The 132,825-nt window shown below is 43.3% G+C and overlaps 1 protein-coding gene across 2 annotated transcripts; it reads left to right on the top strand.

The window, feature by feature from the left end:
* Positions 1 to 58,330: 58,330 nt before the first annotated feature.
* Positions 58,331 to 118,849, top strand: JADE3 (jade family PHD finger 3). Of its 2 annotated transcripts, none has more exons than XM_063459392.1 (11): positions 58,331 to 58,399; positions 88,608 to 88,667; positions 93,425 to 93,507; positions 98,307 to 98,464; positions 98,735 to 98,925; positions 99,460 to 99,671; positions 100,386 to 100,553; positions 108,260 to 108,376; positions 108,701 to 109,174; positions 114,341 to 114,458; positions 117,958 to 118,849. In XM_063459392.1, the coding sequence occupies exons 2-11, from the start codon at positions 88,619 to 88,621 to the stop codon at positions 118,821 to 118,823; spliced, it is 2,436 nt and encodes an 811-aa protein (XP_063315462.1). In that variant the 5' UTR covers positions 58,331 to 58,399; positions 88,608 to 88,618; the 3' UTR covers positions 118,824 to 118,849. The 2 variants fall into 2 exon arrangements, with proteins under 2 accessions (XP_063315462.1, XP_063315452.1); XM_063459382.1 differs by lacking the exon at positions 58,331 to 58,399 and adding an exon at positions 76,711 to 76,777.
* The last annotated feature ends 13,976 nt before the right edge of the window (positions 118,850 to 132,825 follow it).

Consider the following 132,825-nt stretch of genomic DNA (forward strand, 5'->3'; position numbering starts at 1 on the left):
ACTTTATGTTCCAAGTGCTAGAGCAGCTGGGGATGGGCCCATTTATGATGTCCTGGATCAGAGCCATCTACTCCACACCAACGGCGCGCGTGTGCGTAAACGGAGCCTTCACCGACCCCTTCCCGATAACGAACGGGACCAGACAGGGCTGCCCCCTCTCACCCCTCCTGTTCATACTAGCCCTGGAACCATTCTTGACCTCAATCCGTAATAACCCTCTTATACCAGGACTAGTAATAGGGAGGAAGCGGCATTCAGTAGCAGCGTATGCTGATGACTTACTATTCTTTGTCACCAAACCAGAAACCACAATGCCAGCAATACTACAGGAATTCGACGTGTACGGGGTACTGTCGAATTTCAAGATAAATTTCTCTAAATCCACAATACTCAATATTTCAATCCCATCACGTACAGCCACAACCCTGAAGCGGGAACTCCCGTTCCAGTGGTCAGACACCTCCCTGCGATACTTAGGGACGAACATCACGAGAGACCTCACCCAGCTCTACACAGCCAATTTTCAACCGCTACTTGACATCTTCCGAAAAGACTTTCGGGACTGGGAGCAGGTGCGGCTCTCATGGTTCGGGAGAATAGGGGTACTCAAGATGAACATCCTGCCACGGGTGTTGTACCTGTTCCAGGCGGTCCCATGCGCCATCCCGGAGGCCTTCTTTACTTCCCTCAGGTCCATGGCCCTTAGATTCGCTTGGCACAAACTAAAGGCACGGATAAAGCATGATACACTCACGCTACCGAAAGAGAAGGGTGGGCTAGCCTTCCCTGACTTTAAAAGATACTATTATGCCTCGCATATTCAACGAGTAGTAGAATGGACCAAAACAGGAGTGCCCAAACCCTGGAAAGACATAGAGATGGTGCAGATAGGCAAACCCATCTCGATCCTCCCCTGGCTAGACCACCCACAGGGCAGACGACTGGCGGCTCCACACCCCCTAATCAAAGCCACAATGCAGGTATGGCACAGGCTAGCCATACCACTGACACTCACTACCACACCATCCCCACTACTTCCACTGACCCACAATGAGAACTTCCCTCCGGGGAAGGAACCGAAGACGTTAACTAGACTCCTGAGACAAGAGACCCCGAGACTCCACCACGCGACCACCAGTGGACAACTTAAAACCCTCGAGGCAATGACAGGGAACATACACAACTCATTTATGCTACAGTTTAGGTACCGCCAACTACACATGTTCACGCAAACACTATTCCACACACACAACGCCACCAGACCATTGACGGAATTCGAAGGTATCTGCATGGACCCCGATCCCCTGGCGAAGGGCATCTCCATTCTCTATGGTATGCTTATGCAACTGAGGAGAAGACCACCCCCAAGTTTCATGGGAAAATGGGAAGCAGCACTTAACACCACCTTCACAACAGCCCAATGGGACAAGATGTGCACACTCACACTTCACTGCGCTCCGTCAAGTGGGACACAGGAGACGGCTTATAAAACATTGAGCCTATGGTACCGCACCCCACTCCAAACACACACATACGACCCCACAACAGACGACACATGCTGGAGGTGCACAAGTCACACAGGGACCTACCTCCACATCTGGTGGGACTGCCCAATTATCCAACCCTATTGGGAACACATACACAAAATCATTCAGAGATTTACAGACACCCCACCACCGAAGGACCCTGCAGCACTCCTCCTCCACCACACCAAAACCAAAGCATCTGTATATAAGAAATCCCTCACGGTTAGAATCCTCAATGTGGCTAAAAGTCTTATTCCAGTATTCTGGAAAAAACAACACGCTCCCCCGATGGTAACCTGGTTCCAACGCATGGAGGAACTCAGAACGCTCGAGGAGCTCACCCTACAGGCAGAGGGGAAATCACAGACATACCAGACGATCTGGACCCATTGGATTCTGACGACTGGAAAACCAGACTTCCAAGACTTGATACGCTAAACGTCACAAACACGGACGAGACTATTGACACACAACCAGAGACACGACCCCCCCCCCCTCCTCCAACATACTTGACTCCCTGCTCCCCGCCCCCCCCTCCCCCCTCCGGGAACCGGGGGACGAGGGCGCGTACGCAGACCATGTAAGAGGAATATATTAGATTGCATAGATAGACAGGAGTAAGCACGACAAACTAGGCATTTTAGACAGAGGATGATTACTGGGTGGGGAGAGGTGCTTCGTATCAAATCAGTACAGGGGGAGGCAGATACACTGATGAGCTACACTGAACCCACATCGCAGAGAGATAACGGAGAATGGGGACTGACTGAAGACGTGAGATAGGAACGACATCCCGAGATTACCTTAGTCATCAGCTGATCCCGACAAACAGAATCTCCCCCCCTCCTCCCCCCCCCCTTTTTACCCCCTCTCCTCCACACCACGAAGAGAGGGGCACCCACCCGTGGACCGGGAGACCCCGGCTGTACATCCCTGAAAACCCCGAGTCAGCTAATAACATAATCACTGCAAACGCAAGGGGAAGCCGGAGAGATGCCTCACCCTATGCCTGAACAAACTAAAGGGACCTGCGAGTCCACTAATGTTGAAATAAGTACAGTTGATAGGGGTAGTGTGTAACCTCAGTTTATATGTTGCATATTCTTTATTAACTGGACCTGCGAGCCCAACGATGCTGATTCCTGACATGTCGGAAGGGGTCCACTATAACCCCGGAATATATGCTATTGATACTCTGATATCGGGACCTGCGTGTCCACAAAGTTATTTATGCTTCATGAAACTATATGCAATTCCAAATTCTAAATAAAAAGATATTTACAAAAAAAAAAAAAAAAATGGTAATAAGGAGGGGGGGGGGGGCTACTGTCCTCCCCCCCCCCGGCCCCCACCCCTGGGCGGCGGGTGGGGGCCATAATGGGAATGGGGGAGAACTGTGTCATTTTACAAGTGTGGGAAAATTCCAAAGAATTTTCCCACGCTTGTAAAATGACACAGAGCACTGTGATTGGATGGCTTGAAATCCATCCAATCACAGTGCTCTGTGTCATTTTACAAGTGTGGGAAAATTCCAAAGAACTTTCCCACGCTTGTAAAATGACACAGAGCACTGTGATTGGATGGCTTGAAATCCATCCAATCACAGTGCTCTGTGTCATTTTACAAGCGTGGGAAAATTCCAAAGAACTTTCCCACGCTTGTAAAATGACACAGAGCACTGTGATTGGATGGCTTGAAATCCATCCAATCACAGTGCTCTGTGTCATTTTACAAGCGTGGGAAAGTTCTTTGGAATTTTCCCATGCTGTGTAAAATTACACAGAGCACTGTGATTGGATGGATTTCAAGCCATCCAATCACAGTGCTCTGTGTCATTTTACAAGCGTGGGATGGCTTGAAATCCATCCAATCACAGTGCTCTGTGTCATTTTACAAGCGTGGGAAAATTCCAAAGAACTTTCCCACGCTTGTAAAATGACACAGAGCACTGTGATTGGATGGCTTGAAATCCATCCAATCACAGTGCTCTGTGTCATTTTACAAGCGTGGGAAAATTCCAAAAAACTTTCCCACGCTTGTAAAATGACACAGAGCACTGTGATTGGATGGCTTGAAATCCATCCAATCACAGTTCTCTATGTCATTTTACAAGCGTGGGAAAGTTCTTTGGAATTTTCCCATGCTGTGTAAAATGACACAGAGCACTGTGATTGGATGGATTTCAAGCCATCCAATCACAGTGCTCTGTGTCATTTTACAAGCGTGGGAAAATTCCAAAGAACTTTCCCACGCTTGTAAAATGACACAGAGCACCGTGATTGGATGGATTTCAAGCCATCCAATCACAGTGCTCTGTGTCATTTTACAAGCGTGGGAAAATTCCAAAGAACTTTCCCACGCTTGTAAAATGACACAGAGCACTGTGATTGGATGGATTTCAAGCCATCCAATCACAGTGCTCTGTGTCATTTTACACCGCGTGGGAAAATTCCAAAGAACTTTCCCACGCTTGTAAAATGACACAGAGAACTGTGATTGGATGGCTTGAAATCCATCCAATCACAGTGCTCTGTGTCATTTTACAAGCGTGGGAAAATTCCAAAGAACTTTCCCACGCTTGTAAAATGACACAGAGCACTGTGATTGGATGGATTTCAAGCCATCCAATCACAGTGCTGTGTCATTTTACAAGCGTGGGAAAGTTTTTTGGAATTTTCCCACGCTTGTAAAATGCCACAGCTAAGCCATAGTTCTGATAGTTTTCACAATATGACCATTTGTTTGCAACTCACGCAGTCCATTGACATTCATTGAAACTCCACTCTGCAAAGCTCACATTTGAAGGGCAATTTCTAAACTGCGACTGTGCCTTCATTGTTAATATCTCAGAGACATACTATACATCAAAACTTAGGTCTGGGTCTTGTGATTCTCACAATATAAAGCTCTTCGCTGTCGGATTTATAGTTTTTAAAATACGACCGTTTGAAGATGGCAACCGCAAAAATACTCTGACCTGTGCAAGGCTGCAGCAGCAAGTGATGTCATAGACCGGGCATTTTGCACCTGCTAATGGTTTGTATAACTGTATGTTTTAATGTAACTGTGAAGCATTTTGGGCAACAACGCTGCAATTAAATGTGCTATATAAATAAATAATAACAGTTACTCCGCCCACTCCAGTTGTAGACTACTGGTGGAGGCAAGAACACTTCACACAATTTCCCCAGAAATTGTAGCTTTTCTAGTTATTAAGTGTTCTTGCATAGCAAGACCACTTAATGTTATCTCACATATATATTATTATTATTATTCTTATTATAGCCAAATTTGCCACCCTAACTCCTCCCACAGTTTTTACACTACATAGAAAAAAATATACCAAAACGTGCAGATTGTTCCCGATCGGATTGCTATTACTTTGTGGAACGTTTCGCCGAATGGTTCACGGAATATCGTCGTTCTTCTGGCGAAATTTGTCCCATAGGAATGAATGGCAAAGCTAGAGTGGGAGCTGTCAAAAGCTGAAAAATCAGGACATGATTTCTAAACTGCCACGACTCCCTCATTTTCAGGCCCACCTACACAAATCTTATATCAAAACGTTCAGCTATCCCTGCTGCCACTAGAAATGTCCACGGCTAAGCCATAGTCCTGATAGTTTTCACAATATGACAATTTGTTTGCAACTCACGCCTTCCATTGACATTCATTGAAACTCCACTCTGCAAAGCTCACATTTGAAGGGCAATTTCTAAACTGCGACTGTGCCTTCATTGTTAATATCTCAGAGACATACTATGCATCAAAATGTAGGTCTGGGTCTTGTCATTCTCACAATATAAAGCTCTTCACTGTAGGATTTATAGTTTTTAAAATACGACCGTTTGAAGATGGCAACCGCCAAAATACTCTGACCTGTGCAAGGCTGCAGCAGCAAGTGATGTCATAGACAAAGCCTTTTGTACACCTGCTAGAGTTTTTATAAATGTATGGTTTAATGTAACTGTGCAACAAAGAGGCAATTAAATGTGCTATATAAATGATAACAGTTACTGCGCCCACTCCAGTTGTAGACTACTGGTGGAGGCAAGAACACTTCACACAATTTCCCCAGAAATTGTAGCTTTTCTAGTTATTATTATTCTTATTATAGCCAAATTTGCCACCCTAACTCCTCCCACAGTTTTTACACTACATAGACAAAAATATACCAAAACGTGCAGATTGTTCCCGATCGGATTCCTATTACTTTGTGGAACGTTTCGCCGAATGGTTCACGGAATATCGTCGTTCTTGTGGCGAAATTTGTCCCATAGGAATGAATGGCAAAGCTAGAGTGGGAGCTGGCAAAAGCTGAAAAATCAGGACATGATTTCTAAACTGCCACCACTCCCTCATTTTCAGGCCCACCTGCACAAATCTTATATCAAAACGTTCAGCTATCCCTGCTGCCACTAGAAATGTCCACGGCTAAGCCATAGTCCTGATAGTTTTCACAATATGACCATTTGTTTGCAACTCACGCAGTCCATTGACATTCATTGAAACTCCACTCTGCAAAGCTCACATTTGAAGGGCAATTTCTAAACTGCGACTGTGCCTTCATTGTTAATATTCCAGAGACATACTATACATCAAAATGTAGGTCTGGGTCTTGTGATTCTCACAATATAAAGCTCTTCACTGTAGGATTTATAGTTGTTAAAATACGACCGTTTGAAGATGGCAACCGCAAAAATACTCTGACCTGTGCAAGGCTGCAGCAGCAAGTGATGTCATAGACAAAGCCTTTTACACCTGCTAATGTTTTTATAACTGTATGTTTTAATGTAACTGTGAAGCACTTTGGGCAACAACGTTGCAATTAAATGTGCTATATAAATAAATAATAACAGTTACTCCGCCCACTCCAGTTGTAGACTACTGGTGGAGGCAAGAACACTTCACAATTTCCCCAGAAATTGTAGCTTTTCTAGTTATTATTATTATTCTTATTCTTATTATAGCCAAATTTGCCACCCTAACTCCTCCCACAGTTTTTACACTACATAGACGAAAATTTACCAAAACGTGCAGATTGTTCCCGATCGGATTGCTATTTCTTTGTGGAACGTTTCGCCGAATGGTTCACGGAATATCGTCGTTCTTGTGGCGAAATTTGTCCCATAGGAATGAATGGCAAAGCTAGAGTGGGAGCTGGCAAAATCTGAAAAATCAGGACATGATTTCTAAACTGCCACCACTCCCTCATTTTCAGGCCCACCTACACAAATCTTATATCAAAACGTTCAGCTATCCCTGCTGCCACTAAAAATGTCCACAGCTAAGCCATAGTCCTGATAGTTTTTGCAATATGAAAATTTGTTTGTAACTCACGCAGTCCATTGACATTCATTGAAACTCCACTCTGCAAAGCTCACTTTTGAAGGGCAATTTCTAAACTGCGACTGTGCCTTCATTGTTAATATCTCAGAGACATACAATGCATCAAAATGTAGGTCTGGTTCTTGTGATTCTCACAATATAAAGCTCTTCGCTGTAGGATTTATAGTTTTTAAAATACGACCGTTTGAAGATGGCAACCGCAAAAATACTCTGACCTGTGCAAGGCTGCAGCAGCAAGTGATGTCATAGACAGGGCCATTTGCACCTGCTAATGTTTTTATAACTGTATGTTTTAATGTAACTGTGAAGCACTTTGGGCAACAACGTTGCAATTAAATGTGCTATATAAATAAATAATAACAGTTACTCCGCCCACTCCAGTTGTAGACTACTGGTGGAGGCAAGAACACTTCACAATTTCCCCAGAAATTGTAGCTTTTCTAGTTATTATTATTATTCTTATTCTTATTATAGCCAAATTTGCCACCCTAACTCCTCCCACAGTTTTTACACTACATAGACGAAAATTTACCAAAACGTGCAGATTGTTCCCGATCGGATTGCTATTTCTTTGTGGAACGTTTCGCCGAATGGTTCACGGAATATCGTCGTTCTTGTGGCGAAATTTGTCCCATAGGAATGAATGGCAAAGCTAGAGTGGGAGCTGGCAAAATCTGAAAAATCAGGACATGATTTCTAAACTGCCACCACTCCCTCATTTTCAGGCCCACCTACACAAATCTTATATCAAAACGTTCAGCTATCCCTGCTGCCACTAAAAATGTCCACAGCTAAGCCATAGTCCTGATAGGTTTCACAATATGACCATTTGTTTGCAACTCACGCAGTCCATTGACATTCATTGAAACTCCACTCTGCAAAGCTCACATTTGAAGGGCAATTTCTAAGCTGCGACTGTGCCTTCATTGTTAATATCTCAGAGACATACTATACATCAAAATGTAGGTCTGGGTCTTGTGATTCTCACAATATAAAGCTCTTCACTGTAGGATTTATAGTTTTTAAAATACGACCGTTTGAAGATGGCAACCGCAAAAATACTCTGACCTGTGCAAGGCTGCAGCAGCAAGTGATGTCATAGACAGGGCCATTTGCACCTGCTAATGTTTTTATAACTGTATGTTTTAATGTAACTGTGAAGCACTTTGGGCAACAACGTTGCAATTAAATGTGCTATATAAATAAATAATAACAGTTACTCCGCCCACTCCAGTTGTAGACTACTGGTGGAGGCAAGAACACTTCACAATTTCCCCAGAAATTGTAGCTTTTCTAGTTATTATTATTATTATTATTCTTATTATAGCCAAATTTGCCACCCTAACTCCTCCCACAGTTTTTACACTACATAGACGAAAATTTACCAAAACGTGCAGATTGTTCCCGATCGGATTGCTATTTCTTTGTGGAACGTTTCGCCGAATGGTTCACGGAATATCGTCGTTCTTGTGGCGAAATTTGTCCCATAGGAATGAATGGCAAAGCTAGAGTGGGAGCTGGCAAAATCTGAAAAATCAGGACATGATTTCTAAACTGCCACCACTCCCTCATTTTCAGGCCCACCTACACAAATCTTATATCAAAACGTTCAGCTATCCCTGCTGCCACTAAAAATGTCCACAGCTAAGCCATAGTCCTGATAGTTTTCACAATATGACCATTTGTTTGCAACTCACGCAGTCCATTGACATTCATTGAAACTCCACTCTGCAAAGCTCACATTTGAAGGGCAATTTCTAAGCTGCGACTGTGCCTTCATTGTTAATATCTCAGAGACATACTATACATCAAAATGTAGGTCTGGGTCTTGTGATTCTCACAATATAAAGCTCTTCACTGTAGGATTTATAGTTTTTAAAATACGACCGTTTGAAGATGGCAACCGCAAAAATACTCTGACCTGTGCAAGGCTGCAGCAGCAAGTGATGTCATAGACAAAGCCTTTTACACCTGCTAATGTTTTTATAACTGTATGTTTTAATGTAACTGTGAAGCACTTTGGGCAACAACATTGCAATTAAATGTGCTATATAAATAAATAATAACAGTTACTCCGCCCACTCCAGTTGTAGACTACTGGTGGAGGCAAGAACACTTCACAATTTCCCCAGAAATTGTAGCTTTTCTAGTTATTATTATTATTCTTATTCTTATTATAGCCAAATTTGCCACCCTAACTCCTCCCACAGTTTTTACACTACATAGACGAAAATTTACCAAAACGTGCAGATTGTTCCCGATCGGATTGCTATTTCTTTGTGGAACGTTTCGCCGAATGGTTCACGGAATATCGTCGTTCTTGTGGCGAAATTTGTCCCATAGGAATGAATGGCAAAGCTAGAGTGGGAGCTGGCAAAATCTGAAAAATCAGGACATGATTTCTAAACTGCCACCACTCCCTCATTTTCAGGCCCACCTACACAAATCTTATATCAAAACGTTCAGCTATCCCTGCTGCCACTAAAAATGTCCACAGCTAAGCCATAGTCCTGATAGTTTTTGCAATATGAAAATTTGTTTGTAACTCACGCAGTCCATTGACATTCATTGAAACTCCACTCTGCAAAGCTCACTTTTGAAGGGCAATTTCTAAACTGCGACTGTGCCTTCATTGTTAATATCTCAGAGACATACAATGCATCAAAATGTAGGTCTGGTTCTTGTGATTCTCACAATATAAAGCTCTTCGCTGTAGGATTTATAGTTTTTAAAATACGACCGTTTGAAGATGGCAACCGCAAAAATACTCTGACCTGTGCAAGGCTGCAGCAGCAAGTGATGTCATAGACAGGGCCATTTGCACCTGCTAATGTTTTTATAACTGTATGTTTTAATGTAACTGTGAAGCACTTTGGGCAACAACGTTGCAATTAAATGTGCTATATAAATAAATAATAACAGTTACTCCGCCCACTCCAGTTGTAGACTACTGGTGGAGGCAAGAACACTTCACAATTTCCCCAGAAATTGTAGCTTTTCTAGTTATTATTATTATTCTTATTCTTATTATAGCCAAATTTGCCACCCTAACTCCTCCCACAGTTTTTACACTACATAGACGAAAATTTACCAAAACGTGCAGATTGTTCCCGATCGGATTGCTATTTCTTTGTGGAACGTTTCGCCGAATGGTTCACGGAATATCGTCGTTCTTGTGGCGAAATTTGTCCCATAGGAATGAATGGCAAAGCTAGAGTGGGAGCTGGCAAAATCTGAAAAATCAGGACATGATTTCTAAACTGCCACCACTCCCTCATTTTCAGGCCCACCTACACAAATCTTATATCAAAACGTTCAGCTATCCCTGCTGCCACTAAAAATGTCCACAGCTAAGCCATAGTCCTGATAGTTTTCACAATATGACCATTTGTTTGCAACTCACGCAGTCCATTGACATTCATTGAAACTCCACTCTGCAAAGCTCACATTTGAAGGGCAATTTCTAAGCTGCGACTGTGCCTTCATTGTTAATATCTCAGAGACATACTATACATCAAAATGTAGGTCTGGGTCTTGTGATTCTCACAATATAAAGCTCTTCACTGTAGGATTTATAGTTTTTAAAATACGACCGTTTGAAGATGGCAACCGCAAAAATACTCTGACCTGTGCAAGGCTGCAGCAGCAAGTGATGTCATAGACAAAGCCTTTTACACCTGCTAATGTTTTTATAACTGTATGTTTTAATGTAACTGTGAAGCACTTTGGGCAACAACATTGCAATTAAATGTGCTATATAAATAAATAATAACAGTTACTCCGCCCACTCCAGTTGTAGACTACTGGTGGAGGCAAGAACACTTCACAATTTCCCCAGAAATTGTAGCTTTTCTAGTTATTATTATTATTATTATTCTTATTATAGCCAAATTTGCCACCCTAACTCCTCCCACAGTTTTTACACTACATAGACGAAAATTTACCAAAACGTGCAGATTGTTCCCGATCGGATTGCTATTTCTTTGTGGAACGTTTCGCCAAATGGTTCACGGAATATCGTCGTTCTTGTGGCGAAATTTGTCCCATAGGAATGAATGGCAAAGCTAGAGTGGGAGCTGGCAAAATCTGAAAAATCAGGACATGATTTCTAAACTGCCACCACTCCCTCATTTTCAGGCCCACCTACACAAATCTTATATCAAAACGTTCAGCTATCCCTGCTGCCACTAAAAATGTCCACAGCTAAGCCATAGTCCTGATAGTTTTCACAATATGACCATTTGTTTGCAACTCACGCAGTCCATTGACATTCATTGAAACTCCACTCTGCAAAGCTCACATTTGAAGGGCAATTTCTAAGCTGCGACTGTGCCTTCATTGTTAATATCTCAGAGACATACTATACATCAAAATGTAGGTCTGGGTCTTGTGATTCTCACAATATAAAGCTCTTCACTGTAGGATTTATAGTTTTTAAAATACGACCGTTTGAAGATGGCAACCGCAAAAATACTCTGACCTGTGCAAGGCTGCAGCAGCAAGTGATGTCATAGACAAAGCCTTTTACACCTGCTAATGTTTTTATAACTGTATGTTTTAATGTAACTGTGAAGCACTTTGGGCAACAACATTGCAATTAAATGTGCTATATAAATAAATAATAACAGTTACTCCGCCCACTCCAGTTGTAGACTACTGGTGGAGGCAAGAACACTTCACAATTTCCCCAGAAATTGTAGCTTTTCTAGTTATTAAGTGTTCTTGCATAGCAAGACCACTTAATGTTATGTCACATATATATTATTATTATTATTATAGCCAAATTTGCCACCCTAACTCCTCCCACAGTTTTTATACTACATAGACAAAAATCTACCAAAACGTGCAGATTGTTCCCGATCGGATTGCTATTACTTTGTGGAACGTTTCGCCGAATGGTTCACGGAATATCGTCGTTCTTGTGGCGAAATTTGTCCCATAGGAATGAATGGCAAAGCTAGAGTGGGAGCTGGCAAAAGTTGAAAAATCAGGACATGATTTCTAAACTGCCACCACTCCCTCATTTTCAGGCCCACCTACTCAAATCTTATATCAAAACGTTCAGCTATCCCTGCTGCCACTAAAAATGTCCACAGCTAAGCCATTATAGTTTTCACAATATGACCATTTGTTTGCAACTCACACAGTCCATTGACATTCATTGAAACTCCACTCTGCAAAGCTCACATTTGAAGGGCAATATCTAAACTGCGACTGTGCCTTCATTGTTAATTTCTCAGAGACATACAATACATCAAATTGTAGGTCTGGGTCTTGTGATTCTCACAATATAAAGCTCTTCACTGTAGGATTTATAGTTTTTAAAATACGACCGTTTGAAGATGGCAACCGCAAAAATACTCTGACCTGTGCCAGGCTGCAGCAGCAAGTGATGTCATAGACAGGGCCTTTTGCACCTGCTAATGTTTTTATAACTGTATGTTTTAATGTAACTGTGAAGCACTTTGGGCAGCAATGTTGCAATTAAATGTGCTATATAAGTAAATAATAACAGTTACTCCGCCCACCCCAGTTGTAGACTACTGGTGGAGGCAAGAACACTTCACACAATTTCCCCAGAAATTGTAGCTTTTCTAGTTACTATTATGGCTCCCACCCGCCGCCCAGGGGTGGGGGCCGGGGGGGGGGAGGACAGTAGGTCCCCCCCTATTACTATTATGGCCCCACCCGCCGCCCAGGGGTGGGGGCCGGGGGGAGGACAGTAGGTCCCCCCCTTATTACTATTATGGCCCCCACCCGCCGCCCAGGGGTGGGGGCCGGGGGGGAGGACAGTAGGACCCCCCCTTATTACCATTATGGCCCCCACCCGCCGCCCAGGGGTGGGGGCCGGGGGGGGAGGACAGTAGGTCCCCCCCATTGTAATTTATGGCCCCCACCCACGGCGCAGGGATGGGGGCCGGGGGGGAGGACAGTAGGTCCCCACCCCCTCATTATCTTTATGGCCCCCACCCACCGCTCAGGAGTTGGGGCCGTGGGGGGACAATAGGTCTCCCTCCCTGCTTAATACACATGCCCCTACTCGCGATATAGCGAGTAGGGGCATATTATTTACTAATACTAAGTCATTTTTACTTAGTGTTAGTAAATTTGGCTGAAAGACCAATTTAGGTCTTTCAGCCTTTTAGTAGATAGCTCCCTAATACTGTGGGAATTAGGCAGTTATCTACTAAGCGGCTGCAAGATGCAGCCACAGCAATGAATAGGATCGGAGTTTCATTCATTAGAATGAAATTCCGATCCGAACAAAGTGCCGAATTGCGTTCTAAAACAAACGAACATACTGTTCTCATTCAGTTAGAACGCAATTCGGCAGTTTCTGCTAAAATGACAGGAAGCATCGCGGGGACACAGAGGAAAGGTAAGGATTATGGGAAAATTGCTCTGACCAGCGGAAATAAAGCACACTTTGCTCCTCCGCTGGTCTGAGCTGGTCAAGCGGAGAAATCCTCCATAAGACAAAGAGTCCCTACTTTGTCTTATGATTTTAAAGAAAACTAAAGAAGACAGGAAGAAAAGAATAAAAGATCCCGAGAGAGGGGGAGAAGAGGAAGAGATCGAGGAAAGGTAAGTTCGGCATGACAGTGCCGCTTTAAAGACAAACACTAAACAAAATTAGAAGACTGGATTCATTATAAAGTTACTTTTTAATTACGTATCTTACAAAAATACAAAGATAAACAAAATACATTTTAAACACCTTAAAAAGGTGAAATAATATGTCATTGATGAATTGCCATATATAACTGACACTAAATATATATTATCCAAATGCTTCTGTAAACATGCAGTCACAGATTTAGTGCCATGTCCCAATAGTAGGGAAAAAGCAAATCATGATTTCTAATAATAATAATAATAATAAGTCCATTCTGACCACACAGCTCATCACATTTTAAACCACAGTTTTGCACTATATATTTTTTTATGATCAAACATGGCAGCATTTACTCATGGGTTAGCTTGTCCCCTCACAGCAGAAAGGATGGGAAATAGAACTCTGAAATTGGTATAAATAGATTGATCCCCTCCCTAACAGGCAGTCTTTTTTCCCTGTCCTTCACAGCAGTTTGAAAGGAGGCCTAGATTTTTCTTCTACGCTCACCAGGCCAGTATTTTTGTGTCCCTGCTAGGGTTCAGCCTCTAAGCCCTGAAGACCCAGCAACAGCACATCTTTATGAGTCTCCAGCCTGGGTAACCCTTTACTGACCAGGGGTCAGACTCAATCGCTCCCTCAGGGGATGAAAACAGCCCATTGCATACATGCCGGGGTTCAGCCTCTTATCCCTGAAGACCCAGCAACAGCATATGTCTATGAGTTGCTAGCCTGGGTAACCCCTTTAGTGACCCAGGGTCTCACCCAATTCCCTCCTTCAGAGGAGGAAAGCGGTCCACGGCGTACCTGAGGCCCAGCCAGGGTTCATCCTCTTATCCCTGAAGACCAATCTCTCTGAGCCGCCAGCCTGGGTACCCCCTTTAGTGAACGGTGGCTCTGACCTAACTCTCTCCCTCACGGGATGACAGTGGTCCACTGCATACATAAGGGCAAACAAGGGTTCAGCCTCTTATCCCTGACGACCCAATAAACAGCACTTCCATAAGGTGACTACCTGGGTATGCCGTAGGTTTGTTTAAAACCTTCCCCCACTGGCGGTGACGAATGGCACGTTCTTTCTAAAGTAGGTGATATTTAGGAGGATTCTGTGGTGAGCATTTTGGAAAGTTTATAAATGCAACAATGCAATTTACAAAAGAGCGCTGATAATGCAACAATGCATTTACAAAAAGAGTGCTGATAATGCAATCATGCATTTTACAAAAGAGTGCTAATAATGCAATTTACAAAAGAGTGCTGATAATTGATATCCTGGTTGTACAAAGTCTGCCTGAATACCACAGTCCTGGAGACAGAGGAGAGGCCAATACCCTCAGTAATAGCAAGTTTCCCTGGGTGACTGAGCCAATTGTACCTATACACCCAGTGCATATAAAGGGTGAGTAATTGCGTAGTGATAATATATACTTACCAGCAAGAGCTCCACTCATTTACTGATGTTGGAGTCGTCATAAGGTCACACAGTATAAGATCTTTTTTGAATAGTTCTGGTGTGGTGTAAGGAACGAACCGATCCAAGTGTTGTAGCAGCTTCTATGTATCTTTCTATTATTCATTATTTGTTTGTAAGAGCCTCTTTTATCACAGATAGGTTCTATAACATGGTCTCCATACTGTAATGAATAACCCTGTGAATATTCAAATTCACTCAAAACAGCCAAGTTGTGACTAGTTACCCTGCCACATTTTGCCATCAGACTTTAATTTGCTACAAATCAAAATTTAATTATTAAAACTGTTCATGAAGATTTTTTTCATTTTATATAAAAAGGTTTTTTTTTTCTTCACTATAAATAAATTAATTAATTAAATTAAAAGAAAATAGTTTTTTGTCTATCATGTTCTTTCAATGCAAAACAACTCTATGGCCCATTTACTACATAATTCAAACACCAGAGCCACTTCAGCATGGTTATTGTACCCAGGGCCCGGATTAACATAGGGCTGATGGAGCTGCAGCTCCAGGCCCATGCCTATGGAATTTTTGTTTTGTCTACTCTTCACATGCTCTTGCTTAAGTATGGAAACCACCTCCACCAGATACGCTTGGGAGGTATAACTGTTTTATTGTGTTCTGTCGATAAGATTCTGTAATTAGGCCCATCATAACTGTCAGCACCAGGCCCAATGGGCTTTTAATCTGGCCCTGGTCTTTCCCCCCATGCCCCTCTGTGTGTCTTCCTCACAAGTAACTCTTTGTGTCTCTGTCACCCCTTCCTCAGCCTCTCTGTGTGTCTTACACTGCTCCGTCCCTTAATGATCTCTACAATTTCTTCCGTCCCTTAGTGGTCTCTCTTCCTGTCCCTTAGAGGTGTCTCCTCCTGTCCATTAGTGTTCTCCCCTCCCCTCCTGCCCCTTAGTGCTCTCCCATCCCTTCCTGTCCCGTAGTACTCTCCTATCTCTTAGTGATCTCCCCTCCCCACTTTTCCCTTAGTGATCTCCCCTGCACCTTAGTGCTCTCACCTGCCCCCCTGTCCCTTAGTGCTCTTCACTTCCCTCCTGTCCCTTAGTGATCTCCTCTTCCCTCCTGTCCCCTATTGCTCTCCTCTGCCCCTATCCTTTAATGCTCCCCCTGACCTTTAGTGCTCTCCCCTGCACCCTGCCCCTTTCCCATAGTGCTGTCCCTCCCCTATCCCTTAGTGTCTCCCCCATCTTTTCCTTATTGGTCTCCCCCCTATCTTTCCCTTAGTTGTTCCCCCCATATTTCCCTTTGTGGTCTCTCCCCCCCATCTTTCCCTTTGTGGTCTCCCGCCCCCCCCCACCCCCATCTTTACCATAGTTGTCTTTCCCTTCCTCCCCAACCATCTTTCCCTTAGTGATCTCTCCTCACACCCCAATCTTTACCTTATTGGTCTTTCCTCCCCCCCATCTTTCCCTTAGTTGTCTCTTCCCCCACCATCTTTCCCTTAGTGATCTCTCCTCACCCCCCCTCCTTCTTTCCCTTAGTGGTCTCTCCCCCCCATCTTTCCCGTAGTTGTCTCTTCCCCCACCATCTTTCCCTTAGTGGTCTCTCCTCACCCCCCCCCCCTCCATCTTTTCCTAAGTGGTCTCTCCTCACACCCCCTCCCCTTATCTTTTCCTTAGTTTTCCCCCCACAGAGTCCCTTAGTGCTGTCTCCCCGAGCCCCCTCCAGTGTCCCTTAGTGCTGTATCCATGGGTCCTCCCCCCCAGTGTCCCTTAGTGCTGTGTCCCTCCCAGTGTCCCTTAGTGCTGTCTACCCCAATCCCCCTTTCCCTTAGTGCCATCTCCCCCCCCTTCCCTTTTGTGCCTCCTACCCAGCGTGGCTGGGGTACGGTGTGCGCAGTACAGGAGCTTCAGTTTCCTGTACCCGGCCGGGCTGACAGGAAGTGCTCACTGAGTGACAAGTAGCAGGGAGCGCTGTGCGCTTCCCTTTTCTGCCGGGTCACACAAATCTTGCACCCCCTAAGCCGGTGCACCAGAGGCGACTGCCTAAGTCCCCTATAGGACGCGCCGGCCCTGCATATATTGCACCCATTAACAGCTGCCATTGTAATAATATAACCAATGTAATTCACATCACATGTTAGTGGATTTAATGTTGTGGCTGATCAGTGTACATCCCTGGCAGTATATATTTCCTCCTTGCAGCTCAGTACGTTAATATTAACTATTTTCCTTTATTTGCCTTCTTAACCCCTTAACTGCTTAAGGATACAACTCCTCCCGCCCAGACTCCGCCCTCACTCCTTGGGGCAGTAAGGCAATGGACTGGGGGGGGGGGGCATAGTCATTACCACATAAAGCTAGGGTGACCAGATTTTGGAAATAAAAAACAAGGACACCCATTAGGCAAGGGGATGAGGAGATTGGCTGGAAATAAGGTAAATAGTGTTAAGGGGGAGGCAGGATACGTAAATAGTGCTTTCACACTATTTGACTGACACTATCCAGATCTCCAGGTCACTGAATGGTATTTGGCTTCTGAAACGGAATGTCAGGAAGTGCAGATTGATGTCAGGCATGGGTGTCGCTAATTGGCTAGAGTGGTCAGCTGACGCTAGTTCCCAGTTCATAACAATGTTTTACTTTTTTTTTATGAATAGAGAGCTACTGATTGGCTTAAAGTGCCAGCTGACTGCTCTAGCCAATCAGCGGCACCAGTGATGTATCCTGGTTTTGTTCTGCCCTAGGCATGACAAAACTCAGGCGTCCCTGGCTCCCGGCTCCCGGCATCACTCTGCGGTGCGCGAGGGAGCTGAGCAGAGAGCTCAGGGGAAAGTGCTTACCATTTCTGCTCCTTGCTGGCAATATCTGTTCCTTCTCCTACTTTACCTTTGTGCTCCTTCTGATTCTTTCTTCTCCTTTACCTTTGTGCTCCTTCTGTCCCTTTCTGCTCCTTGCTGACCATTTCTGCTCCTTGCTGCCCCCTTTCTGTTCCTTGCTGCCCCCTTTCTGTTCCTTCTCCTACTTTACCTTTGTGCTTCTTCTGATTCTTTCTTCTGCCTTTACCTTCGTCCTCCTTCTGTCCCTTATGCACCTTTCTGCACCTTGCTAACCCTTTCTGTTCCTTCTCCTACTTTACCTTTGTGCTCCTTCTGTCCCTTCCTGCACCTCCCTGCTCCTTGCTGACCCTTCTTGCTCCTTCTCATACTTTACCTTTGTGCTCCTTCAGATTATTTCTGCTCCTTTAACTTTGTGCTCCTTCTGTCCCTTCCTACTCCTTACTGCCCCTTTCTGCTCCTTGCGGACCCTTCCTGCTCCTTGCTGACCATTTCTGTTCCTTGCAGACCCTTTGACCTCCTTGCTGACCCTTTCTGCTCCTTTCCCAACTTAACTTTTCTGCTCCCTGCAGACCATTTCTGCTCCTTTTCCTAATTTACCTTTGTGCTCCTTCTGATTCTTTCGGCTCCTTTACCTATGTGTTCCTTCTGTCCCTTTCTACTCGCTTCCTGTAGGCTGTCTCCTCCCATCCCTCACTTACCTGATCTGTAGGCTGTCTCTGCAGGCTAGGAGTTGCTGGCTGCACTCTGTGCTGCTCCCCCGCGGATTCAGTCAGGAGAGAGAAGCAGGGATAAGATGTAGCTTCCTATCCCTGCCTCTATCCACACACAGGCTAGCGCCTGTATTGCAGTATATTCTCAATCATAATGGCACAAGTTAGAAAATCCACATCTTGCCCCTCTTGTGGACGCCCATGACTAGACACTATTTTGTGAAGTTACAGTGCTGTGAAAGAGATGTGACAAGTTCAGGTTTTTAAGTGTGAATTTTCATAGAGGGTTTTGATGGATCCGTGTCCCACTTTGGAGCACTTTAGCAGGCTACCTATTCCAACTACACCATAGAGGCCTACCATTTCTTAAAGAAGACATCCCAGGGTATTTCAAAAGGCATATTTTGAACCTTAGCATGGGATAATTTTTCCGCTAGCTTGTACTAAGTGTAGTGGTAATAAGTATATTTCCTGCCTTTTTGACACACAAAGTTAGTTTGCACAGTATATTTTGCAAACCTTATGTGTGCTACGGCTGTATAATACTTCATATGTTGCTCAGCTATGTCGTCTGAGTACAGCAATACCCCTGTATGTACCTTTGCCAGGTATATGTGGACGTTGAAGGGGCACATTTGATCACAAATCGCAAATCACAAATCACAATCTCATATTTTATAGCACAGCCAAACAATCACATTGTTTTATGGCATATAAACTCATGGCACTTCTCCGTTCAAGCCAAGTTAAGTTTAATTTTTATTGAACTGTAAATCTTTTATTTAAAGTGTTCTAAATCATTTCTGGACCCAAAAAGTTTTGCAGTAACAGAATTGATAACCTATATATAGCTAGAAAACATAAAAAGTAAAAATATTAGTGGCAATATCAACAGCTCAAACTATAATCATGTAACTAGAATGTTAGGACATAAAAATACCTTATTAGCACACTCATAAACTGGATCCTATATTACCCCCTATTAACATCGATCATTCTAAGAACAAATATCCATAAGTGCTGGTTATGTTTTGGTTTAAGAATTCCTTCATCTTAACTAACAAATAAAAAATAAAAATTACAAAGTAAATGTATATAGAGGGTTGGATATATAGAATTTCCCTACCCAGACACCTATATAACCTGTCTGGCGTTACTGTTCTTCTTTAAACTTTTAAAATCTTAAAATGTGGTTAATACTATTTGAGTAACCTCAAGTTAATTTTCTGTTGCCTTAGCCTAATAGGGCCATATATCCACTAGCCATGGTAGCCACATCTCCATTTCATATAATTGTTTCCACTCTTGCCTGCCACTGCTGGATGATGTGTATCACCTACTGCTTCCAATATATTGAAATGAGGGCTTTAGCTGCAGTTAATGTCTGGAAATACTCTTTTTTGATGGATTGTGTGGTGAAACAGCATTTATTCTGACTTAAAGGGTGGTACGTCCCCCATTACCTTGGTCATCTCTCCCTTAACTGATCTCCAGAAGGGTGCTATCTGTTGGCAATTCCACCAACATTGTTCCCTCCCCTTCCCAGGACTGCCAGCAAGCACTCAAGCCCAACAGATCAAACTTATTCTGGAGAATCGGGTTCCTTTCCATCTGGTCAGCAATTTGTAGTTCATTTTTGGGATCTTAGAGACTAGGTATGATTTATGTGATAACCTAAACATGTTCTTCCACTGGTTATCAGAAAATGATCTCTGGAGGTCTTCTTTCTAGATGGCGATGAACTGAACTGTGGGTTTCACTACACTCAAAAGCTTGTAGCGGGACCAAATGCCTTTTTCTATGTAGTCTCTTGCCTGGCACACCTGCTTGAAGTCTGTATGCTACCTGTGTAAGTTGTGTGTCGGAGTCAGGGTCTTATAGCAGTGTTGTTACTGAAGGTATCTGAAGTGGTCTAGCATTGTGGGTATTCTTCAGTAGGGACGCTATCAAGTGAAGGCCATCTACTTCATAAATATCTCTCAAGTGCAATGGTTCTTATCTTCACCCGAGGGGAGGGGGGGGGGGGGCAAACTGTAAATTGTCACTTATTAGGGAAAGTTGATACAAATTTGAGCTGTTGGGATCAGTTTTCTTAGTGGATGTCTAAACCCCCTCCTGTCAAGCATGGCCATCAGAAATTCCCAGTTGAACACCTCTTTGGCATTGGTAGAAAGGAGAAGGAGACCCCACCCATCCCTCTGGCCGCATGCATCACATCAAATACTGTGGTCGTGTTGTCCTTCGCCTACCCGGGAGAAAGCCGACTGATCTAAACCGTCCAGGTGTGAGACCACCTGACACACTCTCAATACTAGGACCATAGCAACTAATTTTAAATCTGCGTTTAGCAGAGAATTAGGCCTATAGCCCTGGCATTGACTGGGATACTTACCCTTCTTTGGTATGATCGTGATGGAATCCATTCCTCTCTGATAGGAAAGAGGATGTCACCGAAAACCTTATATATGGTAATGGAAGAGTAATCGATCCAGTCCAGGGGCTTTATTGGCTTGGGATAACTTAACTACTACTTTTAGTTCTTCATCAGTGATCCCCCACTCCAGGTCCAAGTCTAATTCTGTGCTTAAGGATCCTGGGACATATTTGTCCAGGTATTGTTTAATCCGGTGTATCCGAAACCAGTCCTCATGGCCCACCAACAGTACAGGATTTATGTATATCCCTGTTTTATTCCAATAGAGATGCTGACAAAACTTGGACTGTTGGTGGGTCTTGAGTTGGACTGGTTTGGTCTAATCCTTTCTATCCTACCATCTATTTGTGTTGTTGAGTGGGTATTTAGCAAATTCTAAAGGGCGGTGTAGTAGGCATGGAATACGGAAGAGGTGCCCTCTGGGTGATTATTGTCTCCCCCTGAGTTTTTAATGATATGATATAAATGCACACAGGTCTCTTCTTTTGCATCATTTGTACTAATCGGCATCCACATTTGTTTGAATGCTTGTAAAAGAAGCAAGAAGACTTACACAGCATTAAGGCTTGTTTTTGAGTCAGGTGTACGTTTTGCATTGAGTAGTTCTTTGTATACTTCCTCAGATAAGATTGCCTTGTGTGTTGTTCAAAATGTTGCTATTTGTGTCAGTAACTCTAGAACTGGATGGTTTCTCTGTTTCTTTCAGGAAAGTGCAAAGTGTCCCTTTACTTTGCATTTATGTGCCTCTCACTTGACGAAAGGAGACACGTCTGGAGTGTAGTTCTCTGAAGAGAATTTATCTCTTGTTGAAGTAGTTACTTCTATATCTTGGATAACTTTCTCGTTCAAATACCAGTGTCTTTATATTAGTTTAGTGAGTGTGAAAAGTGCACTTTATTGAATATATATGCTGTTTTGAGTAAAAAAAAATATGTCCCGGCACACATAAAGAATCAAAAGCAGTCTTTTATTTAGACATGTCCCCTACCCATTAATGGCTGGTGGAGGGCTCTAAGAATAATTAAGCAAGGTTGGTGGGCATGTCATAACCTCCTCTCCCTAATAATAATGCAGGGGCACTGATACCTGTAAAATTAAATAAAATTACACTTACCATCAGAAGTCTTTGTTGAAAATCTTCTCTAGAATGTCCCAAACACCATAAAACCCTAGAAACAGTGATAAAGGTCTGCTCCATTGGTCCCACATTTGAAAGAGCTAGCGGAGTCTCTTAATTTTAAAGATAATTGTTTTTGAGGGTGTAACGGATCGCCTGGCACCCCGACCGGGTACCTCCGTTAATGGATGCTCCTAGCGCTTCCTGAGGCCTCCAAGCACTCTAGCCGACACCACAATCACCGAATCAGAGAAGCATATGAATAGGTTTGCACTCCTAGCAGTCAAACTGGAACAGCATGCAATAACTCCTTCCCCCAATAATGAGACGACACTTCACTTTGAGGGTAAAACAGGAACTCTGGACTGGCTCATCCAGCCTGGCTTTTATTACACTTGTACACTTACAGGCCACACCCAGGCATAAAATAACCAATCACATACATGGTTCAGCCCACACATCCCCTCCCCTCAGATAACAGTAAACCCAATTATACAGTACACATTTTTAACCAAGTTCTGGATGTACCCCAAAAACAGGGGGTACACCTTTATTCAGGGGGACAACATATCCAAAAATCAGTTCATTCGGATAAACGGTTCGGGAGATATGGGGTTCCAAAGATTTGACCGACCGCATGGGTAAAGTATCCGAAAACAGTTCCATGCATTTTGGCCCTGCGGTCGGTCACAAACAAGGGAATGAAAACAAACGAATTGCCTGTGTTATAGAGCCTGGAGAGGGTTTGAATGAATTCCCTTGTTTGTGGGGTTCTTTCTACCGAACGGCGGGTCATTCGGTAGTTTCTATACGAATTTCTGGAAGTATGGAGGTCTCAGCGGTGTTTGCCTAGTCGAGTGTCCGATTTTAGTTCCAGACACTCGACGGCAAAACACCGCTGTTCGGTAGTTTAAGATGGCCGCCGCCACGTGTTCGTTTCCCGAATGGCGGCCACCCAGAGGACAAAGAATACATTACACTGATTGCCAATTACCCGTTTGCAACATTGTTGCAAACGGTAATTGGAGGCATACTTATTCCTGGGTGGTCTGGTTGTTCGGTAGTTTCACTCAGTATAATGAATGGAGTGATTCTACCGAACAATCAGATGAATGCTGCATACATATAACCCAGGTTAACTGAACACATTATAACATATGTAATATTAAAGGCAGTATACTGTAATATGCTCCACAGTCTTAAAGGGACAGTAGTCCCAAAAGTCCCAATATGTCCACTGATGCTTTTAAAAGGGCCAGCAGCAGCAATATAAAGTACAATATGCCCCAAATAACCCAGGGGCCATAGTCAGCAGGTAGGAGGCTAGCAACCAGGCTTCTCCAGTTCACAGTGGCGAGGTTGGTTTCGCCACAGAGGGGCATAGTAAGCATAATGTGCGATCTTCACATGCATTTCCTGATAGGAAGCTGATGGGAGAAGTTAGACAGTTGTCGCTATGAGTACCTCATGAGTTAATGTTGGGAAATGTGTTACCCACTGTGTCAAGCCCATCTTTATGATTGAGTAATCCAAGCTGGATCAGGATATACACATTGAGAAAGTCTGTAATGTAGAGCCGAAATGTTGCTGCTCCATGCCCATAAGACACTGCTTTGTATTATTAACATGTGTCTCGATACCTATTTGTTTTACTTTATGGTTGGGAGCTTTGGTCACTACAGTCTGTGGCATTATAAGAAGGGCCAGATTAACATAGGGGCTGATGGAGCTGCAGCTCAAGTCCTATGCCCATGGAATAGGCCCATTGGTTTAAAAAATATATATATATTATAAATAAATATATTTTTTACTACTCTTTACATGCTCTTGCTTAAGTTTGGAAACTTAAGATGGATGTAGGGGAAGAAAACTTGTGTGGACTGGCTGACAATGAAGTTAGTATAGGTAAAGTATGCACTATGCAAATACTTCTGCTGCTTCAGTCTCTCTAACACTGTGGCATGTTCCCTTTCTTCTACACTCACTACATACACGTTTTCTCTGTCCCAGACTGTATAAAGGAACTTCTGCCTGCTAGTAAGAAGGTTAGGAGAGGAGTGGACTAGCGAGTGCTAGGGGACAGTCCTTAGAAAGCGAGTGCATCATTAGACGCATTTATGCATTCACCCCAGGCTGGCCTTCTAATTCTTCCTGAAGACACGCCCCCTTTTTGGGCATGTTTGTCCCTTTGGGCGGTTCTGGTCATGTGATTTGCGTCACAATGGCCCACCCTTTTATCCCACCCACTGACGTCCTGCATCACCGGACACTTCTGGTAGGGGGGGTATGGATTTACTTGAAAGATGAAAGTGAGATATTAGCATAGGGTATGTGTTTTCTTATAGCTATATCCTGTGAGTTTCCCTCCAGCACCACCTCCACCAGATACGTGACGCCTGAGAGGTATAAGTGTTACACAGTGGCGTACGTACCGCGGTCACAGGGGTCGCAGCTGCGACCGGGCCCGGCACTCCAGGGGGCACGGCCGCCCTGCGGCCCCCTGCGACCGGGTAGCAGCTGCCACGCTTTGCGGCCCCCGGCCCGTGCGGCAAACCGCCGGGGCCGCATGTTAAGGGGTCCATCGGGTGGCCCATGCTGTCAGGGCCACCCGATGGACATGGATTGTCAGGGGGCCCGGTCTGCGCTGGGCGCTTTAAGAGCGCGAATGGGCCCCCTGTGATTACATCATCACTGCTGGGAGGAAGTGACCGCATGTCACTCCTCCCAGCATACTGAGAGCCCGCGCGGGAGGAAACAGAAAGGAGGAGGGAGTCAGAGTGGAAACTCTGACTCCCATCAGGCTGAGCCACCACTGGACCCCAGGGAAAGTCACACATGGTAGGAAACATTCTGTGTATTTGTGTCTCTGTATGTGTGTATGTATGTCTGTGTGTATGTATGTCTGTCTGTGTCTCTGTATGTGTGTATGTCTGTGTCTCTGTATGTGTGTGTGTCTGTGTCTCTGTATGTGTGTGTGTATGTATGTCTGTGTCTCTGTATGTCTGTGTCTGTGTCTCTGTATGTGTGTGTGTCTGTGTCTCTGTATGTGTGTATGTCTGTGTCTGTGTCTCTGTATGTGTGTATGTGTGTATGTGTGTGTCTGTGTCTGTGTGTATGTGTGTCTGTATCTCTGTATGTGTATGTATGTGTGTGTCTGTGTCTCTGTATGTATGTTTGTGTCTGTGTCTCTGTATGTGTGTGTCTCTGTATGTGTGTATGTATGTGTGTCTGTCTCTTTGTGTGTGTGTCCCCGTATGTATGTCTGTGTCTCTCTGTGTGTGTGTGTATGTATATCTGTGTATGTGTGTATGTATGTCTGTGTCTGTGTGTGTGTATGTGTCTCTGTATGTGTGTGTGTATGTATGTCTGTGTCTGTGTGTATGTATGTATGTGTCTGTGTCTCTGTATGTCTGTGTCTGTGTCTCTGTATGTGTGTGTGTCTGTCTCTGTATGTGTGTATGTCTGTGTCTGTGTCTGTCTGTGTGTATGTGTGTGTCTGTGTGTATGTGTGTGTCTGTGTCTCTGTATGTGTATGTATGTGTGTGTCTGTGTCTCTGTGTGTGTCTCTGTATGTATGTTTGTGTCTGTCTCTCTGTATGTGTGTGTCTGTGTCTCTGTATGTGTGTGTCTGTGTCTCTGTATGTGTATATGTATGTGTGTCTGTCTGTGTGTGTGTGTTTGTGTCTGTGTGTCTGTGTCTCTGTATGTGTCTGTGTGTGTCTCTGTATGTATGTGTCTGCGTGTGTGTATGTATGTATGTGTCTGTCGGGTGTGTGTGTGTTTGTATGTATGTGTCGGGGGGGGGAGGGCCCACAGTCAGGGGGGAGAGGGTCAGGGTAGGGGGGGCCCACGGATCAGTTTCCCCCCCGGGGCCCCATGGAGTGTGTGTACGCCACTGGTGTTACATTTAGATATTTAGTCTTAGTCATATTTAAGACATAGTGATAATAAAGGTACATGATGAGTGAAAATCTTTATGCATTTCACTGCTTTATTATATATATATATATGATACCGGAGAAACTGACGGAAGCGAAGCACAGAGAGATGGACACAGGTTTCTTCAGGAAGGAAGAGATTCTTTATTGGATCACCGATCGGGACTCAGAGGGACTAGCGTCACCAAAATACCACAAGTTCTGAGCCCCGGACAATAGTGCAGGCTCCTTATATAGGCACATAACTCCTCCCATATTAAGCTCCACCCGCACATTCTCTTAACCAATCAATACAAATAAGAATTAACTTCCTGCTTGACCGCATGGCTTGTCCAGCACAATGGAGGAGGGGAATACTACATCCTGTATCCTTGCACATGCTCCGTACACTACTGATCGTATCTTGCCTCGTGCAACCAACTGATCGATACGTCAGCATATGCACGTACACATGCCACGTGGTAATCTCGGCCTACTAAATTTATTTTTACCGAGATTCCACCACATTCCCCCCTTTGATGCCTCTTGATATTTCACAATTACTTGAGGCATCACTTAACCTTGGTTTGCATACACCGCAAGTTACCTTGAACCAGACCAGACTTATCTTATGATGTGAATCTTCAACACTCATCTTCCTGCATTGGTTCTCCCTGATCTAGAGCCTTATACTTATAAATCGCCATTATCTGTGCAGCAGCCTTCCTCTCTGCTATATTTTCTATTAGGCTTTGCACAGACCTAACTACTAAGGGTATAAGACACGGCAGGAGTAGACACAACATTAAAATCAGTAGGACTCCACCTACCACTGCCTTAAGCCCTCCAAACCACTCATACCAGCTACCAAACCAACTACTTGGATTATACCCTTTCCATACCTGAGTAGGCACATGCGCTAGTTTAACCATATGGCTAGTAAGCTCAGCTATTGCTTGCCCTTCGTCATCTATTTGAAGACAGCAATTGCTCAGGTTAAACTTCCCACATACACCTCCCTCTACTGCCAAAAGGTAATCCAAGGCTAATCTATTTTGATAGACTGCTGTCCTCATCCTAGTGTTATGCTTCGCTAGAAGATTGAGCGCTTGTGATGTCTCGTTGGTGATAATCTCAACCACCGCCTGTAATCTTATAATTCGGTTGAGCATATAAATAGGGGTTCTATAACCAAAGGTACCATCTTCTGCCCATGTGGCTGGCCCATAATAATCTATGATACGCTGGGGAGGCCATTCATCATCTTCCCAGGCGCCTATCTCTATGGGTCCCCTTTTCTTCCTATGATTCACATCATACACTTTAACACCTAAAGTCTCACCTGTTTCAATCGGTAACAAGAAGAAGGATGGTTTGAGCATACCCAACACACATGCCCCTTCCCAGTCCTGTGGCAACTCCGAATAGGCTTTCTTACCACAGATCCAGTACAAATTTGCTGGGGCTCTCCAGGTAGATGTGATGGATAAATCAAACCACACATCCTTTAAATTGGCGTATCTAGCAAACGGGTTAGATGGTTCTGAGACATTTGAAGCCGACCACCAAGTTGTATTCTTTGTATCATCATCATAAGCTTTTTGCCCTAGACAAGTTAATTCTCCTACAGAAGTGTTATACATTATTCCTTTCCTTGCTATGCAAACATAACCTATGATGGAGGTCTTTAATCTCCACTCAGATTTACCTCTAACACTCATATGATAATCGGCTTGTGTAGATATTAGTTGGTCAACTGCCTCAGAACCGGACATTACCTCCTTTGCTTCCCAAGGCCATTGGTCTCCCATGTTAGTACCTCCACACACATAGCAGTTGGTAACATTAAGACTACTGGCAATACTTTCGGCTAAATCAATAAACAGGTTTTTAGCATTATGGGGAATCTTATTATCTATACTCATCTCTTCATAAAAGGAATGGTATACTTGATGAGTTTGGGAGGATACCGTATCAGTCTCTATCCCTATAAACAATACTGTCCCAGGATCTAAACCCGTCCCGTATATCTGAAACCCAAATAAATTGCCATATTTGTCTAAGAACTTATCGGGGTTATTTATAAGTATATGGATGGGATTACATTCCATAGACTTACAATATGGGCTGGTAGGCAACTTAGTCACTATCATGTCTTTGTCTACTGTCTGTCCCCAAGTTGCCCACCCCACACAAGACCAATATGGGCAAAAGTTATAGTCTTTATTTGGGCATCTAGGACTCACATATTTATTTTTACTACTGGGACAAATATATTTAACATTAGACCCATACGTCCTCTCCCATCTAAGATCCCCACATACATTCCACGGCTTTCTACCACTTGATATCGCCTTACATGCATCAAATAGCAGAACACCCGAAGAATGTACGGATTCTAACACCGTCTTATTAATTAGGGTCCCCTGAGGATCTCCATTCCTGAGAGTCAACCAAATTGTACGAGGTTGATACTCCGGACTGAAGCACTTAGGTTCTCCTACTCCTAAATGGCACACACTATAGTCTATATTTAGGTATCTACATCTCGATACATCTCCTTTACACTCGTATTGTGAGTGCCAAATTAGGGTTTGGGAAATATGGTTACCTGTTCTCGTAGTCTTAATGCATACCTCACAGCTAGGAGTGTCGGTACCTCTACCTTCCTGAATATAAAAACACACATAAATAAACACTATCAAAAACACATCTTTCGCCGTCATCCTCAGTCTTCGTCCGTGCGAAGGCACCTCAGCTTCCAGGATGTAAGGGCTGCAGGGAATGGAGTTCTGCTCGTCTTCACAGGAGTCCCTTCGAGACTTTCCCTGGCTTATACACTATGTGCTGGTGAGCGGACAGGCTTTATTATGGCCGTCTAAAAACACTCACTTCACCAAATCCCTGTAACAATAAAATTTGTAATCCACAATAGTTCCTCGTTACTCCGACTGAGTAGTGCGTTTTAACCGGATCTTGCAGGGATTCTCTGGATCTGCTGTAACTTGCCAAGAATCGACTGCTGCTGGTTTAACCCTGGAGTGATGTATCCACGGAGTCACTTCGGCTACTTTTATTGCTGTAGGGGTAGACAAAAGAACAACATAAGGACCTCTCCACTTGGGCCCTAACGGTACATTATTCCACTCTTTAATCCACACTTGATCTCCTGGATGATAACTATGAACAGGGGGATAAATATTCACAGGTAATCTATCTTGTACCCATTTCTGTACCTCCTCCATAGTCTTACCCAACTCTACAACCTGCTGCCGGGTAATTCCTTCTCCCAACTGACTCAAATCCCCCCTTAAGTTACCAAGTACGGGAGGTGGTCGCCCATACATGATTTCAAAAGGAGAGAGGCCCATCCTTCTGGTAGGGGTACTGCGGATTCGCAATAGAGCTATGGGTAAGAGAACGTTCCACTTAAGTTGGGTTTCCTGACACATTTTAGCCAACTGGTTCTTAATAGTTCTATTCATTCTCTCTACCTTACCAGAACTCTGGGGTCTATATGCTGTATGAAGCCTCCACTTTATACCAAGCATATGAGTCAGTTGTTGTAGGCACTGATGAACAAAAGCTGGACCATTGTCCGATCCTATAGAACAGGGTAGTCCATATCGGGGTATTATTTCTCGTAGCAGGAATCTCACAACTTCTCCTGCTTTCTCTGTACGAGTAGGACATGCTTCTACCCAGCCTGAATAGGTGCACACAATTACCAGCAGGTAACGATGTCCACCCGATTTAGGCATCACTGTAAAGTCAATTTGTAAATCGGACATGGGGAGTCCCCCCATAAACTGGACTCCTGGTGGCTTTACTGATCCTTGTCTTGCATTATTTTTAGCACACGTTACACATCTTCGTACAATGGCCTGAGTCAAGTTGGACAATCTTGGTATGTAGAAATGTTTTCTGAGAGATTCTTCTGTGCTGTCTCTCCCAGAATGTGTCCCGTTATGATAATTTTGGACAATTTCTACCGCTAGTGATGCTGGTATGACTATTCTTCCATCTTCTAGCTGATACCACTTGTTCTCCAAATACTTTCCCGGTTCAGTCTTTAACCACTCCTCTTCTTGAGCTGTATAAACTGGAGTCCATTGGGACAGTGGAGTTGGTATAAGAGCAGCTATTTGCCCCACATACTCCTGTCTTCCTGATTCAGCAGCACGCTTAGCTGCACTATCTGCCATCCGATTTCCCTTAGTTACATCACCATCTCCTCTCAGATGCGCTCGACAATGTATGATACCGACTTCTTTCGGCTCCCACACTGCTTCCAATAGTTGTAGGATTTCAGCTGCGTATTTGATTTCTTTTCCTTCTGAATTCAGTAGTCCTCTTTCTTTATACAAAGCTCCGTGGGCATGAGTGGTTAAAAACGCATATTTGGAGTCCGTGTAGATGTTCACTCTTAAACCTTCAGCCAATTGTAACGCTCGTGTCAGTGCTATCAATTCTGCCTTTTGTGCTGATGTTCCTTTCGCCAGTGGCCGAGCTTCTATCACCTTGTCTATTGTTGTCACTGCATATCCTGCATAGCGGATCCCTTCTTTCACATAACTACTGCCGTCAGTATAATATTGAACATCGGGGTTCTGGATGGGAAAATCACGAAGATCTGGTCTACTTGAGAATACTTCATCCATTACTTCCAAACAATCATGTTGACTTTCAGTAGGTTGTGGCAAAAGGGTAGCTGGATTTAAGGTGTTTACAGTCTCTAAATGCACTCTGGGGTTTTCACACAACATTGCTTGATACTTGGTCATACGGCTGTTACTAAACCAATGATTTCCTTTGTAATCCAACAACGTCTGTACTGCATGTGGGACTCGTACATAAAGTTCTTGACCCAGAGTGAGTTTATCGGCTTCAGCTACTAGCAGGGCGGCTGCAGCTACGGCTCTTAGACAAGGTGGAAGTCCGCTGGCCACTGCATCCAATTGCTTAGACATGTAGGCAACAGGTCTTTGCCATGATCCCAAGTACTGTGTCAATACTCCCACAGCCATTCTTCTTTGCTCATGTACATACAGGTAGAATGGTCGTGTGTGATCAGGTAGACCTAATGCTGGGGCACTCATCAAAGCCTTCTTCACATCTTCAAATGCCGTTTGCTGTTCTTGGGTCCATAAGAAGGGGTCGTGCTCTGTACCTTTGATAGCTGCGTACAGAGGTTTTGCCAGTATCGCGTAGCTGGGAATCCATATCCTACAGAAGCCTGCTTCCCCCAAGAATTCTCGCACTTGTCTTCTATTCTTGGGTATTGGTATTTGGCAGACAGCTTCTTTTCTCTCTGGCCCCATAATTCTTTGACCTTCAGAGATATGGAATCCCAGATATTTGACAGTTGGCAAACACAACTGAGCCTTCTTTCTAGACACCTTGTATCCTGCCTTCCATAGAATGTGTAGTAGATCGTGCGTTGCTTGCTGACAGATTTCTTTTGTAACTGCTGCTATCAACAAGTCATCTACATATTGTAACAATACACACTCTCCTGGGATGGACTCGAAATCCAGTAGATCTTGACTTAGGGCTGAACCAAATAGGGTAGGTGAATTTTTAAACCCTTGGGGCAGTCTTGTCCAAGTCATTTGGCGTTTTGAGCCCGTTACAGCGTTCTCCCATTGGAAAGCGAAAATACATTGACTTTCTGCGGCAATTCGGAGGCAAAAGAAGGCATCTTTGAGGTCTAAGACTGTAAAGTAAGTAGCCCCGCCCGGAATTAAAGCAAGCAGGTTATATGGATTGGGTACAACTGGATGTATACTAACAACCGCATCATTGACTGCTCTCAAGTCCTGCACAGGTCGATACTCATCTGTACCGGGCTTTTGAACAGGCAGCAATGGGGTGTTCCAGGGGGAAGTACAGAATTTTAGGATACCATACCGTATGAACTTATCCAGGTAGGATTGGATGTTCTTCTTAGCCTTCTGCGGGATGTGGTATTGTCTTAGGCTCACTGGATAAACCCCAAGTTTTAGTTCAATTTTTATAGGTGGAATATTGCGGGCCAGTCCTGGTGGGTTGTTCTCTGCCCAAACTCCTGGTATGTTAAATAATGTCTCATCACTCCTAGGGTTTTGGCTAGTCAACGCTGTATAAAGTCGCCACTCTTCTTCCTTTGGTACGGATAATGTCATGATACCTGAAGGTCCATTAAACTTTAAAGATGTTGTTCCATTTGGTAGGAACGTAATCTGCGCTTGTAACTTAGATAGCATATCACGTCCCAGCAATTGGACTGGACATTCAGGCATATAAAGGAATTGATGTTTTACTACGTGGCCTCCCAATGTACAGAGTCGACTTTTAAGAACCGGTTTTTCAGCACTTCTTCCAGTTGCTCCTATCACAGTAATAGTCCTTCCAGATGGAGGAGCAACTAGATTAGTCACCACTGAATGTTCAGCACCAGTGTCGATCATGAACGCACTCCTTTTTCCCCCTATTGATACATCGACCATAGGCTCCGCTCGACCAAGGGGGATGGAGCCCGGTCGGTATCAATAGTCCTCCATGACCGTGTCAGCCAATCCTACAAAGTCCCTACCTTCTCTATCGCGGGACCTTTGCGCTGCTGGAATATACCTGTCTTCCCTAACACTTCCTCTGTTCCCATTACTCCCTCTATTACCATTACTCCCTCCGGGGCCTCCTCTACCTCTCGCTCTGCCTCTAAAGTTTCCATAACCTGCCCTGGGTTGGTCTCTCTCGTACTGCTCTCTTTGTGGACATTCGTTCCTCCAATGCCCTTCTTCCTTGCAATACGCACATTGATTCCTACTCAAAGGCTCCCTATTCCATCTACTATCGCCTCTATCTGGGCCCCGTCTATCTACGCCTGCGATCGCTACCGCTAGCATATCAGCCTTTTTACGCATCTTGCGTTCTTCCTCTTTCTTACTTTCTGTTTCCCTATTCATATAAACCTTATTCGCTACCTCCATTAGTTGGGTGATTGACATACCTGCAAACCCTTCTAACTTTTGTAGCTTGCGCTTAATATCTCCGTAAGCTTGGCTGACAAAGGCGGAGTTCACCATTCGGGAATTGTCTGCGTCTTCCGGATTAAAGGGGGTACACAAGCGGTATGCCTCCAATAATCGGTCATAAAAGACACTGGGCGCTTCATCACTTTTCTGAATCACCTCAACTGTCTTCGACATGTTAATGGCTTTCTTTCCTCCGGCTTTCATGCCAGCAATTATAGCGTCTCTATAGGCTCTGAGTTGAACCATATCAGCACCGTTTACATTCCAGTCGGGATCGGTATTGGGATAATGTGTTGCGGCCCATGCTGCTGGATTAGCTTGGTTCAAAGTACGGGCTTTATCCTCTAGCGCTTTAATAGCCGCTTGATTTATTCTTGTCCTTTCCTCATTGTTGAATAAAGTCATTAATAACTGCTGGCAATCAGCCCATGTCGGGTTATGTGTCTGTACTATTGAGGTGAACAGATCAGTCATAGCTTGTGGTTTCTCAGTATACGAGGAATTGTGGGTCTTCCAATTTAAGAGATCGGTTGTCGTGAATGGGACATATACAAAGACTGGGTCAGCATGTGCCATTTGGCCTGCGGCATCGATATAGGCTGGCCCAGGATTCAGACGAAGAGGCATCTGATAGTGTTTTAATTGTTGGGCACCGGTCAGCTGTCGGGTCTGTATGGGGCTACGTGGAGGGGCGTCAGTCATAGGTTCCAGTCGGGGAGAAATAGGGTATGGGGATGTGGGAGCTTGGTTTTGGGAAAAGGTTGTAAATAAAACACTTCGAGCCGAGCTAGATGAAGCTTGACCGGAAGTCTGAAGTGGCGCCAAATCAGGATATTCGTTTTTAATGGGGGTTGGTTCTGATTCCGGAAGGGGAGATTTAGTACGAGGGGGGGTGGATCCTGTACTGGAAGAGGAAGCGGAAGTGGATGAGGGTAATGAGGGGAGGGTTGCAGGACTTCCTGCATTTGCGTCACTTCCTCTTAACGGAAAGTAAGGGGGCGGCAAAGGGATCTCGGACTCAGGGGGCGTGTCCAAAATGGGCCTAACACCAGTCCTAGTGGACAAACAAGTCCTAGCTACCATGAGGCGACATTGCTCCTCGTGGCATGTCTGGAGCCATTTTGGCGAGTCATTTACGGCCTGTCTCCAACAATCAATATAAGGAAACTGGCCGTAAAGTTCAGGCCTACCTGATACAGCCACGTGTAAGCGCTGTACCAGAGTTGGATCCAAACTGCCACGTGGCGGCCATGCCGCAACCAAAGTAGGCCACTCCCTAGTACACAAAGTGACCAAACGTACAGGAGACATTTTAACCCCAAAATCACAAGTTTTAAATCCCTTTTTAAAATTCTTCACCATACAACCTAAGGGATCCGGAATCGTTGACTGCGACGCACCCATACTTAACAATGGAACGTCGTCGACAACGAATACTATACACGCGTACTATTCAACAGTCACACCCGTTTCCTCTGGCAACAGCACCACGTGGTACGGTTACCAAGTGAAACGTACACAATAACACAATAAACACTCAGGGAATTCCCGTACACACACAGCTGTTACACCAGTCACTAAATAATCAATATTATGCCCTTTGGCGTAACTATACAGTCACCCACGCTATAATTCTCTATATATGAATTACCCGTCTATAACACACCCCAGTAACATCGTCTTTTACAAATAGCGGTTACAGTACGGTTAGCATAGGTCAAAGCACAAGTTAAGGTCACAATACAATTATTAGTGGTTATGGTGTTAAACATGCAATGAACGACAATGATTAGTACTTATATACAGTGTCAGTAAATATACAGGGTTATGGTACCGTGCACTATAATACAGCAACACACTATTAACACTCTCGCTAGACGGCTGAGCTCGCGCTATCTAACAAGATATACACTTTACTAAACAATCTTTATCACATTTACAATTCCCAGCTAAACTATTGGCCAGTACCTTGATGGACTACCTAAAACTATATACACCCGTTTTGGTTAGCCACACTGCCCAATCACCACATATAGCGAGCTAGAGAACCGAATTTACACAGGCGCCTCTTAGTCGCACTATCAAAAGTCTAGTGGGTTCCAAATTTACACGCCTTCCCACTTAGCCCAGATAGGTTGAGAGCTAGCGAACCGAATTTACACAGGCGCCGCTTAGTCTCCCGGTCCCTCCGACCTAGCGAACGTAATATACACCCTAGAACGCTAGTCTAGACAAGACACCGGTGTCCGGCTAGGGCTATTTACACCAGGACCCCGCCTGACTAACAAAATCAAACGGTCTGACTAAAGAGCGTTCGATCGAGCGGTGCGCCTTCGCTCCTTCCCTCCGACAGAGGGGGCAGATACACAGATTCAAACCCCTTTGGGCCTACCGCACAATCGGTATACCCCTAGTGGGTTCTGCCGTCTAAAACAGCAGTTGTCTTACCTCCTCGTTCCTGAACCTGAGTTCACACTCATCGACGGGGACACCCCAGCACTTCTCACGTAGAGGCCGATGATCTCCTGGACAACAGACCAGTGGCGCCGAGACGAAGGGAGGTCCACGCAGAAGTTCAGGGGTGCAGCCGTAGAGAACGTGGGCAAAGATAGACCGTCTCACGCCTCTGCCTCTCAGCTACCGTTGAACGATGAGCTTCCCGGCCAATGCACCAAATGATACCGGAGAAACTGACGGAAGCGAAGCACAGAGAGATGGACACAGGTTTCTTCAGGAAGGAAGAGATTCTTTATTGGATCACCGATCGGGACTCAGAGGGACTAGCGTCACCAAAATACCACAAGTTCTGAGCCCCGGACAATAGTGCAGGCTCCTTAAATAGGCACATAACTCCTCCCATATTAAGCTCCACCCGCACATTCTCTTAACCAATCAATACAAATAAGAATTAACTTCCTGCTTGACCGCATGGCTTGTCCAGCACAATGGAGGAGGGGAATACTACATCCTGTATCCTTGCACATGCTCCGTACACTACTGATCGTATCTTGCCTCGTGCAACCAACTGATCGATACGTCAGCATATGCACGTACACATGCCACGTGGTAATCTCGGCCTACTAAATTTATTTTTACCGAGATTCCACCACATATATATATATATATATGTGTGTGTGTTTAATTACTTGCTTCGTTATTTTATTATCCTGTTAACTCAAAAGATTTTGTAGTATAGTGTAGTCTAATTTAGAGCAAAAACGATGTAAAGGTAAGCATGAAAACCATTTTTAGGCCTTTTGTCGATGTCAGACTTCATTAAGCAAAAATGTTGTTGTTTATTATTTATGTAGTCATTTTGTGGTTTAACAAGTATTGCAACGACCCTACTACCTCATTTTCTATATCTGTTGCAATGCCTGTCCATCTCTCTTTTATTACATCAAACTTACACATGAGCTGCAATAGATACATTTATGTGGTGTGCTTATAAACACAGACTTGGGTATAAATCAACTGTATGTGCGCAGCAGACTAGGTCATAACTTTCTATACCATTACTATGCAGGACAACTGCAGTAATGCTCTATGTGAAGTGTTTGTGTACATTAACATATTTAAAATAAAGAAAAAGAAAAAAAAAAAAGGAAAAGTTAATTGCATCACTTTGAATCTGTAGAAACCAGTCACCCGTTTTAAAGGAACACTATAGGCACCCATATTACTTAATCTGAATGAAGTGGCCTGGGTGCCATGTGTCCCCCTTTTAACCCTTCAGTTAAAAACATTGCTGTTGTGCTGGAACATACTGACAGTCACTAGAAGCACATCCGTAAAATAGCTGAGTAACAATGCCATTATTATAGATCTAATGTGATCTTTGGTATATTCAAGGGAGCCCAAATTATTACTTCAAGTGCACTTGGAGAAGCGTGAGTTAGTCACCAGACACCTGTTGGTAATCAAAATAAGCCTCTGACCTTTATTTTGTCAGTTGTGTTTTATACATTAAAAAGTAAGTGCTTACGTGCAAATACTCATAGGACAGTAGTAGGAAGGGAGTGAAAGGAGTACAGATAAGATATAGGGATGAACGTCATGTACATATAACAAATAAGTTCCGAGAAAGAACAGACTGATTTAGCAGAGACAGCTCAGGTGAGGGCCATCTGCTCCCGGAACCAGACATATATGGTCTTAAGTGTCGTTTTAAGCATTATGCATTTCCTGAGTCCAAGTTAGCCAATTTTAATATAGGATATCTAATATGACACCTATAAGCTTGAACCTTGGAATCAAAGTAAATTCTTTCACACCACCTTAGTCAGATGGTCTCATCTGTTTGGGACAGTGCCTCATTTTTCTGCACACTTGCACTAGCTTCCAATGCTTTCCTGTTGAAAAGAATTGGATTGGCTGAAATCATCAGCCAAAGACGTGGAGCTTGAGCAGGGAGAATGCATGGTGAGGAAAAAAAGATGAGTTAACTACCATTTCCTGTCCTATGGTGGCAGTACACTAGGTAGGTTCTTTTTTTTTTTTTTTGGTCAATCTCTTTTTATTGAAAGATGAACAGAGGTTGCTTCAGTACAATGTCAAAATATAACTTCGGAAAATAGCATTCGTGTTACATGTAAATATTGTAGCATTCGATACATGTGTATATATTAGTTTTAACTTAATTTAACAACAAGAGGTAATGCAATTCGTGGCTCTGTCGCCAAACATACAGGATACATTGTGTGTAATTCGATCCATGGGTCTTTTTCGTTCCCTTTGTTTATCCATCTGTGGGGCTAGTTCCCTAGATTCTCATCAGAGTGGACCAAAGGTATTAGATGGCTTCTTATTGTCTGTGTTTCGAATCAGTGCTGTTCTCACCTTTGTCAGTCCTTAGTCAGATACTTTGCTCCGTCTCATGTGTCCTTTGTGTTAGGTCCTGTTATACATTTGGGTCCTAGCGGGTGATAAGTTGTCAGCAGTCTCTGGGGTCATTGGTCTTATTATGTCTCCTAGCAGTGGTCTGCTTGCGCAGCTACTTTAATGTACCATTTTTGTGTGAACCTAATATAACTTCAAGTAATAACATTCACGTTGCATATCAATATTGTAGCATTCGAGACATGGGTATATGTTAGTTTTAACTTAATTTAAACACAGAAGGTATTGCAATTCAAGGCTCTGTCGTCAAACATACAGGATACATTGTGTGTAATTAGATCCCTCGTTCATTTTTGATCCCTCTTCTCTACTCATCTGTGAAGCTAGTTCCCTAGTTTCTCTACAGGGTGGGTCTAAGGTATTAGATGGTTTCTTATTGACCGTGTTTCAAGTCAGTGTCACTCTCGTCTTTGTCTGTCCTTAATCAGACAGATTGCTCCGTTTTGTATGTCCTCTGTTTCAGGTCCTGTTATACGTTCAGGCCATGATGGGTGATTGGTTGTCAGCAGTCCCTGGGGTCATCGGTCTTATTATGCCTCCTTGCAGTAGCCTGCTTGCGCAGTTACTTTAGTCTACCATTTCTGTGTAAATGAAGGGCTTGTAAGTCTGAATTGTGCGCTATTTTGACTGTTCAGGTTTATTTTTTTTATTTTTTTTTGAGGGGATTTGTTGTTACACCAAGATATATGGGTGCAGTCCGCCCAGGGCTTGTATTGGCAAAGCGGTCGGGGACTGGAGATGTAGAGGGAAGGGAAGAGGGGTAGGGGAGGTGGGGGTTGAGGAGGTCAGTCTGTCGTTTGTGTTGCTGGGGGTACGGCGTCCCTTTCCGCCCCCTATCCGCGTCCGGTCGGGCATGTGTATGTACCCGAGAGGCGTCTCCAAGCTCCATGTGTCCCTTGCCTCCACGTGTCCCACTATTCTGTGTGTTTCAGGTGGCGCTGTTTATGGCGGTCTTCCGGAGATGAACGTCAGCCAGGGTGTCCAGGTTTGTACGTATCGCTCTGTGGTACCGCGCAAGGAGGCCGTCAGTTGCTCCATGCCATGGATTTCTTCAACCTGTTTCATCCATTCCTGAAGGCTGGGCGTCTGCGTGGTTTTCCACTTCCTCGGGATTAGCAACTTGGCTGCGTTCAATAAATGCTTAGTTAGCGACTTTTTGTATTTCGATAGGGATAGCGAGGTGTGATGGAGAAGTATCTGTAGTGGGCGAAGCGGGGTATCCGTGCCTGTGATGTGCTGGATCTGTGAACATATCTGTTGCCAGTATGGGGCTACTCCTCTGCAGGACCACCAAATGTGCAGGTCCGTGCCAACTTCTTCGTTGCAGCGCCAGCAGATCGCCGAGGCGTCTGGTATCATCCTGTGTATTCTCTCAGGTGTCCTGTACCAATTGGTCAATATCTTAAAGTTGAGTTCCTGTTGTTTGGTGCACATTGTACTTTGGTGTGCCAAGATATGGATTTTTTGCCATTGGGTGTCCGTTAGTGTTACTCCCGTGGCTTCTTCCCATCGCGCAATGTGTTTAAGGGGAGTAGGCTGCAGTGAAGATAGAAGCAGGTTATAGAGGTGCGAGATACCTCTGCTCAGATGTTTGCGTGTTGTGCAAAGTTGTTCAAATTTGGTCAGGGGTCTGTGGAAAAGATGCTTCCCGTAGTGGGATTGATAGTAGGTTTTAGTTTGGAAGTATCGAAATCTGTCTAGTGCCGAAGGTGTCTGTTCTGGTATCAGGTCCTGTAGTTGCTTCAGCGAGTCTCCTGAGCACCATTGATGTATGTATGTCCAGTCCGAGTCTCCGAAGGCCTTGATATCTCTCGGTGTAAGGCCTCCTGCCAGGTCTGGATTATGCGTGATCGGCGTCAATGGTCCCGGGGTGGTGGCCAGCATTAGGGTGGTCCTCACTGTATGCCAGGTTCTGAGGGTCGCTCCGATGAGCGTGTGGTTGCGAGAGCGCGCTCTCGTCAATGGGCCTCCGAGCCATACCACGGCCGGAATCGACCCATCCATTTGACTCCGTTCCATGTGAATCCACTGTTTGTTAGTTTTGGAAACATGCCAGTCTACAATTCTATGGAGGTGTGTCGCCCTGTAGTAATCCACTACCGAAGGAAGACCCACTCCCCCCTGTGCCTTGGGTAGGCGGAGGTGTAGCTTTTTCAACCTGGGTTCTATAGATTGCCATATAAATTTGGTGATGGCCATGTCCATCTTTTGGAAGAAGGCTCTCGGGATATGGATAGGTATGGTTTGGAACAGGTACAGGAGTCGGGGTAGGAGGTTCATTTTAATAGCATTCATTCTTCCGAACCACGAGATGCATAATCCTGCCCATCGCGTCAGGTCTGATCCCAGCTTGTGTAGCATCGGTGCGAAATTGTGTGTGTAAAGCTGTGTCAGATCAGCCGTTAACCATATTCTCAGGTATTTGAGTCTGACAGGGCACCACGTGAAGGCGAATTGGGTCATAAGGTGGGTGGTCATCTCTTCTCCCGTCGAGACGGGTAGTGCCTCCGATTTATCCTTGTTTAGTTTCAGGTTGGATACTTTTCCGTATTCAGCGGAGGCCTTCAGAAGGTTCGGGAGGGAGACTATCGGCTCGCTAACAAAGAACAGCATGTCGTCCGCATACGCTGCTACCTTATGTGTTTGTCCCCGTAGGGTATATCCCCCTATACCCCCGTCCCGTCTGACCGCCCCCAGGAAAGGCTCCAGAGAGAGGGCAAACAGAAGGGGGGACAGCGGGCATCCCTGTCTCGTCCCGTTGCGGATATGTACCGGCTTAGTGAGGGCTCCGTTGATCCGTATCCTCGCCGACGGGATCGTGTATAAGGAGGAGATCCATGCCATTAGATGTGGTCCAAAGCCCATGGCTCTGAGTGTTGCCATCATGAATCGCCAGTCAACCCGATCAAAGGCTTTTTCCGCATCGGTAGAGAGGAGAAGGACCTTCTGCGTAGAGCGTTTGGCCGCATGGATGACGTTTAGGGCCCGTATGGTATTGTCTCTCGCTTCTCGACCAGGGATAAACCCAACCTGGTCGGGATGGACTAAGTCCGGCAGCACTCTTCCCAATCGTGTTGCCAGGACTTTCGTGAAGAGTTTTAGGTCCGCGTTCAGGAGAGAAATCGGTCGGTAGTTCGCACAGTTGGTGGGATCCTTGCCTTCTTTAGGGATGACTGCTATCGTTGCGGATAAGGTATCTCTTGGAAGCGTCCCCCCGTCTAGTAAGGAGTTGAGTCCTGTGAGTAATTTAGGTAGTAGTACATCGCCAAATTCTTTGATGTATCGGGCCGGTAACCCATCAAGCCCGGGGCTTTATTTAGCTTGGATTTCTTCAGTGCTGCCTTTAGTTCTTCCAGAGTTATCAGGGCTTCCAGTTCTTCCGCTACTTCTCTGCTCAGGGTCCTCGTGATGTGTTGTTGCAGGTAGTTCCCAATTCGAGTGTCCCTGTTGGGGCCGTCTTCCGTGGTGCCGTCTGGGGGAAGATTGTATAGACCACTATAGTATTCGTGAAACGCGTCGGCTATCTTATCAGGGAGTTGCGTGGCTATTTGTGCTTTGTCCCTAATTTTAGTGATGTGGCACAGGCGGCGTTGTCTTTGGAGCGCTCGGGCCAGGAGGCGACCACATTTCCCCGAGTATTCATAGAAAAACCGGTGTGATTTACGTATGGTGTACTGCAGTTTGCGGTGTAAGATATCTCTCAGAGCCCGTCTGGCTTCTAGTAGGGCTTTGTAGTCATCGTCTGATTGGGTGGACTTGTGGGCGCTTTCAAGCGTCGAGATCTGCGCGGTCAGTTCGGTTACTCGTTGTCGTTGTACCTTCTGACGATGGGTACAAATCCTAATCAGGTGTCCTCGTATGACGCATTTATGTGTCTCCCATATCGTCAGGGCCGGCGTCTCCGGGGATTCGTTCTCTTCGAAGAAAGTGGTTAGCGTCGATCGAAGTTCCGTTACTATTGGTATGTCGTTGAGTATCGATTCATTCATCCGCCATTGCCGGTCTTTTGGGCGATACAGGGGGGACCTGAGTGTTATTGATACTGGGGAGTGATCTGACCATCCCATTGGACGTATCTCCGCTGAGAGTAGCATAGGTAGAAATTCTTGGGCGACGAATATGTAGTCTAGTCTACTATAGGACTTGTGTAGCGTGGAGTAGTGAGTGTAGTCCTTCACTTCGGGGTGGAGCACCCTCCAACCATCCATGAGACCGGAGCCCCGAAGCGCCTCTCGCACAACACGCAGGCCCCGAGAAGGGAAGGAGCTGGTCCCCCTTGAGGTGTCGATTCTCGGTTCCAGGGCAACATTCAGGTCTCCCGAGGCAACGAGGAATCCCTCCCGGAACACCTCTAGTTTATGCAGCGTCTTACTGATGAACCTGGATTGCCGGGTGTTAGGTGCGTAGATGCTGGCGAAAGTGTAAGAGCATCCGGCTATGGTGCCTTTTACAAATAGGTAGCGACCCATAGTGTCCGCCATAGTAGCCGCGCATTCAAACGCATTCATATATACGACAGATGAAACCCTGAAACTTTCTACTAGGAACATGGGCCTATCATCTGTAGCCAGAAGGACTCTATGGTTAAAATCGTGGTCATCAAACACTGCCTCCAAGACTGCCTTATGTGAACTTCCATTTGGAAGAAATACGTTTTTCAGTGCTCCTGTGGAAGAATTAATTTTTTTTAAATTCTTTAGTTTGTTTTCAGTGCATAATGATTAGTCATAACATTTTCATAATGCCATATAACATGGTAGCATATAGGCTGATAGTCAATAGGTGTGGGACATGTCTGGCCTAGGGATGGTTTGCACTTTTTGAAGTGGTCAAGTTGGTCATAGGGATCTGTTCGGCTCTATGTGTTTGGAATGGTCAAGTGGGCTCATCATAGGTGGGCAGAGAGTGGGGCTTCTAGTGGTATAGATATGTTGCGGGTATGGTACCGCCTGAAGGGGTTACCCTGGGTAGTATAGGCCAATGTTACGAGCGGGTTGGTTGCCCTCTTGTCTTGTGGGGACTATGTTTAGCCATGCTGTGTATCGATGAGATAGGTTTTTGATCTCTTCTAGGCGAGTGTGTCACTATTGTGGTGATGGTCTATTCAGTGCCTGCTAGGGTTGTGGGAACGCAAGAGTATTGGTCCTCTTCGGGTAGTTCTATTGGGTGCTCGTCGGTTGGGGGTACTTCCCCCCCCCCCCCCCACTCCCGACCCCCAGCTCCCAGGCATGCAGTTGCGGCCTTCACCCCAACCTACTGATGGAACTAATGTAGAGAGAGCTGTGGTGTAAGAATTTTGGGTCTCCCCTATAGCGCAAGAGTGGAGATAAGATAGATACCCATCTGTCGTACAACTTCCGCGATGCTATGCCAGCTGGGGATCTATCATTTGGCCATTCTTGTAGGGTTGTATTTGTGAGCAGTGTTTGTGAATTTGAATGTAAGCATGTTTTTGTATAGAGTATATGTGTGCATGTAGGGGTGTATTTGCATGTAATGTTACCATGGAATGCAGCAGTGTACTTGTGTGCAGTGTTTGCATTTGAATGCAGGTGTGGGTTTGTATGTAGTGTTGGATTTTAACCCCTTAAGACTGCAGGGCATTCTATGCCGTCCTTATTTAGATGGCTCTAAAAGCCACAGGGCGGCATAGAACACCCTGCGATCTTATGCACTTACCCGGTCGCCGGCGATCCCACGCCGGCAATCGCAGTATGGAGACTCATCTGGGAGACCATTAAAACAGTGTAAAAATAAATAATATATACTTAGATCATACAGGGAGTGCAGAATTATTAGGCAAATGAGTATTTTGACCATATCATCCTCTTTATGCATGTTGTCTTACTCCAAGCTGTATAGGCTCGAACGCCTACTACCAATTAAGCATATTAGGTGATGTGCATCTCTGTAATGAGAAGGGGTGTGGTCTAATGACATCAACACCCTATATCAGGTGTGCATCATTATTAGGCAACTTCCTTTCCTTTGGCAAAATGGGTCAAAAGAAGGACTTGACAGGCTCAGAAAAGTCAAAAATAGTGAGATATCTTGCAGAGGGATGCAGCACTCTTAAAATTGCAAAGCTTCTGAAGCGTGATCATCGAACAATCAAGCGTTTCATTCGAAATAGTGAACAGGGTCGCAAGAAGCGTGTGGAAAAACCAAGGCGCAAAATAACTGCCCATGAACTGAGAAAAGTCAAGCGTGCAGCTGCCAAGATGCCACTTGCCACCAGTTTGACCATATTTCAGAGCTGCAACATCACTGGAGTGCCCAAAAGCACAAGGTGTGCAATACTCAGAGAATGGCTGAAAGACGACCACCACTGAACAAGACACACAAGCTGAAACGTCAAGACTGGGCCAAGAAATATCTCAAGACTGATTTTTCTAAGGTTTTATGGACTGACGAAATGAGAGTGAGTCTTGATGGGCCAGATGGATGGGCCCGTGGCTGGATTGGTAAAGGGCAGAGAGCTCCAGTCCGACTCAGACGCCAGCAAGGTGGAGGTGGAGTACTGGTTTGGGCTGGTATCATCAAAGATGAGCTTGTGGGGCCTTTTTGGGTTGAGGATGGAGTCAAGCTCAACTCCCAGTCCTACTGCCAGTTTCTGGAAGACACCTTCTTCAAGCAGTGGTACAGGAAGAAGTCTGCATCCTTCAAGAAAAACATGATTTTACCACATGACAGGAGGCTTCATATTTGCATATCTTTCTTTACTGTAAACTCCAGCAGCATAGAAACAGTAACAACCAATTAGAAAAAAGATATGGTGCCCATATAAGGCCCTGTCTATGACATCACTTCCTCTTTCTTTGCTGCTCCAGCCTACAGGTCAGAGTACCCTTTTACCTCTCTGTGTCATTTTATATTTTATTCTATATATTTTTCATGTTATACTTTTCTTCATAACCTTTCCACTCCTGGCTCTCTTTTCCTGTCCCCTGATCCCCTCCTTATGTTATAATTTCAAGCTACTCCTGTATTAATAAGTTTTTTCATTGATAACTTTTTCTCCTCATATTGTCTGACGGTCCGCGGGCGGCACGGCTGCCCGTGCTGCGCTCGCCACGCGGACCGATTCTACATATGCTCGGGGGATTGTGTAGGGACGGGTAGGGGAGACCGGGTAGTTTTAATTGTGTTTTTATTCTGTTTTTAATCGCCGCGTCTTCCTCCCGCTACCGCAAGCAATTTCAGCGCGGTCGACGGCACACGCGGACGGCGGCCATCTTGGATCTCGCAAATCGCGAGATCCTCGGCGGCCGCCTCTCTATTCAGTGCAGCGGATCGGGAATCACCCGATCTCCGCTCTTTCCCTCATCAATCCTTATAAGGACCCTCGTAAGGACCTCTCTGCACAATAATAATAAAGTTTTGGATTTTAACTTGTTTTGAACGGATGTCAGGACTTCAACCTACTGTTATACTTCACAGGATATATATATTGCATGCTAATAACCATACTATCATAAGAGGCATAATACTTTCATACCCTGCACAGGGTCATATTGTACCACTACTCCCTCCAAGGGCATATTACATTATAGCACCCATCAAGGGTCACATTATATCATTGTACTTGACTGTACAAATTTATGTGGGTGTCCTCTGGGCTTTTTTCCATGGCACGCCACCTGGGGTGACCCCCCAGATATGCATGCAAGGTCACTGACCATCAGGGCTGCCATCAGAAATTTTAGGGCCCCTGACACAGCTCAAGATCTGGGCCCCCGGGGCCAGCCCCGAGTCCGCCCACAAGGATGAAGTGTGTGTGTGTATATAGTGGATGCGGTATGTGTGTCATGGATGCAGTGTGTATAGTGGATACGGTATGTGTGTCATGGATGCAGTGTGTATAGTGGATGCAGTATGTGTGTCATGGATGCAGTGTATATAGTGGATGCAGATTGTACATTTTGTGTAATGTATGTAATGTTTGTATGCATGCATTAGATGCAGAGTGTGTGTGTAGTGAATGCAGGTGTGTATAGTGAATGCAGAGTGTGTGTTTTTGTAGTGGATGTAGTGTGTTTGTAGTGAATGTAGTGTGTGTGTGTGTGTGTAGTGCAAAGTGTGTTTAGTGAATGTAGTGTGTGTGTAGTGCAGAGTGTGTTTAGTGAATGTAGTGTTTGTAGTGAGTGCAGAGTGTATAGTGAATGTAGGGCCGAGTGTATAGTGAATGTAGGGCAGAGTGTATAGTGAATGTAGTGCAGAGTGTTTAGTGAATGTAGTGTGTGTGTGTAGTGCAAAATGTGTATAGTGAATGTAGTGTGTGTGTAGAGCAAAATGTGTATAGTGAATGTAGTGTGTGTCTGTAGCGCAAAGTGTGTTTAGTGAATGTAGTGTATGTGTGTGTAGTGCAGAGTGTGTTTAGTAAATGTAGTGTTTGTAGTGAGTGCAGAGTGTTTTAGTGAATGTAGTGTATGTGTAGTGCAGAGTGTTTTTAGTGAATGTAGTGCAGAGTGTGTTAGTGAATGTAGTGTGTGTGTAGTGCAGAGTGTGTTAGTGAATGTAGTGTGTGTGTAGTGCAGAGTGTGTTTAGTGAATGTAGTGTGTGTGTAGTGCAGAGTGTGTTGAGTGAATGTAGTGTGTGTGTGTGTGTGTGTGTGTAGTGCAGAGTGTGCTTGTAAGGATTCAGTGTGTGTGTAAAATAGGGGGGGAGGGGAGTATTATTTTATTTATTTATTTGTGTTTATTTCAATTTTATTCCCCCCTCCCTGGTTCTTACCGTGCCAGGGAGGGGGGAGATCGCATTTCCTGTTGATCCAGTGGCATGGTGGAGGGAGCCAGCCGCGGTACATTGAAGAGGGGGCCCAACAGCACACATTGTCTTCCTTTCCAGCTCCTCTCTGACTAAATCTCACGAGACAGGCCTGAGTGCTGTGCGGAGCGTTGCCATAGTAACCCGTGGCAACGCTCTGGCAGCCGCAGGGTGCAGGAAAGTTAGACAGAGAGCAGCTGGAAAGGAGGACAGAGTTTGCTGCTGGGCCCCCTCTTCGACGTACAGGTAGCAGGGGGCCCTCTGTGCACATATATTTATGTGCTTCTCTATGACAAGCGTTCAGCGTCGACATGCAGAGCATGGAGATGTTGAATGTCAGTGCTGCACATTTTGCAACACTGACACAGGAAGCGCCTAGGTGTTCCTAGGCAGCAATGTAAACACTGCCTTTTCTTTGAAAAGGCAATCTTTGCAGCAAAAACCCTGCAGTGGTAGACTATACTCACCAGAACAACTACATTAAGCTGTATAATATAAATTAAGCTGTAGTTGTTCTGGTAAATATAGTGTCCCTTTATGTTTGTGCGTGCAAAGGGGTAGGGACTGCAGAGGGTGCCGAAAGGAAGGGGCTGTAAAGGGTGTGAGTGGAAGGGGCTGCAGAGGGTACAGGGGGGAATAGAGGCTGTAGTGGGTGCAAAGGGTAATAGGAGCTGCAGTGGGAGCAGTTGGGTAGCCCACTAGCCACTACCAAAAGCGAAACCCTACCATTGCGCACAGTGCAGGGGGCAGGAGCTGCAGTGGGAGCAGGGGGCAGGAGCTGCAGTGGGAGCAGGGGGCAGGAGCTGCAGTGGGAGCAGGGGGCAGGAGCTGCAGTGGGAGCAGGGTGCAGGGTATGCAGTGGGAGCAGGGGGTAGGGGATGCAGTGGGAGCAGGGGGTAGGGGATGCAGTGGGAGCAGGGGGTGGGGGTGCAGTGGGAGCAGGGGGAAGGGGATGCAGTGGGAGCAGGGGGAAGGGGATGCAGTGGGAGCATGGGGTAGGGGTGATAGGGGATGCAGTGGGAGCAGGGGGTAGGGGGTGCAGTGGGAACAGGGGGGTAGGGGATGCAGTAGGAGCAAGGGGGGGTAGGGGATGCAGTGGGAGCAAGGGGGGGTAGGGGATGCAGTGGGAGCAGGGTGGTAGGGGATGCAGTGAGAGCAGGGGGGTAGGGGATGCAGTGGGAGCAAGGGGGGGTAGGGGATGCAGTGGGAGCAGGGGATAGGGGATGCAGTGGGAGCAGGGGGTAGGGGATGCAGTGGGAGCAAGGGGGGGTAGGGGATGCAGTGGGAGCAAGGGGGGGTAGGGGATGCAGTGGGAGCAAGGGGGGGTAGGGGATGCAGTGGGAGCAGGGGTAGGGGGTGCAGTGGGAGCAGGGGGCATAGGGGATGCAGTGGGAGCAGGGGGGTAGGGGATGCAGTGGGAGCAGGGGGTATGGGATGCAGTGGGAGCAGGGGGATAGGGGGTGCAGTGGGAGCAGGGGGGGTAGGGGGTGCAGTGGGAGCAGGGGGGTAGGGGGTGCAGTGGGAGCAAGGGGGGTAGGGGATGCAGTGGGAGCAAGGGGGTAGGGGATGCAGTGAGAGCAAGGGGGTAGGGGATGCAGTGGGAGCAAGGGGGTAGGAGATGCAGTGGGAGCAGGGGGGATAGGGGATGCAGTGGGGGTAGGGGGGATAGGGGATGCAGTGGGAGCAGGGGGGTAGGGGGGATAGGGGATGCAGTGGGAGCAGGGGGTAGGGGATGCAGTGGGAGCAGGGGGGGGTAGGGGATGCAGTGGGAGCAAGGGGGGGTAGTGGATGCAGTGGGAGCAAGGGGGTTAGGGGATGCAGTGGGAGCAAGGGGGGGTAGGGGCTCCCAAACCTTACCTCTCTGGTGGTCCTCTTCTGAAGGAACCTCACAATGCTGACACGCTGCCTGTAAGTCTGCTCAGGGCAGCTCCGCACAGCTCACTGTGACTGGTGATGTCACTTCCTGCAGAACCAGCCGCACAGAGCTGCCCTGAGCAATGTTACAGGCAGCTCAGTGAGGCTGTGTTCTGAGACAGGCACACTGAGGGGCAGCCTAGTGGGGTCTTTGGGAGGGCCCTATAGCTGTCCCTCAGTGTTCCCTGCACGGAGGACATGATTAGTAGCAGCAGGGGCCCGCGGACGGCTGTGCGGGCCCCTTGCTGAGTGCAGGCTGGCTGGGGAGATTGTTTAACTCCCCAGCTCAGCCATTACTTACTGAAGCAGTATGTGGGGCTCGGGGCCCCCCAGGACCGCCGGGCCCATGACAACTGTTATGGTTGTCATGCCCTGATGGCGGCCCTGCTGACCATTATCTAATGTGGGTGTCCTCTGGTTACCACGGCACACCACCCGGGGTGAACCCCGAGTATATGCACGAGGAATTACCCTCAACTGGCTTCTAACCTATTGCTAACATAACGTGCATACAGCTCTGGTGTACAACTGTGGCGAACCCAACTATACACCACCACTGAGCTTATTACAAGGCGGCCTCTATATCAGGCGACAGCCCGTATACAATACGCCTCTCTAAAACACAGTTTTTTTCTGACTGGGTGTACCCTAGTTGTACCAAGAGTCTGTCAATACCTATGCTGACTCTCCTCCATTGCCCCACTGATTTTTTCATTATCGCCCTACAGGACGAGACACACAGTACTGATTATGGAAGACACCCAAAACAGCCAAGACTTTCAGGCTATGATTAATGCCGCAGTAGCGGCATCGGTAGAGAAAGCCCTCTTGAAGGCTCTACCCCTAACTCAGGGCGACATGAGTCCCCCAGAAAGGATGGAGGCTTCCGGCTCCGAGATGTCCAAGACGAAAAGACATCGTAAGGTTTCGAGCCCCCCTTCCACCAAGTCTAAGGGCAAAACACCCGCCAAACGGAGCAAGAACACGGGCCGACAACAACCCGCGCTCCAGCCACTTCAATCCTCAGACGAAGAGGACTCCTATATACCACGAACCTTGGACGTGGTCGACGAGTGGCAAGGGGAGGAATCAATTTCCGAAGAAGAAGAATGGCAGGACCTACCTCCCACCTCCTCGAAATATGTTAAAGAGACCTTTCTCGACGCCACAGACCGAGACAAAGGTAGCAGTACCCTCACCGATATGGCCGGGGATGGAGTGTTTATGGACGACCAGGGGAATCCGCTCTTCGATCCTCGTACCATCCGACACCCACGGTCTTCCGAATGGAGCCTGCCAGATCACCTGACGAGGTTCATTCATTTCTGGCTATGCAAACCACTGGAGAGAGAGGTACGAGCACGCCTTCGAGCCGAGTGCCCCAGGCCACTGCTACCTGATAAAGTGGCACTTACGCCCGAATTTGACAATACAGTCGTGGTCTTTATGTCACGCTCGGGCCGAGACCTCCGAAAGGGTGTGAGAAGGGCATGAAGGCGGCACAGGACAAGGTGCTGGACCTACTCGGCCCCATTGCAAAAATACTCTATTTCGCAGATCTAGCCCTCAGCCAAGGCTCCCAACTAGATCCCCATATCATACGGGAATGGGCTCAAAGATCAGTCTGCCTTCTGGGCAACGCAAACGCCGCATTATGTACAGAAAGACGCAGATCGGCACTAATCCGCATTGACAGCAAGCTCCTGGATCTCGGGACAAAAGAATTCGGACCGAAAGCCCAAGGACAACTATTTGGCGAGGCCTTCATTGCGGAACTCAAAAAACACGTACACCTATTTACCACACTGATTAAGGCCCAAACCTCACTCAAACAAGTTTTTCATACTCCTACTACAAGAGGTGTTTTTGGCAGGGCTGGTCGGCAGCGGAACCGACCCACCAGCCGCTTTTGGTCCTCAGGTTCCAGATCATTCCCGCAAACCCAGAGTTTCTTCCCATCCACGACACAAAGATCCCAATCGGTTCAATTCCTCGGCTTCGATATCGACTCGAAGGACTGCTTACTACGCCTCCCTTCGACAAAGATAGCCTCGATAAGGAAAGAAATCAGACGAGTTCTGAGGATGGACACAATACCACTCAGGATGCTCGCTCGGATCGTGGGGCTCCTTTCCTCTTCCATACAGGCGATTTTCCCAGGCCCGCTACACTACAGGGCCATGCAACGGCTGAAAGCGGCATACCTCCGCACCGGTCACTCGTACGACCACTGGATCCCACTGTCACCGGAAGTAAGGACGGAACTCCGATGGTGGTTACTACACATACAAGCCTGGAATGGCAAGGCTATTTTCGGCTCCTCCCCGGACTTCATCGTGGAATCGGACGCCAGCTTGTGGGGATGGGGAGCTCACCGCGCGGATGCCTCCACGGGAGGCCCGTGGCAAGAGGAGGAGACCAACTTACACATCAACTGTCTGGAGTTGATTGCGGGATCCTTCGCCATCCGCAGCCTGGCCAAGAACAAATCGAATTGCTGTATCCTGCTCCGCATGGACAACATCTCGGCGGTACAGTACATCAACCGCCTAGGCGGAGCAAGATCTTGTGCATTGACGGAAGCCACGAAGGACATCTACAGCTTTTGCCTAAGACGGAACATCACGCTACAGGCGGAATACCTACCAGGAATCTCCAACCTGACGGCGGATTGGTTCTAACGCCACTGGCGGGACAACAGCGATTGGAAACTCAACAGGGAGATATTCCAACAACTACGACGGGAGACATATCCACTAACAATAGACTTGTTCGCCTCCAGGACCAACCACCAACTACCGAGATACTACAGTTGGCTTCCAGACCCGAAAGGCGAAGCTGCGGACGCATTCTTACAGGAATGGCCCACCCTAGGGGCCTACGACTTCCCACCATTCTCCATGATTCCACGGGTACTGCGATACACACGCACCCACAGGATATCACTCCTACTGATAACCCCCCTATGGCAGAGCCAACCGTGGTTCCCAGACCTCCTGGAGATGTCCCACGGACACCCCCTACTGCTCCCTGTCTTCCCTCTACTTCTAACAGGACCTCGGGGAGAACCGCACCCCCTCATCCGGGAAGGACAACTAGAACTAGTAGCTTGGACGATTTCAGGGGCTCCACGGCTTATCACAATCGACTAAAGACCTCCTTTGGGACTCTTGGGCTCCAGGCACCAGGAGATGCTAATTTCCGCCTGGGCAGCCTGGAGTAATTGGTGTATGGAAAGGGACTCCGATCCCTTTAATGCCCCTATCCCTCTGATCCTTAATTACCTAGCTCATCTGTTCTCGCTGGGACGATCATACCGGTCTCTCAACATGATCAGATCAGCCATATCAGCGGCACACGTCCCAGTGCACGCAGACCAGTGAGTCAAGATCCACTGGTATGCCGATTACTGAGGGGCGCTAAACTGATGAGACCACCAGCACCCAAATACTCTAACCTCTGGCAGGTGGACGTAGTGCTGGATTTTCTTAGGGCATGGCCAGATAATCCTTATCTGTCGCTGAAACAACTATCAGCCAAGCTGACCCTCTTACTATGCCTTGTCTCGTTCCGACGAGTGTCAGACGTTAGGGCTTTTGACATGGACGGTTTCTCCTTCACTCCAGAAGGAGTTACTTTCTCCATAATGAGGCGGACCAAATCGGATTCCACCTCTATTTCATACCCATACTTTGGCTCAGACCCCAAACTATGCGTCGTCAGGACACTCATGAGATATATGGAAACTACAGCGGCTCTTCAAACCAGTTCGACGGGCCAACTTTTGATTTCCTACGTAAGACCTCACGGACCAGTGTCTACGACTACGCTGGCTAGATGGGTCTGCTGGCTACTATCACTAGCAGGCGTTGACCCTCACTTCGGTGCGCATTCGGTCAGAGGGGCGGCAGCCTCCCAAGCCTTAATGGCGGGCGCCTCGCTAATCGACATCATGCGTTGCGCAGACTGCACACGAGAAAGTACTTTCAGGACTTTCTATTTCCGTCAAACGTCCCATGCTTCCTTCACCTTAATCAATTCCAAGCTTTAAAAATGCAAATATGAAGCCTCCTGTCATGTGGTAAAATTGAAGATTATACTAGCGTTAGTGTACTAATAATCTTAATTTTAGTAATGACAGGAGGCGAATATTTCCCACCCTATTGGGCCCACCCTTATTTTCAAGGGAACAGGATACTTCAGACGTTCAGGAACGGCTTTGAGCCCCTGGAGAAGAGGTGTACTCACCTCCGCCGCGATCTTCTTCTGGGGGGCTGCCTGACAGCCCAGGCAGCCCCCCTCCGGCAAATGAGGCCCCCGGGGGCCATGTGATCGCTCTCAAAGAGCGATCACATGGCCCCCTATAGCTGGCTATGGATCTGCCAGCGGGGGGACTGTCTGAAATATCAGACAGTCCCCCTGCTGGTAGGAAAGTAAAAAAAAAAAATTAAACAAGTGTAAAAATAAATTAAATATATATATATATATATATATATATATAATATGTATATATATTATATATATATACATATTATATATATGTAACGTCATACAAAGTGTATAATTAAAATAATAAATAAAATAAAATAAATAAATAAAATATTGAAACAAAATTTAATATAAATTATATATGCATATGTAATTTCATTCTAACTGTATTTTGTTATTAATATATATATGTATATCGGTAACAAAATACACTTAGAATGACATTCTATATATCTATCTATATATAAAATACAAATAACCGCAAATATATATATATATATAGATAAATACATATAATTACATAAAAGATTACATTAGTATACACGTAGAATTTAAATACCTATAAATGCATATATATTAAAATTCTATGTGTATATTTAAATAATCTTTTAACATAATTATGTGATTTGATTAATAAAAATTTGATTGACATGCCTGACAACACAGGGAGAAAGTGCAGAGAATTTAATTCGCAAGCACTATATTTGACCCTATAACTCTCCAAGACACCGTAAAACCTGTACCTAGGGGGTACTGTTTTACTCGGGAGACTTCGCTGAACTCAAATATTAGTGTTTCAAATTGGTAAATTGTATTACAACGATGATATTTTAAGTAAAAGTGACGTTTTTCACATTTTTTACAAACGAACAGCACGTTTATGGTCTATATTATTGTTGTAATATGTTTTACTGTTTTAAAACACTAATATTTGTGTTTAGTGAAGTCTCCCGAGAATAACCCCCTCATCTACAGGTTTTATGGTGTTTTGGAAAGTTAGAGTCACATATAAGGCTTGCATTTCATTTTTTTCACATTGAAATTTGCCAGATTGGTTATGTTGCCTTTGAGAGCGTATGGTAGCCCAGGAATGAGAATTACCCCCATGATGGCATACCATTTGCAAAAGTAGACAACCCGAGGTATTGCAAGTGGGGTATGTCCAGTCTTTCTTAGTAGCCACTTAGTCACAAACACTGGCCAAATATTTGTTTTTTGCTTTTTTCACACAAAAACAAATATGAACGCTAATTTTGGCCAGTGTTTGTGACTAAGTGGCTACTAAAAAAGACTAAACATACCGCACTTTGAATACCTTGGCTTGTCTACTTTTTCAAATGCTACGCCATTATGGGGGTAATTCTCATTCCTGGGCTACCACACAGTCTCAAAGGTAACATTACTAATCTGGAAAATTTCAATTTGAAAATGGAATGTTCTATATTTGACCCTGTAACTTTCGAAAACAACATAAAACCTGTTAATGGGGGGTACTGTTGTACTTGTGAGACATCGCTGATTACAAATATGTGCATTTTTTTTGCAGTAAAACCTAACAGTATTGTGACATTCACAGTTAAAATGTCAGACGGAAATGCAAATTTAAAAAAAAAAAACTTATTTTCTCACATTTTTTTTTAATTTTATTCATAATAAATTATGTTCCATATATGAATAGTTAATGATAAATTAAAGCCCTGTTTCTCCTGAACAAAATGATATATAATATGTGTGGATGCATATAATATGAAAGAGGGGAACTACGGGTGAACAGACATATAGCGCAAATAACAGTTTTTGTTTTGATCAGAACGTGCACTATTGACTCCGTCCTGAAGGGGTTAAATGCAGTTGAGCTTTTGTGTATTGAGTTGGTGTTTGTATATAATTTAAATGTTTTAATAAAGGGGTGTGTTTGTATGTAACATTTGTAATTGCATGCAGGGGTGTGTTTGGATGTAGTGTTGTCTTTTAAATGCAGATGTACATTTGTGTGTAGTATGGGTGAGTGAAGGGTGTTTGTATACAATTTTGGAGTTTGTATTCAGGGGTGTGTTTGATTGCCTGGATGTTTGCACATACATACTAACACAGATATACATACACATTGACACACAGATACACACATAAACGCACTGATACATGCACACACCTGGACACATGCACACACCTTAACACACACTAACACAAACACACTGGCATATGCACACACTCAGATACACACGTTGACACACACTTTGATACAGAGACACGGTTAAAAAACACACAGATACACGGTTGAAAAAACAGAGATACACACTGTCACAGATATATACACACAGGTTTACATGCAGGGGTGTATTTGTGTGCAGTGTTGGCGTTGGAATGCATGCATTGCCACATACACACAGATGCACACTTACACAAACACTGAGATACACACAGGAACACAGACACATATGCAGTGGTGTATTTGTGTGCAATGTTGTTGGAACGCTGGGGTGTATTTGTGTGCAGGGTTAGTGTATTTGTGTGTAGTGTTGACATTAGAATGCTGGGATGAATGCATTGCCATATATATACATACATACATACATACACGCTCAGAAATACACACAATGTTATATTCTCCCTTTAATGACTGAACCCGATATGTTTCAGTGTCGGAGCGAAGGTGTAATGTTTTCGGCATCAAGCTGCGGCGAGTTGGTGGCTGGGAGCAGTTTATGGCTGGCTGGGAGTAGTGGCAGTCTGTGAGCGGTGTATGGCAGTCTGGGAGTAGTGGCAGTCTGTGAGCGGTGTGTGGCTGGCTGGGAGTAGTAGCAGTCTATGAGCGGTGTGTGGCTGGCTGGGAGTAGTGGCAGTGTGGGAGCGGTGTGTGGCTGGCTGGGAGTAGGAGCAGTCTGTGAGCGGTGTGTGGCTGGCTGGGAGTAGTAGTAGTGTGAGCGGTGTGGCTGGCTGGGAGTAGTAGCAGTGTGTGGCTGGCTGGGAGTAGTAGCAGTCTGTGAGCGGTGTGTGGCTGGCTGGGAGTAGTGGCAGTGTGGGAGCGGTGTGTGGCTGGGAGTAGTGGCAGTGTGGGAGCGGTGTGTGGCTGGCTGGGAGTAGTAGCAGTATGTGAGCGGTGTGTGGCTGGCTGGGAGTAGTAGCAGTCTGTGAGCGGTGTGTGGCTGGCTGGGAGTAGTGGCAGTCTGTGAGCGGTGTGTGGCTGGCTGGGAGTAGTGGCAGTCTGTGAGCGGTGTATGGCAGTCTGGGAGCGCTGTAGTGAGCGGCAGTGAGCGGGGAGGGGAGGAAGGGGAAGAGGAGGAGCGTGGGAAGCCAGCGAGCAGGGCCATACAATAGGCTTGTTGTGTGTGGCTGTCGCCTGCTGGGAGGCTTCATCCAGCTCGGCCGCCGGCTCTCTCCGCTGCCCCCGGCAGGACAGACACACGGACCCAGCCCCCCCGGGCCGTGACCGGACAGCTAGACCCCCGGGCCCTTCACCAGGACCTACCGAGAGCGGCCACCGTAATTGCTGAGGGAGCAGCCCCGGAGAAGGTAAGCCGATACCCGGTACCGGCCGGCGGCTGCCCGGTTACCCCCAGGCAGGCTGTGGCAATGCTCGGGGTGTGTAACCCCATCCCGGGACACCGAGCCCAGAGTATCCCCCCACACACGGCCCTCGGGGACACAGTGTGCTCAGCCCCCCCCCACTGCCCGCTTCCCGCCGGGGCCATGTGAGGACAGCCTGCCCATAGCTGCTCACTGCCTGTCACTGCACCGGGCTCGGCCCCTCCATCATACAGCCACACTGCATTTTGGCGCCAATGCTGCCCCCGGCACCAATCCTGTCACACAGCTTAACCTGCCCCCTGACAGCCGGGCTACACCGGCCCCCGGCTGGACAGCCCCCCCACCCTGTCAGCTGACTTGAGACAGCAGCCTCGGGCAGTGTGATGGCCCGTGCGGGTTTATAATGTGAATGCTGAATGGTATTCATGGACACCATGCGTGTGTTTATATTTATAATATTGCTCTAAGAGGGTCACGTGGTCCTTGCTGTGGCACACCTTCCTGCCAAAACATGAAGACATGGTGTGTTTCGGGGTTGAAGACATGGTGTGTTTCGGGGTTGAAGACATGGTGTGTTTCGGGGTTGAAGACATGGTGTGTTTCGGGGTTGAAGACATGGTGTGTTTCGGGGTTGAAGACATGGTGTGTTTCGGGGTTGAAGACATGGTGTGTTTCGGGGTTGAAGACATGGTGTGTTTCGGGGTTGAAGACATGGTGTGTTTCGGGGTTGAAGACATGGGGTGTTTCGGGGTTGAAGACATGGGGTGTTTCGGGGTTGAAGACATGGGGTGTTTCGGGGCTGAAGACATGGGGTGTTTCGGGGCTGAAGACATGGGGTGTTTCGGGGCTGAAGACATGGGGTGTTTCGGGGCTGAAGACATGGGGTGTTTCGGGGCTGAAGACATGGGGTGTTTCGGGGCTGAAGACATGGGGTGTTTCGGGGCTGAAGACATGGGGTGTTTCGGGGCTGAAGACATGGGGTGTTTCGGGGCTGAAGACATGGGGTGTTTCGGGGCTGAAGACATGGGGTGTTTCGGGGTTACGGGCGCGGTGTGTTTCGGGGTTACGGGCGCGGTGTGTTTCGGGGTTACGGGCGCGGTGTGTTTCGGGGTTACGGGCGCGGTGTGTTTCGGGGTTACGGGCGCGGTGTGTTTCGGGGTTACGGGCGAGGTGTGTTTCGGGGTTACGGGCGAGGTGTGTTGTTTTTTTGGGTCCAGGTAACCTCTACCCCTTTTGTTAAACCTGGAGTGTCAGTGGTTACCCATACTGCTGTTAGTGCCGAATGTAATATATAATACCATTAAGTTTCTGTGTGTTTGCTAGTTAAAATGAGAGATTCTTTATATGTTTAGCTAATTCAGTTAACTGCAAACAAATTCCATTAATGTTTGATCCAGTTGACTCTTAAATGAACACTATAACATTGGGAATAACCATGTATATTCTTAACACTATAGTGTAGGGATCGACCGATATTGATTTTTTAGAGCCAATACCGATAATCTGTGAACTTTCAGGCCGATAGCCGATAACTTGCCGATATTCTGTACATTTACCATTTTGAAAAAATAAAGTAATTCTAAAGGTAAATGCACAAAATATACATGCCACATGTAGTGGATGAAGTGTGTTTAGACAGGGGAGCTGTGTGTGTGTAGTGGATGCAGTGTGTAGTGTGTAGTGTGTATATATAGTGAATGCAGAGTGTGTGTGTTTGTGTAGTGTGTGTATAGTGATTGCAGAGCGTTTTTGTAGTGTGTGTGTATAGTGATTGCAGAGCGTTTTTGTATTGTGTATAGTGATTGCAGAGCGTTTTTGTATTGTGTATAGTGATTGCACAGCGTTTTTGTGTAGTGTGTATAGTGAATGCAGAGTGTGTGTGTGTATTGAAATTTGTGTAAAGTGGGGGGCAATTTTTTATTTTTTTTAAGGGGGGGATGGGGAGGGGCTCCGGCAGGACAGACACACCGACCCAGCCCCCCCGGGCCGTGACCGGACAGCTAGACCCCCGGGCCCCTCACCAGGACCTACCAAGAGCGGCCACCGTCATTGCTGAGGGAGCAGCCCCGGAGAAGGTAAGCCGATACCCGGTACCGGCCGGCGGCTGCCCGGTTATCCCCAGGCAGGCTGTGACAATGCTCGGGGTGTGTAACCCCATCCCGGGACACCGAGCCCAGAGTATCCCCCCACACACGGCCCTCGGGGACACAGTGTGCTCAGCCCCCCCCCACTGCCCGCTTCCCGCCGGGGCCATGTGAGGACAGCCTGCCCATAGCTGCTCACTGCCTGTCACTGCACCGGGCTCGGCCCCTCCATCATACAGCCACACTGCATTTTGGCACCAATGCTGCCCCCGGCACCAATCCTGTCACACACGTAACCTGCCCCCTGACAGCCGGGCTACCCCGGCCCCCGGCTGGACAGCCCCCCACCCTGTCAGCTGACTTGAGACAGCAGCCTCGGGCAGTGTGATGGCCTGTGCGGGTTTATAATGTGAATGCTGAATGGTATTCATGGACACCATGCGTGTGTTTATATTTATAATATTGCTCTAAGAGGGTCACGTGGTCCTTGCTGTGGCACACCTTCCTGCCAAAACATGAAGACATGGTGTGTTTCGGGGTTGAAGACATGGTGTGTTTCGGGGTTGAAGACATGGTGTGTTTCGGGGTTGAAGACATGGTGTGTTTCGGGGTTGAAGACATGGTGTGTTTCGGGGTTGAAGACATGGTGTGTTTCGGGGTTGAAGACATGGTGTGTTTCGGGGTTGAAGACATGGTGTGTTTCGGGGTTGAAGACATGGTGTGTTTCGGGGTTGAAGACATGGTGTGTTTCGGGGTTGAAGACATGGTGTGTTTCGGGGTTGAAGACATGGTGTGTTTCGGGGTTGAAGACATGGTGTGTTTCGGGGTTGAAGACATGGTGTGTTTCGGGGTTGAAGACATGGTGTGTTTCGGGGTTGAAGACATGGTGTGTTTCGGGGTTGAAGACATGGTGTGTTTCGGGGTTGAAGACATGGTGTGTTTCGGGGTTGAAGACATGGTGTGTTTCGGGGTTGAAGACATGGTGTGTTTCGGGGTTGAAGACATGGTGTGTTTCGGGGTTGAAGACATGGTGTGTTTCGGGGTTGAAGACATGGTGTGTTTCGGGGCTGAAGACATGGTGTGTTTCGGGGCTGAAGACATGGTGTGTTTCGGGGCTGAAGGCATGATGTGTTTCGGGGTTGAAGGCATGGTGTGTTTCGGGGTTGAGGGCATGGTGTGTTTCGGGGTTGAGGGCATGGTGTGTTTCGGGGTTGAGGGCATGGTGTGTTTCGGGGTTGAGGGCATGGTGTGTTTCGGGGTTGAGGGCATGGTGTGTTTCGGGGTTGAGGGCATGGTGTGTTTCGGGGTTGAGGGCATGGTGTGTTTCGGGGTTGAGGGCATGGTGTGTTTCGGGGTTGAGGGCATGGTGTGTTTCGGGGTTGAGGGCATGGTGTGTTTCGGGGTTGAGGGCATGGTGTGTTTCGGGGTTACGGGCATGGTGTGTTTTGGGGTTACGGGCATGGTGTGTTTTGGGGTTACGGGCATGGTGTGTTTTGGGGTTACGGGCATGGTGTGTTTTGGGGTTACGGGCATGGTGTGTTTCGGGGTTACGGGCATGGTGTGTTGTGATTTAAAAAAAAAAAAAAAATTTTTTTTAAGGAATCCCACCAGGCTGAACTGAGCAAAATACAAACATCAGAGATACTTATTTTTACATTTCCATATTTTACTACAAATCTGCTGCTTCAGTGGGGACTACTAAGATTTTCTTTTTTGTGCCAATCCTGTGCATTCACTTGTTTCTAATAGGAGCATTGTGTCTATTCCATATGTAGTTTAATAACCCAAGTTAGTTTCATTTATAAAGACATGAATAAAATTACTTGGCAGGCAAGTAAGAAGCTTCAGTGTCGACATGTGATTGGAAAACCTGACCATAAACTGGTGATGGTGGGGAGAGAGGACATCCGCTTGTAACTGCTACAGTTATTGACCATTGTTGCAGGTTTAATTAGCAGACAGGAGGAAGGCAGAGACCTGTGATCTCTAATACCATACATTTTTCAAGGTGCGTAGGTAGCTATGATGCTTGGTGTTTCCGTTGAAGGTTTAGGCAATATTTGTATTATATTTTATATATTAAAGTAACACTCCAAAAACCATAACCACTACAGCCAGAAGTGCTGTGGCACACTCCCTGAGCAATTTGTCAAACTGCTTGAGAAACAGTTTGAAAATTAAATGGGTCTCCTGCAGCAGAAGTCAGATGTCTCCCCTGGGCTCAGTCCTTACTCATTGGCTGAGAATGGTCAGCTGATGCTCGAAGCCAGTGGGTACCTAGTAGGACTAAGGTTAGTTGAACAGTATGACAAATTACTCTGGTAGGGCACCAGGGCATTCTTGGTACTATAACAACTACAGTGGGCTGTAGTTGTTAATCATGCTTGGAATGTTTTTTTAAATGGTTCTGACCTTTAGGATGAGTTGTCTCAACAACCTCTCCATAATTCGAGTGTTTTCTCATTTTCTTGGATTTTTCCAGTATCCTTTCACAATTTAAAGTTTACTGTGTGTATTTATGTATTGTGTTTACTATTGTGTGTATTCACAGGGTTATTTACTATGTTGAGAATTCACAGAGAATTTCAAAATTTAAGAGACACTATAGTCACCAGACCAACTACAGCTTAATGTAGTTGCTCTGGAGAGTATAATCCATCCCTGCAGGCAGTGTTTAAATTGCCAGTAGACAACTGAAAACAAAGCTGCGTTAAAGAATGTTTTCATTTTGACCTTAAATTTGAAATTCACTTTGAATTCACCTTGTTAATAACCCTGATCATGTCAATGGTTTTCGCAGTATCGGATGTACTAATAAAATATAAATGTACATTTATTACCCGATTTATGTATTATATATAATATACACACACATCGTACTTACTCGAATCTAATGCGCACTTCACTATTTAAACCTTTAAGCTTAAAAATATTTTTCCTTCCGAATGTAATGCTTATTTATACAAGAAGATACTACTATACAACATTGTGCTACAATGAAAATGTTTATTGCCATATACCATAGTAACATTGATGGTGTTTCATTTTTGGGTGTTAGGTTTATTCTTTCTTAAGCCCTCTTTCAGGAACAAAATTTGCCTGTGTGAATATGCTGGAATGAAATTCGCCAGAATGCTATTCGCCAAAAAATTTCACATTTTGCCCCGAATGTAATGAGCCATCGAATCTAATGCGCATTCAAATTTCAAAAGCAAACTTTGCTTTTGAGGTAGCTATTCATAATTTTTGTGAAATATAGGTCACGGTAAAATTTCTTATGTGTGAGCTTACTGTGACTGATTTTTGTAGGCTTTTATTTATTTTTTTCTCTTTCTTTTTGTGGTATAAATTGATAGAGGGAACTTGTTGATAGGGGCAGATCTCTAGCCCTTGAGAATGCATCTTTTTAGAGCATCATTCAGAATCAGAAATATTGGTTGAAACCAGGGGAAGTCAACCTTTTAATACCTACTGCCCACGTATGAATACTTTTTGATGGTAAAATTTCCTTACCGCTCACTGATGCCGCAGTAACTAAATTTTTTAGCGCAAGTACGAAAGGTTTTTTTAAATAAAGGAGGGTTTAAAAAAACAAACAAAAAAAAAAAACATGGTTATTTTTTTCATTTTTTGAGACATGGGTTCTAAATTTGTTGCACAATTTAACAACTGCTTTTACTCTTACCATGTTCTGCCTTCGACCTGTCGTGAGTGGCAGTACTGAAAAAAGTGGGTAGTCACCTCCTTAAGTGGACAAGTAGCTCTGCAAATTAAAGTAATTAAATTAATTCCCTCCTTCCTGCCTATAAAATGCCATGAAAAACAATAAAAAAGGCTGCGCCACAATCAGTAATAAAAAGCCCAGTTAAAAGGCAAAAGTCCAAATATATTATCCTTACAAATGGTCTTTTAGTGATGAGGTCTACTATTGCAGTGGATCCACTTGATATGCAAGATAAAAAGAGAGAAGGACAACCAATGGTGCAGTATGTAAAATTCAAATATAGACGTAAAGGAGTAATAATATAAAACTCACATTTGCCAGAGCTAATAACCAGCTCTGGGGTGAAGCGCATACAGCGGTTTAATCCCCGCTTGGGGATATCTAATATTGGATATCTAATATTGTGTTCTTTTATATATATTAAAGTATTTTTGGTCATTTTATTGTGCCAATTACCTTTTTTATAGACACATAATCTATTTTACCCTGGCTTTTTAGTATTATTTTATTCACCTTTTATTGGTTTTATGTAAAACCTCTGAAATACATCTTTGGAAGTTTCCTGTACCTAAAGAAATCCTTAGGTGGGGATAAATCCACCCACGCTGTCATCACAGAGCAGTTGGTCTGCTCTTGTCTTGTAAGTACATTCTTTTATTCTTTTATCAATATTACCATACAGTGAGCACTATTGGTTGTCTCTTTTTATCCGAGAATTGGACAACAGTGACAGAGAGGAATCCATTTATATCCCACAAGCGGGGATTAAACCGCTGTATGCGCTTCACCCCAGAGCTGGTTATTAGCTCTGGCAAATGTGAGTTTTATATTATTACTCCTTTACGTCTATATTTGAATTTTACATACTGCACCATTGGTTGTCCTTCTCTCTTTTTATCTTTCATATAAAGTGGATCCACTGCAATAGTAGAAGACCTCATCACTAAAAGACCATTTGTAAGGATAATATATTTGGACTTTTGCCTTTTAACTGGACTTTTTATTACTGATTGTGGCGCAGCCTTTTTTATTGTTTTTCTTGTCTTATTTTAAAGGGTTTGAGGGATTCCTTTTAAGGTTGCTGCCTATAAGTTAAGTAAGCGCTGTCTCATTCTTCCATTTTTTTCAACTATAAAATGCCATACCTACAAAACATCCCTAGTTCTTCTTGTCCCGGCATCGGGACGGACAGGTAGCTCAGATCAAGACTGGTGAGGCTCACGGGATGACACCTGGGGGAACAGGACCTGAAAGATCTACAGGTGGTTGAGTTGAGCGGCGCCCTTCCACATCGCGTTACGGAGTGTAAGTGGAGGGTAGATTTTATGCCAGCTAATGCATGTAAGAGGTCCCAGGCGGCCCTCCAATCCCGTGAAGTCTAGGAAAGGAAAACGACCGGGTTGCCTTGCGTTCCACGGAAGTTCTGTCTGTGTATGCGCGGTTTGGAACTTCAGTTTTTGGCGCAAAAATCTAAATTTGAAGCCTATTTATTCTGTGCATGGCCCTGCTTTCACCAAGAGTGTTTGTTTGTAAGCAGTGGTACACCGTATCACCAGCCCTCACACACTGTAGTGAGGTTTTTGAGGTGAGATTCACTAAAGTCTCTACTTTAAAAAATACTCATGTTATTTATAATGCAGGTTTGGATATTTTAATATTTTCTTATGTTCTTTCCAGAATATGTCCAGCCCTGCATCTCGGGGAAAAAACTGATAAAGAGAAAATGCCAGCCCCAGCGCACAAAAAGGCTTACTTGCAAGACCAAACATTTGTGTAGTGAATGTGCAATTCCGCTCCCAGACTGACTTAAGAAAAAAAATTAGCAACCAGTGTGCTGCTGAATTCCTGGAAAAATCAAAGCATCAAGAGATGCAATCATTTTTAAGTTGGTTCCAAGACAACTTGTCCCAGACTTTCACATCCTTTAAAGACACGATGAAGAAAGATAGCAGATCTGTTAAGACATGAGCAACACGATAAAAAGTGTAAAAGGCTGAAGTCTTCATCATATTCAGACCTCTTCGTGAGAATGTTCCAGCTCTTCTTTATCAAAAGGCTCTAGCCTAGACTCCAGTGTGGACAAATGCTTTCTGGCAGTGGATATTGAAGACAATAGCGGAGGGTTACAGGATAAAATCTCCAAATAAAAGAAATATCAGCAGCTCTTCTATCAGCAGCCCTTACCCTGTTAAAGAAGGCCGTTATAGAAAAGGTTCCAAAACGTCAAGAATACCAGGGAGTGCACTCTCGCCTTTTCCTGGTCCAAAGGCCAGACCAAACGTTCCGGCCTATTCCTGACCTGAAGAGTGTCCATGCCTCTATACCTTACCAGAGGTTTCACATGGAAAGTATTAAGGAAGTGACTGCTGTGGTTTAGGATGTGGAACCCTCAAGCAGTAAAGTGAAAGGCTTCCCCACACATCCCAGAGTTCTGGAATTGCTTCAGAGAGAATGAAAAACCCCCAAAAGACGAGCTTTTATTTCCAAACATTTCAAACAGATCTTCGGGCTACAGACCGAAGATAGATGGGAAGAGCTCCCTAAATTGGATATACAGGTGGCACAGTTGTCCAAGAAAACAACTATTCCAACAGGAGAAGTTTCGGGTCTGAAAGAACCCATGGACAAGCGTGTTGAGGCCTCCTGTAGACGGACATACATGGCGGCTAGCTACCTATGCAAAACAGCTATTGCTGGGGCAGCAGTAGTTAAAGCTCAAAATATCTTTCTTCAGTCCTTAGAAGACTTGATGGTGGATAATACAGATTAGGACCTGTCTCATTTGTATGACCATATGCAGTTATCAAATACATTTTTGCTGGATATGTCTGAGAAAATGTTAAAGCTGTCAGTCCGCATCATGGGTTTATCTTCAGTAGTCCGCAGGGCTTTATAGATGAGAATATGGACAGCAGACACTGCTTCAAAAGCTGTTTTGTGTGAATTGCCTTTAGAGAGGAATACATTATTTGGTTCCTCACTGGAAAAGATCATAAAGCAGGTGGTGGACACCAAAAAAGCTCTCCCACAAAATCACAGGGTGTCTAGGGATAACAGATACAGAAGATTTTGAAACTGAGGTCAGAGGCCTTTTTTTGTGGCCAAGACAACTACAGGAAATTTCGTAGACCTTTCAGATAGGTCAAAAGAGAGTCCTTCAACAAACAAGATGAGAAAAAAAGATATTGACGCCAGAAGAGTAGAGGGTCGGCCCAGATTCTTCATTCCTCAATGGCAAGAAACAACTTCAAATCGGTGGATATTGAAGACAGGATAAAATCATCAAAGAAAATAAATATCAGCAGCTCTTCTATCAGCAGCCCTAACCCTGTTAAAGAAGGCTGTTCTAGGCAAGGTTCCAAAACGTCAAGAATACCGGGGAGTGCACTCTCGCTTTTTCCTGGTCCAAAAGCCAGACCACACTTTCTGGCCTATTCTGGACCTGAAGAGGGCCAATGCCTCTATACCTTACCAGAGGTTTCACATGGAAAGTATTCTCTCCGTGACATACATTCTGAACGAAAGGATTACATGGCAAAGTTAGACCTAAAGGATACCTATCTCCATGTGCTGATGTCAGTGTCTTCAAGGAGATATCTCAGATTTACAGTGAAGTCTAGGAAAGGAAAACTGCTACATTTCCAGTTCAAGGCTCTACCTTTCGGCCTCTCTTCAGCCCCACGTGTCTTTACTAAGATCCTTCCTCCATTAACAGCGACACGAAGACTGAGTGGCATCGCAATCATCCCTTACCTGGACGACTGGCTCCTGAAAGCAGAGTCAGTATATCACCTATGTAGGAACCTGCAGAAGACCTTCAGTTTTTGCAAATCCATGGCTGGATAATCAATTATGAGAAGTCAGAAATGTGTCCTTCCACCCACATTCAGTTTCTGTGTGTGGATTCAAAGCTCTTTTACATTTCCTACCAGTAGAGAAACGTAAAAGAATCAGGAAGGAAGTTACCGTTCTCCAGAGAGGAGACTCCTGCTCTGTAAGAATGAGCATGTTAGACCTTCTTACCTTTACCATCTTAACTGTGAAATGGGCAAGGTCCGAAATCAGACCCTTACAGTGGAAAATCCTTTCCAAATTGTCAAAAAGGGATGAAGATTTAGATTCAGCGGTCAGTTTTTCATCCAGTGTAAAGACACAGCTGCAGTGGTGCAAGAAGTCAAGATTTTTAGAAATCGGTCTGTCCTTCTAACAGAGAAATTGGATAGTCATTACCACGGACGTATTGATAAAAGGCTGGAGGACACATCTAGGATCCCATTTTCATTGGGGAATACAGATTCAGTCAGACATTGTCACATACCTAAACCGATAGGGCGGTGTGAAGGTGTTTTCTCTCCAGTCTCTTTGTTCAGAAATCATGACTGGTCACAGGAAAATCTAGAATCAATCTCAGCAACATGCATCAAGGGATCCGACAATGTAATCTGGACTATCACGTTCCGGTTTAATATGGCCCCAGGTTATTGGCTAATCCTATCTCTTGTGGCCCACAGTGAATCCCCGAGTGCTGCTCAGGATCCCTGGATCGCCGCGGTCCTGAGTGATGCGCGGGGATTCACTGGGGGACAGGAGAACGCAGACGGACGTGCAGTCACTGCTCATCCTCAGTCTGCGTTCTCGCCATCTCTTGGATGTTGACATCGTGGAATTTGGATTGGAGGCAGACATTGTATTCAATCCCTCCCCTTGTTATACATCGCCCTGTTCCTTCTCTACTATTACACACCGCTTTACCTCTTGCCCCATCATACACATTTTTGAACGCTCCTGTCATCTCTCCTCCCCCTTATCCACCATCCTGCTAACCCTCCACCCCCAGATACCAAACTCCCTGTCATCTCCAACCCCCCGGAATAAAAGAGAGAAGGGACAGAATAAAAGAGAGAAGGGAAAGAATAAAGAGATGAAATATAAAGTATGCCGCTTGCAATACATTTTGTATAAATTAGTTCATTTGCATTTATTTTTAATGGTTTAAGGAATGTCAGGCAAAATGGTCGGCCCTCACGCATGTTCACTTCATCAAATCTGGCCCTCTTTGAAAAAAGTTTGGACACCCCTGATCTAAGCCAACAGCGTTGGACAGTCGGAATTGTCTCATCACCCTCTAGTCTTTGTGAAGCTGGTCCAAAAATTTGCTTCCATTCGGAGGGAAGATCATCCTTACATCCTGGATGGGTTCTCAATGTCATGGAAGTTCAGCATGGCGTATCTTTTTCCTCCAGTAGTTTTTATCCCCCGCATTGTGTCGAAAATAAGATCAGACGTTGTTTTACCTTTTTGGCTAAACAGGAGCTGGTTCTCAGAGGTCGATCGGATGGCAATAGACAATTGGGAACTCCCTTGTTCGAGCGATGGAGACCATAAAGATGACTGATGACATGGTTGCTGCAAGGATGATCCTTAAAGCCCAGGGCATTTCTGACAGTATTGGTGATATTCTTCTGTCCTCCACTTGCAGATCCACGAACAAGATTTACCTCCGATTCTGGCAGAAGTTCCTTTACAGAACACCAATCTATCTGTTCCGTGCATCCTTTCATTTTTGCAAGACTGGTTCTCTGCTGGTCTTAGTGTGTCTACTCTTAAGGTGCAGATATGAGCCCTCTGCCATTTCCTGCTTCAAGATTTGGCATCCAACAGGCTCATTCGTAGGTTTTTTTTTGTTGTTGTTGTTTTTTTTTGTTTTAAAGCTGTTTTTCTATAATGTCCTCCAAGGCTTTCTTCTTTTCCCACATGGGATTTGTCCGTTGTTCTCAAGGCTATGTGCAGTCCTCCTTTTGAACCATTGGATACTATACCGTTTGAAGATTTTATCACTGAAAACAGCATTTTTAGTAGGTTTGGAGAATTGCAAGCTCTATCATCCTCCTCTGAGTTTACAGTTTAAAGTGGTTTTACACCCGAATGCCATCTTTTCTGCTGAAAGTTCTCTCCAGACGTAACCTTAACGAACCTATCGCTCTACCTTCTTTCTGCCAAGCTCAATCTTCTGAAGAAATGGCACTGCCTGGATGTTAAGAGAGTGTTAGAAGCTTATCTCCTCCGTTCTGCTCCTCATAGAAAATCAGATAATCTGTTCATCAATTTGCAAGGTGCTTTTAAAGGTAAAGAGGTTTCTTGACCAACTATCGCAAGATGGCTGAATTTATCAAACTGGCTTATAAGGTCAGTAATCTCTCACTTCCTTTCCCGGTCAAGGCTCACTCTACTAGAGCGATGGCAACCTCATGGGCTGAGCGATCTTTAGCATCCCCAGAAGATATCTGCAGAGCTGCAACTTGGTCTTCCCTGAATACTTTTATAAAACATTACAGGCTGGATATATTCTCTTCCTTGGAAGCTGCTCTTGGGCGAAAAGTGCTCCAGGCGGTGGCCTATTGATTTCCCACCCATTGTTGTTGTTCGGGTATCTTGCTATATCCCACTTGTTGCAGTACTGCCACTCATGACAGGAAAAACAGTAATTTTACTTTTTTTTTTTTTTTTTTAATTCTTTATTTTAGTGTGCAAGAAAAGAATAACAAACAGGCTTGTTGAGCCACGACAGCGTCCGCAAGCTTATAATGGTCAAACATTTGCATACAGTGCCATGACATATGAAACAATTGCACTTTTTTAGTTTAAAGAAACAGGCTGAATCATAGATTATATTGTGAGACTTAGAACAGTATAGGCCCGAGACCCTATGTTAGTAAAAGGCAGATTATACAAGCTTTATACGATTATTAAATTACAGGCTTATGTGAGAAAATATCAGGTACAGATTTGGTGCTCCACACCGCTCTAGATTTACCACCAGGGGGCAGCGGGTCACCGAGCCCGCCAGATTTAGCTTTCATGTAGGCCTAGGCATTGTTAAATGGTATCTATGCAGTAATACTATCAATTATGGTTAATACATTTAAACGTATAAGCACACATTCGTAAGTGTATGTGAGCTATGGTCACATTAATGCCCAAACCAGCGTAGTGTAAATTACAGGCTGGACAGTACTTTTACTTAAATAAGTAACATACGATCATTTTGCCCCAGAGACCTCTCCATTTTTATATTAGGCAGTATGCAGAGGAATCTCGCCCCGACAGGCTGATCCATGGTTCATGATGGAGAGCGTGTGAGTATTACAGACAGCAGTTATCAATAATCATAAAACAAAAGGAGAAAGCTTAAAATAAAGGTTAGAACTCTGCACGATGTTAAATGTTACAGCGTGGAGGCAGACATCCCAGGGACCTGCTGTTAGTGTCCACCTCCAGCTGCAGGCTGCTTTGCTCGGGGATTCCGACTGCGCGGCGGAGAGTTCATGTGAGCCTCTGCCTCCCTGTGGACATGCTGTCGTCAAGTGTCGTGATCTTGTGTGAAGGTATATCGGGTTGGGTCCTTCTGTAAAGTGTCCCCTCTTGTCAGACCGGCCCGAAGGTAAGTTCTTTGGTAGGGAGCAGTGTGGGCTGATCTAGCCTCTACAGCCACGCTGTCAGTCTCCTTCATGGCTCTGTAGTGAGCTTGGCCCGCCGGGAGGGAGAGGTGGTGTGAGCGTTCAAAATTTAGTTTGCCGCTGAGTTGCACGCGGTTCAGGATCTCATCCGCAGTGTGGAGATATTTCTTTGCCGCAGGTGCACCGCTGTTACCGGGGTCTCGGGGCTTGGGCCGGGATAACCCCCACCGGCCCCAAGGGGGGGGGACGGGACCTGCTCCATGACCTCGAGGGTGCCGGTATAATTCAGTCGGGCGGGATAGCAGGGCAGCGGCCGTCTACCCCGCTCACCGCCTGAGTAGGCCTCATCCTATGCGGACGACATGAATCATTCTGGGGGACTAAAACACGGAGTGCAAGCCTCTCCCCAGGTCCAGTGTCCCTTTATGTATCGGACCGCGTTCTCTGGTATTCAGGATGGTACCGGTTCAGCTTTAATTTCTTAAAATTTCGCCTGATTACAGGAGCTGTCGTTTCATGCGGCTGTCCTGCATGGCGGTCAGGCCCCGCCCCCTCAGTAATTTTACTTTTAATTACTGTAAATTCTATTTTCCTTAGTAGAGTGGCAGTACTGCATGTTTCCCTCCCATTGGAGAATAAATAAATTTTTGCAGTAAAATTACTGTTTTTCTTTTATGTGCATGCAAAGAACAGACAGAATCACTATGCCCTAACAGCATCAGTAAGGCAAGTAATATCATAAAGCATATTAGTATAAGACATACTGGAATAACTTTTTTTTTTTTTTTTTTTTTTTTTTTTTAATAGAAAACATGAGTGGCAATCAGGATGACATTTGTTGGATGCTAGATGGACATTGTGTAGTAACAAAGATAAGTCATGCCTCTATTTAAAATTAAATGAAGAGAATTAAATGGACAGTAGTCTATAGAAGTACATGTACTGAGCATCTGATAAATAGCTTAAATCACTTTGAAACAAAACTATGGACTAAACTAGGCTTCAACACTGTCGCAGATTGATTAAAATAAAACGATAAGATTTGTAAAGCTTAAACAAACAAAAATATAACCACTCGAGCATCTAAAAGAGCCACATATGAAATAAATAATTTTGGGTGTGTATAATAAGTAGACTTGAAAAGATTCCTCTACTCAAACTCTTAATGCATATGTGTCCGCTTGTTAGCCGACTCCTAGTGCTGGAAAGACACCCTCAGGCCTTCCCAGGATTCCTATACAAAGCTCTGCTTATAGAGGTAACCAAAGGGGTATCTCCCTTGTGATCCAGTGAACTTAAAAGCCTCAATAGGTAGCTGCCATCGCAGAGTAGACAGAGACCTCATATTGAGCTGGAGACGTCCCCTTATGAGATAATGGCACCGACCTATATGTGCCGTACAAAGCCTTCGGTCAGGCTTAAAATACCTCTTTTAGGGGGCCTGTGGCTTCCTGGGGGTCGGAAGCGTGTCAGGCACCGGAATCCAAGTCAGGCTGTGGCTGCCACTTCCCCTCTGGGCTCGCTGCTCCAGTTTTGCCCAGATCTTATCGCAAATGGCCTTATAGGTCTGACTAAAGGCTGTCTCCCAAGCACACTCTGCTTTATGCCGACTGTGGGGACTGTAACTTGAAGTCGGTGGCCATCTTGGCAGTTTGCTTTCTTGCTGGCTCACTGAGCTAGTAGCCGGAGGATGGTGAGTATAGTGATGCCCCAGGGTGGACCGGAATAACCCCTCCAGTCCAAAAAGGGGGAGACGGGGCTGCGTTGCAGGAACTCAGGCAGATTGGATTGCTGTAGTACAAGGGATCGTCCGCCTCCCTGCACACATTGGCACTCGAGGACTTGGCCGCACTGTCAAGAACTGATCCAAAATAGTCAATATCCAATGAGAAGGCTCCAATTTAGCTCCAGCTCGGTCTGCTATATGATAGGCCAGCTTAGAAATTGAGTTTTAGCAGACTGGAACAAGTCTAGAGATTTGCAGGAGCTAGTATGCTAAGCATCCTGTCAGAATGGCAGTCAGGCCCCACCCTCCCAAATCCTTTAAAAAAAAAAAAAAAAAAAAGTCTATTTTCCCTTTTTATTACAAATACCACTAACAAAGCTGTATTAGGTGGCCATTTTTATTACGTGTCACCATAAAAATAAATTCCCCCCCTTTAAAAAATGTTTTTCCTTTTTACATTTTTTTTTATTCTTCTCTTTGCTCCTTCCTTATTGCAATCACCAGCAGGAAGGCTGAACTAGGTAGCCCACTTTATTATTCGTCAATAACAACAAATAAAACAGAAAAAAGGAATATCTTTTCAAAAGGGTTCTCTTTTTCTTTTCTCTTGATTCTCTCCTCCTCCTTCCTTTACGTCTTTTTCTTTTCCTTTTTTCTTTTCTTTTATGTTAAGTAAACCGAAAATAACAGAATTTAGCTCGCCAAAATTCGATATCAGAAACGCCACACTTCTTGCAGTCCCTGCTTTCACATCGAGTGCATTAACTCCCCTCTTTTTCTGGCATGTTACATCATCACGCCCCAGTCTGTCCCACCCAGGAGTGCAGCCATGCTTGGGCTTGCTGTTAGCCATTGAGAGAGGTTTAGCAAACAGAGGCGTTCACGCAATGCGTGTTGGGCGTTTTTGTGAGGTGCGCGCTTGCACGAAACATGTGGTTCTGCTGATGAACCTAGGGTTGCAGATAAAACCCACTATGAAAGCTTGATTTAGTAGAGGGGGATGCTGTTTTTTTTGTTTTTATACTGGACTTTGCAAAATAAACCTACGTTTCAATGAAAATGTAAGGGTTTTAAATGTTTTATTTATTTTTTTGCGGCCCACATAAACTTGAAACCTTGTTTATGTGGCCCGTGCTAGACTTTGAGTTTGACATGCTTGATGTAGGTTGTTTGAGTAAGGCCTTCTTCAAGACTTGGTTCGTTATTTTGTTTGTAATTGCCTGTTTTGTCTTTTTATATCCTCTTTCGAATTGTAAAGCACTGTGCTCTATAAATTCTAATAATTAAGAATAAGTTTGGTGCTGACTTTCCTGTCATTGGCTTTGTAATTTATGTGACTGCATATGACAGTACCAGCTGTTTGCAGTGCTAGGTTGCCATTGAGGAACCTATGATTGCCACATTGCCATTGGGGAAAACACAGAGGGATGCTATGTTTGTCAGGGAAGGACTGGCAACTGTTTTTGAGATGTGGGGGAAAGTAAGTAAAAATTAATGACCTTTTTGGTGCTCAAACTCACACACAGTTACTCACACATAGCATGCAATATTTTGTCTTGACACATAGTCACTGAAAAAGTTGTGAGGTTAAATATTCTTGCAATCTCCATCAGAATTATTTGTGCATGTTTAAAAGACGCTTTCCACCATGGACAACTGGTGTGTATTCTGAATTCATGATCACTGTCTTATCTCATCCTGTAAACACTTACTGTCCCCCTCTTCTTTAACACTTTCCTGACGTTAGGGCGTAGCTCCGGCCTTCCCTGCAGCCTCTATACTTACCCTCGTCACTGGACAGTTCCCCTTCAGGCAATCTTATTGACAGATTGCCTCGGTTGTTTGATTTTTATATATATATATATATATATATATATATATATATATAATCTCTATCCCTTTTTTAAAGTGTATTTAGATATTAAAATAAATGTAAATACTTTTGTACTGGCTGTATAACTGTACTGACTGTTTTAGAGCAGTAATGATGACTATATCAGGGAAAGTGCAGTTTTTGTGTGAAAAATGCATAAAGCCAATATAAACACTTTGGTTACTAAAAAAGGTTGGACATATACCCCATTTTGAATACAATTGGTTGTCTAGTTTTGCAAATGGTATGCAATGATGGGGAATAATTTTAATTCCTGGGCTGCCATATGGGCTCAAAGGTACCATAATCCCAGGAAACCTATTTGGCAAATTTCAATGTGTAGAAACCTAAATGAGCAAGCCCCATATTTACGGTTTAACCCCAAAGTATTGAATCCAATGCTATTTAGGTCTGGCCCTTCCACTTTTCTCCAATTCTTAAACAGGAAGACTTGGGCAGGGGTGCTGCTGATTGTTTGAGAGCATCAGTTGATGCATTCAGCCAATCGGCAGCACCACCTTTGTCTGAGGCTTCTGGTTTGCTAGATTCAAGACTAGCAAACCAGAAGTTAAACTTTTCGTTAATGGTTTAACCCTGAAATTTAAATTGACACGAGGCACCTACTGGCACCATAACAACTTAATTCTGACTTTTTACAATGCAACACATTTCTGCTACTTCTAATCACACTTAACCAAACTTTCAGGCTTTGTAGTCTCCCTGATTAGATTCACAAACAACACTGTTTTTTCTTGCTCTTTGGAGGAAGGTGCTCGCTCTTTTAAAAAATAAAAAAAAATAATAATAATGATATTACTATGCCAGGGTCTCATATTGGACCTGAAGCACCGTTAAAGTTATGATAAACTTTCCTAATATTTCTTTTTGTATTTTCTTGCTCTTTTTTTATTGTACATATTCTTGAATTTGCTCAATAAAAATTATACACAAAAGAAAGTGTTGCTGCCTTTGCAGATCAGGTATTTATTCATATGCTTAATTAAAGTAAACGAAAATTGACTGGATAATTTAGACTATAATTGCCACACTATTGACTACGCAAATTTTGCAATATGGTTTACAATTGTGGGTTTAATGAGTAAACCTCTTACCAACTGTTGCCTGATTGTTTGTTTGGAGTGTGCTCTGTCAGCATCGGCATGCTCTCTAGCCAACAGAACTGGATGGTGAAGTGTTTTTTGCCTAATGATATTCTCCTTGCTACAATTGAAGTGGAGTCTTTTTCTAAAATACACAAAATACATACAATCCAATTGTTTTGCTTGTCATTTGCATACCTTAAGGGATCCTATAGTGTCAGGAAAACAAACCCGTTTTCCTGGCACTATAGGCTTCTGGAGTGCTCCACTTTTTTGGGACCCCCCTCCCGCAGCACTGAAGGGGTTAAAGCCCCCTCAGTCACTTACCTGAATCCAGCGCCGTTCTCCCTCGGCACTGGCTTAGGCTGCGCCCACGCATCGACAGCTGGCCGGGGAGACCTAATGAGCATATTCAATGCTTTCCTATGGGGAAAATCTAACGCTGGAGCTCCAGCGTCAGATAACGGACCAAAAATCTGTTTGAATTCCTGAAGCCCTCTACTAGTGGTTAGACAGCCACAGAGGGCAGACTTAGAGCTGCAATGTTTTAAGGGACCGTATAGTCACCAGACCAACTACAGCTTATTGAATTTGTTCTGGTGAGTAGAATCACACCCTTCAGACTTTTTGCTGTAAACACCGTCTTTTCAAAGAAAATGCAGTGTTTACATTGCAGCCTAATGATAACTTCACTGGCCACTCCTCAGATGGCTGTTAGAGATCCTTCTTGGGTCATGGCTGCCTAAAATGCATCCAAACATTCAGTATCTCCTCCCTCTGCATGCAGACACTGAACTTTCCTCATAGAGATTCATTGATTCAATTCATCTATATGAGGAGATGCTGATTGACCAGGGCTTTGTTTGACTTGTGCTGGCTCTGCCCCTGATCTGCCTCCTTCACAGTCTCAGCCAATCCTATGGGGAAGCATTGGGATTGGCTCAGAACAACACTTCTGATGATGTCAGCAGACAGCTTGCTATTCTGAGGCAGATAGGTGCAGAGCCAGCAGCTTCAGGCTTGAATACAAATAAGATTTTACTATATTTAGGAAGGCATGAGAGACCAGGGCGGCTAGGTGGTGGATTTAACATTATAAGGTCAGAAATATGTTTGTGTTCCTGACCCTATTGTGCTCCTTTAATATTGCAGCACTAATTCCAAAGGGTCGCAGCACACAGACCACTTCAATGAGCTGATGTGGTCTGGGTGCCTACAGTGTCCCATTAATAGACATTTCTTCTCGTTCATGGAAAAAAAAAGGCTTCTTACCTATGTAAATAATAAGAATGGAATTTTGAAGAAAAAAATTAAGGTAATAATGATTTCCCTCTTTGATCTCTTGGGTATATATACTGTTACAGTGCTGATATTTGATCATCTCATTCTATTGATCTTGCAACCTGTTTACTTTTCCCATGAATATTGTTGTCCAAAAGTAATATTCTTAATCCTCTATTTCTGTTGATTGATACATGGGGAAACTTTGCAGTGTCTATAATGTGTAAATATAATTTGTCTCCAAAAGTATTTGCTACAAAATTAACTCCATAGGCAAAAGTAAATAAAATAAAAAAAAAATAATAAATGTGACTAATAGAAGGAATGTTTTGGTAACTTAATGTAAGTTCTTCTCATCACATGTCTGCAAGATAACTGGCTTTTAGTACATTAATTGTATGCCTTGACGTATTATTGCCCTTTTCACTGCTCCTGGAAATACACCACACTTACCAAGCAGAACATTGCAAGCTGTTTGACATTTTAGCACTGTTATTCAAATGGCACGATTCATTCTGTGCTTTTAAATATGTAGTTTAAGAGATATGTCGCTTATGCTGCAGGCTTTTAAAATAAGTTTTAATAGTCAACAGTGACATTTTAAGTACCAGATAAATTTGGCATCTGTGGTTTATTTGATGCTGTAAATCCTATCACCTTTTGGGTTCTAACTAAGTCAAAACTCTGTGGCAATATACCAACCATTTCTTGTTACTGGTCCATATAATGTGGTAGTTTTCTGTGATAAACATGCCTTAAGAAGAGGCTGCTGTCACTGTGTACATTCATAACTCTCACATGGTGCCTTGCATCTAGGAAGAGCGTGAACACTTGATAAGGCTTTTTCTAGTGCGGAAACGGCCTTGTAAACCAGGAGAATATGGAGTATTAATGACCTTGGCCATGTATCAGAGACAGTCTAGCTCATCGCTGTAGTGCACGTGGCTCTATTCTACGTAAGCATGTTATTGAGTTAAAAAGAGCAGAATGTTGTACGTCATTTCAGCATTGCTGTTCCTGTCATTAGATGGAGGTCAGCGCTTCCAGATTTGCTGTATTAAGGAGAAAGGAACAGCTCTTTCAAATTCTTGCATAATCTTTCAGAAAGGAGGGATTAGCACTGGCTTGTTCTCAGGCTTGCTTGGGAATAGTATACTTTGGCATGAGGCCCTTGGTGTATTCAAAGCTGTGTTTTGTTCCTGTCGCCGGTGAGTGGCCAATTGTTGTTTTTATTTTCTTTAAGACCGTGTTGATACTTAATATTCTGCTTGAACAATCAAGAAAATGAAACGTTCTACGGGTGCATTTTAGCCATCATGTACTTGTTATACGTATATTTGTCTTTTTTTTTTTTTTTTTTTTAATAGATCCCATTTCTCTTATATTTTCTTCACAATTTCCAATTCTTAATGTTCCTGTCAATTTTCACAGAAGCTAGAAGCAAAAAAAAGCAGTAAAAAAAAAACGGAATCCTTATTTTATTTTCATTTTGCTAGAATCTCCTTCATCTACAATAGGGATTTTATTTAAAAAAAAAAAAAAATGTAAGCCATCAAATCCACTTTGAAAGCCTTTGGTTTGTTTATTAATTTTGTACTTATTTTTGTATCGATTTCCCACAAATGTAATTACTTCCACTTGAAGTTGGTAGATAGTCAATACATTGTGGTGTTACTCCTTGCAAGGGATTCTGGGTGGGCAGATAAATACAACAAAGAATAACCTTTTTGCCTCATTATTCTATTTTTAACACGGATTCCTTGGAGTTTGTTTGCTGTATACAACAGCTTTGAAACACAGCTCAGTAAGTGATGCAAAGCCTGTGAACCACTCATGGACAGCTGTTTCGTTGTTAAAGGGAAACTCCAGTGCCAGGAAAACAATCAGTTTTCCTGGCACTGCAGGTCCCCTCTCCCTCCCACCTCCCAATCCCCGGTTGCTGAAGGGGTGAAAACCCCTTCAGTGACTTACCAGATGCAGCGACATGTCCCACGTCGCTGCTTCTTCCTCCTCTGCATTACGTCGGCCGGTGGGCAAGACTGATCCGAGACCTAATGCGCATGCACAGCAATGTCGCGCATGCGCATTAAAGCTCCCCATAGGAAAGCATTAAAAATGCTTCTCAATACTTTCCTATGGGGAATTGAGCGACGCTGGAGGTCCTCACACAGCGTGAGGACGTCGAGCGACGCTCTAGCACGGACAATCTGTGCTAAAGACACTAGAGGTGGAGTTAACCCTGCAAGGTAATTATTGCAGTTTACAAAAAAACTGCAATAATTACACTTGCAGGGTTCAGGGTAGTGGGAGTTGGCACCCAGACCACTCCAATGGGCAGAAGTGGTCTGGGTGCCTGGAGTGTCCCTTTAAAAGACCACTATAGGCACCCAGACCACTTCAGCTCAATGAAGTGGTCTGGGTGCCAGGTCCATCTAGGGTTAACCCTACAGCTGTAAACATAGCAGTTTCAGGGAAACTGATATGTTTACATTAGGGTTAACCCAGCCTCTAGTGACTGTCTCACTGACAGCCGCTAGAGGTGCTCCCGCACTTCTCACTGTGATTTCACAGTAAGAAGACGCCAGCGTCCATAGGAAAGCATTGAGAAATTGAGAAATGCTTTCCTATGGACTGCCTAAATGCGCGCGCGGCTCTTACCGAGCATGCACATTCAGCAGATGACGTCGGAGGAGGGAGGTAAGTGTTTAACCAATTCCTCCCCCTTCAGCCCGGCGGGAGGGGGACCCAGAGAGGGGGGGAGGGCGGGGGGGGACTCAAAGACCCTATAGTGCCAGGAAAATGAGTTTGTTTTCTTGGTACTTTAGTAGTCCTTTAATGCAACTCATCAGCATGAGGTTGGTTACTGGCTTTCTATTAATGTTTGGAGTCACTTGTGGAGCACAAACCAAAAACGTTATGGGGGCGGGGCTTAGTGATTGAAAGTTGTTTCAAAGCTGTTGTATAATTCAGCAAACATGAATTCCAAGGAATCCATGTTTAAAATATAGAGGCCTGGGTGTCTAAGGGTTCTGTGCAGTATCTTAGCTGTTTCTAGAACTGCACTCTTCTGGACAGAGACCTCCGATGTCCCACCTGGAATTTGTTGAAGCCCCTCCCCCAAGTTACAGCCCCTAGTGCTCCTTTCACAACTCGGACTACTACTGCCTACACTTTCCACATCCGTTTAAGGTACCGTATATACTCGAGTATAAGCCGACCCGAATATAAGCCGAGGCCCCTAATTTTACCCCAAAAAACTGGGAAACTTATTGACTCGAGTATAAGACTAGGGTGGGAAATGCAGCAGCTACTGGTAAATTTCTCAATAAAATTAGATCCTAAAAAAAATATATTAATTGAATATTTATTTACAGTGTGTGTATAATGAATGCAGTGTGTGTGTAAGAGTGCAGTGTGTGTGTGTGTGTGTGTATATAAGTGCAGTGTGTGTGTGAGTGCAGCGTGTGAGTGCAGCGTGTGTGTGTATGAGTGCAGTGTGTGTGTGTGTATGTGTTGCGGTGGGGGGGTGGGCAATTTTATTATTTTATTTATTATTATTTTTTATTATTTTATATTATTATTTATATTTTTTTCATTATCATTTCTTCTTATTATTTTTTATTTAATTATTATTTTTATTTTCGTCCCCCCTCCCTGCTTGATGCATGGCAGGGAGGGGGGCTTCTTCCCTGGTGGTCCAGCATTGGCAGTTCAGTGGGGGGGAGAGGGGGCTGGCAAAGATCTTACTTACCCGTCCTGCAGCTCCTGTCAGCTCTCTCCTCCTCCGCGCCGTCTGTTCAGCTCTTCTGTCAGCTCACACTGTAAGTCTCGCGAGAGCCGCGGCTTTACACTGGGAGCTGACCGAGGTGCTGAACGGACGGCGCAGAGGAGAAGGGAGCTGACAGGAGCTGCAGGACGGGTAAGTAAGATCTCTGCCAGCCCCCTCTCCCTCAGTCTGTATTATGGCAATGCAAATTGCCATAATACAGACTATTGACTCGAGGATAAGCCGAGGTCCGGTTTTTCAGCACAAAAAATGTGCTGAAAAACTCGGCTTATACTTGAGTATATACGGTATTCTTTCTGTTCTTGGTATTTGTCTATCTTCTCATGGTTATTCTTCCTGATGTTATAGTCACTTGGTATTGCTGTATCCACCACCACTGCAGTCTTCCATTCCTTGTCTACCACCACGATGTCAGGTTTTGCTTGTCTGTTTGGATCTAGAAGTCCCATGGGATCTTGGTTTTTAGGAGCTTTTATTTTTTTATTTTTTTTCAAACCAATCCCTTTCTTTACACTTCCTGAAGGAGGTCAAGTCACCTCTCACATGTCCATTAAAAAGCTATTTTACAATTACTGTCACACACTCATAGCTGCCCCACCAGACCACCATTCTCAAGGTATTGCTTTTAAAAACAAAAATCCTGATGTGCTGATCTCCATTCTGCAGCTCTGCCTTCCTGGCTGAGATCATCAAGATTAATCAATCCAATGGTCATGAGGAATATTGGAAGGGTATTTGCAATACGCTATGTTACACCAATAAAATGCTCTCTTGGATAGTAATTTGGACTCTAACCGAGTTTACTTCGATTATTGCTGCAGAAGGACCTTGTGTGACTCTTTTTATTTATTTATTTTTTCCTCTTTTCTTCTTTTTTGCTTAGTCTTTGAAGTGTTGTGAATTTGGCATTACCTTTTTGAAACGTTAGATTTGTTGAGTAAGTTATAGAAGCACTTTTTCATTGTTTCACTTCCATACTGTCAAATAGTGTTTTGTACAATCTTTATTTTGTATGCAATTACTCTGAGAAAACAAGAACTTGTCCAGCAATAGTGTAAAATGGGTATTTATTTTTATTATTTGACAGTGAAGTCTATTTTGAGCACCTAGGGGATTTTTATGTTTTGTTATTGCTTTTTACTTTTGTTTTGTTAAAGGGACATTCCAAACACATTAACTGCTAGAGCCCATCCCACAGTATTGGAACAATTTAAGAACAGTTTGACAACTTGCCTTGCGGCTGCAGTGAGCCATTTGGTGCTGGGTGATGCTCTTTGGCTGAAAGCTCTCAGTTGACGCTTTCAGCCTAAGAGCTGGCCGTTCATCATAAGTTGGCAAACCTTTTTAAAACTATTTGACTGTTTATTGTGCTTTTGCTTTGAGTGCCCCTTTAATGGCTGAACATAAGTGGAAAACTTAATCAGAAAGGTGTGCCTTAGACATAAGAAACCATTTCTTTGTCTTGATGTGTGTAAGAGTGTTAGTTATGGGTCTTGGAGCAAATTAGACCAGTGCTCTTAGCATACCATTGCCATCCAAGCTGAGTGGAATTGCATTTGATAACCCTAAGCATAGTTTCTGTTATCAGTGCACTACAGAGAATACAGACTATGAAGTTTAGGTGTTTGACAATTTATTCTAAAACCAATGATGCCCATTGAATTGTTAAACCTTAAAGTAAGACTCAAGCATTATAAATACGGACATCTAATGGGAAATGTATTTGGCCAACTAGGGAGTTTCCATAGCAATCATAGCGCATGCTCTGTGGTTGCTATGCTTAGAAAAGCAGAAGGACCACCTGTGGAACGTCTTTTTCTTGGCATATGGTGGCAGTACAATAGGGTTGTACTCTTCCCTTAGGGCAAGCATCTGAAAGAAATAATTAACATAAAAAGTTCCTCCCCTTACCAGGTATAAGAGACCCTGCAGCCTTAGGACCTCAGTTCTCTTTCTTGTTCCAACAGGAACGGACGGCATCTGGAAGTTGGAAGGATTGGTGAGTCACATGGGTTGCTGCCAGGGGGATTCGGCCTGATAGCCTCCCGGGTGGAGCGCTGAGTGGCCATGGGACATACTGCAGTTACGGAGGCAGGTATGAAAGCCTGCTTTTATGCCACGTGAGGTCACCGGCTACGCAAGGAGGCGGTCCATTAGGGCAGCGAACCCCCGTCGGAGGAGCATGCGCACAGCGGTGGAACGCACGCCTGGGTGGTTTTGCGTTCCACCGGAGTTCCGACCGCGCTATCGCGCATGCGCGGGCTGAACTCCCCGGAAATGGTGCCAGATTTGAAACGATCTGCCTATATATGCTGTGCAGATCTTTCTGTCAGCATGGATGCTAGGCAGTGAAGATCTCCCGTGTCACCAGCCCCCCCACACGGGTCAGAGGTTTTAGAGGTAGGATCCTGCTGGTTTCTAGGTATTTAAATTATTTTTCGAATACAAATATTGTTTACATTTTGTGTATTACAGATATGTCTAGCCCTGTTTCTACTGACAATATGGATAAAGACAAGGTTCCTATTCCTGCTTCAAAAAAAGCTAGTTCCAAGTCTAAGCATCTCTGTTGTCTAATGCTCCACTCCTTTGCCAGATGGGTTTAAGAGGAAAATCTGTAATATTTGCTCCTCATTATCGCTAGAAAAATCCAAGCAACAAGAAATGAAGTCTTTTTTGTCTTGGTTTCAGGATAATCTAGCCCAGACCTTTGAGTCTTTTAAAGAAACAGCTCACACTTCTCCAGTTAAAGCTACTAAGCAGAGAGCTAAAAGGAAGAGGACACCATTGGGCTCAGAACTCTCTTCAGGGGAATGTTCCTTTTCAGATTCAGAATCCTCTAGCGACTCTTCTGATAACGAGGTGGGGTTTCCTCGTGACGAGCTGAGGAAATTTATTAAAGAGATGTCTATGGTCCTTTCTGATGAGACCGTAGATAAAACCAGGAATAAAGCTCTTCCAATCCAACAAAATATGCTGGATTTAATTTCCAGGGAATGGAAGAACCCAGAAAAAAGGGCCTTTATCTCCAGTCATTTTAAAAGTATTGTTAAAATACAGGAGGTAGATAAGTTGGAAGATTTACCGGTAGTTGATGTATAAGTTGCTCAATTGTCTAAAAAAAACTACCTTGCCTATTGGGGAAATTTCGGGTCTGAAAGACCCTATGGATAAAAGAGCTGAAGCTTCCAGCAGAAGGGCCTATCAGGCAGCAGGTTTTCAGGCTAAAGCTGCATTAGCCGGGGCTTCAGTGGCGAGAGCTCAGAATCTTTGGTTGACTACCTTGGAAGAATGTCTGGGTGATACCCAGGACAAAGGCCTGTCCCTCCTATTCCAAAATTTGAGGTTGTCCAATGAGTACCTTATGGATATTGTTATGGAGGTGATTAAACTTTCAGCTTGTGTCATGGGTTTATCGTCAGTAACCCGAAGGGCACTGTGGCTTAAGGCCTGGGCAGCAGACACTGCTTCAAAATCTGCATTATGTGAACTTCCCTTGGAGAAGAAAAAGTTGTTTGGTTCTCCCCTAGAAGAGTTAGTCCGACAGATGTCGGACACTAAAAAGGCCTTGCCTCAAGACAGAAAGTATTCCTGGAAGCCCAGGTACAGAAATTTCCAATTTAGGCATCGGAGGGGTTTTCAAGACAAACCCAGGGGTTTTCGTCAACAAAGGAGAAATCCGAAGTTTGACACACAAAAAGATAAAACTGACAGAAACAAACGTTTCTGACGCCATCAGAGTGGGCGGAAGGTTGCAGAATTTTGTTCACAAATGGAGAGAGATGACTACAAATCCATGGGTTTTGAATCTAGTCCAAAAAGGTTACCGAATAGATTTCTTGGATGCTCCAAGGTCAACTTTCCTTGTCTCCTCCTACCGGTCAAAATTAAAAAAACAAGCCCTTTTTTCCTCCACTGTTTCCCTTTTAAGAAAGGGTGTTATAGAAAAGGTTCCAAATTCCCAAGTTTATCAAGAGGTATACTCCTGTTTGTTCCTTGTTCCAAAACCAGACTTGTCTTTTCGCCCAATCTTAGATTTAAAATCCCTAAACAAACTCGTTCCTTATCAACATTTCAGAATGGAGACAATAGAGTCTGTCACACATATCCTTCAAAAAGGAGATTTTATGGCCACCTTGGATCTGAAGGATGCCTATCTGCATGTTCCAATGGATGTGAACTCAAGAAGATACCTCGGGTTTGCTATAAAGAAAGGGAAAAGCATCCATCATTTCCAGTTCTAAGCTCTCCCGTTCGGGCTAGCCTCGGCACCCAGGATTTTTACAAAGATCCTCGCGCCTACCACAGCACTCTTAAGGCTACAAGGTATCACAATCGTGCCCTATTTGGACGACTGGTGGATCAACGCAGATTCAAGAACCACGCTGAAATCAGATGTGACCTACACTATAAAAGTCCTGGAAGAACATGGTTGGATTATAAATCTAGAAAAGTCACACCTTACCCCTTCAAAGTCCATCCTGTTTTTAGGGTTTTTGATCAAGTCAGACACTCAATTCATCTTTCAAGCAAGAAGAAAAAAAAGATTAAAAAAAATTTGATAACGAAACTACTTTGAGTATCGGAATGTTCCGTAAGAAAAGCCATGCAGGTTTTGGGTCATCTGACCTCTACGATTCCAGCAGTAAAATGGGCCAGAGCGGAATCAAGGCCCTTACAATGGGAAATCCTTGCGCAGTGGTCAAAAAAGGAAGAAGACTTAGATGCAATCATGTGTATATCAGATCATACACAATAGAGAATCTCTTGGTGGCTGGAGGAAAAATTCCTTACAAAAGGCCGGTCCTTTCGTCCCCAAACACAGGTTGGGGAGCTCACCTAGGATATCACTTAAGACAGGGTGTTTGGTCAAAAGACGAAACAAAGGAATCTTCAAATTTCAGAGAAAAACTAGCAGTCTTCTACGCCCTTCAACAGTTCAAAGTTTTCATTTTGGGGAAAGCTGTAAAGATCCAGTCGGACAATCAGACTACTGTGTCCTACCTGAACAAACAAGGCGGTTCAAAAGTAAAAAAAATCTCCTTTGCTCACGGATCATGTCTTGGGCTCAGTACCATCTGGACGACATTTCAGAAGTTCACATTCGTGGTGTAGACAACATGGTTGCAGAAGATTTGAGCAGATCAAAATGGTCCCAGAACGAGTGGTATCTCGATCAAGTAGTTTTTGCTCAGCTGGTGGAGAGATTCGGTCTTCCAGTTATAAACCTTATGGCAAGAAGATCCAATGCACAAGTGAGTTCGTTTTCCTCCCTCTTCAAGGTGGACAGGCCTCTGGTAATAGATGGTCTTTCAATCCGGTGGGAATTTCCCCTTGCGTACATCTTTCCCCCGGTAAGCTTAATCCCGAGAATTCTGCAAAAAGTGGCATCAGATCAGACACGTCTCCTGGCCATACTGCTGTGCTGGCCAAATCGCAGCTGGTTCTGGGTTTTGAAGAATATGACTTTAGAGTACCGGACTCTTCCGGTTACGCCGGATCTCCTGGAAAACGCAGAGGTCTTGGGCCGAAAAAGCATGTGCATCTCCGGAAGAGAGATGTAAAGCGGCTTCCTGGTCTTCTTTCAACACCTTTTTGAAACATTACAGGCTAGACGTATTCTCTGCCTCTGACGCTGATTTCGGGCACGGTGTTACAAGCTTTTATGGCCTAAATTCCCGCCCTTACTCTGGGATCTCGATATATCGATATATCCCTATTGTACTGCCACCATATGCCAGGAAAAACTGCAATTTTACTCACCGTAAATTTTACCCTTTATCTAATAAGTTTTCTGAGGTTTTTGTGGTTCCACGGTGGTGTTTTTGATACGTACTGAGGTCCTAAGGCTGCAGGGTCTCTTATACCTGGTAAGGGGAGGAACTTTTTATGTTAATTCTTTCTTTCATATGCTTGCCCTAAGGGAAGAGTACATCGCTATTGTACTGCCACCATATTAAGGAAAAAGGAATTTACGGTGAGTAAAATTGCAGTTTTCTGACCTTCCTTGTCAGTCAATGCCTGGTAGACAATGACTTGTCATGTCAAGACTGGGAGATAAACATATTTTTTTTTTTTTATGATTCTTTATTTTGCAATGACAGACATAAATGAATAGTGCAGTTACGTGGCTTGCGCAGAAGCCCAAGTGTGGTATTAGAGAATTGCATAACAAGCCGTTTACATCAATTGTTTAGGCTATCGGTCTGTCATCGTTTTTCAATACAGTACAGTACAGTAAAAAGATCAACACTTAGAAACATATATAACAAAATACGTAACTTTAAATCAAATGACATGGTTGTCGTTTAGTAGCCTTGGTTTAAGTGTGTCGAACCTATAGGCCGGGTCACCGGTAGGCTCGGCCTACAATCAAGGAAATGGGGTAGCGGAAAACTAGGTGTAGAGAGGGGGGGGGGGGGGATGGTCCTGGATGTTGCCTGTGGCCATTCAGTCGTCAATATAGTTATCCCATGGTTCCCATATCTTCGTGAATGTCGTCATATTGCCCCTCAATTGGGCCGTTAGTTTGTCCATGAGATGGCACTCTTTGATTTTGTTGAGCACTGTGGACAATGGGGGGGGAGTAGGCTGCAGCCAAGTTTGGGCTAGAGCCTTTCTGGCAGCTAAGGCAATCTTGTTGAGTAGTTGTTGTTCTGATCTGGGTAAGTCATCTAGGGGTCTGGCCAGGAGGAAGGTCCAAGGGTTTAGGCCTATCGGTCTGTGTAGGATCCCTGATGCAAGCTGCTGGATATTTTTCCAGAATATTTTGATTGTGGGACAGAACCACCACATGTGTGCATAAGTCCCTTTTTCTCCGCAGTTATGCCAACAGAGATCTGTGGGTGTTCTTTTCATATGATAAAGTTGGACCGGAGTAATGTACCACCTCATCATCGTCTTATATGCCTGTTCTTGCATCGTTACGCAGATAGAGGTTTTGGAATTGGCTTCCCAAATATCCTGCCAGTCTATACCCTCTAGGGTTTCTCCCAAGTCTGTTTCCCATTTCTCCGTATAATGTAGGGTCCCCCATTCCCGTGTGGTGGAACAGAGGTGGGAGTACAATAGGGTGATTAGGCCTCTCTGATAACGTTCTGTGAGGCAGATGCACTCAAAGAAGGTTGGGTTGGCTTTGGCGGCTGCTTTCACTGTCGCTTGGGCCGCGTAATGCTTAAGTTGTAGGTATCTAAAGAAGTCGGCTGGCTTTAGGGTTGCTTTGGCTTGTAGGTCGGGGAAGGTGATTATCGTGTCTCCAATATAAAGTTGGAAGACCCTCTGGAGTCCGGCATGCTCTAGGCCTTTAAAGTCCCAGGGTCTCATGCCTGGCGTGAATGCCTTATTACGGTATAATGGGGTGAGGGGGGAGGACGTGGTGGTGAGTCCGTGTTTGATGGCATAGGTGTCCCATAACTGGATCGAGTTAGTAATAGCTGGGCACGCCGTTCTCGGGAGTGCTCTGTGCTCCCTTGGTGTCCAGATATAGAATTGTGGGAGATCCGATTTCATTAGAGCTGATTCGAGATCTACCCAACGTCTAGTCTCTGGGGGGGTGTGCCATAGGGCAATTTGTGCCATTTGTGCGGCTATATAATAAAAGTGTAAGTGGGGCAACCCCAGACCTCCTTGCATTCTGGGGCGATACAGTATGTTACGGGCTACCCTGTGTCTCTTGTTTTGCCATATGAATCTGTCTATTGCTCGTTGTAAGGGGATGAGGTTATGTTTCGTGATGGGGATGGGTAGAGCTTGAAAAAGGAATAAAATTCGGGGTAGAACATTCATCTTAATTGAATGTATTCTCCCTATCCAGGATATGGGTTTGTCCGCCCAGGTCTCCATGTCCGAGATGAGTTTTTCTATCATGGGAGTATAATTCAGGCTATGGAGTGTGGATATGTCTGCTGGTAATTTTATGCCCAGATAGGTAAGGTGTGTTGGCGTAACACGTATGTGATAGTCTGATGTGATTCCGAGTATGTCTGTCTGCGTGAGATTAATTGGGAGTGCGCTAGATTTGTCTACGTTGACTTTGTATCCCGAGATCGTCCCATATTCAACCAGGAGTGGTAGTAGGGCCCGTAGCGTGTGGGTGGGTTCAGTGATGGTCAGCAGGATATCGTCTGCATATCCCGAAACCAGGTACTCCTGGTTGTCTACCGTGACCCCTTTGATTTGTGGATGTTCCCGAATGGCTTGGAGAAGTGATTCGAGTGTCAGTACAAAGAGTAGAGGGGACAGGGGGCATCCCTGTCGGGTGCCGTTGGTGATTGTGAAGGACGGGCAGGCCGTCCCCGTAATCTTTATTTGCGCTGAAACGGAGGTGTATAAAGCGCGAATGGCTGTTATGTATGTATGGGGCATGCCTAGGTGTTCCAATAGGGTGAACATGTAGGGCCATTTCACACGGTCGAAGGCTTTCTCCGCGTCTAGAGAAAGCGCTAAGGATGGTGTTTTTGTGTCGGCTAGCATCCCTATCAAGTCGATGTTGCGTCTCGTGTTCTCGAACAACTGGCGTCCGGGTATGAACCCCACTTGGTCTGCGTGGATTAGACTTGTCAAGTATGGGTTCAATCGGCTCGCTAAGATCTTGGCGAAAATTTTGCTATCATGGTTTATGAGTGAGATAGGTCGGTATGCTTCTGGCTGTGTGTGGTCCTTGCCCGGTTTCGGCAGGAGGATAATGTTTGCCCTAGTCATGTCTCTATCTGGCGGAGTTCCCGTCATTAGGTCCCTGAACAAGGATTCTAGATGTGGGACGAGGGTCTCCCTGAAGGTCTTATAATAGCTGCCCTCAAAAGAGATAAACATATTTTAACTAGGGTTTACTCCTAATTTATATATTTACTAGAAAAATTGTTACCACAATGTATAGATAGAATTGTATGCTCAATCTAATGAACAGAAGTTATATGGGCCTTTAAATTTGCAATTCACTTTGAATTCCTGAAAATTCTCACTTGAGTAAATGCCCTGTGATATATCAGGCACAGGTAAATACACAATCTCAGTTACAGTCCTGCTTGGCAGTAATACAAGAAATAGCTTGGGGTAGACTCTTTTCTATTTTTAATAAGTTATAGAGTGAGCTCTCAACAGCAACTCCAGATAGATACTCCCTTGTCCCCCTTGTACTTCCACACTGTGTACTGACTTGATTATATTATATTTGTATTTATATTATTTCAAATTGTTCCAGTACAGAATATATAAGTAGAAAATTGTCTAATATTTTCATTCTTTGTTTTAAGGATGTGTCAAAATGAAACGTCACAGGCATCTCAGCAGCAGCGACAGCTCAGACAATGAGAGTGAGTATATTCTGTTATTCCTTTATGGATTAGACTTTAGACTTGATTAAAAGTAAGATTTTGCAATATTTAAGGGGGGCAGTGGGGTTAGATGGTGGTTATAACACTATACGGTCAGGAATACATGTTTGTGTTCCTAACTCTATTGAGTTCATTTAAATGCAAAACCTGCAAAGCGACAGAGCTGCATTACCTATTGACCCTATGAATTGATCTTACTTGAACTTTCCCTCCAGGTTAACCCTTTTTCTTTAAGCATAATTTCTGCGTTTTGGGGGAGAGTGGGGGGGATTATAATGACAATATTTTTACTCGTGATATATATATATATATATATATATATATATATATATATATATATATATATATATATATATATATATATATATATATATATATATATATATATATATATATATAAACTAAGCATACCTTTGGTGACTACTCCCACAGAGAAGGGAAGATAAACTTTCCTGTACCGGTCCTTGGTGGCTGCCACTAATTCTCTTTAATTTATCCTCTTTAACTTATGGTGTTTTAGCTGACTGGAGACAGTGTTGTACTCACATACACAAGAGTACAACACTGAGGTTTATGGGAGTGTCCATAGAACAACGCCTTTTTCCTTTTATCCGTGACTGTTGATAGCAAAACTTTTGTCAAGTTTTGTTGAGCGTAGGATAAATACTAAGACAAAGTAGTCCTTAATTTGTTTTAGCATATCTATTGATTGCATTAGAATTTCAGTGAAAACACAATACTTTTAATATATTTCATTAAGATTTTATATTTTGCAGAGGGTAACAGTTCTCCTTTAATTAACCTAACCGCTACAGCCTGCAATTGTGTTGGTGTCAGCCTGACCCAGGCTCTGTCCAAAAATCTCCTGGCCAATTCCTCGCTTCCAAAATATCAAGTTTAGGCTGCATTCTCTGACTGTGCATGTCAGATTACTCATACTGTACTTATGTACGCTGTCCTAATATGGTTAGTATGGGTATTAAACTAGCAACATGGACAGTGAGGACGAACTATGGTTGTTTGCTTGGTTTGACATATAACTGGGGAATGGTGTCAGGATCATGCTGACACTATAACCACTACACTGGGCTCTAAAGGGAGGATTAATACCTGGTAATATTTACTTTGATGTATTTTTGAAGCTTATATGTATCCAAACTATTTAATTTGAAGTATAATGTGATATTATAATTTTTACAGCTTTGTAGTTATCTAGTATGTTAAAGCAGACCTGTCAGTTCTGAGCATTTAATTAACGGACCATTATAGGCACCCAGACCACTTCAGCTTAATGAAGTGGTCTGGGTGCCAGGTCCATCTAGGATTAACCCTTTCTGCTGTAAACCTAGCCGTTTCAGAGATATGGCTATGTTTACAAATGGGTTAATCCAGCCTCTAGTGGCTGTCTCATTGACAGCCGCTAGAGGCGCTTCCGCGCTTCTCACTGTGATTTTCACAGTGAGAAGATGCCAGCGTCCATAGGAAAGCATTTAGAATGCTTTCCTATGAGACTGGCTGAATGCGCGCTCGGCTCATGCAGCGCATGTGTATTCAGCCGATGACGGGTAAAGGAGGAGGAGAGTCCCCAGCGCTGAGGAAGCCCGGCGCTGGAAAAAGGTAAAGGTATTAACCCCTTCCTCACCCTAGAGCCCGGCGGGAGGGGGGCCCTGAGGGTGAGGGGGACCCTATAGAGCCAGGAAAACAAGACCATCCGCCACCTCATCTGGAGCATGCACAGGCGTTGTAAGGAGGTCTTACAGGCACGTGGAGGCCACACACACTATCAAAGTTGGATCAGCCTGTAGTGTGTTTTTCCACTTTAATTTTGAGTGTAACTCCAAATCCAGACCTCCATTGGTTGAAAAGTTTTCCTGGCACTATAGTGGTCCTTTAACATATCTTTATTAAATACTCCTTTTGATGGACTGTGTTGGAATTTCACTGATATAAACCACTGTGTGCAGGACGGAGCTTTTTGTAACATATCCTGTGTGTGTGTATGTATATATATGTATATATATGTGTGTGTATGTGTGTGTGTATATATATATATATATATATATATATATATATATAATATTTCTCAAAAAATAACGGGAACACAAAAATAACACATCCTAGATCTGAATGAATTAAATATTCTTCTGAAATACTTTGTTCTTTACATAGTTGAATGTGCTGACAACAAAATCACACAAGAATTTAAAAAAAATGGAAATCAACATTTTCAACTGATGGAGGTCTGGATTTGGAGTTACACTCAAAATTAAAGTGGAAAAACACATTACAGGCTGATCCAACTTTGATGTAATGTCCTTAAAACAAGTCAAATGAGGCTCAGTAGTGTGTGTGGCCTCCACGTGCCTGTAAGACCTCCCTACAACGCCTGTGCATGCTCCAGATGAGGTGGCGGATGGTCTCCTGAGGGATCTCCTCCCAGACCTGGACTAAAGCATCTGCCAACTCCTGGACAATCTGTGGTGCAACGTGACGTTGGTGGATGGAGCGAGACATGATGTCCCAGATGTGCTCAATTGGATTCAGGTCTGGGGAACGGACGGGCCAGTCCATAGCATCAATGCCTTTGTCTCATCAATGCCTGACACACTCCAGCCACATGAGGTCTAGCATTGTCTTGCATTAGGAGGAAGCCAGGGCCAACTGCACCAGGATATGGTCTCACAAGGGGTCTGAGGATCTTATCTCGGTACCTAATGGCAGTCAGGCTACCTCTCGCGAACACATGGAGGGCTGTGCGGCCCCCCAAAGAAATGCCACCCCACACCATTACTGACCCACTGCCAAACCGGTCATGCTGGAGGATGTTGCAGGCAGCAGAATGTTCTCCACGGCATCTCCAGACTCTGTCACGTCTGTCACATGTGCTCAGTGTGAACCTGCTTTCATCTGTGAAGAGCACAGGGCGCCGGTGGCGAATTTGCCAATCTTAGTGTTCTCTGGCAAATGCCAAACGTCCTGCACGGTGTTGGGCTGTAAGCACAACCCCCACCTGTGGATGTCGGGCCCTCATACCACCCTCATGGAGTTTGTTTCCGATCGTTTGAGCAGGCACATGCACATTTGAGGCCCACTGGAGGTCATTTTGCAGGGCTCTGGCAGTTCTCCTCCTGTTCCTCCTTACACAAAGGCGGAGGTAGCAGTCCTGCTGCTGGGTTGTTGCCCTCCTACGGCCTCCTCCCCGTCTCCTGATGTACTGGCCTGTCTCCTGGTAGTGCCTCCATGCTCTGGACCCTATGCTGACAGACATCGCAAACCTTCTTGCCACAGCTCGCATTGATGTGCCATCCTGGATGAGCTGCACTACCTGAGCCACTTGTGTGGGTTGTAGACTCCGTCTCATGCTACCACTAGAGTGAAAGCACCGCCAGCATTCAAAAGTGACCAAAACATCAGCCAGGAAGCATAGGAACTGAGAAGTGGTCTGTGGTCACCACCTGCAGAACCACTCCTTTATTGGGGATGTCTTGCTAATTGCCTATAATTTTCACCTGTTGTCTATCCCATTGCACAACAGCATGTGAAATGGATTGTCACTCAGTGTTGCTTCCTAAGTGGACAGTTTGCTTTCACAGAAGTTACATTGTGCTGTTTAAGTGTTCCCTTTATTTTTTTGAGCAGTGTGTGTGTGTGTGTGTGTGTGTGTGTATGTATGTATGTATGTATATGTGTATATATTTGTGTGTATATATATATATTTGTTGGTGTTTTGCACTCCTGCTTTCCTCTTAGTTAAATGTCCGGTGCTCAGCTGCACAAAAATACAATCTGCCAAATGAAGCCAGCACTCAATGACTTGTAAAAAAAAAAAAAAAAAAGGGTTTTAATCCATAGAACCTGATGAAAGTTTGATGATGTAAACTGAAACGTTGACAAGTTATATGGATTAAAACCTTTTTTTTTTTTTTTTACAAGTCCAGTAGTGCTGGCTTCATTTGGCAGATTATAATTAATCATAGAATCCATGACAAACACGTGGTATGGTGTATATGGTAGAAACATTGCCAAGTCTGTCTGTGATGATAGAATAAAGTCCCGTCAATGAAAATATGTATTGGTTTGCCAAGTCAGCATTGTGGATTTTGTGCATTGAGTATACGCATTAAGCAACAGCAATAATTAAGGGACAAAGTAGGCACTATAACCATTTCACATCCTTGAATTGTTTCCAGTGCCAGCCGTCCTCTTGGCACTGTCCTTCCATTCAGTGTTAAACCATTTTCAAGCCTTTTAACACTAAATTAGTTACTAGCCACCCATCGCCCATGCCCCTATAGAGGTATGACTTATACAAAGCTTACACATGTCCTTCTAGACATTCCAATTCATACCAGCAATGGATGCTGAGATAGGTTGAAAGCAGTCTGTTGACACGCTCACCCAATCACAGGTATCCATTAAGGCACAGCTAATGCTTTCTTAGTGGCCCAAGAAACACGGATTGAATGGGCTGCTAGGGATTTTTGTTTTGCATTAAAACTTTAAAAACCATTTAAAACAGAATGGAAGGAGGGACTAGTGCTGGGGGACTCCAGACAGTATAACTATTTCAATGAAATGTGCCTACAATTGCCCCTTTAATGCTATTGAAAAGTTGCTTGGTATTCAAAATATGCAGCTTTTAATAGGCGTCTCTTTTGTATCTTTTTGAGTTTGAAAGTAATAAATCTAAAACTATGCAATATAAATTGTATTCTAAATTATTGTTACATTTCCAGGTCCGTCAACATCCTTTTCCTCTTGCTTCCAGTACAGAGGTAAATCAAAAAATGCACCTGATGATTCAAAGAAATCTGCAGAGGTAATTGACAAAACAACTCAAATCTATGTTTCATGATTTTTAATACCATCATTGCCATGAATGGGACAGAAAAAAATGTAATGTGAAAACCAATTATGTGTGTGTAACTTTCTCTCTTAAAATGCTTAGGGCAGTTAGTATCAATCTCCTCACAGGGGCTTCCATGTATCCACAGATGAAATTCCTTAAATTTCACTATTTATTTACATAACCCTGTCAAAGTAATTTTTACATTTGTAGTGCAAATTAGCCAAATTTGAACATCCTTGAAGTCTATCAGGGTTATTTACTAAATTGAATTCAATGTGAATTTCAAATTTAAGGTCGGAATAGCTAGAGTGGAAAAACTCTCTAAGTTAGCTAGGCATTCAGTTTGACTACTGTGCCCTTTATTTGTAAATTTACTTTGTAGGGATGCACCGAAATTTCAGCCGCCGAAATTTCCGACCGAAAATGGGTCAAATCTGCAGAAAATGACACCAGGGATGCACAATTTCTATCGACAGCCCCCCAACCCGGCACTGCCTCACTGGCAGCCACCAAGCACTGCCACTACTGACAGCCCCAGCACTGCCACCACTGACTGCCCCCATGACACAGATCCCGGGTGGGGAAACTCCTGCGCTGTTTCCAAATCAGCGGACTGTGCCTGGTGTCCCCAGTCTGGGCTGCCTGGCGGGGAGGACAGGGAGGACCCTCGGCCGATACCTATCACAGGGAATCCCACGGGGGAGGAAAACCATTCGCTGTCACTCCTTACCATGGCTGCCATTCACTTCGCAGCCATTACCTGGGATCTCAGGATTCACCATCGAGTCCAGTGGCGGATGCGGGGAATCAGCTCTCAGACCCGCCCACCAGGTGGTCCCTTCTAACAGCAATGTGTGCGGCCATCAGGGGCAGCAGGGGGGAATACAGAAAACCACAGAGCCGTTTGCAGCGATAAATCCAAGGGGAAAAAAAATCACCCCTTTTTCGTGAATGGAATCTTCCATGTTACACAGAGGCCCACACTTTCTCAACTGGCGTTCTAGACCAGGAGGGAGGAAGCAGGTTTTAGCTTTAGGATTGCTAAATCTGCCATTTTTCTTGGACACACATCACCTCTACATAGAGGGTGGGCCCCCACAGGAAAAGTGCTGCCCTGTAGTATTCTTAAGTTCAATTAAATGTTTTCTTTTATTTACAAATGTGATTAAAAATTTTCCCCAGTGTTTATCAAAGATGTTTGTAATGGCTGTGAAATAAAATTAATGTTAAAATCCACATTGTTGTATTCAGCAACTTTCTGGAACTAAGCACCTCCTTCATTGTCAGTTATGGAGATAGATAGAAGCTATGGTATTTCTATCACCATGCACCCCCTCCCTCAGTCACTCTGTCACCAGTCACCCCCTCCCTCAGTCACTCTGTCACCAGTCCCCCCCTCCCTCAGTCACTCTGTCACCAGTCCACCCCCTCCCTCAGTCACTCTGTCACTAGTCACCCCCTCCCTCAGTCACTGTCACTAGTCACCCCCTCCCTCAGTCACTCTGACACCAGTTACACCTAAATGGTGGGTTTAGCACTATAGGGTTTGTGTTTCTGATCCTATAGTGTTAAAAGAACCATCTAACCACCCTTGCCTACCTTAATATAGTAAAATTTTAGTTTTGTTCAAGTCTGCCGCTGCTGGCTCTGCCCCTGATCTGTCTGCTTAGCTGACATCAGAGGTGATTCTCTAAGCCAATCACAACGCTTTCCCATAGGATTGACTGAGACTGTCAAGGAGGCAGATCAGGGGCAGAGCCAGCACAAGCCAAATACAGTCCTGGCCAATCTGCATCTCCTCATAGAGATGCATTAATTCAGTGAATCTCTATGAGGAAAGTTCAGTTTCTAAATGCACACTGTGCAATACTGCCCCAGGAAGCACCTATAGTAGCCATCTGAGGAGTAGCCAGTGTAGGTATCCCTAGGCTGTAATATAAACACAGCGTTTCCTCGTAAAAGACAGTGCTGACTGCAAAAAACCTGAAGGGACTGATTATACTCACCAGAAGAAAATACCATATGCTGTAGTTGTTCTGGTGACTATAGTGTCCCTTTAAAAGGGTTCAGTCATTCATAAAATGTCAGATTTCAATAAAAAATATATTTTTTTCCTTTCTGATAAGTTATGTATCCATAAAATTGTGTGCACATTCCATATTTTAAGAGTAAAATTAGGTCAGTATAATATTAGCAATAGCTGCCTTTTGCATTAAGAGTAATCTAGTGTTTTGCCTGAAGAGCATTAATTAGTGACTAAAAAGACCCAGATAGCTAGGCCACCTTCAGACAGTGTTTCCATAGCTCCCATGAGCTCTGCTCTATAAGATTTTAGCTGTGCAGATTTTTTTATCTTTTTACCATGATGGTTACAAATCTTTCACCCCCACCTACCCAAAAGAGCTTACAAGTAAGACAGGGAATAAACAGTTCTATAGTATATTGTGTTGAAAAGAATGATGTGAAAAATAAATAAGTAATGGATATTTATGTAGAATGCTTGAAAATAAATGCATATAAATTGTACACACATTTTATGTGGTCCTTTATTTAGTAAAAGCATTTGTCTCTCACTTGGACACCGCTTTCTTATATGTAAACACATAGTTTATAAAGATGGGTGCATAATTACACTAAGGGGGGTGGAGCCAGCTGCCTGATCGGACGCGTCCTGCGGGAGCTCTGGCTAAGCCTCGAGCTAAAACGGCTATTTCACCAGTATGGACCCACAAAACCTACCCAAGAGAGAGCTGCTGTCTCCAGCTAGCACGGGGCGTAAGTCTAAGAAATATCGGACAGATAGGCCCCCGACAACTGCCGATATCGGCAATTTCTTATGGAGGCCCCATAGCTCCACGAGGACTGTCATGGCAACTCTCTCGGAGCTGTCTTGCTTGTCCAGTGAAACGTCCCTACCTGATATGAGGGAACTGGAGGTACAGACTAGAGGCAGGTAAGCTGCTATACAGTCTGATGAAAAATCTGGGACACCAGCGACGGAAGGTACCCTGAAGGCCCTCATAGACGAGTTACGCCGAAATATCGCTGCTGACATGTCTGCATTTAAAGAAGAGGTCAGTGGAGTAACGGCCCGCCTACACTTAACAGAGGTTACCACAGCAGGCCACAAGATACGGCTTACTGCCCTAGAACGGGAACTCTCCATGTTACGGCGCGAACTGGCGCAGACACAGTACCGCATGGAGGACTGGAGGCGTTGGAAGAACATAAAGGTGCGAGGCCTTCCTGACCATATTGTCACAGCTGAAATACCTCACCTGTTCCAGAAGTTTCTAACCCAACTATTCTCTGCCAAACAAGCCAAATTAATGACTCTGGAAAGAATGCTACAGGCTCCCGGCTCCTCCGGCAAGCGCTACAGGAGTGCACAGAGACATCATAATCCGCTTTCAAAACGATCCTGACAAGCAGGCGTTCATGACCGCCATTCGCAATAAGTCACCCTACTCCTTTAAAGAAAATCAGCTGGCATTCTTCCCAGATCTATCCAGAGCTACCCTGGACTGGAGAAGGACTCTGAGACCCTTAACTCTGGAACTTACAAAGCACAAGGTACTTTATAGATGGTGCACCAAGGAGTCTTCTGTTCCCCCACGAATCCGGGACATGGAAAGTACTGGAGTCTTCAGATATACCCAGCACTCTACAAAAAATCGGGTTGCCCGCTGCTGCAGAAGGACCGCCGCATATGCAGTAGTCTGTCTGGGATCTCTCGAAGGTTCATCCGTTTGTGCCTGCCGCACTGAGTGGTAGCTGTTTCCTGAACTACCCAAGACCACCTGCAGTGACTGTAATGTTTAGTTTGTTTTGATACCCCCCCTTTCCATAGTATTCTCCCCCCCTCCCATAGTATTCTCCCCCCCTCCCATAGTATTCTCCCCCCCTCCCATAGTGTTCCCCCCTCATCCCATAGTGTCCCCCCCCCCTTCCATAGTATTCTCCACCCCCCTCCCATAGTATTCTCCACCCCCTCCCATGGTGTCTCCCCCCCCACCCCCCCGCCCCTTTCCATAGTATTCTCCACCCCCCATAGTGTCTTCCCCCCCATAGTGTCTTACCTGTCTTGAAGCGTGGGCCGGCTTCACAGCGCGCACCGCAGTACTTGAACTTAAATTTCAGGTTCCGGTTTCCGGCGGGACTGAAAGGAAGTGTGCACACTTCCTTTCAGTCCCGCCGGAAACCGGAACCTGAAATTTAAGTTCCAGTACCGCGGTGCGCGCTGTGAAGCCGGCCCACGCTTCAAGACAGGTAAGTAAATGTGGGATATCGGCGTATAACACGCACCCATGATTTTCCCCCTATTTTCAGGGAGAAAAAGTGCGTGTTATACGCCGATAAATACGGTATACATAATTACTTGGTACATCCAAAAAAGAGAGATTGTTCAACATTTATTATTATAATGGAGTAGTATAAATATTGCTATTTAAATATCTCTCTTCCCATACCTTTTTAGGATTTAATATAAATATCAGTCATACCAATGTTTGGTCCTCTGCTTTACCTGGCCCATAATGATAATTGATCAAAAGGCAAATATCAAAGTGTATGTTTACCTATAATGTCAGATTGATCATTATAAACTACTACATGTTTACATGTCAGAAAGTTATATCTAAGTGAGAAACTTGCACAGATGTTTTTAAAGGACAATCTAAAATGGTGAATAGAAATTTGCAGTTGTCTGTGTATCAAGCACATGACTTGTAAAGAAATGAATTGTAATACAAATACAATGGTGTTCCTAGGTGTTCAGGAAAGATCTTATTAGTGCCATGAAGATTCCAGACTCTCAACATGTGAACACGGACGAATATTATCACTTTACAGACACTTGGAAGCAGGAGTGGGAGAAAGGGGTTCAGGTACCTGCCAGTCCAGATACAATCCCTCAACCTTCACTCCGGTGAGATTACCACTCATGGTCTTTCAATGCAAATAAATCTACTACTTGATATACTGAATGTCAAAGTAGCCTCCTTGGGAACTACCATTTTTATTTATTTATTTATTTATTTATTTTCATGGGTATCTATGGAAATGTACCCAGTCTAAAACCCATATTTAAAAATAAAGAAACTTGATGTTATTTATTCTACTCCTTTTTCATTATGTACTTGCAATAATATATTGTTTGAGAGTGCTTTCATTTTTATTTTTTATTTACTATTGTCAGGATTATTGCAGAAAAGATGAAGGAGGTGCTATATTCACGTCCACGAAAGTATATCCACTGCTCCAGCCAGGAACCATCAGAGCCTGGATATATAAATATCCTTGAGCTGGCAGAGAACATGTGCAGATATGACCTGGATGATATGGACCTCATCTGGCTACAAGAATGCAACCTAGAGCTAGCCGACATGGGTAATAAAAAGGAGGAAGAACGTGTTACAACGCTGACATGCTGTAGTCTTCATGTACCTCTGAAAATTTATTACAGATAATTTAAAATAAAAGGGGGATGGGAGGGGACGGTGACCATCACAACTTGGTTTTCTTCCCCATCCTATCACATACAATTTTAATATTTACTTTACATGCAACATGTATTGCATCCATTATTGTAAATGCACACCTTGGTGTTATCAGAAGAAAATATTATAGAAATGTCAAAGCTAATTGAAAATTCATAAAATAGGCTTAGTGAATACATGTTTTCTTATACAAGAATTGGAATTTCAAACAGATAAATTGGCCTTTAAATGCAGTTTTTAACATTTATTGCATATCATATTTTCACCTGTATTGGTGGACATAATGAGCTTGCATTGTATTCTGTAAACAGAGTGGGAGAAACCTGACCGTAAATAATAGGACTGAGAACGTTGTACGAGACAGGCCCCGCTGACTCTCTGAAAGTTCCTCATGCTGCCCCTCCGGGTCCTGCTGTCGTTACAGGATGTGCTCCTGTCGATGAGAGCACCATGGAAAAAACACTGGAAGTGTTGGAGCGCCAGTGCCATGAGAACATGAACCATGCCATTGAGACCGAGGAGGGTCTTGGGATAGAGTATGATGAAGATGTCATTTGTGACGTGTGCCGCTCCCCTGACAGCGAGGAAGGGAATGACATGGTGTTTTGTGACCGATGCAACATCTGTGTACATCAGGTGAGCATCAAATACTTCAACATGTTCTAACAATATGAATCAGATTTGTATTTGTAATTTATTTGTTTTTATAATGTGTGTTCACCGTCCTTATGTTCAACAATCTTTAAAAGCATGAACATACTGGTGAAGAAAATGCAACAAATAAATGCAGTACATGGCGATGCTTTCCATTACAAGCTAATTATGTAGAGATATGCCAGTACATGTCTCAAGAGATGAGCAATTAGGGTTGACAGAAGTTCTATTTGCTATGTTTTCATTAACGTATGCATTCTACGTCTCTCAAAAAATAAACTGCAATGTATTTTTTTTAAACAAATAATTGTAAGTGACAGTATAAAAGTACGGTTATTACTATACCAGAGAAGATATTATAGCAAGGAGTGTACGATCCACTTTGTAAACACTAACTTAATCATGGCGAGTCTAGGTCACCTTTGGAAATTTATCTTGGTTCATATATTATATTGTATTTGGCATATTGTATAGCCGGCACAAAATGAAGGATTGTATGTGACTTTTATGCCTCGCAGAATTGAAAATATATTTTGGGGAGGGTATGCAAGTAACTCAATTGCACAATTTGCACGTCCGTTGTAACAGTCTGACAATTGTCACATTGAAAATCCTACCAGTGCAAACTTGACATGCATTAGCTTAACATGTTTGTAGATTTATGGACACTGCATTTTTCCCTCTCTGGTTTGAAAGGCATGTTACGGTATCCTGAAGGTCCCAGAAGGCAGTTGGCTATGCCGCACATGTGTTCTCGGGATTCAGCCACAGTGTATTTTGTGTCCAAAGACTGGTGGAGCTATGAAAGCTACAAGAACTGGAACCAAGTGGGCCCATGTGAGCTGTGCTCTCTGGATACCAGAGGTAAAATAGTTTATTTTCAACTGGTAATGCATTTCTGCCTCAGTTTTAGGTTTATATCTATGGTAATTATATTAAAGTGTGTGTGTCTGTATATGTAATATACTAAATTGCCCTTTTCTACTGGATTCTATCCCCATCTGTAATGACATGCATAAAATGTGTTCATATTAATTTTTATTTTATTTTTTTATATTAAAAATGCAATACAAATATTAAAACTTGCATGAAATCCAGCACCAAGGCAACTTGTCCCTGCCTTCTCTGATGTCACGGCATGTTGTCCTATTCTTTCCAGTTGTCTGATCAAATTCTTCTCGTACAGAATCATTGTTATACCACTGCATGCCACAAAAAAAACACAGTATTTGCATTTACGAGAGGCATGATGAGCTCATCTCACTGCTAAAGCCCGCCCTCCTCTCAATTGCTGAAGTGGGAAAGGAGGGCTGCACAGACAATGGTGGACAAGGGGCTGGCTGGAAGGAAGTTGAGTTTCTGCTCACAATTCTACCTGCAAGTGAAGATTTTAATTACATTTGTAGCCAGCATGCTGATGAAAAAAACCAAAAACTTTTGCACAGCATTAAAGGAACACTATAGGGTCAGGAGCACAAACATATAGTCCTGACCCCATAGTGTTAAAACCACTATCTGGCCCTCACTTTCCCCCACAGCATTAAAGGAACACTATAGGGTCAGGAGCACAAACATATAGTCCTGACCCCATAGTGTTAAAACCACTATCTGGCCCTCACTTTCCCCCTAAATAAAGTAAAATCTTAATTTTATTCCAGTCTGCTTGTGCTGGCTGTGCCCCTGATCTGCCTCATTGGCTGACATCATCAGAAGTGGTGATCTTAGCCAATTACAATGCTTTCCCATAGAAAAGCATTGGATTGGCTGAGCTTGTCAAAGATCAGGGGCAGAGCCAGCACAAGCCAATCACAGCCCTGGCCGATCAGCACCTCCTCATAGAGATTCATTGAATCAGTGCATATCTATGAGGAGAGTTCAGTCTATGCATGCAGAGGGTGGAGACACTGAATGGCAGCTGTGTACAGTAATGTGTGCAGCACTGCCCCAGGAAGCACCTCTAGTAGCCTAATGAGGAATGGCCAGTGGAGGTTTGACTAGGCTGCAATGTAAACAACACTGCCTTTTCTCTGAAAAAAAACAGTGTTTACTGCAAAAAGCCTGAAGGGAAGGATTATACTCACCAGAACAAATCAAATAAGCTGTAGTTGTTCTGGTTACCATAGTGTCAATTTAACATTAGTCAGACTAATGTAATTACACCCCTGCACAAAATGATGAATTTCTCTGCATAGGCAGTGTTTGAATCTGAAACACTGCACACACAGATTGTTACAACCATGACCTCTTCTAAAAGCAAAAGTGGTCATGGTGGTTTGAGTAACCCTTTAATAAAAATATTACAGGGAGGCTATATTGTAAAAAGTATATACAATTGTTTTAGTAACCCTTTACTTACCTATTTCCTGGTATGAGACTCTTTATGCCTGGTAACATCATGCTCCAAAAGTCAATAACCTTGTTTGCACATTCAACGTCTTCATGCAACCCGTGAGGTTCTCACTGCGGAAGCTCCATGTAATGACTGTCTGTGTAATAGGACTAGAGGTATGTTTAGCCTTGAAATGAAAACATTGCCGTAATTCCAAAACAGTAGTGTTTTACATTGCTGAAGCAATGTAGCACTGCACACAGACTACTTCAACGACATGAAACATAAAGTGGTCTGAGTACCTATAATGTCCCTTTAAAGAACGGGGTTAAAATATACGTAACTTTAGTGTGCAGCATTTAAAAAAAAAAAAAATACTAAAATGTAGCTCACCAGTGGTTTAAATTGCAAAAAAAAAAAAAGGACTGAAACAAGTAGAATGATCTTTCTTTATAAAACGTGTGTTAGAAATGTGTTACTTTATTCCATTATTTATATCTTATTCCTGTGCTGCACGTCATGCCATACACAACATCCATTGTACAGCGCTACAGAATTTGCTGGTGCTATATAAATAATAAAATAATCATAATACATTTTGATTTTTAAACGGGAAAGAGTCAATTCAGCAGCATTGTAATGTTGCCTAAATTGAACTGACGTTTTGCCATTATTGCATTATTACAATGATGCGCCTCAAACGGTGTTGTGTACCCAGTGCTCTAATGTTGCAAGGTACAGCAGTGCTGTAGTTGTTGACGGAAGCTCCATTCGACTTGCGGTGGTTGCCCTTTCAGCCTGCTTTCCAGGGCCTCAAAGACAGCCACTCCATTTCATCACTCGCCTACAAGGGAACGACTGTATGATGTGCATAGAGACTTGGGAGCTAACCTCTTGCTCACCGGTTATGGGCCATTCTTGGTATGGTTTAAACTAAACTTTGCTTCCCTGACCTCAGATCCTGTGGCTAACTGTGAGGAGGGTTTTAGAGTGTGGGATAAAAAAGAATTTGAATTTTTTTTTTTTTTTTTTAAAGTGTATTGTGTGTACATTTCCCTTCCCTGTCTCATTATGCTTTCAACATGGAGTTACTAACATTGTTTTAGGAGAGGTTTTTCAGGCCGGTTCAAAGAGACTCCCTTGTCTCACAGCGAGTCCCCCCCCTCCCCCAGACCACTTGCCCCTCACCATCAATTCCACACTCCTTTGTCACTGCCTGCTCCACTTATCTTGCGTCAACATTGTATTGTATATAAACCATGTGAACAATAGAGACCCAATATGTGTTCAAACTGCACTAATGACTGTCTGGTGTTTGGGCAAGTAGCAGCCTTTTTTCTAAGTTTCCTGTAGAGCGATCTTGCTGGAAGCCTGCCTAGTAAGAAAATATACTACTTGGGGAAAGCACTGCTGTGGTGGCTCCTGGTGCTGAAAAACAAACCATGTAATGGGGCAGGGTCTAGATCTATAGCTGGCGATCAACCCCCGTTACATTGTTAGAGGGACTTAAGGAGATGGGGTGTTTAGGGTTGGTGGGGAGTCAGAGGTATGGTCTGGTATTTTTGAAGGAAGGTAACCTCAGTGTTGTGGACTGTAACTTATGTTACCCAATAAACCTCTCCCACACCACAGCCACTAGCAGTGGCAGCATTTCAGCATTGCTCAAAGAGCACTTAAGCGTTTCAGCTGTGGCATATCAGAAAGTAGATGATGTGGGGGCGGGGCCGGACCGCCAAGCTGGATAGTTGCATGCACACTCAGCTCCTGCAAGATTACAAGCTTCAATAACGACCACTAGCAACAATCCTCAATGCAGAGGAGAAACGGGAACCAGGGCTGCAGTCCCCTGGTGGAACGGTCTTCGATATCCCGACCGGGGCCTACTCCGGCGGTGAGTGGGGCTGACGGCCGCTGCCCCACTATCCTGCCAAACGGAACCCAGCCAGGGGCCCAAAGCCAGGCGGACCGGACCCTGCCCCCCCCCCCTCTGGACCGGGGATGATCCCGGTCCTCACCCTGGGGTTCAGAACGATGCAACAGAACCCGAGCCCAGCGACACTACCACCCTGCAACGCGGCTCAGGCGCATCAATCAAAATGGTGGATGCCAGGAGAGCCAAAGCCAGAGGGAAAGAAAGCCCTCTCCCCAAGTCTGCTGCAAGCATCCAAGAACAAGCCGACTGCCCGCCACTGCAAATAACAAGCACCCACAGTAATACCCAGAAGAGATGCCTACCCCTCCAGATGCAACGCAAGACCGCGGCTCCAGAACAGGGGCAGGCCCGAAGCGAAAGGAAGGGTCAGAGGCTCAGAGGGCACAACGCAACACAGGCTACCGACACCCGGCAAACACCAACTTATCCTCATGATGCTTCGGGGAGCAGGTCCCTTAAACGAGGTACAGTACTGTCCACCTGGGATCCCTAGGACCGACAAGGCCCCCAGCGACATTCTCTCCAAAATAGCTGGACACTTTTCTGGCGGAAATTAAAATGGCTCATGCTCCAGCCCTCCCTGCCACAAGAAGATGCCCACTTACCCAAGTGAGAGATGCACACTCTCCTGTTAAACACACAACCCCTGCTGTGCGATTCCCATCATGGCGGCAGAGTAGGAGAAGCTCAGTGCCAAGCCTTAAAATGGTGCCGACGAAATCATCCAAGCGCACTCAAGCAGGACCACAACCTAAAGGGCTGAGCAGCGATCCACACAAGCTACGAGTCCCAACCTACTGGAGCATATCGTGGCAAGATGACAGGCAGTGTACCTCTGCACTCGCGGACTGTGTTGTACCCCCAGCTGGCATAGGCTGAGTCCAGCTATGGGACTGATTCGTGAGGGAGAAACCCTGAGCTACACACTGCAGCAGACCAACTACAAGACTGTAATGTTGTGTGAAAATATTTAATAGCCTATGTAGTTAATACCGATGATCTTTACTTAGTAGTCTCTCTGCCCACTTATCCTCATAGCAGGGCTCTGACCAGTAGTAACAAGCCTGTCATACCTCCCAGAGTTTTCTTCCCTGGTATTGTTACACGTGTTGTTTGCATTATTTGTATTTTCATTGTGTTGCCTTACTTAATATTTAGTGAAGCATTAACCCAGAGGCAGGCTTTGAGGGAACACCTCTGGCTCAGAATTACAACAACTGCTTAGCTAAATATCCCCAGAGCAGTTAGCTCGACCCCCAGGGTCTTCATAATTACACTTGTCTGCTCAGCATGTAACCGAACAACTAATATTTAAATTTAAACAAAACAACCGCAATGTGCTTAACATGCAACCGAACAGCAACTAAATAAGCAAATACAGTAGTGACTTAGCGTGTAACTTAACGTATAGTACATAAGCAGTTCCATCCATGTTTTTACGTATTTTACCCTACCTATTATTACTGCCATTTATATAGCGCCAACAGATTCCGTAGCGCTTTACAATATTGTGAGAGGGGGGGATGTAACAATAAATAGGTCAATTACAAGAAAACTTACAGGAACAATAGGTTGAAGAGGACCCTGCTCAAACGAGCTTACAGTCTATAGGAGATGGGGTATAAAACACGTGATTAGTCATTGCGTTATATCTACTAGACACTACATCGTGAATAATCGTATAAAACTGTATATTAAACATAAAAATTGTGCACGCACGAACATTCCCATTACTGTTATAAATGTATAAGAAAGCATGAGGAATGCCGTTGGGGCACCCCATGCATGTTGTTATATCACATGCACTACAAAAAAAAAGGAAAGGAAAGTAGATGATGTGGATAATACTGATGAATTGAGGCAGAACTAGTGTTTGGGGGGGGGGGGCAGAGCCAGCTACCGAGCAGAGAGGACGCACATGCCTCGAGCTCTGAGCCTAAAACGCTCAAATCAACATAAATCCGGTGAAAAACCTACCATCACGACACCACTGGTACCGGACTATCCTCCAGACAACATGGGGCGACGGAGCAAAAAACCGAAGCCGGACAAAACACCCGCAATGGTGGATATTGGAGTCCTCCTGCAGAGGCCTGCAATGGCGGCCCAGGTGGAAGACTTTTATAACTCATCGGGTGAAACCTCTGGATCTGAAGAGGGTGACTACAACACTCAAGCTAAAATCGGACCGACCCACACACCCATGAGTCCTCCGATCACGGAGGAGAAGCTTAGGGATATGCTTGGTGAGCTGCGCCGCAATATAGCAGCTTGCAAAAAACAGAACTTACCACTGCCGCACAGGAATGTAGACTTACGGCGGTTGAGCAACAACTTTTGGCATTGCAACAAGCCCACCAACAACAACACGACAACATGGCCGCATTCGAAGATAAGAGGCGCTGGAAAAACATCAAAATCCGCGGCCTACCGGATGCGGTGGAGACTGCTGAACTACCGCACCTATTTCGTAGAATGCTGGGAATGCTCTTCCCGGCAAAACAGGCCAAAGGGATGCCACTGGAAGTTGGTACCAGATCACCAAACCTAAGCCTGGTACCTCGGAGGAAGGGAGAGACGTGATAGTGCGTTTCCAACAAGGCCGAGACCGCACTACCTTCATGGCGGCAGTACGCAACATAACCCCCATACACTTTGAAGGCCATTCCCTGTCCTTCTACCCGGACATATCCAAAGCCACCATGGACTGGAGAAGGTCTTTGAGACCCCTAACTACAATGCTCCTAGCACATGATATACCCTACCGCTGGGGATCACCCAGGGAAAACGGCAACCTCAAGATACGTGAAGCAGCCGAAATCCCAGCCACACTACAGAAGCTCGCCCTGGAGGAGCACGCACCTGAGCAAGCTGCAGCTATACCGCAGAGCTCATCAACAGCATGGAACCCGGCTACAACACGCCAGTTTATACTGGCAGCCCAAAGAGGAGAATCGGCATCCACTCCGGTGTCCTGAACTGTCCTGTAACTATTTAACAATACCGTGACTGTTGTCTATAGCCCATGGTTTCATAATTCCCACGGTTATAGTTTGAAAGTTAGAGTTAAAAGTAGTTTTTATAATTATGGCACAATAGCTTAACCTCTCTGGGAACTACCCACTTATTATTATTTTGGCTTCACTTAACACCCCTCCCCCCCCCCCCCCCCCCCCGCCCTACTATAGGCACCACAGTAACTGCCACCTTCAGAGTACAAGGGGGGGGGGGCATAGGCTTCTCTCACCTATCCTCATCCCACTGGACCCTAACCAATTATATGTTCAGAGGGGGGGGGGCATCTAATGCATCCTGTCCCATATTAACCTATTAACCGCCAGATTTGCAACTCTTGGGAAGGGAATGCATTAAAGCTATTCAATTGTTCAGCATCTTTTGTAACTGCTCTATATATCAACACTGTGCTACACTATCACTGCTGACAAATGTATATCCTGTAATCTCTTATTACCCAAAAATTGTGCAAGTATTCATCTGTACCCTACTGTTATGGCTGTTAATGGACAAACATGTGGATTACCTTTGGAGTACTGGCTTTTTTTGGCTTTTTTGTTAGCATTTGGGGCAGGAGAGGGGGGGCTACATGCTTGAGGCCTGATTATGTTTATATGACGGAAATCCCATGTACATATTTTAAATGGTTTCACTTATTTAAGATTTGTTTTTAAATTATAGTTGAAATTTGAAATAAAAGTTCTGCTGTAAACTCTACACACTGCTTGTAAAAAAAAAAAGACAAAACGATCATTCTGCAGCCAAAGTCATTTACATAACATTTTTATTCCCTGTTCTGATGTTTGGTTTAAACAATGAAACTCAAGCACATCTCCATGCTTTTCTGCATCGAGTTGCTTCTACGTAATTTGTTGTTTAGATATCTGCACTGAGCAGTAGGGGTGCCTTGTAAAATGGCCACTTATGTATATCGTTTTCTAGTCTTACCTGTGTTTTTAGGTTTAGGGTTTTGCGTTTTTAAACTCACTCTTTATTGAGTCAACTTTCCACCAAATGTGTCGGAGTTTGGAGAGCCCCTTTAACATACTGAAATATTTTTCCTACTTACAGTGAAGATTTGCTTGCATGTAATCATATACGCAGTGTAAACACTGTTCTTTTTAAGTTGATCTATGTAGAATATGTAATAATTTTTTTTGTTTTGTTTTTATCGCGTGATTAGAAAATTGTCATTAATCTTTAAAAAAAAAAAAATCTTTTTTTTTTTTTTTTTTTTTTTTTTTAATGGATTGGTTTTAGAAAAAAAAATCCCTTTTATATTTCATTTTTCAGGTCAGCATTGCCTGTCCAGAAAGAATGGAGCCAATTACTAAGGTTTCTCACATTCCACCAAGTCGATGGGCTTTGGTCTGCAGCCTCTGCAAAACAAAGACAGGAGCCTGCATTCAAGTAAGTGCAGTAAGATATAGTGTATCTGTCAGGAAAAGTTTGATCAAGCTAAATGTTTAATGCTTGCCTGTAAATTGCTAGAAAATGATTTTATTTTAATCTCAAAAGTTTGTGTGGGTTCTATTTTTAGTTTTTTGAGCCTTAACTTGATGCCATTGGCATAGAAGTAATGGAAACATGGTATTCTCATGTGGCTTCAATAAAATAAATAGCAAGTATTTTTTATAATACAAGTCTCCACTCTCTTAATGTCTTTGAAATAACACATAATCACTGCTCCAATTTGTTTCTTCTTTCTTAATGATTCTGTTTGTACCCATACAGTGCTCTGTTAAAAGCTGTATAACAGCCTTCCATGTCACCTGTGCTTTTGAGCATAGCCTGGAGATGAAGACCATATTGGATGAGGGGGATGAAGTAAAATTTAAATCCTATTGTCTGAAGCATAGCAAGAAGAAGCAAAGCTCATCTTCTGAGCAAGAAGAACCTCCCAAGATTCCCATAGAAAGCAGACAGACTGAGAGTGAGAAAATCAGCCTGCGTGCTCAGAAACTGAAGGAACTTGAGGAGGATTTTTACACTATGGTGAAAGTAGAAGATGTGGCATCTGAGTTGGGCCTGCCCAACCTCACTGTGGATTTAATTTACTCCTTCTGGAAGCTAAAGCGGAAGAGCAATTTTAACAAACCACTATTGCCTCCAAAAGAAGAAGAACAGAATGGCTTAATGCAGCCCAAGGAAGACAGCATTCATACCCGTATGAGGATGTTCATGCATTTGAGGCAAGACCTGGAACGAGTAAGTTTAGTGCTTTTGTCATATGACGCTAATGCTGCGTGTAAACGAAAGACTGAAGACCTAGAGGTATTTTTAAGGCACCACTTTTTCTAAAACAATTCCAATTTTAAAAAGAATTAAGTTTGGCAGTTTACAACTTATTTTAACCACTTAAAACCGGAGGGCGTACTATTACGCCCTATTCTAAGCGGCTCTAAACGCCCTCCGGTTCATTTATTTTTTTTACTTACCTGGTCGCGGCGATCCTGCCTCCTGCAGACAGGGGTCAAATAGCGCTTTGATGGGGTCACCAGCAGTGTCATTGGTGCCTGGGTTGGGATCTGGTCGTCGTTGGTCTCGAGTATCTGGTTCTAGCAGTGCCGCCATCTTGGGGGCCCTCACCACCGCGTTGCTTGTAAGGCTGGCGGGAACCGATGTTTGGTGTGGCGTGTGGGGGTCTCCCTTCAGGCAGGAACCGGGATGACCCCCACCGGTCCATAGGGGGGAGGGGGGGAAGCGATTTTCGTACGCTTGAGGGCCTTTCAGTCGGGCGGGAAGTCGGACGTCCTTCCCCCTCACCTCCTCCGGTAGGCCCAAGCCTTCTGTAGCTTTTCCCTGGCATGCCGGGGTTTGATATGGGTATCGCTGAATGCACAGGCATTGTGTGAGTCCAATAGGCTTGGTTGTTCGCCTCTCTGGTTGCTGTGTCTCGATTTGGCAATGCTATTGAGCCCAGAAAGCTGGAGCCCATGCGAAGTGCGACCAGCCAACTTGCTTGCCCCTGTCCAGTCTTTTTTTAGTAGCCACTTAGTCCCAAACACTGGCCAAAATTGGCGTTTTTTGCATTTTTCACACACAAACAAATACGCTAACTTTGGCCAGTGTTTGTGACCAAATGGCTACTAAAAAAGACTGGACATATACCCTATTTGCAATACCTTGGGTTGTCTACTATTGCAAATGGTATGCCATTATGGGTGTAAATTTTATTCCTGGGCTACTATACAGTCTCAAAGGCAACGCAACCAATTTGGCGAATTTCAATTTCAAATGTAACGTGCTATATTTGACCCTGTAACTTCCCAAAACACCATAAAACCTGTACATAGGGGGTACTGTTTTAGACGTAAGACTTTGCTGAATACAAATATATGTATTTTATTGCAGTAAAAGCAAACAGTATTATGATATTGACAGTTAAAATGTCATGTAGAACTAAAAAAATAACATTTCTTATTTTCTCCCATTTTTTTCATATTCAATTATGTTTCATAGCTGAATATTTGATATTAAATGAAAGCCCAGTTTCCCCTGAATAAAATGATATATAATAAGGGTGGGTGCATTTAATATGAAAGAGGTGAATTACGGTTGGACAGACATGTAGCGCAAATGCCAGGTTTTGTTTAAGTTTTGTTTTGTTCACAACGTGTACATTTGGCTCAGTCCTTAACCCTTTAAGTCCGGAGGGCGTACATTTACATCCTTTTAAAAGCGGCTCTAAACGCCGCAGGACGTAAATGTACGCCCTCCGTTTTTTTTTCACTTACCCGGTTGCCGGCGATCCCACGCCGGCGATCGCGGTTTGGGGGGACTCCCAGGGAGCCCCCTCCTGTGGCAGATCTTCCTCCTCCGGTCCCCCCCGGTCATGTGAGAGTGAGGTCCTTGCGAGGACCTCACAATCACATGGCCGGGATAGCTGGCTGCAGCAATGCCAGCAGGGGGACTAACTATAATGACAGTTAGTCCCCCTGCTGGCTGAAAATCAAATAAAAAACTGTTAAAATAAGTGTAAAAATATATATATATATATATATATATATATATATATATATATATATACTTAGATCATATATATATATATATATATATATATATATATATGATCTAAGTGTATATATATATATATATATATATATACACACACACACACACACACATACACTGTCTAGGTGTATTGTAATATTAATATATATATAATTATATATATATATATATATATATTAATATCAAATTACACGTAGACTGATACTGATTAAATATATATATATAATTATTGTTATATATATATATTTATAAATAATATTAAAAAAATATGTAAATACGTAAAAAATAAAATTAAAAAAAATAATTACAAATAAAATATTAAAAAATATATAGATGTGTTTTATTTCGTTCTAACTGTATTGTGATATTAATATATATATTTATATCAAAATACACGTAGAACGAAATAATATATATATATAAATATATACGTATATATCACTATATATATACACCTATATATAAATAAAAATATTTTTAAAAAATTATATATATATATACATATATTAATTCTACACATATATTTATGTAATAATTTTACATAATTAGGTATCCTGATTAATTACAATTAGCGGGACCTGCCTGACGACCCATGCCGAAAGTATAGGGAATTTAATTTGCTAGCACTATATTTAACCCTATAACTTTCCAAGACACCATAAAACCTGTACATGGGGGGTACTGTTTTACTCGGGAGACTTCACTGAACACAAATATTAGTGTTTCAAAACAGTAAAATGTATTACAACGATGATATCGCCAGTAAAAGTGACGATTTTTGCATTTTTCACGCACAAACAGCACTTACACGGACGATATTATTGCTGCAATACTTTTTACTGTTTTGAAACACAAATATTTGTGTTCAGCGAAGTCTCCCGAGTACAACAGTACCCCTCATGTACAGGTTTTATGGTGTTTTCAAAAATTACAGCGTTAAATATAAGGCTTGTGTTTCATTTTTTTCACTTTAAAATTCGCCAGATTGCTTACGTTGCCTTTATGACCCTATGGTAGCCCAAGAATGAAAATTACCCCTATGATGGCATACTATTTGCAATAGTAGATAACCCAAGGTATTGCAAATGGGGTATGTCCAGTCTTTTTTAGTAGCCACTTAGTCACAAACACTGGCCAAAATTGGCATTTTTTGCATTTTTCACACACAAACAAATACGCTAACTTTGGCCAGTGTTTGTGACCAAATGGCTACTAAAAAAGGCTGGACATACCCCATTTGCAATACCTTGGGTCGTCTACTATTGCAAATGGTATGCCATTATGGGTGTAAATTTATTTCCTGGGCTACTATACAGTCTCAAAGGCAACGTAACCAATCTGGCGAATTTCAATTTTAAATGTAACACGCTATATTTGACCCTGTAACTTCCCAAAACACCATAAAACCTGTACATAGGGGGTACTGTTTTACACGTGAGACTTTGCTGAATATGTGTATTTTATTGCAGTAAAAGCAAACAGTATTATGACATTGACAGTTAAAATGTCATGTAGAACTAAAAATTTTTAAAAAATCTTATTTTCTCCCATGTTTTTCATATTAAATTATGTTTCATAGCTAAATATTTGATATTAAATGAAAGCCCTGTTTCCCCTGAATAAAATGATATATAATAAGGGGGGGTGCATTTAATATGAAAGAGGTGAATTACGGTTGGACAGACATATAGCGCAAATGCCAGGTTTTGTTTACATTTTGTTTCGTTTACAACTTGTACATTTGGCTGCGGTCTTAAGGGGCTAAGGGGTTAAACCTGCTGCTGTTTTAGTTTGTAATATTGGGGTTATGGGTCATATGGTGCTTTTTTTAAGACGGTTAAACCATTTGAGGTTGTCCCTTTTTTTTCTTTTTCTTTTTTCTTTTTCTTTTTTTTTTATAAATGATATAGTGTTATTTTTTTTCAGTGATGCAGCAGGTAGTTCTAGAATTTTAGAATTATGTATTACACTAAAGGTGCAATGACAAGCTATTGTAACAATTGTAATTGCAATGGTTCTAGTGAGATAACACCACTCACCATTTGGTTGGTGCTGACCCAGAACTTTCTAATGTATGCACTAGTGAGAACTCTAAATTTCACGACCTAAGCTACCAGCCAGATGTAAAAGTTCTTGCCATCCTGTATGTGATATATTTTTCTTTTTTCATTCTTGTCTTCTCTTTACAAAGCATGAGAATGTTGAGCAAACTACTTACTCCCGTGTGGGTACTTAGGGCCAGTGGTTATGGTGCTCTTAGTGTTTCTTTAAACATGTACATACATAAATAGACACACACAAACTACTTACTTACACACGTGCTGCCTACCTGGTCACTCACAGTGCAAGAATCCAAAAATAAACAACATGGTGTGTCACCCCTGGGGAATAAGGGTAGGCACCAATGCACAGGTACAACAGCGGGTAAAATGCATCATGTAATTATTAAAAAACGGAAAATACAAAAAAGAAAGTTTTATGGTGGCACTCCCCGGTGCCGCGGCCCCGTCACTCGATGTCGGTGAGTGGGGAGGAGGTGCGATTTCTGAGGAATCCATACTCTGGTCTGTCAGCGTGGAGAGCGGGTGCTTCTCCTCGGCTTAGTATTATGGGCTCCTGGTTGGCAGTAAGCTTGATTTCGGTATCCGGAGATTCACCCGGGTGTCCCCGACTTGTCTGCAACACCCCAGAGTGCGCTCGTGCCTATTTTGGGGGTTTTTACCCCCTAAATGTGGGAGTTTGATCAGGAGCAGATGCTCGGCATGACCGGTCAGCCTGGAAGCTAGGCCCCCCCCCACCACCCCGAAACTTATTTTTTGTGTTCCTATTTTCAATAAACTACATGATGCATTTTACCTGTTGAACTTGTGGTTTCACAAGGGAAAAATATTACATATAGAAACATGACACACATTTAATGCGCATCACTTACATGTGGCTTAAATATCACATGACCTTTTTTGTCATTCATATAAAAATATATTTTCTATAAAATATTCAGTTGTAAACGCATTTTTTAAAAATGTTCTCATGTAGTAAATGTACATAAAGTTCTATTACATAATGTGGCCAGCACAGGTGGCAATTACTTTTATATTGTGTGTTTATCCTTCAAAAAACTTATTAGTGGCTCACTAAAATTTAGAAACATTTTTGAAAAAATAATAGATAGTGTTGTTGTTGTTATTATTAGTACTAGTACGTTATAGTATTATTCATATTTGGGTATGCTGAAATACTGTCCACACTTGTACTTTCCTGTTGCCGTGTACCTGTTTGCAGAATTCTCACAAGCATTTGCATTCATTGTTCGTTATTGTAGCTAAAGGTATTCTGGTTCTTTTTTTTTTTTTTTACCAGGTCAGGAACTTGTGCTACATGGTGAATAGGAGAGAGAAACTCAAGTTGTCCCACAGCAAAATCCATGAGCAAATTTTCAACTTGCAAGCACAGCTGGTGAACCAGGAGATGGCATCAGGTAATGTAGTGCAGCTGTATTAGTGCCAATAGAATGTGGTGAGCGTTGACCGTTGGTTCATAATAGTCTCTTTGACTGCATAACCCAAGTAACTTGTGCAGTAATAGCCGATATTAAAGTCAACAAATCTTGTGGTTCACATTTAGACAGTTATAGATACCTACTTCTTCCAGCTAGTCTACCCCATAGTCTCTTCCTGCTGTTATACCTATGAAGATCTTTTTTCTGTAAAAAAAACCTCACTGAGACATCACTCTAGAGCAGGCTTCCCCAAACTCCAGCCCTCCAGATGTTGCTGAACTACAACTTCCATGATTCTCAGCCTATCTATTTCATTCATAGAATCATGGGAGTTGTAGTTCAGCAACATCTAGAGGGCCAGAGTTTGGGGAAACCTGCTCTAGAGGGTGTTAAATTGGTATTTGCATTTTTATAACAGTTCACATTTGTGAGTCTTGACCAAGTAGACAAAAATTAGCCTGAAAAACAATAGTCATATAAGAATTTGGAGCTTAATCAGGACATGTCTGTCTGGCATGAACGTCAGACCCAGCCTCCAGAATACTTCATTTTAATTGTCCAGAGGCAGCATAATTGATTAAATATTAAGTAGCAGCTAACAGTGCCAAGAATATATGGGATACCCAAGGATCAGTCTTTGAAGAATTAAAGCATTTTATTGGTGCTGCAAAACACAATATGACATAATCTATGCATGTCTCGCAAGCTTTCTCAAGCCCTGCTTTTAACCAAATATCGTCTCCAGCATTTAAACATATAGCCAAACTAATTAGCAGGTTACTCCAGACACCATGACCGCTTCAGTGCAATGCTTTGCTGTTAAATGCTGCACATTTTGAATTAAACTCCTTTGCTGCCAGAGGTGCAACTCCATCTCCAGCAGTGTCACAGTGACCGTTCTGGGCTTGCTGATGATGTTCCCGAGTATACACACCTCCAAAGAGGATCGTATTCTTTTACGCCATTTTGCATGTCCAACTGAAGAATAAGTGCAGCCACAATGGACCTGAATAATACATTTTATTTACTTTGGCCAATTAAACTTGCAATTACGCTTAAAATTAAGCTTATCGTTCTAGAGTGTTACCAAGCAGCTCTAAGGAGCATAGCGCATCTCTTTTCTTCAAGTTGTGAAAGGGAAAGAATATGTGTACTGCTCCTGACTGTCTGTAGTCACTGCCTGTAGTTACTGTACTGTAGTGACTGCCTGTAGTTACTGTGCATCTACTCTAAAGGATTGCAGGCTGATCAGTTTACAGTGCGCCCCATAGTGGGGGAAATCATTACAGCATCTCAATCCAGCTGCTGAGGCAGACCAATCCAACCTCAGATGAATAGCTGGGTAGTACACTGATGTAGTACCTATCCACACCGCAGGAGCTCAGGTTTCTGGCAGTGTTGATTCGGCAATGTACACTGCCGGACATGCTGTGAGAATTTACATATCCAAAAAGTTTGTGAATATGGTATATAGGACACTCAAGTGGTTGTTGAATTAAGTAGATGTAGCACTTTTCCATTTTTATTTGCATTTTCATATAGTGTGTTGTTTACGTCTCTGTTCTCGGTGTCCATATAAGTTTGCATGGGTTTTTTAAAATAGGGCCTTGATTTCAAGTTTTTGATAAGCTTTACAAATGGTTTAATATTTGTAGATTAATTTCTAAAATGGTTGAATATTTTTATTTTAATATCTTAAAAACCTAATTCTAAATGTTTATCCAAAATTATGAAATACATTGAAAAGCTTACCCAAAAATATGAAATTAAGGCCTACATTTGGTAATGGTTGCACTTATTTGATAAGACTTTTTGCACAATGTCAAATATACATGGCAGATAGATTTGAACAATAAAGCATTAATGATCCCAAGGAAGGTGTAATATTTTTTACTTCTCCAGTTAGTCTTGTGTGGGTTGAATTTTTTTTTTTTTAGCTGCACTCTATTGTGAGATCCCATCTTCTGTAACATAAGGCATACGAGTCTTTGGTATTATTGTAACTTGGCATCCACACAGAGCTCTATGTGTGACTAGTAGTTTGGCTGCAGTTTGAGGAAAAGTAAACTAATTGATATTCAAGAAATGACTGCATCATATTATAATTATTCGTTTTTTCTTTTAACAAAAATCTGTTTTTGAAAACTTAATATATTTTCAAGTATTATATATTTTTTCTGCTTACTTCATCTGTATGTAGACAGATTTTATTGAAAGCTACTTATTTTTACTTTTAATCATCACTTTCACTTAATCAATCATCAAAATCAAAGGTTCTTTTTAAGCACCATAATCACAGCAGCTAGCTGTAGTGCTTATGATGCATAGATTGTCCTGCTGCTATACCCTGCTTTAATGTCAAACACTTTGGAAGGGCCTGTAGGGTGGTTCTACAGGCCCTTCCAAAGTGTTTGACATTAAATCACATTGATATCACTTCTGCGTTAAAAATGTGAGTTATGTCCAGCCTTGAATGAAAGGAATTGGATCTTTATTTGAATTAAATTAATTGGATCTTTATTTCATTTGGTTTTCCCCTTTTCATACTTGAAGGGTTGAAGGGTACAAAACTAAAATAAGTTAAAAAGGTTTTATTTTAACTTCATTATTAATTAAGTTCAGTGTTGCTCTATATAATTTAAATTTTTTAGAAGTCTAAATATTATCAGTATTTGTATTGTGCATGTATATGTCAAATGTACTTAATTGAGTGTGTGTGTGTGTATATATATATATATATATATATATAAACACAATAAAGGGCATCATTAATGTGAGAATTGTAGGGAATTGAAAGTTATGCTATGCTTCCAGTTCAGCTACTTTTTGGCTTTTTGAAATTCACTTTGAATTCCCAGCAATTCTCACTATAGTGGATAATCTTCATACAGTTCTATTAATACATATTATGAGTGCGCTGTAAAACAGTTTCAAACATGCACTGCAGAGCCTTTTCTGATCCATTTTGTTAAAAAAAAATATATATATGTGTGTGTGTGTGTGTGTATATATATATATATATATATATATATAATATTAATTAATAAAGGCACTATCCAAATATATTAACTTACATGCTTTTCATGAATTAAATTAATCACATTTTAGACTTTTAGTGAGCTGCGTGATGTACTTTACAACTTTATAAACATTTTGTGGGCAGGTTGTGGATATATTGGCTATTTACAGCACCCTTACTGAATGCAATGTGCCTTCAGTCACTGCACAAAAAGCTAATTTTGGGGGTTGTTGTAATTCTTAATTTGAATGCATTATATCCAAAATACATTAAAAGAGAAGTACGGTGGTCATTCCTTGTCTGGAATGGTTATATTAATTTTTCTATTTTCCTAATGCTGACTGGTCAATTCAAAACAAGAATTAGTTTCAGATTAAATGTTTAATGTCACTGCAATTTCTCAAGATGTTGCAACATATGCTTAATCCTCTCTACCTATGTTTTCTATTTTTACTGTAGGACAACCCTTATCAAGTGCACTGGAAAACACACTGTTCTACCCTCCTCCCCGAATTACTTTAAAATTGAAAATGCCAAAATCCACAACTGGAGATTCCAAAAATAGCTCAGTGAGAACCAGAAACCGATCGGGTCTCCCTGACAAAAACAGTAGCTTTCATTCCCAAAACGAGTCCCCTGATCTCAGTAAACCTTACACAAGGTACACTTCTGAGCAAAAAAATAATGGTTTGATAGGAGGAACCATACGTTCACAGAAGCCAGATCTAGAATATCAGCAGACATCAAAGTTTCCTACTTCTGGAAAACCATTGTCACTGCAAGCGGTAATTCATGGGCAGTCTTCAAATGGCAGTGGAAAGGTTCAGCATGAACATGTGATGATGAATAAATCTAATGGTGTACTAGGTACTAGTGCAGACAGAATTCAGAGGGATAACTCGAGCCAAACTTCTCAGGAGCATGACTCTTTGCTGACAAGTCACATGTCTAGTCAGAGTAGCTTTAGAAAGTCCACCATGGAACACTTTAGCAGGTCTTTCAAAGAAGCAACCAATAACCTTGTTAGGACCACGGATGACCTTCAAAGCAATGAAAAGTCTCAAAGGAGACCATCTGCAAAAGAGCGTATTTGGGGCAAACAATCATTTGACTGTCAAGCATCAGGAACACCATATCAGGACAATGATGGCTACTGCCCGGACTTGGAATTAAGTGACTCTGAAAATGAAAGTGATGAGAACAAGGACCATATGCGGCTAAGGAGGAGCAGTTCCAGTCGAGAAAGTCCTACTACAGACACTAGTAGAAATAATCGCAGCAGGAGCAAAAAGAACTCAATTTCTCACAGTTCTGTGCAAAGGTGATTAAAGAGAAAGCATAGTTTGTACCACCTCAGAGACTTGTTTGTGCTTGCTTATATTTAAATGCCAAAAATGGGGGAGAGGGAGGGATTGTGGAACTCTGACCATAAAGCAGGAGATAAAGTTAAAAATAGGAGCATTTTTTTTTATATATCTATATATTATTTTTCCTTTTCTTTTCATTTACATACACTAGGGTTTGAATAAATCTTTATAGTGATTGGCTGGAAAAATGCACAGGCTAGACACATGGTAGAGTGATGTTTTTAGTTAATGTTATTTTGTATTTTTATGTTTAATAAGGGTAACCCTATATAATCAAAAGGCAGTAGAATAATTTGCACACGTGTGTTAAGCCTTTGTGTATTCAATGAATGTGCCACACTTGTTAGAGCTGTATGCCATTCCAGTACACAGTGGGTTAAAACAATTTATCATTTTACCTCACACAGTCCTTGGAACTGCAGCCTTTTATACGGAAAGCTGTACGTTTGACTACTGAAAAAATAGAAAAAGATTGCGGTCACTTTTCAGTTACATTTACCAGGTTTATGTGGCAGCACTGCCAAATAAGCTAATAATGGTCATCCATTGTTTTCTAAAACCTGTAGGGGAAAAAACAAAACATCACTTATATATGTAAATATTCTGCTTTCATTACTTGTTGTCTTGATAGCAGTGTACAGATTTTGCTTATTGTGCAATGCACCTGTAAATATATTTTATCCGGTGATGTACCAGATGCCAATATGTGAATACTGTTTACAAGGATTATCAATACTTTCTAGTAATATTGAGCTATACTGTCATCTTCAGCACACGTGTTGGTTACAAAAATGGAGTATGAGTAACAAAGATAACATGCGTTTCCTTAATGACCAGCTGTACTAGTTCGAAAATATAAAGCCTCCGCAACTTACACACTACAATATACAAATTATTGTTTATTTATTTTTTTTCTGTAATGTTGCATTATTTTTATTTTTATTGGACTAACGGTTCTCATGTCTTCCTAAGAATGTAACCCCAGGCAAATTCAGTCTATCCAAAAATATATTGTATTTAAGAAAGATAACTTAAGGTTTATTGATGCCTTTTTTTTTTTTTTTTTTTTTTTTTTTTATTATTCTCAAGTTGATATCGTATTTGCACTCGGGTTGTCCATATGTGTATTTGTCATAATGTGTGTTTGTTGGTCCACAAACATTTTGGGTAAACAGAACTTGCCTGCATGTGCTTGAACGTAACAGTTTTTTAAGGTGCTCTGAAAATCCAGACATACTGTGGCATACAGAAATGGTACTTAATATCACGGTCACCATGTTAACACACAAAATCTAACTTCTAGAGAAGGAAGTTTTGGTAAGATCTACTCTGAGTATACACTTAGCTGTATAGTCTACTAGCATGTTATTTAGTTAAATTACAAACTATATGTAACTTGAAGAAACACTAATATCCGTTAGATAATGTTAGATCACCTTACACATGTTGCGAATCCCTAAAGTTTTTTTGAGTTAAAAAGAAACATTTAGGCATCAAGTGATAACACTTTCTAGGATTTGTCATCATTTATTGGTGATTTGTGATAACATCCTTTTCTCCATTTAACTGTGTGTATTTGCGGTAACCTACATTTATTTATTTTCATATGTTTCGAAGGTTCTTGAGGTCAACCTCCTGTGCATCACTTGTTTTCCTTGATGGCAGTCAGTGGAGCAACATGGTTTGTGGGTAGGCTTGTAGTTCACATGATCCAGCTTTGAGAGTTGCGTATTGGCCATATCCTGCAATCATTGAAGGGACAGTACAGTCACCAGAACCACTACAATTTAATGATTTTCTGGTGTCTATAGCCTGTTCCTGCGGGCTGTTCATTGTAAACACTGCCTTTTCAGAAAAAAGGCAGTGTTTATATTGATGCATAGTAACACCTGTAGTAACACTTTTTGGTAAGGTTTTGTCAAACAACCGCACTAAACCACCAAGCCCAAGCATACTAAATGGAGCACACATTCCATTAGGCTATTTTTCATTCACAAAAATGTTATCTTTCATTCATGCACAGTATTAAGCCCAAATATCTTTCAGAGTTTAATGCAGCTCATAAGCAAAAGAGAGAGTCGGTTGCATGTGTGTGTTTATGTAGCAATCACTCAGAAGACCACTAGAGTTGCTTTCTATCTCACACTTACGTTCAGCATCTCCACGCTCTGCGTGGAGGCGCTGAACGCTCCCCATAGAGATACATTGATTCAATGCATCTCTATTATGAGATGCTGATTGGCGCAGAGTGGCATTTTTCCACGCATGCAGAATAGCCTCCCAATGCCATTGGGAGATTGATGATCTCAGCCAAGGAGGTGGGGGCCAACTGCACAAGACCAGCACAGTGTGAGGGGAAAAAAGGTAAGTACATTCAACTTTTCCATGGGATCAAATAGTGCTGGGGACTTAAATAGTCTTAACACTATAGTGTCAGGAATACACTATAATGTTCTTTTAAAGCAGAACTGTTACTAGCTTACTAAAAGTTGGCTGTGGGTTGTGCAATATTCCCATCCCCAAAATTTTGTCTTTTTTTTTTTTTCTTTTTTCAATTTACACTATATGCCTGGTTGTCCTGCCATCATATCCTGCCCCTTGGCGTTAGAATGTGCTTCATAAATGTTTTATCTACTTACCATGAAGCACTATGTACCTAAGTAAGTAGTAAGCAGTTGATAAACTTATAACTTGCTAGTATTTGACTATAAACAAGAATACTATTTGAACACAAACCTTTCTGCATCTAGGAGGTTTTTAATGCCAATAAGCTCCTGCTGTCATTCGTCAATTTACCAGTTTTAATGTATATAAGATTTTGGTAAAAAAAAAACAAGACACTTTTATATTTCAAATGGTTTTTGTTTAATGTGCATTTGAAATATGTATTCACTATGGTGGTCGATGGTTCCTTTAGAAAAAAACCCTACTAAAAAAAAAAAGTATTTACATTTGCTCTTACAACTTTCTGTTTGGTTTTGAGCTTTCCCATGCACTGTATACCAATCTCCTACCTGGAAATTACAGCGATTCCGTAAGCAGATTGATAGAATCCATTAACAACCTAGTATTTGCTCCATTTTTTCTATTTTTCCAAATTTCTATTTTTATTTAATTATTATTTTTAATTTTGTCATGGGTAACCATGAGTTTATTCACTGAACAGCGATTTATCATAAATTGAAAACCAGACTGCAAAATTGAAGCCAAAACAGCAGAATGTGTGAATTTTGGCCTAAATTTTGAAATGATCTTGATATGTCAGTGTTTGCTGATTAAATGCCTTCATTTTCATCTTTGCATTTTTATTTTAGATTTTGGGAAAATTATACTTTTTTTTTTTTTTTTTTTTTTAAATATGGCTCCAGTTAACCTTTAAATCCTGAGCAAACTCCCCTAACAATATATATATATGTATCTTGGCCCAAAATATATTTTCTTAATCTAATTTCTTTAAAGATGTATTGTATTCTTTTTATCCCTTTTTCTTTGCTAAACTCATTCAAAACATATTCCCCTGCACTCTTGTAAATCCTATTAAAAAAAAGGCTATTTTCAGCAATCTCTCTAAAAATACATTCTATACTCAACTAGCTTTGCATCTTTAGGATCAAAATAATTTCTTAAAAAGGGGGTAGCACACAGTAATAAAGCATAAAATAAAGTGTTTACAACACTATTGCTGTGTATTAAACAGCTTTTAAAATCCACTTACAAAACATTTTAATTCGGTATACTTTATTTTTTTTATTCTAATTCAGGCAGTCTTTTAGTGCCACTCCATTTCAATTTCCTGTTATATTTGGCAAAATTATCAAATGTAAGCTAGTAAATATTTCACTTTACTGTTTGTCATATAAAAATGGTTTGCGATCATATTGTAAAAAGCCTTGAAGTTATGAAACTATGCTCCGATTCTACAAAGGGTCCTAACATTTATATCACAATAACAAAATTGTTCAGTGGATGCTTTGCAGCACTTCAACTTCTAACTCAATGCATTGCAATTATAAAACAAATAGAAAAAAAAATAGAAAATTACACATTTTATAGATATAATTTTACAATGGATTTTTAGGGATCTTTAACCCAAGTAAACAAGAGCAATATTGTCTTTTGCATGCTCCAAAACAGAGGTATTTGCTTCTCAAAAGACTCCAGCGGATTCGAAAATGTTAAATGTACAACGCAGAACAGCTTTCACTGGACTATGTTTCATATTCCAAATGTATTAATCAATTTTATTGTCTGATGTGTTACAATGACACAGTGGTGCTACACAGTTTGATAACCGGTGTCTATAGAATAATTAGTCTGTATAGCAATCCCTAAGATTGGTTGTACCTCCCAAAACACAACAGGATTCTGGGAGTTTTAATACGGTAATACTATTTTAATAGAGTTGGTCTGTGTTAATGAAGGAGCCCTGTTAAAGGTAAAGTCAATCATTTGTTGTTGAAGTCATTTTATTTTTCAGCTTTTCTTTTATTTTTACACACAAATATATATATATAAATATGTATATATTAAATTTTGAAAGACGGGCTGAGCCTTTTTCTGATGTCCCTGTTTTACAAAATACTTTTTCATTAAATTATGTAACTGGCAAACATGTTCATTTTGTACAGACCTTTTTATTTTACTTCTTAAAAAAAAAAAAAAAAAAATTACATTGAAATATTTGATTCCTTAGTTCTACTGTCTTTATTGAGCGTACATATTGGAAGTATGTAATGTACCTGATGTAATCATTCGCTAAAAATGCTAAATTCAAAGAGAATGTCAAATTTGGGCCAGAATATGTGATTTAAAGCACATAGCTGACATTTGTGTTGAATTTCTGACACTTTTTAGTTAAGAGATTATTTTTTTTTTTAAGCGTGTCAGCGTAATAAGGGTATAGCATACAGTTTTCAGTGCTTTAAAGGGACACTATAGTCACCACAACAGCTACAGCTTAATGTAGTTGTTCTGGTGAGTATAATAATTGCCTTCAGGCATTTTCATGCAAACACTGCTTTTTCAGTGCCCCTAGGGACACCTCCAACTGGCCATTCCTCAGATGGTCACTGCACATGCTTCCTAGTGCAGAGCTGCACAGTAGGCAGCACTGCCATTCAGCGTCTCCACGCTCTGCATGGTGAAGCTGAATTTTCTTCCAAGAGATGCAATAATTTAGTGCTGATTGGCCAAAATGGTGTTTGGCACCGCCTCCTTGCCAATTTTAGCCAATCCAATGCTTTCTCTATAAGAAAGCATTGGATTGGCTAAAAATCTGGAATTCTTATGTCATCAAGGAGGCACATCGGGGGCGGGGCCAGTAACCGACGGACCCGCACTGCACTCGTAATAAGGTGAGTTTTAATTCTTTTTAAGAGGGCTGAGGAGGTGCAAGCCACCTAAATGGTGGGTTTAATACTATAGGGTTAAGAATACCTGTTTGTGTTCCTGACCCTATAGTGTTCCTTTAAGTAAGGTTTTGTCAGACAACTGTACTAAACCACCCAGCTCAAGCAGACTAAACGCACATTATAATAGGCTATTTTTCATTAACGAGAAGATTTTTATCTTTCGTTCATGCACAGTATTAAGCCTAAATATCTTTCAGTTTAATGCAGCTAATAAGAAAAAGAGAAAGTGAGTTGCATGTGTGTGTTTATGCAGCATTGTTACAGAAATCATTATTCCAACTAGGCCCTGGATTTACACATCTTATTGTCAATTTTGCAAAATACTTAATAACCAGTAAGTGCTTGTTTACCATCAGAGTGCTGCCACCAAGTTACTGTGGCAGTGTTCTGGCACATTTAATGAGCACCAGACCAGAAGAACACTTAATGTGGTCTGCAACCACCAGAGGTGCAGACCTCACACCTCTCCAGGGATGTAGTCAGCAGCACCATGGGACCACCGTAGATTACCTATAGAAAGGTAAGCAGGAGATGGTTAAAAACATTTGTTTTGTTATTACACACACAGCCCCCACACATATACCACTCAGGTGCATTGTTTGGAGGGAAGAGGAAGTCAAAGAGGTGCCCATGTTTCGTTCTAGCACTTGGACCCAGCTGGTCATGGTTATGCCCCTTGTGTTCAGCATAATGCAGTACCACATATACATGTTTTGCAATTACTTTTCGTTAATGACTCCCTACACTCCCATAAAAATATATATATATATATATATATTACATAGAATAAAGTCTTCTGTGCCTCTGCATAGTGTGACTTATAACAGCAGTGAGTTACAAAAATCGCTACAACTATAGGGGGAGGATGTCGGCAAAAGGATGTTTAGAAGAGCAAATTGCAGAAATGAGGTAGTGTTAGTGTTTTGAAGCCCAAGTATTCCACACCTAGAAGTAGTGTTTAGAAGAGGTTATTGCAAATATAGGTAGAACCTAATGTTCAATTCGAAGTTGTAATAGTTTGTTTCGAGTGTTGTTAAATTTCCACCCTTATTATGTAAAATGCTGCTGAATAAGTTAGTTGCTATACAAATGCCAATGATTATAATGGCGGATATTCAAAAGAGGAACTATTTAAAAACGCACATTGGAGCACAACTACAAAGAATGTCTGTATCATTCCTGCCTAAACATGGGGGGTTGGGGGTGTCTGTGCCTCCTTTTAAGCTCTACAATCTCCCTTTGGTGTGTACATGTACCCATCGTATATAATAATGCTATTTAATACAGGATGGATTGGTAAATTCCAGATATTTATCTAATCGAGTCTTACACAAAGATTGTATATTGTTTGTTTAAATATGAATTTATTGTATATTTGACAGTGATTATAGTTTTTTTTTTTTTCCTCAATTCCGCACAATAAAATGTGCGTGCATACGGTGCATGCGTGTGTGTGTATGCATGTTGTTCTCCTGTGTGGATTTCTGAATAGTTAGTCCTTTGTGTTATAGCTTGTTTTTCAATATGGCTTATATTGAGCTCCCTCCATAACAGGTTGTATATTTAGAGGAGCCCACGAGTTGTGCCAATGTAAATATGGTGACGTGGTAGTTTTCTGTGCAAGTCCATATTGGTGAATTAAAGTTGTTGATACTTGCTACAGTTTGTGCTAAGGAATGTGTTGGTCATCCCAAGCCACCCATAAGGGAAAGCAATCTTTTTTTTTTTTCTCCATGCTCCTGGGGCCATTAATCAGAGATTGAAAGGTATTGTGATCATTGCATACACTGTAGTTACAGATAAAGTACAACTGTAGACATCATAAATGGTCAACAACATAATGTACATAAAATTGATGGATTGTAGATCATAAGAGCACGGTATACCATTCAAGAAGTCATATACCAGCAAATTTAGGTACATTATGTGAGAGTAGTAAAGAAAAGAAAGGGGAAGAGGAGTAAAGAAATGAGGGGAGGGGACAAGTGGTAGGCTTAGAGCACGTGGTATGTCTTAAGATAGATCAGTTATAATGGCCACAAAGGCCAGTTAGTCAAAGTTCTTCCAGAAATCTGTTTCTGGGTGAAATTCTGTCATCAAGCATCCTCTCTTTAATCGTAACTTAGAGAAAGTGTTCAGGCTGGAACAGTGATGCCATTCATAGATTATGACCCAGTAGTATTTTTTAAAATATATTTTATTCTGGAGATATAGTTACATAAACGTTATTTACCACTGCAAGTCATAGTATACTCACCAATGGTAAATTTCTACACGCCAGAGCTACAATTTCACTTGGTAGTGGAAGGTTTGAGCCCTGCTGAGCATTTTGCATTCTTGCTTGGCCCAACTTGGTGTGACCCACTATTTTCAGTGACATGATGCTAGGAAGCCATCCTGGTTAAAGAGAAAGGGCAAAGCAAACCTAACAATAGAGGTGGACTGAATTAGGTCTGGTACCTGGTTACATCAAGTAGGCTGTCGTGCATATACACAACTCCCTTGTTCAGCCAGTTAGTCTTCTAAATTGCTGCAGGCCCATCACTGAATAGATCCACAGTCAGGCCCCACGACTATTGGAATTTTTTTTTTTTTTTTTTTTTTATTATTTCCTGTTTTCATGCATTATCTTTATAATAAGTTTTTTATGTCAACCACTTGAGTGTAGCTTTAACCATGTTTAAAAAAAAAAAAATAGAATATACAACGTTGGAGAGAGAAGAACTCTCACCGAAGTTGCAATGGTTGTAGGATAGAAGAGGGCATAACCCAGGGGGAAGATGATAGGAAAGGGCTGAGACAGGATCCACAAAAGAGCAGACCCGAAGTCAGTCCTACTATCCTAATATATAATAGTTGGAGTAGGGAATAGGCGTAAAGTGCCCTTATTCTAAAATCACGAAAAAACTATAGAATAAAATAAACTTTATTTCCTTGATAAGGGTACACACATCTCATGTGTGTACCCTATCAAGGAAATAAAGTTTGTTTATTTTATTCGAAAGTTTTTTTGTGATTTTAGAATAAGGGCACTTTACGCCTTTTCTACTCCATGTTCTACTTTCGAGTCCCCAAACCTGCCAAGGCACCAGCTACGGCCACAAGGGACACAATAGCTTCCGCAATGAAAAAGATAAAGCAGCGGTCCTCATGGCCCTGTGGGGTAAAATGCCTCTCAAATTGAGAATATGACGCTAACATTCTTCGGCGACCTCTCAAGTAGTACCCTAGCATGGCGTAGGTCGCTCCGACCACTCACCTCCCTGCTTCAATGAGATAAAAACTATAGAATAAAATAAACTTGATTTCCTTAATAGGGTACACACATCTCGTGTGTACCCTATCAAGGAAATAAAGTTTATTTATTTTATTCTAAAGTTTTTTTTCGTGATTTTAGAATAAGGGCACTTTACGCCTATTTTCTACTCCAACTATTATATATTAGGATAGTAGGACTGACTTTGGGTCTGCTCTTTTGCGGATCCTGTCTCAGCCCTTTCCTTTCATGTTAATAATGATATTTGCTAAGACTTCTTGTATTTGCATTCTGTACTATAGTGAAAACAGCTACTGTAGAGTTATCGAGGCATCAACTGAACATGTTAAATATTATTGTAGATCTTAGTATTAACCTTTGATCTAGAGTTCCTTTTTCTCCCCTTTCCATGTACTGTTTATTGACATTTTGAACTAGGCCCGCAGGGGTGGGGAACCTTCAGCTCTCCAGATGTTTTGGACTACACCTCCCATGATGCTTTGCCAGCATTATGGGGGATGTCGTCCACAACATCTGGAGAGCCGAAGGTTGCCTATCTAGGGACTATAAAGCAAAAAAAATAAAATAATGAAGTTTTAGAACATAGTTCTCACAAGTGTAAACTTCTAACTGTTCATTACATTTAAAACCAAAAACATAAATCAAATGTTTTTTGTCAAATTGTATAGCATCCAGACAGATCTATCCACTTTCCCACATATTTTCTTTTTATAACAGTATAACAAACCCTTTATTTGAACAAGTCATTACAGTTTATAGTGTTGTGTGGGTTTTTTCTTTCTCTTGTGCTTTGTAACATTAATCATCAGGTCACCTTGTTATGTTCCAAATCTGCTGTTTTAAATAGAGTGGAAACTACAGATAAAGGCAATGCTTCTTCATTTTAAGCTATTTAGATTTGAATATCATATAACTGTTTTCTTGCTTTGACCTCACTTTGCTTATTAAAAAGTACTTTCTTCTTGGGGGGCGGAGCCTGAGCCTTGAAGCGAGAGGTTGCATTAGCTTGTAGCTCTGAGCTTCACACAGTGAAATTAGCTGAAAATTGGTACCATTCCACTCCCAATAGACTGTGGGGACTTCCCTGAATGACCTAAGCTACATGGGATGCAAAACCAAGAAAGCGGTGCCAGATAAGCCTACCATGGGACTGACGATCAGCGACATGTGGAGGCATGTCCACAGTGCTATCGGGCTCAATATGGCGGCTTTGCATGACTGCTGCTCAGACTTCTCCGACCAATTTCTGGCAATGCAGAGGAAGAATTCATACCTGCTCCACCGCTAATGGCAAGACAAACTAAAGCAGATTCACCACGGTCTTAAAAACGCTACTGCGAGACCTACAAAAGAACATCGTAACGGATGTCACTGCGCTCCGAGGTGACATGCAAGGCCTGACAGGCCGAATTGGCACTCTGGAGGGAGCATCCCAAGCAAGCGCTCAAAACATTGCCACGCTCCAACAGGCCTTACATGACCTGCAACAGCAGCACCAGATGCATAAACACAGTTTCGCAGCTCAAGAAGAACCAGGCGAAGAATCAATCTAAAGGTCAGGGGTTCCAGAGGAAATCCTGGAGGCCGAATTGCGCACGTTATGAGATGCCTGTTAAGAGCCTTACTACCACCCAGGCAAGCCAAAGCTGAAGACCTCTTTCGAGTCCCCAAACTTGCCAAGGCGCCAGCTACGGCCACAAGGGACATAATAGTCAGCTTCCGCAATGGGAAAGATAAAGCAGCGGTCCTCATGGCCCTGTGGAGTAAAATGCCTCTCAAATTGAGAACATAACGCTGACATTCTTCTCCGACCTCTCAAAAGTAGTACCCTAGGGGGCGGGGCCGGACCGGCGAGCTGGATGGTCGCAGGCATGCAGAGCTCCTGCAAGACCGCAGCAAAACGCTAAAAAACAATGCTTTAATCTGTACGACAGACCTACGGCAACAAAGCCCAACACTGAGGGACAGCTGGATCCAGGGAGAGGCTGGCTCCACGAGCTACAGTCCCCTGGAGGAGACATTCTCGCCAAACCACCCGAGGCCTTCTCCGGCAGTGAGTGGGGCAGACGGCCGCTGCCCCACTATCCCGCAACGCAGCATCCAACATGAGACATGAATCCGGCGGGATCCGGCCCCGCCCCCCCCCCTATGGACCGGGGGGTTGATCCCGGTCCCCACCCTCGGGACTTGACCACCGCTGGCTGTGTCGGCACGGCAGCAGGGCGGCCAGTCCATCCGGACACCATACCTAAGATGGCGGAGGCCACGTGAGAAGGCACTAAGACCGGAGCATTGCTGGGCAACTACTCTACATCTGCTGAAACTATGGGGGCCAGCCAACAACCCACAGATGCCACCCGTTTGCAGGCACTACCGGACCTTGCCAAGCCATGATCGGACCCACGGAGGCCTCCTGCGGGGGTTGGGTGCACCCTCCCCCAGGCAAGGTTAAAAGGCAAGGCAAGGGCATTCACCTGGATCCCTCCTACGGAAGGGACTCTCACAGGCGCTAGATACACAGCAGACACCCTGCCTAGCAACTGACAACAAGCAGCACTCCCAAGTACCAGAAACCTGTAATGGCGGCAGAAGGGACTATCTTAAACTAACCTGCAGAAGGACTTTTCACCATTGAGACTGTCCTGCATCCATGCCCCGGAACCCTGTGCCATTGCCGATCAGAAGATTTGCTCCCTGGTGGTATACACTATCCCTAAGCATGCATAAATATAGTTATACAAACCTGGGTTAAATCTGTTAGCTAGGCCAGCATATCTCTAGTTAACTGCAACTTGTTATACTCCTACACGTATGATTATTAATTATTGGTTCAACCACCATAAACATGCAGAATGTGACACAGCATACCGCCATATCTAGTTCCTAGGGTGTAGTTAGTGAAGACCTGGTACCTGCATTAGCATTGCTTAAACCTGACACACTTGGTTACCTATGCGTTAACAAATATACTGTGTAGTACCTTAGCAACACTGTATAATCTGTGACCATATCAAAAACCTGTCTATGCTGACTCATATAGCTATGCGTGCTTAGCCTGAACGTACTGTAAATCATTACTATACCATGCTCTGTTTTAAATGTGTTCCTATCTTGATATCACACAAAAATGAAATAGTGCAGCATATATTGACTACCCATACCAAATGTCTATGACGACCTTATCTGTTGAACGAGTCTTTGTTTATGCCTATAACTTACCCTGCACTTTCCTTCTTTGTCACTCCTCTGAATACTTCTACCTGACGTGTGCATCTTGTTCAATCATTTAAACTAAACGAGAACCTAAGTGGTCGAAATATTGATCTTATTAATCTAAAAATTGTGCCTTGACAAACGAATGCCACGACTTGTACTGCAAATGTCTATTAATTTTTCTTGATGTCGCTGTTGTGGCGCACCAAGGCTTTGTGTTACTTTTGTGCACAACAAAAATAAAGAATTAAAAAAAATAAAAAAAATTAAAAAGTAGTACCCTAGCATGGCGTAGGTCGCTCCGACCACTCACTTCCCTGCTACAATGAGAGAACATTCACTACCGCCAACCCGAATGCTTATCGTCCATCATGGGACTGATTCACATCAGCTCCAGGACGTAGCAGCTCTAATGCGGGTTCTGGGTCCTACCCCAGGACTCACTGTCCCCTTAACCTGCACCTGGGATCTGTCCAGAATCGCAGCGTTTATCGCACAAGGCTCAACACCGGACCCTTATGCAGCGGTCACCACTTGAACGGAGACTAATGGCAACACATACTGTTTCCAATGTGTTCTATTTTGTGTGTTTCTTTTAGTTAATCTGTTTAGATCCAGTTTGGCACACTTCAAGTGTCCACTTGACCCACTCCAGAGTCACCTGTCGCAATAACCGACCCCATGACAAACACCAGATCTTAAAACTTTTCCACCCTACCATCCCCATAGAGGACGCCTTACCAGGAACCCTATGGCTTTACTACAGGGGTATTAATCACGATACGCATCGTGGTCCCTACGGAGCACACATCCATCTCATGCAACATTTCCTATGCTTAGTGCTTCAAACCTATTTATCTTAAATTTAAATTCTGTTATGCTTTACCCATTAAATTATATATGAAGGTAATCGCTCCCCCCTCTCTCCCCTCCCCAGCCCTCCTCCCCATTAACGGCAACCCCAACCGTCACCAAGCCCCCCGCTACAGTGACAGAACTTTTTTCCTGAACTCCAATACCCATATAACTGCTGGCCACTTACCCCCTGAAACTCTTATACTCGAAGACAAAATCCTTATTAAAACTCACCTTTGGGAACACTCTCTGTATCAGAAACACACTTAGTCCATAGGCTGTCTAGCTTCATTTTTCAAATTGCCTCTCAAAAGAGAATAGGGCATTGCCTAGCGGTATGAGTCAGATGTGAACACTGCTTACTTTTCTACATTTTGTCTATCTTTCCTGACACATGACCGATCTTAATGCATACACTATATCACTTCTGTCTATGCGTTTTAGTTACTCTCCTTATATATAAAAAAGGGGTACTGTTTGCTGTCATGGCGAAGCTAGCTGTTTTAACGTATGTTTCTCCAATAATTTTCATTGAGCAGGTGGCTGCCATTGTTCATATAGATTTCTTTATTTCGTTTGTGACTATTACACTTGGCAGCATACTGATAGGTCTGGAAATATTTGGACACTGACACAAGTTTTATTTTGGCTGTTTACCAAAATAAATTCAAGTTACAGGTAAACAATTAATATGGGTTTAAAGTGCAGTCTCTCTGCTTCAATTTAACCCCTTAAGGACACATGACATGTGTGACATGTCATGATTCCCTTTTATTCCAGAAGTTTGGTCTTTAATGGGGTTAAAGGTATTGCCATTTCCTACCCAATTGGAGGAAGGGTTTGGGAATTACAGCTCTTTTAGATGTAGCCCTATCTTTTTCAAGGGATCAAAAGTAATTAGACAATCAACAAAAAAGCGGTTTCATGGACAGGCTTGGGCTATTTCTTCGTTATTTCTTGATCAATTCACCTGGAGCTGATTACAGGTGTGGCATTCACATTTGGAAGCTGCTGTTGTGAACCCACAAAATGTGTTCAGTGGAGGTCTCAATGCAAGCGCAACATTCACAAGAGCAAATACAGTGGGTTCACCGCAAGTTGCAAACCATTCATAAGTCTTAAGTATAGAAAGGCCAGATTAGATCTTGACACAAAAAAAAAAACAACAGCCTAGTTCTGGAACACCCTCTTTTTGGACAGACGA

Source organism: Pelobates fuscus, chromosome 1, assembly GCF_036172605.1.
Source record: "Pelobates fuscus isolate aPelFus1 chromosome 1, aPelFus1.pri, whole genome shotgun sequence".
In the NCBI taxonomy this organism is placed as follows: Eukaryota; Metazoa; Chordata; class Amphibia; order Anura; family Pelobatidae; genus Pelobates; species Pelobates fuscus.

What these genes read in the sequence shown, in the direction of transcription:
- JADE3 (XM_063459382.1), top strand. Translation starts at nt 76,732, where the DNA reads ATGAGGCCCTTGGTGTATTCAAAGCTGTGTTTTGTTCCTGTCGCCG. An exon ending in CGACAGCTCAGACAATGAGA is followed by an intron (nt 88,668 to 93,424) that starts GTGAGTATATTC and finishes TTACATTTCCAG; the next exon opens with GTCCGTCAACATCCTTTTCC. An exon ending in GTGCTCTCTGGATACCAGAG is followed by an intron (nt 100,554 to 108,259) that starts GTAAAATAGTTT and finishes TTCATTTTTCAG; the next exon opens with GTCAGCATTGCCTGTCCAGA.